This window comes from Corapipo altera, unplaced genomic scaffold, assembly GCF_003945725.1.
Source record: "Corapipo altera isolate COAL_440 unplaced genomic scaffold, ASM394572v1 0, whole genome shotgun sequence".
Classification (NCBI taxonomy): Eukaryota; Metazoa; Chordata; class Aves; order Passeriformes; family Pipridae; genus Corapipo; species Corapipo altera.
The window spans coordinates 72,348,334-72,492,512 of NW_020884872.1; the positions used below are offsets into that span (position 1 = coordinate 72,348,334).

The window sequence follows — 144,179 nt, forward strand, 5'->3', positions numbered from 1 at the left end:
CAGGACAGCCCGGGAAGCGACGTACTAGCTCGAGCGCCGAATCCAGCGGAGCGGGTGGGCTGAGGGGCGGTGAGATCAGGGAGCTCCGCCCCGCTCCGCGCTGTGCCTGCCGGCCCTTCGCCTCCTGCTCCTGCTCCGCCCCTCGGCCCGGACGCGCGGAGGTCGCGGCCGCGCTGTGAGCGGGAAGTGCTGGGGTCAGTGCAGGTGTGCTCTGCTCTGCTCCGCTCCGCTCTGCTCCGCGGCGCTCCGCCATGCTGGGCGGCTGCCGGCGGGCGCTACCCGCGGCGCTGGGCCGGGTGCTGCAGGGCCGGGCGGTGGGGCCAGGCCGCCGGGCCGTCAGCACCAGCTGGTGCCCCGTGGGCAGCGCCTTCGACGCGAAGCAGCAGCAGCAGCAGCCGCTGCGCGGCGGCGCGGCGGGCAGGGAGACGGTGAGCGGCGGGAGGGAAGGGCCGGGCCTGCGGCGGGCCTGCGGCGGCCCTGGCCGCTGACAGCATGGTGCTTTGCTCTGCTTATCGGAACTCTTTTTTAAGGGATTTTTTTTCAGGGTAATTTTTTTTTTCCTTCTGTGTAATTTTTTTTTTTTTAAATAAAATTTTTATTTGGTTCAGTTTATTTTTGTTCTAATGAACCAATGCCTTCTGGCTTTTGGACGCAGACGAGTTTGACAGTCATGGTCTTATCTATGGAAATACTTGCTTTGAGCCTCAGTAGCGCCCATATGTACATACAAGAGATCCTGCTCCTTCCATTGCCCCTTCTATTGCCCCTTCCACTCCCAGCTCCCACCAGGCTGTGCCTTCGTTCCTCTATCAGTGTCGTGCCACTCTGGCAGTGCTTCGGGATCTGCTGCACTGCCGACATCCTCTTGCCTGGACATTGTTCTTGACATTTGTCTTGTGGCAAAAAAAAAAAAAAAGCATTTGTTTGCTGGGTCGCTGACGCTTGGTTTTTCTGATATGTTTCCTTTTGAGGTGAGCCAGGTGCGTTTGTTAATGAGTGTCCTAGGAATCAACAGGCTGGCTCCTGGACAGAGTTAGGTGGCACAGTGCATGCAGAATAGTTATAGCTGCAAAATCCAGGTATTTGCCTGCTGACTCAGCTACTCTGCCAGGCTGGTAAAGCTGTTGAACTCGAGGGTATACTGAGGACAAATCTGACCTCTCTTTATAATCCAGGACTTGTTTGGGAAACTTTTCTGTTGGTTCTCCTGCCTCTGCAAGCACACTGGTGTAAGTTTTGCTTCAGGAAATAATGGAGTTAAATATTGCCCATTTGGCTGACCTGGGTAGTGAGTTCTGGACAATTCAGTTGGCCCACAGTAATTTTGGAATAGAGATGCATATTTCAAACTCACAAAGAGGCTGTAACAAGTAGGATGTAAATGCTGAGGCCAAGCGAAGAGAATAATGCTGCATCTATGCAGCCAGTGCCATTAAAGAACACACAAAACTGCACCAGGCTTCATTTTTGGTAATTTTTCAATTTTTATGTCAAGCTTGGTATCATATGGAACAAGAGCTCCATGGCTAATTTATTTCTAAGAGGAGATACCTCCTGTTCACAGGGGACTACATGTGCAGGAAGAGCTCACTCGGGAGGGTGGATGATGATGTAGGGCAGCAGGAAGGCCAGGAGCTCTCTGGGATATTGCAGGATACTGCAACCCTTGGCTGGGGATCTGAGTGAAGTCTTGAGTCTCTTATACAACAAGCATTATTGAAGGGTGCTGTGATACAATTATATTTATGTCTAAGCGTGTGTGTATATATATAAAAATATCTTTTTCAGTATTTGTTTTGGTCTAGTTCCTGTTCCCAAATAATAAATTAAAACATAGGAGGTGTGAGGAAAGGGTTTCTGTCTTTTGGAAAAAAAAAAGGCAGTTTTAGCAACAGTGACAGAAAGAAAATAGGCAAAAGCAACTCAGAATGTCCCAGATACTTACTTTAAGGGATCCTTTTGCTTCATTCAGAATATATACTTTTACAGACAAGCTGTCAATTTGTAGTCTTTTGTTTTGTTTAGATAAATACTTGCAAGCTATATGCAAAGCTGTAGCTGACTGCTGTAACACAGAGTTTGCAGAAGGTGCATTATAAAGTGACTGGCCTGCAGATCTGCAGATCCAGATTGTGGTTTTAGATGCTGAGATTAAATTTGGGGAGGGATAGGCCTTGTGTAAAATCATCTGCTTTTCACTGTTAGATGCTGTAGTTAGCAGGTAAAGAGATGCTTGTCTTGCAGTTGGGCAGTTGCAAAGGGAGTGTATTGCTTGAAGTGATGCTTTTTTAACTTAAATGAAATTAAGGAATTATTAGGGAAAGGTTTTTCAGCCAGGGGTTCATTGGGCACTGAAAAAGACTCCCGAGGGAAGTGGTCACAGCACCAAGCCTACCAGAGTTCCAGGAATGTTTGGACAGTGCTCTCAGGCGCATGGTGTGATTCTTAGGGCTGTCCTGTGCAGGGCCAGGAGTTGGACTTCAATGATCCTTATGGTTGCCTTCCAAATCAGGAGATTCTATGATTCTATGAAATCTTTTTGCTGTTGTAGGTCTGTCTTCTGGAACTTTTCTCTTGCAGCCAGTGTTAGTAATTTTGTTTGATCAGCAGTAGGACCTCTTTAACTCTGTTTCACTGCTGTCTGTGTCTACCCTGCCCTGTGGGACAAGGCCAGGCTTGGTAGGAACTTCAGGAATAAAACTGTTTATACCATACAGATTTTTGGCGGTTGCTGATTTTTCCTTTGAGATCTAGTTCCAGTATGTGTGGCTCGTTTAATGAGCCCACAACAACTGTCCTATTGCCTGCTAGATATCAATCCAGCATTGATATCTAGTGCTATTGGCCAACTCATTCACTGTTTTGACACTCCTACTTAGTTGTCATATTCCTTGATAAGTCTCTTTTGCTTCAAAGGAGTGATTTTCCCTCATTTTCAAACGTAAGTGGACTTTCTGGGTTTTTTTTGGTACCCATGCTTTGGAAGCAAGATAATTGCTTTGAGAAAAGGTTGGCATAGGGGTTTATGGTGTGGAAGAGAAGAGTTTGTGAGGATTTGATGTCAAACTCTTAAGGTTTGCTGAGAACAATACTGGCTAAAAAAACCTCAGTGCGGTTTTGCTCTGGGAAATGAACGTGTTTTGACATCATACCAATGTCTGTGGCTAGTTTTGTGACTAGTCTGTTTATAAAGACACTTGGGTAGGAATGTTTTAGTGAAGTGTTACAATATGCTAGCTAGGGTAATTTTGATAAAATTCCATAGTGATAATTCAATATTGAAACAAAGGTGCAGAAATCAAGGAGGGTAATAGTGATGTGTCTTCATTGTGTTCTGCATTGCAGGGTCTGTTTGGTGTTCCAGAACTGAGCTGTCCGGAAGGATTTCAAGAAGCACAAGACAAAGCATTGCAAGAGTCAGAACAGCTAGTACAGAAGGCATGTTCAACACCACCTGGGCCAGAGACTGTAAGGATCTTTGATCAGCTTTCAGATAGCTTGTGCAGAGTAGCAGACTTGGTAAGTTACTTTTTTATTATTGCATAAAGTAAAAATTAATCCTTTTAAACTGACTGAGCTTACGCCATGGTGTTACATTTTATGATTTTCTGCACTGCAGTAAATCGAAGACAGTGCCATGAAGTTTTGTGTTGAGATAAAATGAAATTGATTGAAAGTTAATTACATGTTTTTACCAACTGATAGGTAATTACAAATCCTGTCAAGCTCCAATTGTTTATAAAACAGATGTAAAAATAGTATAAAAGCAACAACAAGAAAACAGTGGTGACATCACAGTTGTATTTCTACTGTAATATTAATACATAAACTTTCCAGCATCACTTACAGTGGGGAAAAGAGAGGACTGATTTCAAAGATAAAATTGGGTTTGCAATGCACATATTTTTAAGTTATGAACTTTAAAAGGTGAAGGTCCATAGAGAGCTTGCAGATTAAAAGTGGCAGATGAAACTCAACAGTATTCCTTTTTTATTAACAGAAAAATGCAGGTATTTCCTAGACTGCAGTTTCTGTGGTCCACAGATTCATAGTACTTGGTCTGATATTCTGTATCACAAAATATTAAGTTTAACAGAGCATTTCATATTGCTTTCTGGAAACTGTTTGCCTGAAGTATATCTTCTATCAAAGCATCACACTTTGGTTGAAGGAAGCAGACCCAACCTTCGTTCTGAATTCAGTTCTTACTAAAAAGGTCACTGAGTTTTTTGACTTAGGTTTTCACATTTGAATGTCTCTGTGTGTTTTCAGTTCTCAAATCTTATTTCTTATTGTTTTCTAGATTTAAGACATCTTTTGTTACATGCTCTGTCAAGTCACTAGTTCTTATGTTTTGTATAGACTACTTTTCATTCTGCTTAATCAGTCAATATCTAAGTAAAACACTAATGTCAGAATTCAGTGCCCGTGGTTTTGTATCAGTTTGCTGAGTTAAAATTACCTCCTATGTACTACTTTCAGGTTTTTGTGTTCAAAGATGCACAAAGCTTGCAAATCTTCGTCTAGAAGCAATTTGGTGATTGTTACCTGTTGGCAGGTGCTGTCATTTAGCACCTATTCTGTCAATATTATACAGAATTTTAAGCAGGGATTCCAAGAAGTAAAAATCTGAAGTGTGTAGCATTTGTAAGGCTGCCTTTTCAACCATACTGCAATCATATTATTAGACTGTGAAGCTTGTTGCATGTACTTTCTGTACAATCATGCTAAATGTCTACAATATATTCCTAGACTTTAATTAAATACAACCTCCCTGATTTAAGTCATGGAAGCCCCTCGCTCCCCAGCCCCCTTTTAGCATCCTTCTAGCCTTATGGACCCCTTTAGGTATTTGGAGACTTACTAAAAATCAGTAAGTCAAATAAAAACCTTCTTCTGAATCCAAAAGAACTTCTGTTTTTCTCTTGAAACATATTTCTTCCTACTAGGAAGTTATGTGAAAGCATAACTTGGTGGTCTATACACAAGAGACACACTATACTTAAAATGTTTCTAAAAAGTGTATAGGTTAATGATATTTTTGGAAAGATATATGCACTATCTGGTTTAATAAATGTCAGCAAAGTTTTCCAATCAGCTTTATGTTTTAAGAAAAAACCAGCAAATTCTGCAAAAAGATTTCACAGAACTCTTAGAAATAAATGTTAACAGAAGTGGAACTGCTTGAATGCAACTTTGTTTATAAGGCAAGATTCTCTTTTACTTACTGTTTTCTTCTTCTGATTTGTCAGGCTGATTTTGTGAAAGTTGCCCACCCTGACTTTGCATTCAGAGAGGCTGCTGAAGAAGCTTGCAGGAACATTGGTACTGTGGTAGAGAAGTATGTTTTCTTTTCTTTTTTTTTTTTTTTTTTTAGTATTTCCATATGCATCTTTAAAAATTACTGTATGATCATCTATGAAAACAGCAATCAACAAAAAATAAGTTGGAAGGATTTGCACATGCAAAAAAAGTGTCAGTCTTCCATTACAGATATCTAAGGGTTTAGATTTGTTACGTTATCTCATGAAAGGTTATTCTATTTTAGTTTCAGTTTCTGACTCCACGTCCCTGAAACCCATCAAAGGCTCAAAGTAACATTTTTCTAGGACTTGTGACAATTCAGTAGTGGTTGTAAAGGGTATATACAAAATGCCAATTTGTTTTTAAGATTTAAGCTGTTACGTTGCACAACACTTTTTCTTCTGTTTTGCTGACCCTTTGAGTTCCAGACAGTGAGTGGGATATGTGAAAGAGGAAAGGACAGTTTCCTGTTAAAGTGTTTGAAGATGTGTCTGTCTAGGGCTGTGATATATGGCTGGTATACTTTGGTGTGCTTGTTCTTTATTTAAAACCCCCATTCCATAGAACATGTTCTTAAACACTTCCATTTCTGAAGTTTGACTTTTCTTTGGATTGCCTTTTTTCTTAATACCTTAAAGCCTAAGTTCTGAAAGTTACCTCTGTGGCTCTTGACTATAGTGAATTTATTTACTTCTTTTCTGCTCTTGCTGCTGAGAAGTGGAAAGAAATGATCTTAAGTCTCCAAATGCTGTGTCCTTTCAGTATCTTCCCTTCCTGTTGGATTCAGGAGTAACCTTCTTTAGTGAATGCTTTACCAAGCAGTATTTTGAAGGTCACCCAGAATTTGCTGCTTCCCTCAGGACTCCTAGTAACAGTGGACACAGTGACTGGTTGATCTCATGTCCTACAGTGAGTTGCAGAGGCCTTTTATACTCTGAGGAGGACAACAGTACTGACTAAAAAGAGAATTCTCAGAGTAAATTCAGCAGAAACTATTGCTTTGTTCTTGCCAGCATGTTTGGGAAGCCTTTCACTTGAAACTGGGTTCCTCAAGAATTGGATTCAGCAAGCCATCTATAACAATATGACTAAAATATCTGAATACCACTTCAGATACAAAATTTTTAGAAAGAAGAAAATATTCACAAATTATCCTGAGAGGCTAATAAACTATTGTATGCATATGTTTCATTCCCCACTGCAATTCCCACCCAGTAATGCAGGTTGACATAGATGCTTGTAGATAATATGCCAGCAAATCCAATGGACATAGTATTGTCTGCACAGGTACGGTGATCGGTGTCTGGAAATGTCCTGGGGTTAGTAAACTTTAAGTCTACTCCAGTGGCAGCCAGCAGCACATTTATCTGATGGCAAACTCAAGCACAGATTTTTCTTTAATGGAGTCCTTTTAAAATAAGGACTAGAAAACAGTTCTCTTGGATTTATGCTGTCACCATGATGATCTTTGTTAGTGGAACCTAAGTCATCAGTCTTAGACTTGCTCATATTTGCTACAAAATACCATTCAAAAGTATTTTCCTATTGGATGCATAAAACCTATTTTCATGCCGATTTGTCCACACATGTTTTGAATACAATTTTTCTAGTTTTTAAGTGTGATTGTGAACCAGAAAGCATTTTGAAAATACAACCCGTGGCTTTTAATGTTGTTTCAGTGAATACTAAGATCTGCCTTTGAATGAGTAATACCAAGAAACTGAAATGTTAGTGTCTGTTGCTAATGTGTGCTTCTTTTACTCTTTATTTTTTCAGATTAAATACAGATGTTGAACTGTGTCAGAGTTTAAGACGTCTGCTAGCTGATGAAAGTGTTACGAGTTCCCTAGATCCAGAAACCAGGTACTTATTGATGCTTATAGATCATTATAGATAGAATCTTATAGAATTACATTTTTAGATATTATATGTATTTTTCCTTATTGTACTTACATCTCATGTTTTGTTAAATTAATAAATGCAACTGGAAAACAAACCACCTCTCTGTTATTAATTTATTAGTGACTACTAAATAACTGGCACAGAAGATAGGAAGTTTGTGGTTGTGTAGTCTTTGAGAATGTCTCTGTGACTGTAGAGCACAAGATATATTTACACTGAATAACTGAGATCTGCAAAAGCAAAGAAATGAGAACTGAAGATTTTCTTCAATCATACTCTTTTGATTAAAATGATACACTGTACTGTGGTGTATATGTGAGTGTTTTTAGCAGTAAAATTAGGGACCAGACTATACAACTTGGTTTATAAAAGTTTATTTATATCTTTCAAAATCAGATTAGCAGTATATTTATTTATAACTTTCTGATTTCTGTCATAGGTTTTATTAACTGTTTATTCAGTTATAGTTTTGAATTATTTATTTGCTGACATGGTTAGACAAACTCGGTGTTTGTTACTTCCTTCTTCCTTCTTTCCCCATGATCAAGGACATTAGATTTGAAGAGGTATTTTTCTGATGTTAGAATAAATGAAGTGTGAAATGAAATTAAAATGGTAATTTGTACAAATTTGTTAAACATCTAGATTAATGTAGTGGGATTATTTTGAAGCATATTTTTAATGTAGATGACTAAGAACAAAGGAAAAATCCTTTTTCAATGAGTAGACTGTTAAAGACCTACAAGATAAGAAGTCTTTGTCCCTAATAACAATACTTGTATAACTGTGGTGTTAGTCCCTGTGAAAGACATGAAACCTAAATAACTACTAAAGGCAAAATCTGTTTAAAAATTATGCTTACTATCAAATGAGGTGATTTTAACAGGGATTTACTGTATTTTTAGGCGAGTGGCAGAACTTTTTATGTTTGATTTTGAGATCAGTGGCATTCATTTGGATGAAGAAAAGGTAATTTTTGGCTACAATATATGAACAGAAATTTGCCTGTCTACCAAAGACCAGATAATGAAAAATGTGCGATGTGAAATCTTGTGATTCAGGGTCAGTTTTTCCTCCAAGATTCCCATTGTCCTCTGTGGAATTTTGTCTTCTCAGAAGTGATTGATTTTGTCTATTTTAAATCACTTCTAAATGGCATTTTTTAATGTTGACTGTTCTTCCCATTTTGGATCTCATCCTTTCATTCCCTTCTGAACAGTTATAAGCAAGACCTGAGATCCTGTTTTCTTTGTTTGTTGTCTGCATCAGGTTTTTAAAATAGCTACTTATCTGTCAACAGCATATTTATAGAGGGGGAAAAGCAGCACCCCGTGTGCTGCAATGGCAGGTTAATCAAGTAGAGTGTTTTAGAAGGGATCAAGTGTGTGCCCAGGCTCTCTTTTGGTGCTCACATAACCAGAAGTTGTAAATCTTGTTCAGAATTGTTTATCTGGGTATGGTCTGATTACCTGTCTTGGAGCTTTTACATACTTTCGCAGTAGTTAGTGATGGATTTGCCAAAACCAGCAGCTTACCCCATGCTTCGTGGTATGGTTGCTCTGTTCATAGCTCATGTCCCTTTATAAAGTTAATACTTTGTTTATTTGAGTCACCCCCTCTAAAAAGATCCGTACAAAGGCTCTTTACTAGATTTATGTGGTAGTTTTTCTGAAGATCATGGATGTGATGGTGTTTTGTGACCTAGAAAATGCTTCTAGAATATATTTTTGCAACTACTTTGTATAAAGAACAACATGAAACTTGAACTCTGGGCTTTATGTCTGATTTGACTGTTGGTTCTGTGGTGCTTCATCTCCTTTCAGTTACAATTTCACTTATTTTTGCACATTTTCCTCTTCCTTCCCTGCCTATTCCACTTGTTATTTGCTGCTCAGTGTTTTTTTTTTTTCAGTTCTCATTTCAGACTTTAGAAATCCTTCCCTGTTGTAGGTTGAAACTTACTTCTGCTACAAAGAATTTCTACTTTTTAAAATAAAACTCAGAGATATATTTTGAAGAGTTAGGGTGGAATGGGAAGACAGAGATCTGCAGATTATGTCATTCTGTGGACTGTTGTATCCATACCCTCGCCTTTGTTTTTTTGAGCTATGAACCCATGGGCCATAGAGACCATACTCTACTAATGTGAGCAAATTCACTGAAGCAAATCTTACAGTAAGGTTAGATGTGTGAAATACTGTAATGATGGTGATAAAACTCTTAATCACTAACTCCTCAGAGAAAGGTTGCAATACCATAAATACTTCAGTCTCCAGAAAACAGTGCAATACAAACAGTAACAATATAACTGTAATTCTATATCTATTTCACGATATCTGTCTCAGTGATGCTTCTGGTTTTTCTCTTCTGTGTTTTACATAGCAATTAGGCATAGTTTTATAAATGCTTTCCAAGCAGCTAGTAAAGCTTATGTAAATTCTACTTATACTCCACTGGACAGTTTCTTACTGCAGAAACAGAGGCATTGTCTTTCAAATTTCAATGCTGTGTGAAATTATAGATCTGTATGAGCATCTGATCATGTTGACTTCAGCCCTGCATTACAGTTTTATTAATGCTGTAGGTCTAATCTTAAATGTTGTATTTTCTGCTTCAGTTTTGGAAAAAGTCCTCTAAGGTTTGAGAAACTTTGAGTTCTGCCTGTACTATGTCTGAAAACGTTATTTTGTACTTTATTTTTCTTACAGCGTAAAAAGGCAGTTGACCTCAACGTCAGAATATTGGATTTATGTAATGAGTTTCTGATAGGAAGTCATCTTCCCAACAAGATTGACAAACATGTTTTGCCAGAGCATATTCGGTATAATTTTATAGCCGAAGGCAATTACTTGCAAGTTGCTGGTCTGCATGCTGATTGTCCTGATGATCTGGTTTGTATTCCCTGAGTTTGCTTTGACATTCTCTATAATAGAAGTGTATATCAGTTATTTTCCTTATTAGTGAAGCAAATGCATGTGGTTTATGATTATGATGTTATTACTAACAAGGAAAAACTGTTTTAGAACATAATATTCAATGGCATACTTGACTGTAGCAACTATGAAATAACAGCTATGCAGATCCTGAGTAGTTGGAGGTAGAAGAGGCCCAGAATACAAACTCTGCATTTTAGGCAACCAGACTTCAGTTAATTCAGTAAACTGGGAGGTGGAGTCTCATGGAATGCAGCTCTGCAGGGTAAAGGAGCTCAAAAAAGCAGGTAGTTCTCTAAAGGTAGCATCCTCGAAGCGCATGAGGGTAGTAAGATACTCGGTATTAGCGCATCGTGATCCTTAGAAAGCCAAGTAGATGTATCAGGAACCAGGCTTGACAAGCAGGAAACTCATACCAAAGCTTCATCTCCAAAAGGTAGCGTACATAAAGTAGCAGCAGGTACAGGATCTGAGGGAGGAATTTAGAAATATTGCCTGTATCTGTAGAGACGATGTCAAGAAGGTAAAAGCTCAACTGCAGTTGTGGCTTGAAAGGGACATCAACGGCACTAACAAGAACAACTACTGCTGCATTAGTACTAAAAACCTGAACAAGGAAAACATGGACTGAGTGCTGAGTAAGGTCGGTGACTTAGTGGCAGCAGGCACAGCTAAGGCAGAGAAGCTCATCGCTTTCTTTTGCCTCAGTGTTCTTCAGTAACTTCAGTCCAAGATAGGACATTAAGTCTGGATTTATGGACTAACAGGTAAAAACCCTAATTTTATGATCAAACTCAGAGGGTAATGATTGAAATGTACACTACAGGAAGACTGGTAATGAAAGAACTGTTGCAGGGGTCTGTCCTGGGTCTCCTGTTTAACATCTTTATCAGTGACATAGAGGAAGTGACAGAATGCTTGCCTACCAGACTTGCAGGTGGTAGCAAACTGGGAGGAAGAATTGATATACTTGAAGGGCAAGGCTGACATTCAGAGTGGCCTAGAAGCTGAGGAAATGTTCCAGTGGCAACACTATGTAATTCAAAACGGACAAGTGCAAAATCCTGCATCCTGAAAGGGAAAATTCCTGGTAATAGGACAGGCTGGGGCTGCCTGGCTGGGTCTGATCTGTCAAAAAGGCCCACAGTGTTGGTGAGCAGCAAGTTGATCATGAACCAGCAATGACCCTGGCAGCAAAGGTGGCCAACAGCATCCTGGACTGCAGGAACAGGGACAGAGCCAGAGACTATGGGAAGAGATTATAGCCCCACTCTTTAGGAGTGACTTCAACAGAGGCCACCAAGATGACCAATAACTGGAGTGCTTGCACTGAGTAGAGGCTAAGGGATCTGAACTTGTTCACCCTATAGCAGAGGTGGTTTGGGGGGAACTTGACAGCAGCCTGCTAGTACTTGCAAGGATATCATGGAGAAAATAGAACTAGGCTCTTCAGAGTGGTACATGACAGGAGACAAGTGGCAACAGGCACAAGTGGATGTGAAAAATGCTAATTGGAGAAGTTTTTCCTGCTCGTGATACCCAAGCAGTGAGACAGTGAGGTCATGCTGTCCCTCCCATCTGTGCAGGGTTTCAGGACTAGACTGGAAAAAGCTTTGTGCAACTTGGTCTTGGCTCATAGCTGTCTCTGCTTAGTGCATGAGGTTGGATTAGAGACCTCATGAGATCCTATCCAACTTGAATTATCCTGAATACTCTTATTTTATTCATTGTTAATGTTGCTTTTCTAAAAAGGATTCATTTAAAGTTATTAACTGAAAATCAATTTAGGCCATTGAAATGTGACGATGGTTCCTTAGACTCCCAGATACGATGCTAGGACCAGGAGCATATTAAAACACTAAAGTGTTCTGTCTTCACTTATACTATATAGTTAAATAATCAAGGTGGCTTTGAAGTCTTGTGTGTCACAAAAAAAAAGAGAAAAGCTTACTGTGGTAGACTCCAAGTTGTAATGTTTATTTCTGTGAGAAATAAAAAATTAATTAAATTACAGCACTAGCAGGGTGTAAATAAAGGAATAATACTCACTGTATATTGTCTTTAAACTCTTGTCCTGAGAGTAGTGTGATCTGCAGAATTACTACTTGAAGCTGTGAGTAATATATCAATTTAAAAATGCAGTTCTCTGGGTCAGATCTGTGGAAAGACTCTTTAGAAATCATATAATTTAGGTTGGAGGGGACTTTTGGAACTTGTCAGTTTGAGTCTGTTCAGAGCGCGATCAAGAAGATCCGGTTTCTCAGTGACACGTCCAGTTGAGTTTTGAACACTGTCCAAGGATGGAGATTCCATTACTTCTCTGGGCAGCCTGTTTGACCACCCTCACTACTGTTATTTCTTCCCGGTATCAAGTTGGAATTTTTCATCTTGTAGCTTGTGTCCATTACATCTCCTTCTCTTGCTCTGTACCTCCAAGAACAGTCTGGCTGCATGTTCTCTACGCCTGACTGCAGAGTAGATGAAGATTAAGATCTCCCTTGAGCTTTTTCTTCTTTAGGCTGGACAAACTCAGCTCTCTCAGCCTCCATTCTGTTTCATGTGCTCCAGCCCCCAAACAACTTGGTGGCCCTGTGCTGGACCCACTCTAATATATGCCAGTGTCATTATTGTCCTGTGGAACACAAATCTGGACATTGGTAGTTCAAATGTTGTCTGGACATACGTGGACCAGATGACTGTGCACTTGCAGTCAAGTATGCTGTTGGCCTTTGCTGCAAAGACGCTGAACCGCGTTCAAGGAAGGTCAGTCATCTTTCTTACTTTATTTGCTTTTTTTTCAAAATGAAAGCCTGGTGGAACAGAACAGGTACAAAATGACTTGTAAATTTTTATATTCATATTTTTTCTAAACTCAGGACCTGCATTCTTGTTCAATGTATTGTCCAAGAGAGAAGCTTATTTCAGATGAAGGCAGGCATAAATCGTGTCTGGATTTCTTGAGTTTACTCCATATAAACAAAAAAAAAAGATTATCTTCAATTGATTTGTGAAACATAAAAGCATTTTATCAGATTTTCTGAGTCTTTAAGTAACTCTTTTCTTCAGAGTTACAAATAAACCCAAACAAACTAGAAATTGGAGAAAAGGAGAAAGTTCGTGGGCAGATGGGCAGACTAATAGCTTTCTGCTATAAAAGAAATAAGGCTTTTCCTTTCTTTTCTTTCCCCTGACCCTGTCTCTGTTTCTTATCAGATCCTTCCATGAACCAGCTTAACTGATGTGCAGAAAACAATTCGGGTTTATTTTCAGAAGTTTTAGTGAGTTAAGGCGGCCCACAGAGTGGTCAGAGAAGCACAGATGTTGGCAGAAGGAGGGAGAGGATGAGCAGAGGAGACTGTTGACAGGAGTAGCGAACAGGAGCCTTTTGGCAGTCTTGATCTATTAGGTTGTCTCATTGCATTTCCTCATTCCACCTTTGATGGGTAAGAGAGCCATAATTGTCAGGCAATTGTAATTACTATTGTTGAAAGGCTTTAGGCCTTTTCCCAACAATATCAGTGAAATACAGCTGTTGTGCCAGATCTCCAGATGTGTCACTTCTTTCTCTTAAAAATTGCTCTGTAGTAACAGTGACCTTTTAATCTTTTTTTTGGTTTGGTGTTTTGTATTAGGTGCGAGAAGCTGCTTACAAGATTTTTCTTCACTCCAATGCTCAGCAGTTGAGCCGACTGGAGGAATTGCTTGCTAGCCGAAACAGTCTGGCACAGTTGGTTGGGTATGAGACCTTTGCCCACAGGGCTCTTCAGGGTACAATGGCCAAAAATCCAGGTATAAGGCATGTGTGGAAGGACATGTTGAGAAATCAAATGCACTGTATTAGGTGTATGGTCAAAAGTTGGTTTCTTTAGCTAAGTTTACACATATTTGTTCCAGTGAAGTATTTTATTGCAGTTACATTTTGCTGTATGCCATATTCATTTTCTCTGTAGATGACAATACTCACTGAGTAGGGATTGGTGTTTTTTTTCTGAATTGATGCTCACTCCTTAGATTATGAAGTTGTCATTATCTCTGCATGTAACAAAGTAAATTTAGTACTAAATTCTCTTGAAACGATGTCAGTGGAGTAGTTTATAAAAAATCCAAGGGATTTTTTTTTGTTTGGAATATTTTGATGTAAACTTAACATCCTTTAAGGGAAGAAATAATTTCCTTATATTCCCCCCTTTCTAGAGACAGTAAGACAATTTCTGGAGAAGCTTTCTGACCAGTTGTCTAAAAGGTATGTCTTTTCAATTAAGTTATTTTTTTAACTGTACTCTTTATTTCAAGAATAGAGGGACTTGTGCACTATTAAGTGCTGCTTATTATATGCTCCGATGATGCAAAAAGCAAGACTTTCCCAGAGTTTTGAGACGAACTGTTTACTTAGAATAAATTCTGTGCCTGTGATCAGAGAACTCCCAGGACTAAATGCAACAAATGATGTGCCAAAAAATGCAGTTAACAGCAAACAAGAAGACCAAGTTGAAGTGTAGAAGAACACCTCTCCTGGTCTTCTTGCCATGTGCGCAACTCCATATATTTTACATCTGTAAACAAATTCCTGTTTGTCCATCTTGCCTCCCTTAGTTCCACACAGCACAAAACAGTTTCATCACTGTGTATAAATGGGGTGTATAGTAATGCTTTGGAGCTGTATAACTGGAGTAAGAGGGACTTTATTTGGAGGTACCTGAATGATAGAAACTGAATGGAGAAGTTTTTTTACCCTGATATGTGGGCCTACTATTTTGTATAGTACTGTAAATCTCTGATGATGGACATTTTCTTAGGATGGAGTATCATCGTGTGCTGTATTACATTGCTCAAAAATATTTCATAACACTTTCATCATAAAAACATTTTTCAGAACTCAAAAAGACTTTGAAATGATGACGAAGATGAAAATGAAGCTTAACCCCCAGAATTCAGTAAGTTACATTTCTGTATGTGGTGATCCATTTTCTTTTTAAAAGTATAGTATAAGCTAGCCCTGTTGTATAATTAACTCTATTTTAGTATACAAGATATAGTAGAATTAGAGATACATTCTGGCTTCAAATTGACTGCTAAGTTGCTGTATTAAAACCAAGCACTGAGTGTGAGAGAACTGTTGGTATATACAAAGTGATACTGAGATAACCAAAACATAAAGTGTTGAAAGGGAGTATAACTTTGTTTTGAATTAATTGACTCATTTGAAAAATAAAGGCTGTACTCTACGTTAGATGCATGTCTATTTTTTATAGTATATTGTATGTCTTAGTACTGTACATATTTAGGTTTATCTTTTAATTTGAATTGAGAGTATTTCTTGAAATCTGGAATGAAGTTCTGTTATATAGTTGAGTAAGAAGAACAGTCTTCAAGAAATGTTAAGAAAATAAAGGTTTCAGGTTATGATATATGATACTATTACCAATGATGGTTTTATGTTTTAAAGTTCTGTGCCTTATTGAAACTGCAAAAATATTCAAAGGAAACAAAACTTTTACTTTGGGTTCACTTGTTGTCCATTATTGTAATTATAAGCTGGAATTCTCTTTCAGACACTGATGCCGTGGGATCACCCTTACTACAGTGGTGTCCTTCGTGCTGAGAGGTAAGCTCCTTACGTTCCTTATTGTAGTGTAAATGAGTGTCCTTGCAATAAGGATAAAGAAAGTTTTCAATGTAAACAGGATTGCTTTCTTTGAAGATGTACTCCAGTATTAAGAAATAAATACTATCTGGTGGGATAGTTGTTTGTGACATTTCTTAGTTACTGCTGGAATGCCTGTAGAAATTTTTGGCTCCTCTCTTGTTTTGCGGGGAAGTATTGTCCCTCTTTGAAGATAAAAGAGAGTGAAGAAGTTTCAGAACAGATAGAAAATCCTTATTCTTGTTTTGCTTTTAGTTCTTAGCTGAGCTCTAGTAATGTTTAAAAATAAATTTTGATCACTGAATACGATCCAACTTCTCTTCATATTTTAACTTCATTGTACTTCTTACTGAACAAGCAGCTTCATCGTCTTCTGCAGACTTGAAACAGCAACTTCTTGAGTAGATCATCACTGTTAATGAATAGAATTCATTCTTATCTCGCTTGCAAAGAAATAAATCCTTTACACAGACTTAAATTGTGCACAGGACTATTGCACATAATGAGATGTCAGCTCTGAAAGACATGAACCCTGCATGTTGCCTCTGTTAGATCAGCAGCAGTGACCTTTTAGGTTTCTGTTGGAAAAAATAATTGAAAATTGTGCTTGACTCACTAGAGGGGGGGGAAAAATCTTCCTTCATTGCAAATTTGCAGATTTTTGTTTTTTAAACAAACACAGACTAGATGTGTCTGATTAAAATAGTAGTTTACTCTGGATCAGAAAGCTATGGTAGTATAGACATGACAACAGAAGATTGCCAGCAGTTGGCCTGGCTGTTCTGCTGCTTTCTTGTACTTTGTTTCCGAGGCAGTAGTTTTTCAGCAGCAGCTCTAATATTGGCCTTATCTTAAGCTACTGCATGGTAAGATGGCAACCGAGCCATGTGTGTGCAGCAACATTCATGTCCTGGGTGAGTAGAACTTGCCATGCAGGAGTGGTAGAGGAATATCCATTTGCTAGATCTGCTTCCAGTAGCCAATGCCAGAGCACAGAGTGCTCCACAGCATATGCTTAGCAGTGGTCAACAGCAGGCAGTGGAAGAGGACTGCCATACTCATTCAAGATACTATCCTGTAGCTAACAGATCTACTTTACCTTGCCTGTTTAATGTTTTCAAAACAGCAAGAATTACATTCTGATTCATAATGCTTAATATACTGTCAAATGTTCATGAAATTTACTGTCTGTGTATCGTATTTATTTTCTGCATTTCCTGTAGCGTCTGCTTTCCCTGTTTTCAGAATTGGTTTGTGCCATAAAGGTTAGTCTTAGGGGTAGAAGGCTCTGTATTTGTTTCTTTCTCCTCCTGGAGGAGTGTCTTCTGATGCTTATTGTCCTTAGTCTTATTGGTCTTATTGCACTTCTTAGATCACCACATAAAGCTAACCATCTCATAATTGAGTTGCTGATGGTTACAAATAGATTATTCTGCATGTTTTGGCATTAGGAAGGAAAATATTTCCTTTCCTTGTGAGGCTTTGTAAGAGAGCCAATTAAGTTACTTTAAGAATTGTATGGTAGCTTTATGAAGGGAGAGCTGCAGGTAAAACAGACCCAGACATTGGCAATGTATCTTTCTTATTTTTTATTTATTCAGGCACCAAGTCTGGAAGCTGAATCAGTGTGCAGAGTCTCCTGAACCTATGTAGGGCCTCCGTGATTACAGTGCAGGATTGGGGCCCAGTGTTTTTCTCCCTCCAGGTTGGGTGGGAGTATTTTTTTATGGCAGATCTACAAGCGTCTACAAGATGGAAGGAAAAGTGGTTTTCCTCTCCACTGTGTGCAGAACTGCTACACTAAAAACCAAGGGCTTAGATCTTTCACTGTTCTGTTTTCTGGATAGTGGTCTGTCTTTGGGAAAAGTTTTTGATCTATGACTGAATGATGCTTTACATTCATTGTGCCCGTACTGCAGATAGTTAACAGGGTACTGGATACTAGGTAATCAACCCTGAAAAGTAAAATTCATTTTTCCACTGCATAGTATGAGAGGCTGTGCTTTGTGACTGAAACTAGGCAGGAGTCAGAGTATTCATACAACAACCAGAGGACAGGAATATTCCTTATCATGTCTGTGCCCTAAATGCGTTCTATTTTTCACTTTTTAGTCATGCAAATGTGGTTGCACTGTCCTTTATCTTGTATTTGTACTTACCTCAGTTTCACTGAGTTTGAATGCTTCTTGGATGCTATGGTATGATCAGTTCAGCACTTCTGTGACTGGAAGATGAGAACTGTTATGTGTCACATAAAGCTTCATACTGGCTGGAATTTGACTTTTGGCTATTTGTTGTTACTCTCTTTCTAACTGAGCCAATTATCTTGCAGTATTAAATTATGTAGCTAAGGAAAAGTGATGTTGTTTTCCGTGTTTGTTTTTTCCATGAGAAAATAGTGCTTTAAAAAAAAAAGTGTTAGGTTTCATTTTATTTATTTATAAGATCAATAAATAATTTATTTTTTACTTCTTGTATCCTATTTTATATTGCATGTTTGCATCATGGAATGACAAAATTTATTTTCAAACAAGATATATTTACTTGTCTTGCATTTCTCTCTTTCTTAGGATTCTTTTTGTTTGGTAGATTAATTTTTTTGTTCTTCGAGGGTTTTCCTGTTTTGGAAGAAATTTACTTTTAACTTTATGTCTTTTACAGAAATGCCATGGTTGTATTTGTAATAGTGCTGCGCTCAGAGCATGGCTTATGTTTTTGTGGACTCAGTACTAGTTTGTGGATGTCTGTATTAGAAATTTCTCTTTTCTTCTGCTTAATAGAATGTTTTTGTTGAAAGGAAAGGAAATGTATGCTTTGGGGTATATTTTTTGTACTGCTGTTGTTACTGTGGCTCTAGCTGATGCACAGACCCATAGTTTCCTATGTGTACATAAGATGCAAGTTATCTTTACAAATGTAGGTATAAAGAAAGAGACTGATTTCTGATATGTCAAACATGCAACACTAAGGTTGCAAGAGATATCAGATGGGACAGTGTCTGTGTCTGCTGGAAAAGATTTCCTGTTTCTTAGTTTGATCTATACAACCATATTTGCAAACAGGAATGTTGGGACCGGAGGGAGCATTAGACGGTGTGGTCCCTGATGAGATCTTGTTCTCTTTAGTTCTCCAGATTTTGACCATCTACATCTGAATTGACACTGAAATTCATGACATATTTTTAATGTGCTGTTTTATATTTGCATGTTGGATATTTTAAATGTACTTATATATTTTTTCTTCTAAATATACATTTATTCTTTGTTGAAACAGGATTAAGGAAACAAATCCTTCATTAGATTGGTAGTAACTAATTTTAAGAGCCAGATATTTACTTCTGAGGAATGCAGGATGTCCCTATGCGTTCTGTTGCGTCCCAATACCATTTGCTGTCACAGCGTGTTGCCTTTATTGTCGGTCTGCTTCCACAGCGTTACTGAGCGCTGCTGCTGTTCTGCAGTTGAAAAGCAGGAGGAGCTCCAGGCTCAAGTCACAGGGTTTGGTTTCTCCGTCTGTAAATTCGGACACAGCAATTTTACTGTGAGCTTTCACCAAGTCTTTTCCCTGGAAACTTGATCCTACTTCAAAAGTGTAAGCCTCCCATTAATGGTAACAGGATATTTTACTACTTTTTTTTTTTTTTTACTTTTTTTTTTTCCCCAAGACTATGTTAAGTAACCTCTCTGGCTTTAGGCCCACACTTGCAAGAGTGTAATGTAGCTACAGTTTAAGCGGCAGGGAAAATACATGCCAGTATAAGTGTACATTTAAGAGAAAAAGAAGACAAAAGTCTGAAATTCATGGTAGTAGAATCTTAGAACATAGAGTAATTAGAAGAACCTCAAGAATTTTGGCAGGCTAAGAGTAATAAAACAGTGAATGCTAGAACATGCTTCAGTGTCTAACGAGTAAAGAGATGTCTAGTATGTATATTATAAAAATAATAATGTTGAGATTTAGTACAGACAAGTACCAAAGTATTAATTAAATCTCATTACTTCTCAGTAAGTGCAGCTGCAGTTATAAGTAATTCTCAAGGCCCTGACCTTGCAAAGATGTGGTTGTCCTACTGACTTCTTCCGGGTCAGAGGAAAAAACACAACAGGAAATTACCCTGAAAATGCTGGAAGAGATTTTTTGAGGTCAACTATTTGCCTTGAAGGTGCAATTGACTGTGCTTAAGCCACTTCTGAGAGAGATACAGAACTGTTCTTGAGAACTGTTGGTGGTGAGCTTAGTGTATTTGGTATTAACTCCTGTTTCCTTAACCTGTGGTTCTTACCAGGCTGGGTTGACTTCACTGGCTATAATTCACTGTTGGGATTTTGGCAAAATGTCCCAGATTTTATTCAACTTGCAGGTGGGATGTGCTTGCAGGATAATGGGTTCTTTGCTAGTCCATTTCTTTGGGGCTTCGGAAAGAAGATCAGCTTTAGGGATGAGAGATCAATACCAAAATAAGCCAGTTTCCTGATGTGTAGAAAGAGAAGCCATCACGGCAACTGTGGGCATTTTGGATCTTGGGGTGAGGTAGCTAAACAGAAATTAGGAATAACTCACCTCTTTTCTTCTTGGGACTGTTCATAGGTTTCAGGAGAGAGTGGGCATCACTTTCATTTTTTTTAGAGGGATAGGCTTAATACCAAGGTATGAAAAGATGAACGGATGTTTCTCAAGATCCTAAAAGCTTCAGCTAATGCTGAGATTTGCAAGTTACTAGTAAAGAAACTTGTTCATGACTGCTTTTTGTTAAATTATTTTATATGAAAAAAGTGTTGTTTGTTGGGAACACCATGTGGAAAAATAGCCTTTGTGGAATATATGAGAAAACTGTCACTCTGTTCAATTTGAAAGCTGAACTGGAAAATTAATACAAAAGTTAAAAAAACCCAGGAAATCTTTCAATCAAAGTGCTCAAAGAGGAGGATAACTTTCTATAACAATCTATTTATAAGAAAGGGAACGCATGCCCTCTGTTAAATCATCTAATGTGGGTGCAGAAAGCCCATTTAACTTACCAGTCACTAAAGGTAGTAGACTAAGCTTTCTGAAGGAAAGCCCAAAAGTTGCTAAAAAGGATTGCTTTGAAGCAGAATTCAAGTTTCAAGAATTATTTCTTTATTCAAAACATTGTGGAAGGACAAAGAAATTGTTGCTGATGTGAAAACTAAGTCAAATCTAAAAGTTGTGTACAGTTTTGATACCAATATTCTAAATTACCCCTTGATCTCCTCCAAAATATTCTATGAAGTACAATTAACAGAAAGAAAAAAGGAATGTGAAATACAGGTGCTAGTTTATGGTTGATGAGAGTACAAAGGCTTTCTATTATTATTATTATTGTTATTATTTTTAAGAAATCCAGAGTCTTCTATAAATCATGGTGAAGAATATCCCTTCAGGTAAAGAATTAAATTTCAGAGTCTGGCAGGTAATGAAAATTGGAAGGGATTTTCCTTGTCTTGATCTCTTTAAGTTAACCTGAGGGGTTCATCTCACTTTTATCTTCCACTAACAAGATTTTTTCAAGTTTCTTTGGAAGTTTTGATGTGATCTGTTTTATTAGAGGTAGTTAACTTAGTCTTCTATTTTTTGTGGATATCAACAGGATAATAATTATTCTCAAAAAAAAAAGTCAGGATATATCAGGGACTACATTTAATAGCCATTGAGAAGAATTCTTGACAAGCAGCTCATTTACAGTTGTTAAAACGAGTCTGAGTGCTCATGTTCTGAAGAATGGTGATCCTGACTCAAATATCCCTAATGTCCAAGTTTATAAAAAGCATTCTTAATAGAATAGATGAAAGTCATACTACACAAAATAGTCCTAGCTTCCTTCCAAACATACAGCTTAAATGAAAGTGATTGTAGAAGTCTGCGTTTTATTTAGAGTCAGTGAAGTCATACAAGCTTAGAAATAATTATTTATAATCACATACTACATCTTTGTTCTTCACAGGGACACAGCCTTTTTGTTTGAAGCCTGCTGTTCTTGAAGAATAACCAAACCTCATTGTGTCAGTTAACTTCTTTTCAAAATTGTTTTTTAAATTGGTTTGGCTACTTTACTTCTCTTAAAAGTAGCACTGGGCTGTATACTGTAAAAGTAAGTTGTTTGGATTTTTTAAACGTAGTTAATCCTTCAATATAAAGCAGGAATTTTTTACATCAAAGAAACTACTGTTTTCTTTGATATTTCTACTTTCTTTAGTAGGGTACTGAGATTTCTCTTTGTAAAGTTTCTGAGCTCACATTCTGACATAAAGTACATGAAAAAATGTTCATTCTGTTCTGGGCTTCGTTATAAATACAAATGCATTGCTGTTTGAAATCAGATGTTCAGAGTGAATTAAGTTAGTGGAATATATTTTAAGAAAAAGTGAATGCAGAGCAAATTTCTTTTGTTCATTTTTATGCATCTCAGTTTTTCACAGTTTTGGACATTTAGGCATGAGGGATGTGCAGTTCTACAGGAGAAACAAAATAATTTAAGATTCATTATTACACTAAAAGGGACTGCTTTAAACCTTGACTTTTATCTTTTTTTTTTTTTTTTTTAAGTTAAAGTAACTAACTGAAAGTTTGGCACAGAAGAAGGTTATTCTTTTCCTCTGTAGATGGGTTCATGTGTATATTTGTTGATACTGTTTCTGATTTGTGCAGAGAGAGTGTGTACTGGTGTCCATTTTTAAAAAAAATAAATGTTATATGATATTTCCTACATTGAAACTAAAAACAGTCTTTTTTTTTTTTGATATCTAGTCATGTACAAGTTGTCCTGATTTCAGGAAGTCATCTTATGGATTAATAATTGTGTTTTCTGGAGTGTATGTCTGTAGCAGAACTTTTGATATTTCCTTTTCCTGCTGTTCCAGAACTACATTCAGATCCTTTAGGTTTCATGTAAGGGCTTAAGAAAATTTACATGCTTATCCTTTTGAGATTCAGCTGCACAACATGCAGTCCAGTCAGGGAAGCCGAAGTTCCAGAGAGAAGCAAGAGCTCATAGCTAAGCTCAAACCTTCTTCTAGTTACCTCTAGTTGGTACCTTATTAAACCTGAAAGTATTGTAATATTTGTCTCCCTTTCTCTGGTGACATAGACGTCCTAAGGTGCCTATTTGAAGCGTCTGAATCACCTTCCTGGGGCCCAGAACTCCCATTTTAAGTGAAAGGATATCCAGACAGGATGTTTGATTCTTGCCTTGGATTACTTAGCCAACCTGAATCCTTCTTCTTCCTTAGGAATTGCTGTAACCATGTTTCCATGTGTTTGTGGGCTTTGCAGACGATAGTATAATGTTTTGCTAGAGACACTACTATGCCATGTGTGTGATCCTCCACACTGAATTCTGTCTGTCTGCTCTTCTGGAGCAGTAAGCAAGCTGCAAATTACAGCATACAAGAAAATCTCTTCCAGGACTTCTTTGCAGTATTTGTCATCACTAAATGGAGCTCCAGCTGGTTTCCAATGCAGGTTTTAACTGTCTGTCCTCCAGAACATTAACCTTTCTGGCTAGTATCAGTAACCCTTAGCAGAAATTTTCCTGGTAGCAGAGTGCCTGTTAGAATAGTTCAGTATGGGTCATGATAATTTCCTTTCTGATTTCTGTTCCCAAAAATACTTGAATGCATTTCCTGTTGGAGATAAAATTGTAACTTGCCTGAATAAGTGTGGAGGGCGTTTGCCAAAGAGTGTGCTCATATTAAAGCAGCTGCTTCTTGCAGTTTTATTTCAGTTTTTTACTGTTTATTTTAAATAGAAGGCACGAAGCTGTACAACTGTTCAAGCTCACAATTGACAGCAGCTTGAAAATCATGCATAAAGTGATTCTTAGAATGGTTGCTGCTTTAACATGTCATATAATAAAAATAATTATATGCACAGTAGGATCATCAACAGTTATTAACATGTAGATTATGAAGATTGGTTTGCTCTGACTAGTGAGCATTTCAGGGGCAGGCTAAACTGTAGGAGTTTGGAAACTCTGCTCCTTCTTATGTAGGGTCAGTCACTATCAGATAATTAATGAACTGAAGTTTTTGTCCTTTCATTCTATTGACAGAGAAGTAATGTGCAGTGGAATCACAGAATTGTTATGGTTGGAAGAGACCTCTGGAGATCATCTAGTCCAACCCTTCTGCCAAGGCAGGAATACCTTGGTTTTGGTAGGGTGTTGAGAGTTTTTTTTGTGCATTTACAAATACACTTAGTTTTACATTTGGAAAAAAAACCCAAAACGATCAAAGGAGGACTATATACCTGGGATAGAAGATGGTGAACTCTGAGTTTTCCCTTTAGCTTCAGTAAAAATTTATTTTAGTCTTGGATCAACTCTCAGAAAGGCTTTGCATCCTACACAGACAAGCTCTATCTTTGTTACAGGGCAATTTAAACTGCTAAAAGAGTGTATTGATAGAAGTCTTCATCTTGAAGTTTTATGTGGCCTTTTAGATAATCTGGCCCAGGTCAGAGCATGTCTTGAAGATACAACCCAAACCCTTTAACAGCATAAGAAATTTCATTCAAAGAGCTGAGGGAAGAAAAGTTTGGATTGCTGTCACAGTTGCAGTCCTCCATTGCTGCCAAGAAGTTGTGCTACCATGTTTTCAGATTGGTATGAATTTGAGCACTGAAATACTGTGCCTGTGGAATGTTGTGTTCTTGCAGTTTCGCTAAGGTGATGAAGTTGTGAGGTTGGGTAATCATAGCTAACAGATGCTTTTTTCTTGTCATCTGGAAACAATGAGGTTGCTAGTGGCTGCTACCGTTTGAGTGCCTGGAATCAACCAAGAATCTTCAATAAGGGAACGTCTAGTTTGTAAACTCTTCCAAATACTTTTCCACCCACACCCATGTGCCAGATTTAAGTTTTGTGGATCTAGTAGAGATTGCAGGAATTCCTGTTCTGTTCATTCAGTATTCTTATTTTTGGGAAAGATTCAAGTCTTTTAAATTAATTTCTTCCCTTTTCCCCCTTGTTCTCTAATCTTATCTAGTGTTACACCTTTCATTTTGCAGTGAGTAGCATTAAATCGTGAAGGTGAGGGCTCAGAAAAGAGTCAGTCACATGCTTGCTCTTGCCACTGAAAGGCAAGATCATCTATTAATAATAATTCCGGGAACTGAGTTTTTGGTTATAGGACATCAGCTTCAGATAGCTGAGGTTTTGGCTGATTGCTATTCCTAAGTAAGCCCAAAGAGAAAGTTTTCCTGGAATCAGTGCAAGTTTGGGGTTAGGCTTTCTTCAGTTATGGTTGGTCTTACTTAATTTGTGAAAACAGAGCTCATGTATGTATGAGGTAGGACCAAATTCGACACTTGGCAATTGAATCTGTGTTTTGGTGTCTGGAATGATCACTGCTTAGTGGGTATAGACTGGTATTAGACAAAGATTTTTGAAGATGTATTACACACTTCCTGGAGCTTTTTCTTTTTTAGTACCCAGTACTCATTTTGAAGTATTATTGATTATTATAATCTGATTGTGATAATTGCTTTATATTATCATTTTAACCCCTTTCTCTATAACTCTTATGACATTACGCTGGCCAGCAAACAAATAAAAAATGGATGCCAGATAATCAGTGTAATAATTACTGCTGACTGCTGTCAGGTGTGTCCAAAAGTAATTTAAAAATCAGTTTTGTCTCATAAGACGCTAGTGGTATTTGAGGATTTTTCAGTATCTTAAGCTTTAATCTTGTTTGCACACTGATGTGATAGGCAAGGCAGAAATGGACAATTAAGTGAGATGAGAACCAGAAACATCATTTTGTTTTGGCATTCTGTATAAAAAAAAGTTGGTTTTCAAAATTTTTTTTTGATTTTCCGTTGGCAAGAGGAACATTAACACACATCTTTCATTAAACGTGGGAGAGGTTTGATCCTGACAGTGTTCTACCAGAAGAGGCTTATATTAACTGTGTAGTTTCTACTAAAGTGGTTGTTTAGTCAGGACCTCATTGTACTCAAAATGTCAAGATTGTGACATCTTCAAACATCAGCTAGAATAGGGGACTAGTTTCTCTGGGAAGTCTGCCTTAAGGCATTATAGTCTGTTACTGCTATTTTTATGCGTGGGTGGATAAGTATCATGCTTTTTTCAAAAGACAAAACTATTACAGACTGATTTCCCCTCCACTCCCCTCACTTTGGATAGCAACAGTGTATTACAAAACACCTATCAGAAAGCCTTCTTCTCATCCTCATTATCGTGGGATAAGTTCATGGGGAAAATGTACATGTTAAAGGAGTGCTAAGAATGAGGAAGAAGTGATCTTCTCCCTCTAGTACACTACTGTCAGCTCTTCTATCCATGAAGAAATATTGCTTTCTCCTGCTGGTATGTATTGGTGTTTCTGACAGAAATAAAATGAAAAGTAGTTTCAGAGTTTTTTTTCCTTCACCCCTCCAGCAAACACATTAGTTCAGTATTTCAACTGAATGCGTTAATCCTTTGCAGTCAACAGGAAATGTTGTCCTCCTCTGATAAAGCTGGAATCTGTCTCATACTACAGCTGTGTGTTCTTAGTCCTAGGCTACATATAACAACTTCACAGAATAGTTAAGGTTTCAGGGGAGCTCTGGAGGTTATCTGATCCAACGTCCGTCCAGCTAAAGCAGAGTCCCGTAGAGCTTGGTGTCCAGGATCATGTCCAGACAGCTTTTTGATATCTCCAAGTAGTAAGACTCCACAGTCTCTAGGAGTAACCTGTGCCACTGTCTAGGTCACCCTCGCTGGAAAAAAATTGTTTCCTGATGTTAAGATGAAACCTCTCATATTTCAGTCTGTGCCCATTTTTTTTGGTCCTGTCACTGGGTACCACTAAGAAGAGCCTGACTCTGTCCTCTTTGTACCCTCCCTTCAGAAATATATACTCCTTAATAATAAGGTCCCTCTGAGCCTTATCTTCTCCAGGCTTAATAGTCCCAGATCTTTTAGCCTTTCCTCATAGGAGAGACACACCAGGCCCTCAGTGTGTCATCTCAGTGGGCCTTTGTTGCATTCTCTCCTGTATGTCCATGTCTCTCTTGTACTGAGGAGACCAGCACTGGACACAACACTCCAGCAATAGTCTGACCAGTGCTGAGTAGAGCAGAAGGATCACCTCCCTAGACCTGCTGGCCGTGCACTTCCTAATGCACCCAGGATACAATTCTTTGTGGCAAGGAACCATTGCTGGCTTCTGTTCAACGTGGTGTCCACGAGGATGCCCAGGACATTTTCTGCAAAACTGTGTTCTTGCTGGATGTCCCCCAGCATATACTGGTGCCAGGGGTTGTTCCTTCCCAGGTGCAGGACTTTGTACTTCTCCTTTTGAACTTCAGGACGTTCCTGTCAACGCATTTATCCAAGCTGTCAAGATCCCACTGGATGGCACCATGAACCTCTGATATATCAGCCAATTTGGTGGACAGTTTGATTGACACCCAGTTTGGTGTCATCTGCCAATGACTAGACAGGACTGGACCCAGCACTGGCCCCTGGAGTGTACTGCTGGTCACTGGCCTCCAACCTTTGTGCTATTGATCATCATAAGTGCTATGTAGGATGATGGTATCAAATGTGACAGATGTGGTATCAAGTGATGTGACAAAAAGCAGTCCTAAACTATTATGGAAGTTCTTATGATTTGCTGCTAAAAGAAGGGTCATTTTCGCAGGTCTTGTAGTCTGTATGCAGAGAGGGCTTCAGAGTAGAATCAGGAGGGCTGAAGCACTTAGTGGTGGGTTTAAGTTTTCATGTAACAATCTGGGCAGAAGGTGATCAGAGGGTGATTCTGTAAGAGTCTGGAGACATTTATCTGCTAAAGTTTTCCAAAAAACGCCACTCTTGAAGGAGCTGCGATACTGAGGACTTGCTGACTTAAAAATTCTCCGGATATTCAGCACATACCCTGTAATTCTGTACTTCTGGGGGGCTCTGTGTGTGAATCAGTGTCCTCTGTACTCCAAATGTCTGTGATTTATATGGAAATGAACTCATCTCTTCTGCTTTCTTTTAGAGACTTGCTTACAGTCTTTTAATCTAACTTGATCTAAACTGATTTGTATCATGCTTCTTTCTGTTCTTTTGGTGTAATGACTTTCTGAGTAAGAAGGAAAACGTGTGTATGGAAGCATGCAAAGTGTGAATTCAAGTGTTGCTATGCATCTAGAAGTGTGTCAGTATAGTCGAGGCAAAATCTGCTTTGTTTTCTATGTTCTAGTAAAGTAGAATGGAATACACTGGCTTTAGCTTCTTGCATTTGTAGTGTGAAAGTAAGCAAAATCTTGTACCTTAACATGTCTGTGGCTTAGAGGAGTAACTCCACCCTGCTGTGCCTCGCAGTGCAGTGAAGCTGAGTAGTGAATCGTAGCTGCAGTTGTAAGCAGTACATTGGCAAATGCAGTATCCCCAGTGGGCTTCATTTTTAGGTCGTCTCTGTGTGGAAGTGGGAAGAAAGGAAGGATGGGTGAGTGAATAGGGACTAGCTGGCTCTTTCACAACTGGTCTGTAAGTCTTTTGATCATAGGCCATAAAACAGCATGGTTCTCGTCTTTGGTGTCCAGCTGTTGTAATCTAGCTGATGCTAGAAGCAAAGAAGCTAAGAAGCAAAAGCACAAGACCATGAAAGATAGAAGGGAGTGACTGTGATTCTCTAGAGTTAAACAGTCTTTAGTCTTAGACTCCAGAAAATGGTGTAAATAACACTTGGACTTTGTATGTGAAATGAGGAGACAAGAACATTTTTGCCATTTGCGGTGCATGCACAGCAAGCAGATTCCAGTTTTGATTTTGCTGTTGCCTCCAAAGAGTTGTGTGGTCCTGAGCAGCTTGTGAAAGGTGTAAGTTTACAAAGCATTTGTCTGCTTGATACACTTGTAGTGTGTTTAATTTTTAGAGTCAGAGTCTCAGGAAGTTTGAACCCACTTATAGGTTGCATACATCTCTGAACTACTTTTTGAACTTTTTGTTCATTCTCAGTTTATATGTGTGCATGCAGATGTATGGTGTCTTCCTTCCTATGATTGTCTTCTGTGCTCCAGTGTCTTGAATATAGTTGGTTGAGGATAGGCTCAGGAAGCTTGGCCATGTTTGAAATCCATGTCACATACTAAAATCTTGATGTGGCCCAAAGCTGCAAGATACTTTCTGCATGGTTCAAGAGACTCCCCAGAGCTTGGGGTGTGATTTGTGCATGGGAGGTGATTGTGTCTCCTTAGTGTTTCTGTTGCTGAAAGAAATAGTGAAAGACAAGACTGCAGAGTCAGCAGTGCTTACCAGTTGGTTTCCTGCCCTAGCTGAGGATTTGGCTTACACCACAGCCAAAACCAGCTCGTTTTTCTGATCAGTCACACAGTGCAACCTTGGCATGGGAAAGGCACTTGAGTGCCAGTGGCCTCTTGTGGATCAAAAGCCACAGCTTGGCCACCCGTTGTATTGCCATGGTCTGTTTAGCTACATGTTCACCACATTTCTGAAAGTGATAGTCAACATCTGTTGAATTTGGTGTCCAAATTTGAGTACAAGAAAAATCACGTTACTGTTAAGTGCTGTGCTGTAACTAGCCTGTGACTTAGTTTCACTATTTGAAAAATAAAGCATGCCTAGTAAGGGCCTTGAGGCTGAATTAGTGTATTTTGTCACATCCTGTGGCTTGAAGGTGAAAGTGGTAGTTTATGTAGCTCTGCTAACTGACTGATTTGGGATTCTTTTATTTCCTTAGGTACAACATTGATCCTGGCTTGTACTGTCCATTTTTCTCTCTTGGGGCATGCATGGAAGGTTTGAACTCTTTGTTCAGTCAGCTGTTAGGAATCTCCCTTTATGCTGAGCAGACAAAGAGAGGAGAGATTTGGTCTGACGATGTTCGAAAGTTGGTAAGTATTCTTGTTCCCAGCGTCTGAAACCAAAGAGAAGATAGACAAGGCAGCGTGTTCCTGTGAGCCAAGTCAAATTTTTTTTTGAAATTACTTGGGTACCTATCAAAAGGACAAACTAGTTGTCTAATTTTAGTTCAAGTTAGACCTCAGGGTCTTTATACTTTCTAAGTGCCTTTTGTATGTTTGGTATTTTATGAACTTCACAATGTCTCTGTGTAGGGTGCCTGAATCAGAGGCAGTTTTTCTGTTTGGAGATTACTGCTGTACCTTTCAAGATGTCCTTTTGAATGAGCCCTGCTAGTTTTTTTAGTTTCAATTTGTAGATAACCATAGATGACTAGAATGCTGTAGGTGTGGATCCTAGCAGTCATGTGTCTTTGCCTCATTTTTTTAACTCTGCGTGTCATCTTTACTTTGTGATTGATTTTTATGCCTTTTATTTTTCTACCCTCTTTTTAGGGGTGGGTGGAAATAAAAACTTGGGCAGTAACTTGGGCAATAACTTGCTCATCAAGTTCCCAGGTTCCTCTGTTGTCTTCCCTACATTTATTGACTGCCAGATTTTCTCCACTGCTTTTCCACCTCCAGGCTCCAGCAAGAACTGCTGTTCTTTATATCCTGTGGGTCAATTTTAATTACTCCTTCTATTTCTATATCCATGGTAAATTGGCTTCTGTTTGACATTTGAGGGCTGCTTTTAATACTGATCTGTGAGTGATTAGTTTTGAGTGAAATGCAGAAACGTCTGTAGTTTGAGAGACAAGCTGCGAATTTTCTATATATAATTTTTCAATTAAATTTACCAATTGATTTTACATTAATTATTCCTAGTTCATTTGGCATTTATTAATTTTAAATCTTTGAATTAGAATATTGTGTCTTCAATTTACACATCTTATCAGTGCTTTCACTGTGGAAATGATACTCTTTTTTTTCTTCAGGCTGTTGTTCATGAAACTGAAGGTTTGCTAGGATACATCTATTGTGACTTCTTTCAACGACCTGATAAACCACATCAGGTAACATTTTTTATCTGATTTCAGTGTGGGTTTTATTTGGGTAATGAGTGTAGCATTAGTGCCGTTTATGTTCACTGTAAGTTTTTCGTAAAAGTTATCTCAATTTAAAATAAATTAAATTTAAACAGGGAAAGTCTGTAACTTGAAATGTGCTTTTAGGTAATACATTTTTTTGTGAGTAACTGTTCATTTAAAAAACATCACTCAGTAGGCTGAACTCAGACTCTTTTTGGTACAGAATAACAGGCACTATGAAATGTCACAGAACTCTGTTTAGAGAAATCATCACGGCTAGGCGTCGCGAACGAAGATTTGGGATTTAGAGAAATGGTAGATATTTAAACACCTATTTTCTGGTCTACTGTTCATAAGTAGGAACAATCTGAAATTTACACTCTCTAAAGGTAAAAGCTCGTAATGAAAACTAATTTTTATTCAAAATGCTACTTAAAACTGTAAATGGTTCTAACTTGTGGCTTGCTCACTACCTGGTGCCAGTATACTTACTATATGATGCACTACAATACACACTTCACTCAGTAGAAGCATCTGCAAATTATCACCTTTAGTGAGGTGATGAGTGGACAAATTTTAAATCTACATTAGCTTAATGTACTACTCTGTTTTGCTAGTATTTCACAATAGGAGTGCTGTGTGGTATTAAGATGAAGAAGTTATTGCTGAAGAGTGAGAGGAAAACTTAATCTATACATTATGGATTTGACACATCAGTAAATTTCTTTGAGCTTGTGATATTTTTTTAGAAAAATTGAGAGGTTTTGATAATTCTAAAAAACAATATTTTCTAAGAGCAACATGGTGTTTTCTTTATGGAATAAAGTAATTTCCATATGAATTTGAAGCAAATAATAAAGATGGTGAAACAGTGAGCTGCTATTGATCAACACTCTTAGTGATCATTGAATTCTACTTGTGTAACTGAGTATATGGTTAGATTTAACAATTTAGGTTTAATTTAATAATTTAATAATTGTTTTAATATCATTGATGTAATGACATTGGCTGTCCATATGTTTGCGTTTATCCTGAAAAGGATTGTCACTTTACAGTTCGAGGAGGAAGGCTAAGGGAAAATGGGGAGTACCAGCTACCAGTTGTTGTTCTTATGCTTAGCCTTCCCCATTCAGCAAGGGGTGCACCAACACTATTAAGTCCTGGCATGATGGAGAATCTCTTCCATGAAATGGGACATGCTATGCATTCTATGCTGGGAAGAACTCGGTACCAGCATGTCACTGGTAAGAATGCTTTAACAGTGATTTGTTTTGTTTTGGTTTAGTTAAATGTTTAATTTGCAGAAGAAAAGAGTGGATTAAATAAAAAAAAATCAGAACAAAACAAGAAAAAAAAGAGTATGAACTAGCAATGGTTGAGTCATGCGGATAGTTCTATACCTTTGAAGACTTGAAAATGCAGTATCAGGTCCTCAGATATTATCTAAAATCAACCAAACAACTCTTGAATATTCTTCTTCTTCTAATAAGAATTAGGCATTTGCATCTCTTCTCTATGTACTGTTGATCTTTGTTCTGTTGTTGGTACCCACTCTTGCAAGTTTGCCTTATGTGGCGTTTATAATTGTTGGAACAGTTGGAGGATTGAAAATAGATTAAACTAAAGTTGTATCTGGGTTAGAAATGATTTAGGAAATTGAATGAAGAAGAATTAGTGAATTAGGTCTTGCAAAGAGCATACACTAGCAATATAGAAAAATCTGTAAAGCCAGGACTTTTCTAGTTTATTCTGATTAAAGCAAAACTGATACACTGAAAACATACTGTATTTGCAAGCGTGACTAACTGGTGGGCCTTTTAGTCATACATGAGTGAACACAAATGAATATGCAATCACAGCTTACTGGATGCACAGGAAAGGAATATTGCCTTTTTTAATTTAGGCTCCTTTCTCAAGTAGTGGCAGTGAGTGTATTGGCTGACAGGTTGCTGGCTTCTATAGCCTTCTGCAGTTGTGGCAAATGGGTCCAAGACGTGCTGGCTAAGGCTGCTTGGCATGCTACTTTTTTTGGCTGTGGACAGCTTGGTATATTCTTTTCTATAACAGTATGCTGAAAATCCCAAGTGCAGTGGACATTTACTTATTAAAAAGCCCACAACTGAACAGATGCGATTGAGGCTTTCTTGTCTGAAGAATTTTTTTTTTTGTTTTACTCTTTTTACATTAGGCTAATGATACAAAGGGGTGTCCATGGTACAGTTAATATTTTATCAATACATACCTTTGCACCCAGAGGCAAAATATACTTTTTTTAAGTCTTCCACATAAAATTAAAATATGCTGAGCTGTTTCTGAGTATGGGTCTACTGGACATGGTTAAAACAACAGAACACGGCATGCGCTCTTTCAGTATAAGCTCTGTGTAGTCCTTGGGACAGTTAAGGGCTCTCCCCACTGCTTCCACTCATATAGCCTTTCTCATCTTGACCTACAGGAGTACTTAGATGCCCAGAGTAACTGCTTTGGTGAGAGTTCTCTTGTGCTGAATCATGTGTCTGCATGTCAAAGTCTTAAAGGGGCAGGAAACGGCTAATTTTGAGGCCTCAGACTTTCCAGGAGCCCCTGTGTATGGTTTCAGTGTTGCCTTAGCTCCAGGCAGTCCTGTATCCCAGAGGATTTAACTCGAGATCTAGCATTGCAAAAGCAGCGATGGAGGTCAGTGGTGTTGTTTCTGCAGAGAATCTTTTTTTTTTTTTTTTTAGGATTTGGAATGCTTAGCAGTCAAAGGGCTTGTCCCAGGGATGTCTGTTAGGGGCCATCTCCTCTCATGAAACACTAGGGTGGCAAAGTATGGAAACAAGATGACTGCAGGCTATCGTGAGAACAAAAGTTTTGACATTCTAGTTGAGATGAGATGAGTATTTGACATCTTTCCTGCTCTCTCCCACCTTCTTTTTCTGATTACATTCCCAAATATTCAGGAACCCATCCTGCCCTCAGTGGGCCCAAAACTTGGATAATACTATATGTTTTTGACTTAAGATGTACTGCTTTTTAAGCTAATCTTTCATTTGACTATATGCATTAATTGGTCGTTTCATGCATATGTATGTATAAGATTTTTCAAAATGTAGCCTTATATTCCATTTTAGTTTATCATGCGGTATAGAATACCTACATTTGTTTTACAGGAGGGCTAACTTATCCCAGATAACTGCCCAACCTTTTACCTTTCTGATTTTCAGAGAGCGTAAATCATGAGTTTCTTCAATGGTTATTAAAAGAATTATGTTACTTTGTTAAGGAGCACTGAGAAAGCATAAATACCTAGACTGGTGTAGTTCTGCAGGCTTTTGTCTTGGGACCTGCCTTGTTTTAGGCTTTTTAAAAATTATTTTCAAACAACAACAACAAAAGACTACTAATGAAATGTGATGACACAAAAGAAGGATTGGGGTATTACATAAGAGCTGAATGACTGGATACTGAAGTCTTAGAAGTAAAATATAATTCAGAACTACACAGTGCACATCATGCATTTGCAGAGCACAAAGAGAATTTATGCTTGGATTTTTCAGCAGTAGTGGAGAAACAGAAGAACAGTTTTATGTATTAACGCAGAACTGCATACAGTCTGTGAAAGAGTCAAATGTGATTTGAAATTGCATCGGAGCTGTATGTAACAGCAGTATGTGTCAGAATGGTAAAGATACTGGTGAAACCTCATGCAATCTTGGGCATAGTTTTGTGTCTCTAGTCTGAAGGTGAGTTCAATCTGAAGCAAGTACAGTGAAGAACTGCAGTGGATAGTTTTTTAGACTTTATCTTGCCTTTGAATAATGATGGCTCTTAGAATATGTTTTCTCTCAATTTAGGAGGTCAAAAACAGTGTGACAAATGCTGTTTATACTAGAGTGGTATTTGTCTGAAAACACTGAATATAAACATATTATAAATTAAGATTAAAAATTAGAGAAAGGTTTATAAAGATGAAAGGAGTCATTTTAAAAAATAGTCTTCAAAAAATAGTAAAAGCTTACACAGATTTAAGACTGATTTTGAATGTTGATATTGTCTCTAGCAGACAGGGATAGAGGTAATAACCCAGTGGGTCCATTATTAAAGCAACAACTTTTACATTGCTGACTTTAATACAGAAGTTAAAAATTCAACTTTGATGTGGTGATGTGTTACGCTTTTTAATAACTTCCATTGTGTAAGGTGCTGATAAAGATTAGTGTAAATAAGGTTTTTGGGAAAGTACTACTTGAAAATACTAACATATTACCTCACTGCACTTACATAGAGCATGTCTTCAATCTGCAAGATTGTTCCTTGAATGAATGACTTGGTGTTATAAAGTGAGGTTAATATAAAACATAAGTAAGCTCAGCAAACAGATGGAAGCTAAAAATTGTAACTGTGAATGGGATTAAGGCAGAGTTTTATTTACATTGTAGTTTAATTTAGGTTTAGGACACTTAAATAGATTTGGTGTTTCATGTAGGGCCAGTTTGGCTACAGTCTGGTTTAGTTTAAAAAGGGTGTGATCCAGGGCTTTATAAGGTGCCTCACCCAGCTGTTCAAATATTTTGTTTTACTTTGTGATTTATAGTAAAATGTGTAGGATTATAATGAAGCTTTTCTGGCAATATGTACAATAATGGAAATAAAATATTGACTTAATAAATGAAAGAACGTTAAAGTTCACCAAAAGTCCAAACTGAAAGTTGCAAAACCTTTTGGGAGAGTTAACTATTTGTGTTAATGGAAATAGCAAATGCTAATATGTACAATTATTCTACCTCTAGGGACCAGATGTCCTACTGATTTTGCTGAAGTTCCCTCAATTCTGATGGAGTACTTTGCAAATGACTATCGAGTGGTTAACCAGTTTGCAAGGCATTATAAAACAGGACAGGTAGGGGAAATATAATGTGTAAAATATTAAAAATAGGAATTAATGTATTTAGGAAAAGAATAATATTTTTATGTGTAATTTATCAATAATGTTTAAAGTAGAAATAAACAATGGATAGAAAATATTTTAATATTATAATTTCAGTTATTCAGAAAAAAATGTAAGTATTGTCATTGCAGAAAAGATAAATGTAATCTGCAAAAGAATACCAGATTCTTATATCCAAGGTTCAAATCACATACTTAAAAATTTCAGGCTTTTTTCTCTTACCTAGTGTAGTAGGTGAACAACTTCTGTGTGATTTGAATTATTTGAAATATTTTAATTTAATTACAGGTAAGTTATGACAAAAATAGGATTCATGACTGAAATCTCTAAAGTCTATCTTAAAATAAAGCTCAGGTACCAAATCATGGACAAAAATGGAAAGGATCTGCAGTGTTTAAAAACTCCCATTTTTAACACAGTATGGGGTAGTGATTGAAATATTTTGTGATGAAAACCATACTGTTCTATTTAGGATTAAATTAGGATTCTGTTAGATGCATTTTTAATGCATCTCTGCATTAAAACTCTGATGCCTTTTTTACATGAAGCTATTGCGTATCAGTCTCCTGCAAGGATCTGCTTTCTGTGGAATATTTAAAGAACAGTGCTCTTTGGAACAAGGTGACTTTTGGTGATCACTTTAAGATATGGCAGCAGAAAATTATTTGTATTTGTAGAGACATTTCAAAAACGCCTCTTAAGTTGTGTAGTGTGTTACACTTCATTGAAGCTTTTTATCCAATACTAAGCGTTCAGTGTATTTCAGTAGTGTGGAAGTAGAATTATGTTTGCCTCTATTGAAAAGTTAGGAAAATATGTTGCTTAACTTCTATTTTAATAGATACTGTCTGAGAAATTTGCTCTGTAAATATTTTTTTTTTCTGCAACAGAGCAACCATTTCTGTAGAATTGATTGCACTGATCTTGTTGAAACCTGGGAGTTAAGTGTACCCAGATCAGGAGTGTTCATCATTTATATGTTTGAGTCCACATACTGAAATATTGCTTTCTGGTGTTCTCTGTAAAGTTCATGTAGTGTTTAAACAGCATGGAGTTAATCTGACTGCATATGAGTTTAGAGAATGAGCTTCTCTAAAACATCTGAAAGAGATTTGTGGAACATTATTTATGACTTTATATTTTCAAAATGACTTAACAAATCTAAACCATGTTTAGTTTCAGTGCAAAAGCTAAGAACCAGACGCTGTGTCCCATTTGGCATTTCCATAAACTTCTTCTGTTTATTTGTGGTGAAATCTTCCTCTTTCAGAGAGCAATTGAGAGGAGTTTGATGTAGAAATTCAGTCTTGAAGGGGGCAAGAATGGATTATGCTGGAAGATGAGAAGAAGAGCCTGAAACTGCTCTGTGGCTTTTGAGGGCTTTAGATGGCTTCCTTTTAATTGCTTTTTGAAAATTTCGAAGTGGATTTTTAAGCCATTATCCAACATATATAAATCTGCTTTTGCTTATACTGGTTCATCTAAGCTGATTTTAAGAACCTAATATTGGATTTCTGTGTCTTCCATTTAAATATGAATAGATTGAAGTAATCTTTTCTGTTCTTGAAATTTAGTGATTGTTATACTAATTACTTTTATCTGTTGTGTATATGTTACAAAGTACTTTGAGTAGAAAATCCCACCTTTCTTACAACTTCACAGAGATCTTTTTAGGGCTTATTTTCTCTACTTTTCCCCTGATTAATTTTTCTGTTGTGCAAATAGGAAATTCAATCTTTGTTTTTTCCCCTCCAGTTTTTTAGTTATTTGAAAGAAAATGAGTCCACTTCACCCCCTTTTCAAGGGGAAGTAAGGAAGGTGGATGAAAAAGTTAAAATGTGAAATTTGTAAAACCATTTAATCCAAATGTTGTTTTGTATGAGAATTTCCACTGAGTTTCTTCTTATGAATTAAGAGACTGAGCTTTTCTGTGTGAGAAGGATCTTTTCTGCAACAACTACACCAACGTAGCTCTGCTGGACATTAACATAAGGAAGGCTTTCTACCAACCCAGCCTGTGGCAGAGGCAATGCAGATAATTTGAAAAAGCATCCTTCTTTTGGCATTGCTGCATCTACGTTTTTGCAGGTAGACTTCAGGTTGTGTAATTTTTAACAGTCCTATTGAACATATTTACATCAGAGAAACTTGTTAGTGTACACTGTCTGAGCTTATGATTGCCGTTGCTATGAAAGCCAATTGTAGAAGGACTTATCCTTTGTGATCCACACTTAGGATTGTTGCTTATGCTTACGGGAAGAGGAGGGGGGAAGAGGTGTTTTGGTTATTAAAACATGTGAACTGTTGAAAACTGTATTTCAGTAGCATTGCAGAAAAAAAATGGTTGGCAGGCTTTCAAAGATGAGAATGCAGTCAACATTTAGATGTAGATCATGAAGGTGTGGTCCAAAGTGTCTTGAAGTTTACAGAAAGCTTGTGTCTGCTTTCTGTCCATTTTTGATGGTTGTGTTATTAAATACTGAGGAGTGACAAAGCTTGCAAGCTCTTCTGGCAAAAGGAGCAGGTCTTTTGAATATAGTTGTAAAACCTGACCAGTACAAAAATGTTTGTTTCAAGAAAGTTGCAAGCCTACTTTTTCTTCCATCTGAAAGATAACTCAAAACAGAAAATCCTTGAGTTAAAAAAAAACGAATAGAGGGGACTGCGTTAATTAGTTACTAAAGTTGAATTAGTCAGGTAAGCTCATGAAGTCAAACCATACTGAAGTGAGGTCTGCTTAAGCAGACAATCTGGTGCATGGGTACCATTCTGTACCACTGTGTTTGTTTGTTTAATTTCATTTGTTAAGTGCACAGATATGTGGTAGGTCTGAGCTAAATCATTTTAAGCTTGTGTGTCTTTGGAGGCTCTCTTTAACAAAGGCCAGTGTTTCAGCTGTTCAAATTTGAACTGAGTTCATTTTTCACAGAGATGGAATTACAAGGACAGTATTGTATTAGCATGATTACAAAAGTAAGCCCACAGATAGTTAACAATTGTAATGTATTGCAGTTACTACAAACAGTAAGGAGTTAAGAGTGCTTTGGGACACAGGGAATTCTGTTCTTTTAGCTACCATGAAAAACATGCAGAAAAATTCATTCCAAGACCTTCAAATTACTTAACAGAGAAGGATGGAAAAGTGGAATGCAAAGTAAAGCATATAGTATTTAGATTTAAAAAATTGAATGGTTATTCAATTAATAGAGTTGTAGCCAAAGCTCTGTGAAGGCTGTCTTTCTTTTAGAAGGAGGATGACTGTTGCATTCTGGTTTTATCCAAGAGCTCATCTTTTAGGATAAGTAAAATACTTGTGCTGATTTTTTTTTTCCTTCGCTCAGCTGCTTATCAATGGGCTGTGTGAGATTGTAATGAAGCAAGGAGGAAGAGTTTCTATTGCCTGAAACAGTACATCTTCCTGAGTTCAAGACCTCAGCATATCTGTGTGCATGACATTCACAGAAATATACCTTAGAGAACAGTAGTGATCTTTGAAAAACTCTCTGGAGTAAAATTTTGTTTCCCTGAAATCTTAAGTATTAAGATCCCAAAGGTGTTTCAGGGAAAAATAAGTGATCTCTTTATCAATCTTTCAATTAAATCTAATTTTTTTTGTATTTGTGAAGGGTAATATTGGCCCAACAAGGATATACTGCAGGACAGGCTTCATGTTTGTTCGTTCATTTTTATGTGTTGAAATTCAGAAGCTGGGTACATATATGACAGGCAAAATAGTGGATGTTGTTCTATACCATTTTTGGCCCAGCTAACTTTTGACTTGGATAAGAGGTTAAAAGTGTTAGCAAGTATTGCATAAACAACCATGCAACTTGATAGTTTTTCTTACCTGCTTCAAGTTCCAGATTCCACAGAGTTAATTCATAATATTTTCTTCACTTATGTGTAACGTCTCTGAGCTGGATTTTTTGTTCTGTGAACATTGTTTGTCTTGAAGTAATATCATTTGCACAGAATATAAACATATGGCTTTGCCATATCTATAGACTTCCTTGTATTATTTCTTAAACACTGTAACACACTATAAAAAGCGTAGGTATGATTTTAGAGTCTGGTTTAATAGTGAGCATTACATTGTACAACTTGTAATACCTGTCTTAATATTTTAGCAAGATCCTAGTTATTTTATCCATATTTAATTCGTTTGGTTAAGGAAGCTGCTAGCCAAAAAAAAAGAAAAGAAAATGTTTGCTAGGGAAAACATCTATTGAGAAGCTTCAGGAAATGATGGAAGAAGTATAAGGTCAAGGATTCATATACAGATATTCTAAAAAAATCTGGCATTAAAATGTCTTTGAATATACTTGTGAGCATCTGGATGGAAAGTCAAAAAGAGTTTGCTTAATGACTTGAAAAGTGTCTGCGACTTTCAGCACGTGGTGGCATGGATAATTTTGTTGGCATAGATGTGGAATAAATTCAACTTTGTTAAAAATTTCAGAGGGTAGATATTTACTGTTCAGGATGACTAAATATTTTTGTATGGGTTATGGTGGAAGGTCTGATGCTGTCTCAGTTGAAGTTATGAAAACTGGACCAGCTCAGTGTTATGAGTTATGTGGGCCTCTTGTATTACTCAAGTGAACTCTGCTGAAAGGTCAATAGGAGAATTTGTTACAATATCTGCTTTTGAGGATTAGACAGAGTGATCTGGGAGGGCTTTAACTGCTCCAATCTATTCTTTATCTCTAAAGATAGTAATAACATTTTTAACAGGCATATAAGGGAATATGACATCAATTTATAGAAAAACAGAGACACAGTGATTTCTCTGTTGCTATGTAAATTACTGCTGATACCTTAATTGACTGTTTAATGCTTTGCTCCACAAATGAGATTTCCTTCTTCAATGCAAAGTACTTCAAATGTGGTTTTATTACCATCAAGTTTTTTTGTATCCTCAGCCTCTTCTAGTAATTACCATCCTGTTTAAAAATGTATAATAATTCTGTGATCTGAATTTTTTTTTAATTCAAGCCACTACCCAAAAACATGGTGTCAAGACTGTGTGAGTCCAAAAAGGTGTGTGCTGCAGCTGATATGCAACTCCAGGTATGTTCTTTGCATGCTAGTTTCTACTCTCTATTCAGAACTTAAAGAACATATTTTAGTTCCTATGATTTTACCAAATTTTAATTTTAATGTAGACACATTATCTGTTTTTTTTCTTAATTGTCATGTTTGTTTTTCTGAACGTGTTCTGTGCTGTCTGCTTCAAGCTAAATGCCTAAATCTTTAGGAAAATATAATAAAACTCATGGCTTTGAAAATGATTGCATTATCAGAATTCCCAAATGTGTTTTAAGATTGAATTCTTGAATTAATGGAATCATTTAAGGAGAACTTGAAGTAGAGGACGTATTGGATACCTGAAATCATTAAAATGTTGCAGGACTGAGAGATACAGGCCACCTTAGAAAAATCAAACCATCATGTTTATTTACTACAATGTGATTTGAACTCCTTGTCTTCTGTAGCTCTGCTATGAAAGTGACGATTTATCACAATGGAATTGCTGGCTGAGCTGTAAGCATGTAAGATTTCCTCTCTCACAGTGTTAGGAGAAGTAACTAAATTCATAAACCTTTATTTTCTCTGGGTAGGTGCGATTGATCAGTCATTCACATAAACAATCAGTGTTGCTGTTCTTCAAAGAAAGTAAGGGAAGTTAGGGTTCTATCTGGTTCTATCTAAAATGGGTATTTGGTCTTTTTCTGTCGTACAACAGCAATTCTCCGATGTGTACAGTAGCATTAGCATCCAGTCAAGGGTTTTTACAGTGCGAGTTCGGCTGCATTTAGTGTGCTACAAGTTTCTGCTGTGTGATTTTTGTGATTTTGTTTTCTTCTTTGTTTTGCCTTAAGCCAGAAGCATATAAGTTTTTTTTTTACAGTTAACCTGGTGTTTAGGTGAGATAACTCTGCTAGTACCTTAGTAAAGTTTAGTTATTATTTTTGAGATGTAGAAAGAAACAAATTTAAAGATCAGATTTTTGTAATTTTTTGATTTGAGGAGTTCCCAAATGATCACAACCCTGTCTCCAAGCTTGAGTTGCAGTGGTTAACTGAAGTTGATCTAAAATTAAAACTCAGTTAAATATTGGCAGTTTGCTCTGTGCAGTTATTTGAAGGAATTTAAAATTAATCAGAAGTCTGGAGTGTGGACCTGTAAATTGTACTCACATCAGTTACACTAATCAAAGCCAGACTGAACACTATTTTCAATGTATACATGTATTTTTCATTGGTTAAACCTAATGGACTTTTGAATTATGCTTTCAGTGCAGTGCTGGCTGTCAGCAGCCAGGGTTGGCTGAGCAAATGTCAACAAGAAGGGTGCTATCTGTGGCTATACCTCTGTGACATGCAAATATAACTGCACCCTCTCTGCAGGTCTGATTTTGAAATGCACACTCCTGGCTTTGAAAGATTCTCATAGAGATATCTGATAATCTAGAAAGAATGTGGGCAAGAATATAAATAGTTCATATAAGGACGTTTTTATTGGGGGCGGAAAAATTCCAGATGGAAATAAAATTTGTGCTGCGAATGCTTAATTGTGAACCTATATTCATGAGTGCACAATGCATGTGTGGATTAGTAACCACCAAAGTGATGATCAAGTCCTTTCACGTGTGCCCATTCCTTCCTGGTGTGTCCATCCATAACAGCTATGTATAGATCTGACAGATTTCCTTTCAGCTTTTAATATGTATTTGCCATAATCTTGTCAAGGTTTGAGACCAAATTGACAGTGTGGAGGCTAAATGGGCTTCTATACCAAGAACATTGTAAGTCGCAGATATATTCACAAGTGACACGGCCTCCCTGTCCTGCGGTGTGACAGATAGCAAATTCCAAAAGGAGAGGTCATTGCATCAATTGCTTGTGTTGGGCTGTGCAGTCCCCCTGCTGCTGTTGGCCCTCAGCTGCTTTTGGGGCCCCTGTAGGGTCTGTCTTGGAGTGACTCCATACCCCATGGCTTAAGAACCGGGGAGAGAACATCCACTTCTGGTGGGCTCAAATTCCTATGGGTGCCTAATGATTGACTGGTGCTGGCAATGATGCAGTGATTAAGCAGGCTTCTTGCCCTCAAATTACTCTTGTGCAACTAATGTTCAACCCGTTTCAACTCATGCCAGATGACCACAATGCCACACTGAATAGTATTATTCATTTCCTACTTTCAACACTATGTTTTTGAAGATTCCAAATATAAAACCTGCAGAAGTGTGTGCTCATTTCAAAGAAACAGATGGCAGGGCTGTTCTGTTTATTAATTCAGAAAAAATGTCCCAGAGAAGTTGACTGCATGGCAGATATAAAACTAATATGTTCCTTTGTAGAAGTACATACTGTTACTCATACAGATTTAGAGGTATAATAATTAATTGAAGAAAAATACCTTGTAGTCTGCAGTTGCCAAAGTATATATGTGCTAACTAGTGTATATACCTGAAAAAACTGTGAATGATGATTCTAATACCTTTCCTTCAGACTTGGCAAAGACTATATTCTATCTTGATGACTAGATGCTATGTAAGCCATACTTGACCTTTAAAAGAAGGAAAAATGCTAAAAAATATTCCAGCACTACAGAAAACACCTGAAGGTTCTTTTGTGGTCTGTTGAGAAAATAAGTCTATTGGCCTGTGAAAGTAAGAAATGCTGCTGCTTTTTCTTAACTATGATACCTCTGAATTTTCTTTTAGGTCATGTAATCAGTTACTCATGAGGAAAGATAGGAGAGTTCACGCATCTTCTCCTAAGGCTTTTGCCAGGCAGACTGAGTCCCAGAGTCTTTCAGTCAGTAGTAACTTCACTGGAAAATGCATAAGTGTTCACATATAAATGCTATTAAGCAGACAAGGAACTAGAAAGAATTGGAATCAAGTGAAACTAACAAATATCAATGTAAGTGCAAAATAGAGAGACAGTATGAAGATAGATAACTATTTGATGGCCTTTTCATATTTTTAGGTCTTTTGAGAAACATGTTTTACTGAAATTAGAAATCATCTTCTAGCTACTGCTTAATATTAAGTATTAGCTTGCTCCTCAGCAATATCAGCTAAAATCCTGTGGTCCTGGGATGTGTCTCCCTTTCCCATTTCAAAGGCCTGTGTAAACACACAGAGCTGTGGTTTGTAGATGGGAATGTTTATGGGTAGAAAGTTCATCCAAGTTTATTTCCAGGCATGGGGTTTTTTTTAACTGTGCTGTCCAGGTGGTCTGGCTCATAGCTTTCTTCTCACACTCTACATGTGCCAGGATCAAGGGAAAGCTTATAGCTGACTTCAGTGACTCATTTCCCTATCACCACATTGCTCTTTAGGCAGTCCATTTCACTGGCCTTCAGCTGACATTTCCTCACTTCATAGCTGTGAGTTGAGTTCCACCTTTGACTGCAAACTACTTGACCCTCAGCTTCACTTAGGAAGGTCCACTGCAGTGCAGTCTGCTCCATCTTGTGAGGAACACTGAGGAGTAACTGCAAACTGGTCCTAATAAAGCTGAGAGATAGATAAAAGAGAATAATGGTTGTGCTGAAGCAGAATGCTAAAATCTGTTGTAGGATGCTGAGGTTCCTGTTTGGTTTGGGTTTTTTAGAGAGGAGGGGGAAGTCAGTGTGAAATAGCTCCTGCAGAGTCACAAAGGCCTAGGGTGACAGGAGAAAGTGAGCTTTCTAGGACTGTTACATAAGGTAATTTTTGGATCTATTCATATTATTTACTGTTGGTCATATTCTCAGTCACCCTTGCTTCCATAAATGCTGTAGCTTTTGTTAAACTATGTTGAATAGGATTCTAGAGACCAGCTCTGAGAATGAGAAGTATTAGCAAAGGCAATGTAAAACCTCTTTCTCTTCTAAGATAAGAGTAAAAAATATTATAGTTTTTACAGTCCAGTCTAGGTTTATCTTTAGATTTTTAGTTTTTCACATTATCAATATAATGATGGAAAATTTAAAAAGACCCCTGCAAAATTTTCGTTTCAAAAAATGAAGTACTCATTATTGTTTGCCATTTGGTGTTGTGTCTTCATGGAGTTATCCTCTGAGCAGATAACTTGCTGCCTACTCTGGGTTTATGGAGGAGCAATGTCTTGTTCAGTGTTGCTATGTAGAACACAAAACTTGCAATGCCACTAATGGGTGATTATGCAAGTTTAGTCTTACTGACCTCTTTTTTCCTCATTAGCCATGTAGGAAGCAAGCAGAAAATCTAGGAGTAGCTCCTGCAAGTCATGGCTTATTCACCCCTCTCCTTATAATCATCTTTTTTTTTTGAAAAAAAAATCAATTTTCACATTTATCATTTGTCAAGAGACACCGTCAAAGGATTTATCCAGGTTCTGGATGTTAAAAGGCAGCTTATTCAGACAGAAGGAATATGGTCCTTTAGAAACAGTCACAATTTTGGTGAAAATACATTTTGCATCCAGAGCAAATAAAATACATGCTGAATTTGGATAAATTATTGAAGAGTTCAGAATGGTTTGTACCCGAATTTCATAATAAAGAATCTTTTCAGAGGTTGAGGGGCTTGTGTTACTCAGATCACATAAAACATCCAAACAACTTCTCCATAAAATTTCATGGTTATAATTCCTGGAACCAGTGTATTTATGTCACTGGGGATGGCATTGCAGTGGCCCTGGGAGTGCGACTGGGCCTGAGTCTCTAGCTAATTATTTGCTTCATTCCTTGCACAAAAGCTTTTTGAGGCTCCCTACTGTCAATGTTCCTATGAAGTGGGACTACCACAGGATGGCCTGAACTGAACTCTTCCCTTAAATCCATCAGACTTCTCGGAAATATCTGGTGTTGCACAGCAGTGGGTGTCCTGTTTTTCTGTCTTTCCTTCACTTCCACAGAATAGGAAGTCTTCATGTTAAAAAAGAAAAAAAGCTGCTATTATTTTCAGTGATGGCACACACAGAGCCTTAGCACTGTCTTCTATCCATGCCTGTTTTATGTTTGCTGTTCAAGTGCCAGATACTCTGCTTTGCTGTTTTTGCTTGAAAAGTCTTTTTCTTGTGCTGCTGTCCCAATCTCTAGACACTTCAGTAATTTAGTCATGCGCCTGTGTTCTGTTGTAGCTCACATGCTTCTACATGAAAATTGCCTATGAAGCAGCTCTTACTTCTGGAAAAGTACCCTCCTGGTGCAGTGTGATCTCAGGCTAAGCTTGCACTCTAGCAGCTTATTGCTCTGATGGTGAGAGCTAAAATAAAAGCAAAAATCTGCCTTAGCACTACGTTGTTCAAAGGCTCTAGCAGAAACTCTGTAGCATCAGCAGCTCGGTGTAGTGGGCATGGTGCTTTTAGGCCAAAGGTTGGACTTCATGATCATGAGGTCTTTTCCAATCTCAATGGTTCTGTTATTGTATAATTCTTATGTTCGTTGCCCAGGCTGTAACTTGCCCCTGCAGGTGTGAAGTGTTCTCATGGCTGCATGCACACATCTTGAAATAGTTTATTTTGCTCTGTCCACTCAAATAACTTTAAAATAAATAACTTAAAAATAGGGGTTTTTTTTTTAAATTAAATATCTTTAAAATACTCTTTTTGAAAAGGGAAATTGCCGGACGGCTTTAGGGACAGGTCCTAATTTACTTAAAAATTTAGTCATGATGGTGGTGGTTGGTGTCATCCAAAAACCTGCTTCTCTCCTTGTGCATTATACTAAAAATAGAAGATTTACAAAACCATATGAATTTAAACTCTTCCCTCTCCCTAGTCCATCTCTCACACTCTTTTCTATTTGTCTTTTTTGGTTTTTCAAATGCCAATGCCATGTGCTGAAGACAAACATGTATTTTATTTCTTCAGGTATTTTATGCTGTCTTGGACCAAATCTACCATGGTAAACACCCTCTAAAAAAGTCAACTACAGAAATTTTAAAGGAGACACAGGAGAAGGTTTATGGTTTGCCGTATGTACCCAATACAGTAAGTAGAAACAGAATACCTGTATGAACTACCTTTTCTTTGATAACATATTAATACCCTTACCTATCCCTGACCCTTCCCCAAACACTCATATGCTTGTTGTTGTATTGTTATATTGAAAGAGTTTTCTTTCTTTTACTCACTTTATTCAGAGAGTACGGTATTGGAAATTTTCAGATAAAAATCAATATTTAATTAATGTACTTGTTTTTGTACATGTGTAGCCTTGTCATGGTGAACTTCACTACTTTGCCTTTTATTTTATTACTAAGGCACTGGAAACAATATACTGGAAAGAGAGTTTATTCCAGCTTTTCAAAGGGCTGTTTATAAAGGGCAACAAAACACTGTGCTGCATGTTGTTTTTTGTATGCTGTCAGGTCAGCATGAGAATAAGTCTGACTTGGAAGTGAGTTTTTCTCACTGTATTGGTGACCTTTGTCATGTCATTTATCCTTTCTTATGGTATCTGAAAGTGTAAAAGCCTTGAGTTCTGCTGAGGTATGTAATTTTGATCTTCATCATGAATAGTCATGCATTCGTTCTGTACTTCATGTGGCAGCCAAAGGTGTAGTTTTCATAGATGATAATCACGGGATTTCCTGGTCTGTCTGAAGCTGAATTCCTACCAGGAGCATGGCCTCCCAGTCACTCTTTGACAGTTTGCTCAGAATACCCAAATGCCTTTTCTCTTTCTGCTTCTCAGAAAATGTACTTTTCTCCTTTGCAAAATGTGCCTTTCATTCTCTGGAGAAGAGTGTTAGGAGATCCATTTCGTTGTTGAAACTGTGTTGCCACTGCTGGCCTGGCAAGAGCCACAGAAGCAGAAGCGAAGTATCTTCAGAGGAGGATGTCGACTTAGCATTTTTATAAGTGTTGTTTGACACTGTTCCTCCCCAGGTGTTAGTCGTCTGGTGAATAGAACAGTTCTTGGCTTTGAAAGTTAGCCTATGTTTTTTGTTCATTTAAAATTAATTTAGCTGTTACCTTCAAAAGATTGTAACATCTTGTAGTGAGGCTATGATTATTATGAAGTGGGACAGCAAGTTTTGGCCTGGAACTTTATCCTAGCAAAATGTACTGTAAACTTTTGAATTGTCAGAAAGCTTGTGTTTATTTATTGAATGTAGAATTAGTGTCAAGAACCAGTCAAGAACTGTAATACAGTTTAAATTTCAGTGAAACATAGTGAAAAATTGCATTAGAATAACATTGGTGCTCTGTTGAGTAATTAATGTCTGTAATTTGTCTTGCTGTCCTTTTTTGTTCTTTCTTCCAAGCTTAAGATATGCTTGCAGTTTAATTTGTAGTTCAGGTAAAAAAATAAAAGCCTTGAAAGTGAAAGTTGGAGTTTTTAAGTAAAGAGAATATATTTCTTCCTTTCATTTGATTTCAGAGGTAGACATTGAAATACAGCAAGAGAGACCAGTTTTTATTTTCTACCATTTGTCTAGGTACATAGATAGCTGGCAGAGAAAACAAAGTATTTTGATTATTTTTTTTTATTTGTTCTCTATACGTTTAGATTCAGCTATGAATTGCTATGTCAGGCTTGTATGTGTTAAGTTAGTCATGTCGGGTAAAAGTAGTTCTTCCTTAGTGAAGATCTTAACTGCATTAATGTGATTTTTCTGTAGTAGCACTATCTGTCAGGGCTGCAAGCATCCATTATTATCTCTTGCTGATGAACCTTAATTCCCTCTTACTGCTCTTGACAGGCAAGTAAACTTAGTAAATATCCTCTGAATGTACTTGGGCTTCAATCTTACTGGGCAGATTCATTTACTGAAGTAGATCCACAGCATATATCTTCAGCAGATGAATTCCTGTCATTCTTGGGCACAAGCTCAGATAGTAGGACAATTTGCATGCATCTTTTTGTTACAGTACTTTCAAAATGAGACATATAAACTTCACCTGATAAGTAAATGCTGATGCACCTGTGTGTTGTGATACCTATTTAAGGTAAACCTAAGCATTATCCTCAGCAAATATCATGTGTTATGTGCCAACAGTAGGAGGGATAGTGCGAAAATGGTCCTGTTGAAGTCTGTATTTAAATAGGTTTTACAGGCATTGAGATTGGCATTGCATGCAGTAGTATTTACATTGGCTGTGTTGATATGGACAGTCTGAGAAGCTGGTGCCACATGCAAGGCAGAAAGGAAGTCAGAAGCACAGAGAAACAGCACTCCACAGGACTTTGTTTTTCTAAATAATGCAAATCTCAATTTCTGTCTGGCCATTGCTTATCTGTTCAGAAGTACACAGGGTTTACTGCTGTCTCCTGGATGACAAAATTCCACTGGGATTTCATTGCTCTATTACAGAGTCTGGAAGCTTATGATTGCCAGGCAGGGGGCAAGGAAATGTATCTGCCTGTTTTTGTAGTGTCTGGCAGTTTTGCTGCCAGAGGAGATTTGTGTTACTGAGTTTGGAAAATGAATAGAAATTTCGCACAGATTGAATTCTTGAGTGCTTGCAATACCTTTAAAAAGCAATCAGTCTTCCTTTTGACTCTAAGAAAGCAAGATAAACCAAATAATAATGCCCACACTTTTTCTAGCTACTTCTTTCTGAATGTACTTGGTGTCAAAATTTGTGTACTGTGGGGAATTCAGTACTCTACTTTTGTTCCAAACTTTTCTTCAAATCATAGCTTATTTCTCATCTCTTGTGAAGTCAGTTTTCATTTACTGTGGCCTGCCTTGTAGGTGATAACACTGTCTGCTTTTAGAGTGTTTCCCCGTGTCTTTTCTACCTTTGTCTCCAGGAGGGCCAGAGAGGCTTTTAAAAATCGGGTATTGGGTGACCCTTTGATCAACCTGAGACTTGATCAAAGTTTCTCCCCATGAGCTGTTGCTTAGTCCTCTCCTGTCCCCCAAGTTCAGACTTGAAAACTACTTTCCTTTGAGACAGTCATCAAAACTTAATGATATACCATTGTTAGTACTGCGCCAAGCATAATAATTCCTATCTCCTGCTGTGGGTTTTGGTTCAATATTGTAACAAAAAATGACATATAGGGTAAACAGGCTCTGCAATGATAGTGGAGTTTGCAGCCTCCTGCAGTTATAGGAAAGAGCTCTCAGTAATGAAGTGAACACCAGCTGCCCAAGTCATCATACCTTTGAGAATTAGTTTGAACTATTGATTCTTATGTTCAGAAAATTATTATGGACTTACATATTAATTAGCTGTCCATTGTAGTAACCTTTTCTGATGTGGAAGTTTGGTGAGAGATGCTGGTTTGACTTGTGACTGTGAAGAAAAATGGTTTTGAAGGGTGAGTCACTGTGAACCTGGGTTCTTTCTTAGATTGTTTCTAAATAGTCTGTGTTGCATTTTTTAAAATTATATGATCTTCTGAAGCTGAAGCCTTTTCTTCCCGAAACAGATGAATTTCTTGTGTGGTACTTGAATGTGAAGTACAATATTGGAATTAACCCACACACATCATTATAATTACATTTGATAGGAGGTAACATGTTGGTATGTAGGGAGCCTTTGATATTTTTTGGAACACTGAATAATTTGCTATATAACTTTTTGCTTTAGCATATAAAAATACGTATTAGTTCAGAAGAACCACCTTTACTGATGTCATAAAATGTGCATCAGGTTACGGGTTTAATTATGGTTATATACTTTTGTCCAGAGTATAGGTTTCTTTGACGGCATGAAAAGTTCTTAATGGCCTATGGTTGATAGTGTTTGGAGAAACCAAAACACCTGTGAGACCAAATATGTTAACCAGCCAAGTTTGCCAACAGAAGACAATGCAGGTATTGTAAGAGATGCCCTAGAGGGAAGAAATGTATGAAAAATAGTGTATCACCAATGTAGTTGTTAGACGTCTTCTTCCTGCAGCTGGGGGGACTCTGCCCAGACAGGGATCCTGACCTTGGAAGGCTCCACCTAGGTCCTTGTCTTAACTTGCTGTGGTTGTGTCTGTTGTGTTCCTGACAAAGGGAATCAATGGATGAGATGCAACCTAACACTTGGAATACTTGCTTAGGGAGGCTGTTAGGCACTACAGGAAGATATGGCTTGCCATGGGTGCTGAGGATTTCATTAACAGGGCCCATGCAAAGGCGTCTGGGTGGTTGGTTGGCTGAAGAGGAGTTAGTGTCAATAGACAGTGAGAACTAGCTTTCCTGCAAACAGAAAATTTTGCATCACACATGGTCGCCATGAGCCAAAGCTGCCTCTTTTATTGTTATTGAAGAACACCTGAGCGCAAAAGAGTAGCTGTATGCTTTTTTCCTTCTTAGGAGCCTTTACTTAAGAGTTTGAAGGTGACGTGACTTCATGCTTAGTTGTGTTAGGTAAGCTGGAGGCCACAAACAGAGACAGTGTGATTTCTGAAGTTCAGTTTTGTGCTGATCATGATCACTGTCGGTAGTGGTGCTGCAGTGAAGAGGAAAGTATAGTTTTAACAGGCTTATTCCTCAGCCTACTGAGGGCTGGCTGGCAGTTTTAAGTATCTTTTTATAGAATCTGCCATCTGTGTCCTTGTGTCATCTGTTGTCTTTGGATTTCTTGTTAGGTTTTTGGAGTGACTACTGATGTGCAGTTATAACTGTGTTTCTGCATAAAATTTCATGTGAATATCAGTAAGATATATAAAAAGTGTAAATAGACTGAGCAAGCAATGAGGCAGCTGTCTTAAAATAAATAAGTGATAACCCTTAACCTCTGACAGTAAAAGTGGTTTTGAATTCTGAAAACTTTACTCAAGTGGTGCACATAAATCTTAAAATTATTGGTAAGGAATGCTAAGTAGTGGCTGCCTATTGAATTTTAAACTGGAATTTCATTTCATATTTACTTTATCTAAAACCTTCCTAAATTTGTTTTAGATTCATTAAGCTAAACTAATGTAACCTTAGAACCGAAGCAAAACAGAAAGCTAGGTTAAAGGAAATGTAAAAAGAACAGCTAAAAGGTAGAATTGGTGCTGTTGGCAAAAAGCTTTTGAAAAAAAATAGTGGGTGGTGGATGAGGGTACAAAATTTTTGGTGGTAATCAATAAGATGCTCAAAAGAACTGAGCACGAGAAAAAGCCTGTACTTTTGAATATCTGAGAAAAGGAGGTTATTAGAAAAGTAGAAACCATATAAAAGTGTGAAAAACAGAATACAGGATAAATGCTAATGAGCCAAAAGTAAAACTGTGGAAATTTCAAGCAGCTTAGAAACCAAAACCAGTCATAATGATTAAAAACAGTGCATCAGAAAGAGGAAGGCTGCCAGATATTTTCTGGAACTGGAACATAGCTAAGTATGATGATTCAAAAGACATTATGTAGTTATCCAAGAGACTGAACCAAAGATACAAACTATCCTGATGCCCTTTAAAACTTTATTAAGATAATAAAAAATAGAAGTTGTTATATGACTGGAGATAATTACTTAAAGAATGCAAGAATTCAGAACAAAAAAGGCTAGAAACGCTGAGTTGTAAAGTGCAAGTAGAGCAGGTAATAAAGTTCCGTAATTACTGAAGAAGCAAGAGCAGAGTGGGAGAAAGAACAATAAATGTCAGAAAAAGCAGTAATATTCTATATCTCTGCCTCAGTGTTTTTTGAAAAATAAGTGGATTTTGGTTAGATAGGTAATACATATAATATTTGAGATGGATAGAAAAAGAACTGAGATTAAGAAATGAAAAAGAGAGAATAACTAGATTAGATGTAGTCAGGTTGTCAGAATATTTGTTTGTCAAAGTAGTCAGTGACCTGGAAGAATTATCACTCACGAACTCCTGAAAAATTGGTAGTGCTATAATTACAACTACTCTTATGAAAGGAGAAGAACTGTAGACTAATTGTTTGGATTTTGTCAGTCAAGAAGTAGTAGAACCAATTATTAAGCAGCTCATAAGTACAATGAGAGCTCAAAGGTACAAATGAGAACAGTCAACTGAGCAAAATAACCCTGCTTTTGTTAAGAACCACCTGAGATAAGAAGAATCCTCCTTCTTCTTAAGATATTGCTTGACCTTCGAAACAGGAAGGAAGTGGCTGATAGGATGACTCTAGACTCAGCAAGCTTTCTGACACTTGTAAATCATAATTGTCCAAGCAAACTGTGAATTGATGGCTGAGTCAACACAAAGAAAACATGCTGGCAAAACAGGTGGAGACTTAGTTTCAGACAGAGACATTTTAAGTAGAAGTCACCAGGGATCTGTCTGGGAATTACTGCAGTTCTGTGGTTTTGTTAATGATTTAGATGACGATACATTTATAATATTATAGAAGCTCCTTCAGTTGTATAATATTTATATAAGCTCCTTCAGTTGATAAATGTTGCAGAAATTTTGAAAAGTAGAATTTAAATGATCCAAAGAATTTGAATCACTGTGTTGTAAATCAACCAAACAGTGCAGAAGACCAGCTTGGCTGAAGAGAGAAGTCCTGGTGAAGCTCAGGAAGAAAAAGAAACAGTATGATCTATGGAAGCAAGGTCAGGCTTTGCAGGAAGAGTACAAAGGTGTGATTTGTTTATCATAGAATCAGAATGGTTTGGGTTGGAAGGGACCTTAATGATCATCTAGTTCCAATCCCCCCACCACGTGCAGGGACACCTTCCACTAGACTAGGTTTCTCAAAGCCCCATCCAACCTGGCCTTGAGCACCTCCAGGGATGGGGCATCCACAATGTCTTTGGGCAACCTGTTCCAGTGCCCCACCATCCTCACAGTAAAGAATTTCTTCCTAATGTCCAGTCTAAACCTCCCCTCTTTCAATTTAAAGTCATTCCCCCTGATTCTGTCACTCCATGTCCTTGGGAAAAATCCCTCTCCAGGTTCTTTAGGCCCCTCTAGGTACTGGAAGGCTGCTGTAAGATCTCCCTGGAACCTTCTCTTCTCCAGGCCAAACAATGCCAGTTCTCTCAGCCTTTATGTGGGGAGAAGACACAAAAGGCCAAAGCTCAGTTAGAGTTGAAACTGGCCAGTGTTGTTTCAGATAACAAGAAGAGCTTTTTAAAGTATGTTAGTAGCAAGAGGAGGTCTAAAGAGAACATTGGACCAATACTTGTTGAAGATAGTCATCTGACTAATGGTGTGAAGAAAAAGCAGAGGCAGTCTTTAATAATACTAATAGAGCTCGGGTGTCCCGGATCTCAGAGTCAGAGGGCCATGAGTGCAGGAACATTGACCTTCTGTTTGTGTACACTGAATGTTCACAAGTCCATGGGGTCTGATGGGATTCATCGCAGAGTTGTGAAAAAGCTAGTGGATATTATGGCAGGACCCCTCTCACTCATTTACCAATGGATAGTTTGCATTAGGAAAGCAGTTTAAGTAATAAGTATTTAAACAACCATAAATGCCAAAAGAGCATGCTTTTATTCATGGGATGCTGTAAAAGAAAATATCTGGGTTTTTTAAATGTATTCTTGTATTTGTCTTTGGGGACTTAGCAGTGGTAGTGTTGTGTCCTGTAGTACATGTCTACCTCTTAAAAAGATGTAGCAAAAATGGAAGAAATACAGAGAAGCAGTTTTGGAAAGATAATGTTTTTGGAAACATGAGGAAAGCTAAGGAAACTGATGTTTTGGCTAATGAAGAGAAAATGTTGTAGTGAGAACCTTTATGAAAAAAATAATTGGAATTGAGACTGTGACTATTTGTTTCTTATTAATGAGCAGATAATAGGAGGGGGGAAATGGTATAATTTACAGCAAATGTTATTATGGTTAGTACTCAATCTTTTAAACTCTTGTCAGTTTTTCCCCCCATTTGTTGAAGAGGGAAACAGACACCCAGTAGATCTTGGATCACTCTTATAGGCACTGTTGTAGATCACAAAGACTATTTCGTAGTAAAGGTGGAGAACCTTCACAGAAGATTGCTTTTCCACTTTTTATCTATCTTCAGTTACTTGAAGAAGTACTGATGTTGCTCATATTCCACTTTTTTGAGTGTTTTGAAGAGAGATGAAGTCATATGTTATTACTCAACCTCTTGAAGTTTGTGTAACCCCTTCAAGGTAATATTTTATGTTGCCATGTTGGAAACTAAAGTTATTTACACAGAGTGCAAATCCCTGGATTAGTTTTCATATGAACCTTCTAAAAAGTATACTATGAAATCAAGTTGAAGAGTCTGGGTCTGAGGAAAAGATTAATGAAAGAGTGCACAGTGAACTTTGGGGAAGTGATAGTTCTATAAATAATTAATAGCTAAAAGCCATTTCAAAAAGACTGGTGCCCTGCTGAGGTCAGTATTAAAGTAGAGGCTGGGATTTCAAAAGCTCTTAAAGTCACCTTTCAATGTTTGTTTAGGTTTCTGTCTTTGTGGAGTTGAGTTCATTTTATGATAAAGAAAATGGTGATAGCAAATACTGTGAAGATTTGTTTTCCAGTGGTAACATGACACTATTCACTGGGCAACTATCTACAGGAGCAGAGTGTTTGCAGATACCATAAGATATGAAGCACTTTTAAGGAAATTCTTTTTGCAAGCGTTAGTCCCATGAAACTCAAACATACATTAGTGATAGTATTTGCCATATTTACCATGTAGTAGAGCATTTCATGGCACAGTGCAGGAAATAGTTGCATACATCTCCAGGTAACATTTTAAACATATTTAGATAGATCTTACATAGATTTATGTAATAATAATACCGAATACCAGTATATAAACAGAGATTGTTTAGTTTTATATAGTTCTGTTTTCATGGTTCATATGTCCTTTTTTTCCCCTGGGATTGCAGTACTGGAGCTGTATTTGATAGTGATAGATATAACTGAATAGATAATTGCCATAAAGACAGGCTAGAGAGCCTGAAACTAAATGCTCTCTAAGTGCAGTGGGAGCTTGTCCTTCATATGAAAAGCCTGCAGTCAAAACAGAAAAGAACAAGAGAGAGGAACTATTAGCACTCTCGCTTCACAGGAGGTGGCAGTTAGACTGAGAGGGGGGAAAAAAAGTAGTTTTAAGTTTACACTGCAGCTTGTGGCAGATTCAGGATTAGAGTCATGATCCCTTATATCCCTGTCTGGAATGGCTCTAGCAAAAGATAGTAAATAAATGTTACTGGAGAAAAGTAGTGATTTCATCTTCCAGTGTTGGTACAGATAATTTACATGATTAAGTTGTACTGGCAAATGTATTTTGCAGTTACAACATTGCTTAAGATATTTCTCGGGTTTTGTAAGAGCTTATCTTAAGCAGCATTCATGATGTTTGTTTTAAAAGAATAGGTCAATACTTAAAATTAGATTTAATTGGAAAATTAGAATAAAAACTTTGGGCTACAGGGTGAGTCCGTACCCAAAGTAAACGGTGGTGATCTGATTCTACTTACCTCAGGCTTATGAATTTTTAAATCTTAGTCAGTAATAGAAATTATTAATGGGTAATTGAAGGGAGGGTGCTGCCTGTTTATGTATATGTGTGTAGAATTACATGTTATAATGTGAAGGATTTGTTTGAAAATTGTTTGTTTGCATGTTTCTTGTATTTCACTTTAAAGACTAGTTAAAATACTGACAAGTAACATTGTCTCTCTTAACTTGTCCAAATATGATCAGTCAAAACACAAAAAAGAATCAATTTTCATATCTCTGTGTCTTTTAATCCAAATTTTAATAATTGCGAAGTAATGCAAATCATACCTACAGATTTTTGATGTCGGTATTCTTTGTTATCTCCCATGACCCCCTTCCCTTAGTCCCTTTATGAGGAGAAGTGAGTAGAGAGTAAATAGTTTTAAATGATTTTATTATATGCAGCTCAAATTCATGAACAGTTTATAAATAAGAATTAAATATTTTTCTTTAAGCAATTCGAAGACCATATGGTACATATCTAAAATCACGTAAGTGGTTAATTGCATGTTAAATTCCTTTCCTCTTCCTTAGTTAAACAACTGCAAAAATATTTACATTCCCTGCTGTTCTAGATTTATTTATCATTTTATAATGAAAACACAGAAGTGTTATAAATTGAAATCTTAATCTCTTGCTTGACTCGCTTTCTAAAATATCAGTGGTGTCTCTGGTTTGGTTTACTTTGTGTTCTCTCCCACTCCTAAGAGAGAAATGCATGACACTGGAAAACTGAAGAATATTGACATTAAGCAAGTCAGAGGTGCAGCACAAGATGTGGTTTCTTGAAATTAGTTTTCTGTTATTCTAAACAAGATTAGAAACTGCAGGAAAGAAAGTGGCTCCTTATTGCATTTTATTATTGTTGTGAAACTCCAGAAGGATGATGATGTAATTCTATAAAGCTTAAAGGGGTTCAGGGAAGAAATACAGAATGTAAGTTGACCAAGCAAGCTGCTGCATACCTGTGGAGACAGTTGTTTCTACAGTCAGTGAGTGCTCTAGCTTTTCCCCTGAGAGAGCTACTGGCACAAACAGTTTTGCAAACTCTGCATTCCAGAACTCATTAAACTGTTTTTTGTAGTGAGAATGAGTTGAGGACATTTTCAAAGCACTCTGTAAACTTAACTAACAAATGAATATAATAAGGAAAAAAATTCTGTGTTTTGTTTCGGAACAAAACAGTGAATTCTTTAAGCTGCAAAAAGTATGTGAAAAATCCTTGATTTGTTTCATGAAGTTAAGTAGTTTAAACAGAAATGCGGCGGAATAAATTCTGCTGTGTGAAAATTTGGCTTCTCCAAAATAAGTGCATCCAGAAGCAGAGCTTGGTCTTTGGAACCTGGCAGCCACAGCTTCTGGGCTGCTCCTGTCTTTGGAGCCTGGCAGCCCTGGGTTCTGCTAGCTGGGCTTCTGCTGGCAATGCTGTGCTGCTTGCTCCTATTGCTATGTGGGGGCAAGAAAAAGGGAGGAGCCTTACCAGGAGGCTTCTCAGCTTGTCTCACTGCAGTCTCAGTTATTTTGGGAAAGGGAGCATAGGAATGATTCAGAGAAGGGCATTTAATTCGATTAGCACACTAATTCTAGAGTCACTGTAATGAACAATGAGACTGGAATTTTCTATATGGGATGACTGGAAATCACTTGAGTATCTTCCTTAAATTTGAGAAAAGTGATCTTAGAAAGAATATGAGTGTGAAGAGCTTGAAAACTGGAAGTGGAGTAAAAAAGTACAACCAGATCTCCTGGTTGTCAGATAACACATTTTTTTCATTTGCTAACAGCACTTCTTCCCTCTGATAATTTAAAATTATGTCTGCACAGCTAGTACATCAGAACAGAAAACTTTCTAAGCGAAATGTGGAGCATCCCTCAGATCTGCACCCCAGAGTAAATTCACCAGTTTTCTGTGTTGATAAGTGGCTTCACAGTTCTTGACCTGTGACCTGCAGTTCTTTATGTTCCACCTCCAGCTCCTGCTGTATGAGTGGCTGACACAGTGCCAAGAAAACATTGCCTGTGCTAACTTCGAGCGTGCTTGTTTGCATGCCAGAGTGGTGTTGTCCTGGATTTCCACTAGCCCTGATAAACCTTGGCCTCAGCAGAGGGAAATAGCCTGTACTGATTTGCGTGCTAATCGCCATTCTCTTCTGGCTCCAAGTAACCAGAGCCTGGAGCTTCTCATGGCTCTCAGGAGTTTTCCACCCGTGCTGATAGCTAAATTCAAGAGCATTAGGAGCAATAATACCAAATTAGTGCCAGACACAGGGGTTCTCCACCCAGTAGCCCCTGAAGGAGATAAGTTGGCTGCTCCTCTGTTGGGTTTCCTGCCAGAATAAGAATTTAATTAAGAGGGGGGAGGGCACCAGATATCATCTCCATCAAATATTGTTCTTCGTGGCAACAATTCAGCAACTTGCTCATTGGTGTAATTACTGAAGCACACATTTTGTAATTAGAAGACTTAAATGACAAAAGTACTTTCCTTAATTTAGTGTTGGTTCTTTTCAGGTTCTCGCTTGTGTTTTTTGTCTTCAGATGCAAAGCAAAATGGACATAAATACACTTTGAAGTACCTAAAGTCACAGCAGGAACTGTTGGAAGAGCATTTTGAAAAGTCCAAGCACTAGTCAAGAATTTCTGTAGGATTTTTTTTTCTTTCCAAAAGATGTAGTAGAATTTTGTAGCACTGATTCCTATGTAATTAGTGGAACCCCATGGAACAGTGTTTACCTGTGCTCAAGCAAAAGCTAATTTAGTTTATATTAAGTTACCTGTGGATTTTCTTTCAATTTTGCCTTTTTACCATCATATCTAAATTTTTGTATTATATAAAATGAACTGAGTCTTACCCTAAGAATGTATCCTACAAGGACTTAAAAAAAATCCTGATAAGGTGTAAGAATAAAAAAGTATCAGTAATGTGTTTTTATTTGCTGCATGATAGGATGGAAAGCCATTGCACATGTAATTTTGGAAATATTTCAGACATGGTTATAAGAAAAGATTGATAATGTTGTTGGACAGAACTCCCCCTTAATAACTGCAGTGGATCAGTTGCACACCTTTATTTCAGTCTGTTGTACTGGATAAAAAGCAGGCATGAACATGACCTGTGGATGGCATATTACCATAACCCATGGGCTATGCTGTAAAATGCATTGTTTTATAAACTCTTGGAATGGGTTCATGGAACTTTTTGAAGTAAGAGATTACTCAGAGTCTTCATTAATTTTCTAGCTGCTTACCAAAATTATAATAATTTAATAAGGACAGTGCCCTACTTCTACATGTCTAGCCTTTGCCCTGTCCAAAAGGGAGTTTGATAAGTTTTTTTCTTTTTTTTTTTTTTTTTTAAATAGAGAAATCACTCCTTATTGGAAATAACAGAAGAAATCAAGTTATTTTGCATCTATATCTGAATTTATTAAAATGGAGAAATGGAATTTTATTCTAAAAGGACAACCATTTAGTTTCAAATACATTTACAGTGATGTGGGCACTCTTTTTATTCATCATAGAACTTTTTAAAGGAGCAGTAGCCTATATGTTCTTGAGTTTTTTTAACATTTGATTTCCTAGGTTGTAATCTCATCTGTATGAAGTAGAAAGAGAGGAAGAGGGTATTTTTTTTAATGTGGGCAGGTAGCTCCTTGTGAACTAGGGTAGAGGATGGGTGTTTTCAGAAAATGTACTTGAGCAATGTGATAGATACTGGGTAATAGTGAAATATTGAAGATTGGGACTTCCTGATCAGAAACTTTGTGTGAGGACTGGGACAAAAGTAGTGACAGGAAATGATGACAGGCTAGAGTTATTTATGCTCTAGAGTGGGGAAAATCTGTAGTGGTTAAAGGAAAATGAATTGAATATGGGCTTCAAACTTCAGTAGGGAACTACAGTGTTTGTTATCAGATTTCCTTCACTGTGGTTTGCAATAGGAAAACAATCTTAGGTGCAGTATTCCTTTGGGAATGCTTGTCATCTTTAATAACTTGAGCTATCTAAAAGTATGTTCCTTAAGTATTCCGGTGAAGAAAGTAATCTATCTTAAGGTGTATTGAGTCATCCTCCATTTTTGTTTCCTTTTTTGCATTCTGTCCTGTTCTGACATCATCACATTTGAAAGCCTCCCCAAATGCAGGGAGAGAGATGAGCAATGCCTTTCCTTGGTCTTTCTATATCCTTTCCTTTTCTCTTTTGAAAGTAAACAGTGCAAAATTTGTTAGTAAAACTTAGTAGCAAAGACAAGGTCAAAACAAATTGAACAAAGGGTACTGAGGCTTGTTTTAGATGCAGACTCTGAAATCAAGCATTTGGTCTTGGACAGGTTGCTGAGAAGTTGTTCTTTTCTCCTTAATTACTTGTTATACAGAGTTTCAAGAAACCCTATGAATGGAATAGTTGATCAACCTGGAAGAGCAGATGAGCCGTTTTAGGTGCAAACCACTAAATACAAGAACATTTGATGTGACCTATGTAATCTGAGCTGTTGAGGAAGACATGCTGTCCTAGTTACAGCTTATATGATGTGGCAAAATAATTCCATTCTGATGGGAGAGATAGAAATAGTCTTCCGTCTGTCAAACTCAAAGAAATTATTTTGTTTATACCCCAGAAACATTTTGAGTATGTTAATAATCAGTAAAGTTTTCCACATTCCTGAGAGAGTTGAAACTTCTAGTCATAACTTTGCAAACTTTCATTTAATAAACTGACATGTTTTCCTGCTCAGTCTTCTAAAAATGTAGGCTCTCTGATCTGTTTCAAAATGTGCTTTTAGTTTAGTGATTATGGTTACAATTAAGGGACTAGTTAGAATAACTGTAGGTACAAAGTATAAATACAGAAACCACAATACCTTTCAGAGCAAACTGAAGAATCTGTATTCAAGCTGAATGTTTTTACGTACTTGCATTACAATGAGATATCGTGTTTACCTTAAAGAAAAGAATGAAAAAGTTAATAATTTTCAAGAGTTTGCACCATACATCAAGACCCACAGAAAAGCTGAAGACTGGAGATGTTTTTTCATCTCATTTAACCTTGTCACTCCTATTTTTAACTAGTTGTGTAGGTCACCAGTACAGGCTCGATTGCTGACCCATGGCAAATTCAATCTGTTTTGGACACGCATCTTAGGGTGGAGATAACCATCTTGTTAAAAGTAGCTTTTGAATGACTGAATTACAGCTAACTTTGAGAACTTTATTTGTAGGTATTGCTCAGAAAAGGGAGCTAGCAATATGTTTCTCATCTGCTGTTCACAGTAATCTAGATTATAAGGCAGTCTTTGCTACCTTTTCTTTTAAGGAAAAAAGAATGATTAAAGGCCAAATACTTTCTTTTTCCACCCTCTCGGTCACTTTTTTAGCATACACATACATCTTTCTGGCTAATGGAGAATAAGATAATGATCAGAACTTTCTTGAATAAAGAAGCATAGTTTATTTCAGCTGTCAAAAATCAGGAGTTTGTTAACTACACTGTGGTAAAGAATCACAGTCAAAGATAAATAGCTCTGGAAAATGGTTAATGTCCGTTCACTTTTTTGTTTGGCTTCGTCAGAATTTCAACCATTGACTGTAGGATAAGAACAAGCATCTCACAGCCTATGGATTTAAATGTAAAACATCTGTTATGCTACTTTATTGTTTATCTTTGGGTTCCTCTTTAAACCTTTGGTTTTTATAATATCTACAAAAATCTTGACAACAATCATATCACAAGAATGTTAAGAGCTTCTTTGACTTTGAATAGGAGGACAAATAAGATACGGGACTTGTCTCCTCTTTGGTTTCCTCAGAGCTGACAGGCAGAGTAAGTTTCCTTCTTTTGTATAGTCATCCATTCTCATTTCAAAAAATATGCCCAAATATGTTGGGAAACAACGTCTTTTCAATTTGGACCTGCTTGCCTTTTCGTATTGCACTGGAGAGGCAATGAAATCATCCCTGGAGATGCTGAGACTTTAGACAGAGCCCTGAGAAATCTCATTAAAGTTTCCTTTTCTTTGAGTGAGGGCTGGGCCAGATGACCTTTGAAGGTCTGTCACGATTTAAACTATTCTGTTAAAGTCAGGGAAATAATAAAAAAAAAAAAGTATTTTTACTTCTGTGAAAGTAGGGCTGATACTTCTGATTTTCTTTGCTAAGAAAACATAAGTAAACTGTCAACACCAAGCAGCATTAAAAAAGAAGTCTGCTGTGGTGTTTTCCCTTCCATACAATAATGTCATCAATATATTGTATGTGTTCTGGAGCCTTACCCTTCTCTAGTATAGCCTGAATCAGTCACTGGCAAATGGTTGGACTGTGTTTCCACCCCTGGGGCAATCGGTTCCAGGTGTACTGCACACCCCTCCACGTGAAAGCAAACTGCAGCCTGCACTCTGCTGCTAAGGGGATGGAGAAGAACGCATTTGCAATATCAGTGGTGGCATACCACTTCTCTGGCCTGGACTCCAGTTCGTACTGGAGCTCCAACATGTCTGGCACAGCGGCACTCAATGGTGGGTTGACTTTTCCTGCAACATACAGCTCAGAATGCAAATTAGTTTTTTCCCAAGGTTAAATCTCCTTGAGGCACACACCGGGTTTCCCCATCTTCTCTCATTATCCACCAAGTGTATCCGGGTCCTTGAGCAAAGACAATCCCATGAATGGGTTTGCCTTAGCTCGAGGGAGGGTTAGCCCAAACTGCTTTACCTAACATACCCCTCAAGTGAATCACTGGGACTTTGTCTCCATCCACAGTGTGAAGGGACTCTGTTTGGGCAGGACCGGCTTGACTGACAGAGCCTCTAGTGTTGACTAGCCAAGTAGCCTTTGCTAGGTGCTGATCCCAATTTTTTAAAGTCCCTCCACCCAATACCTTCAAAGTAGTTTTCAGCAATCTGTTGCATCGCTCAATTTTTCCAGCGGCAGGTGCATGATATGGAGTATGATATACCCATTCAGTGCCACGTTCCCTGGCCCAACTAGTAACTAAACTGTTTTGGAAGTGAGTCCCATTGTCTGGCTACATCTGCCATCACTGGAATGTGTCATAAAGTCAAGTAACAATACATGAAAAAACATATAATTGTGGATTATAATCTTATGTATATGCATTTTAAAATGTGCAAACAAATCTGTGAGCAATGGTATTGCATCTGGATGTAATTTGTCTACCTCTGAGGTTTTTGGCATATGGAAAGTTGTATATTTTTATAGTATTAAATGCAAGTCCCTATTACCATTTTGTTTGTGACAGAAGTTTATAAATTGAACTTTTCCAGTGACACTGCACTTACCATTATAACATATGATAGTACTTGTAGTAAGGTAGTTCTGGGTTTTTTTCAAGACCAATAGAACAACACAGCTATTATTAAATATGAATAATATTTTTTTACTGCTTGGTTTTCTTCCCTTCTGACCCTGTTTATATATAATTTCAATCGTGATGATCAGTGTGTTGGATATACAGTATTTAGGCTGAAAAATGCTTCTTGTAATAAAGGATTGTTCAGTCTGGGATAAGTGGTGGTTGCTTTTTTTCTTTTTTCTTTAATTGTTTGTTATTAATGATATCAGATTTATTCCATCATACATGAGAGAAATGCTGAACAATTTAAAGAAGTTAAAAGATAACTTTTGGGTTTTGTTTTTTTTTATTTCTTACAGGCTTGGCAGCTGCGATTCAGTCATCTTGTGGGCTACGGTGCCAAATATTACTCCTACCTCATGTCTAGAGCTGTTGCCTCTATGGTGTGGAAACAGTGTTTTGCTCAGAACCCGTTTGATAGGTAAAAACAGAGAAAATGTTAAGTAGAATGAAATGTCATGTTAGTTGCTTCAGGAAAATATGGAACAAATGGGGCCACATAGGTTGATGGGCTTTTTTGATGAAAATTGATTTTTAGCGTTTTTCTTGATTTTAGGAGGATTACAAAATAACCATGGGCGTGTATATATATATATATATATATATACACATATACACAGACACACACACACTTTGGGACATGTCCATTGGTGCAAAAAGATTTGTGCTGATGTTTTAAAATCTAGGTGTGTCCATTGGGAGGCACTGAAATTCCTATTTAGATGTAATTAGAGAGCTTGAATTTCATAGATGCCTAATTACTTGTAATTTTCTATTGAAATCAAAGCAACTGTGCGTATTAAACAAGTTTCATGTTACCAGCTTCAAAGCTAAGTGTAGCTGTCCTACTCATTTTGCTTTGTGAAATTAAAAAGTAAATTGCAAGATCACAAATTTTAAGCATTCTTATATCTTTGACGAATGTTCATTGTAACAGAGCAACTTTTCCTCTTGGAGCAAGGAAGGCTGAAATGTTGTTCACAAATTAACTTTTATAAACACCAGTACATATTCACATGCATAAAGTTTGTCTAGTTCAGTTACTCATAGTATGATTTTAAGTGTAATTTGAATTTGAGGAGTCAACATGGAATCAGTCTGTTTCAAGGTGGAAAATATCGTTTGGTCTCTGTTTCTGAGTTCTGTAGAGATCCTAGAAGCAAATCTGACTGAAAGCTGGACAGGTTGTATTTGCAGATGGCTCTAACATCTGTGTTTCTCCAGGGCAATGGGAGAGCGTTATCGTAGAGAGATGCTGGCACACGGCGGTGGAAAAGAGCCCATACTGATGGTTCAAGGTAGAAAATAAATTAGAACTGTTTTATTCCCTTGCTTGAGGAAGAAATAATTTAACCGCATTTCCCAACTTACTCTTTTCGGTTTAATTATGATTTTCACTGAGTTTGTGAAAGAAAAATTATTCATTTATTTAGTTAAGTGGAATGGTCATCACCTTTGTATCATGGTCAGTAGAACACACAGATAGTTGAGGTGAAGTGTTGGGAAGGTTGGTATTACCAGACTGTCTAAATAATTCAGAATAAGAGTATCACATACTTGAAGGAAGAAAAATGACACCATTTTTGGATACAATAAATTAGTAACTTTTCCAGATGAGGAAGTCATAGTATCTCTGGTTATTTTGTATAGACAAAATTGAACTTGTTTTGGCCACATTTTAGCATCATCAGAATATCTTTGGTTGTATCAGTACTTTGAGTGTACAGTCTCATGAAATGGAGGTCTGAAAACTGTATTAAAGAAACATAGTTCATTATTCCTCTCACTACCATATTTGCCTTTTTAATCTGGAAAATAACTTTTAAAAATCATTCATACTAATAGCAAAAATATTATATTTCATATATTAAAAAATAATGTCAGGAGAATGAAGCAAGTTTGAGAAAATGCTGACTTTATCTCAGATCTCTCAACAAAATCAGGATAAAGACTTTCCTGTCTAATGTTGCAGAATTCAAGCCAAAGATTTTTGCATTCCTGTTGCTGTTCCTAGCATGAGCACTTGATAAGTGCTTCATCTAATGGCACATCTTTCAATTTCCTCTGAAATTCTTAATATTAAGGATGAATATGAATTCATTTGCTCTGTTCACTCCATTTTAGTAGACTGGAACTTGTGGGACTTTTTTTCTGCAGATAAGGAATCAATAGTAATGTGTCTGTACTTCATCATGAGATTGACACAGTTTAATAACGAGAGCATCCCAGTTCTTTGACCCATCTATTTATATTTGAGGCCATGACCTCTGCTCTCCTTAGACTCACCATATATTAAGCAACTATATATTCTTTAGATTTTTTCTATTTATACTTCTGATCTACAGGATTACTTTTCATTCAGTATGACTTTGCAAACTTACTTTTCTTTAGGGTTCTTGAAGAATCTGTGTGTAACCTTGAAAAACTGTAGCCCAAAACTGTCGATTAAGTAGTTGCAAGACAGGAATGTACATCTTTACATGTGTACCTAATTTTTATATTGTAAGTCATATCGTAGAGAAAGAAAAAGATGTTTTTAGACACCAGTTATGCTTATTGTCTCTTCTATTTCTGGGATGTATTCTTAATTTTACTGAGCTTTGAATCTTCCTGGAGTGTCCTAGAAACTATGTTGAAGTTGCTGGCAGTGTGCTTCCTTGAATCAAATACTATATGAATGAAGTTTACAAAATTCATCTCTGGATGGTCTGAGAGAAGATCTATGGAAGTACGGCTGGCTTTCACCCTTGCATGTGATAGAACACGGTGGAATATTGTGCAATCAGTTTGGAGTTGAGAGTATGCATCAGTTATTATGGATAAAACTTGCTACTGAAATTAATCTGAAAGACTGATATCGTAGTCTAGGAAATTCCAAATTTATTTTAATTTTAAAGGAAATCTAAGTATAAAGTTTGGCAAGGTACATGAAAGCACACAAACAAGTTTAAGTCTTGTAATGCGGTAATTAGATGTTTTAGGCATTTCAGCATTCATAGTCCTCGTGCTTCTAGTCCTCAGTTAATTTAGTGCAGAATGTTCATCCGTAACTCGTCAGGACCAATGGTGAATGAGAAAGAGGCGATGGCTGTGCAGCCTGGGGCTTCAAGATGAGAGCAAGCTTGCCTAAGGAACAGTTGTGCGTGCTGCAGAACAGTGAACTTGACATTAATGGTAGAATAATGGCATCTTTATGCCGTGACCAAAAAAATCTGTACAAAAGGTTCGATTTTTGTCTTTTTTTCTTTAAATCCATAAACCGCTAAACAGAACTGTGTGTCACATCAAGGTTAGTAACAGCAGTGCACCTGCTGGTGTGTTTGTTCACATGTAATAGAAGAACCAGACAGCAGTGACTCCTCTGTGTCAGCATTAGCTTGAGTAATACTGGTGATAAGAGCACAGACTCTGATATACAAAAAATGGCAGAAGTTTTCGAGTTGTTTTCACAGAATTACAGAATCACAGAATAGTTGAGATTGGAAGAGATCTCTGGAGGTCAGCTGGGCCAACACACCTGCTAAAGTAGGATCCTCTAGAGCTGGGTGTCCAGGACCATGTCCAGAAGGCTTTTGAATATCTCCAAGTAGTAAGACTCCACAGCCTCTCTGCGCAGCTTTGCCACTGCTTGCTCATCCTCACAGGAAAAAAAATGTTAAGAGGTAACCCTTGTATTTCAGTTTATACCCCTTGCCTCTGGTCCTGTAACTGGGCACCACTGATAAGAACCTGGCTCCCATCATCTTTGCACCCTTCCTTAAGGTATTTATACCTCTGAGCCTTCTCATCTCCAGGCTGAACAATCTCAGCTCTCTCAGCCTTTCCTCATAGAAGAGATGCTCCAGGCCCTCAGTCATCTCAGTGGGCCTTTGTTGCATTCTCTCATGTATGTCCATGTCTGTTGTCCTGAGGAGCCTAGCACTGGACACAGTAATGGCCTCACCAGTTCTGAGTGGAAGGATCAACTCCCTCAGCCTGCTGGCCATGCTCTTCCTAATGCACTCAGGATGCCATTTCCCTTCTTTGTGGCAAGGAACCATTGCTGGCTCATGTTCAATTTGGTGTCCACCAGGACCCCCAGGACCTTTTCTGCTACACTGCTTTCTTGCTGGGTGTCCCCCAGTATATGTACTGGTGCCTGGGGTTGTTCCTCCCCAGATGCAGGACCCCATTATCCAGATCATTAATGATGTTAAACAGGACTGAACCCAATATTGACCTTTGGAGTACACTGCTGGTCACTGGCCTCTAATCAGTCTTTGTGGCACTGATTACCCCCCTCTGAGCCTTGCCATTCAGCCACATTTTTAGTCCAGCTCCCTGTCTGCTTATCCAACCCATACATCAACAGCTTCTCAATGAGGATCTTACAGAACACCATGTAGTCATTTCATCATATAAGGTTATCAAATTAGTTAAGCATGACTTGCCCTTGATGAATCCATGGTGACTATTCCTGATGATTTTTTGGTTCATGAGCCTGAAAATGGTTTCTAGGAGTAGCTGATGCACCATCTTCCTAGTTATTGAGTTGAGACTGAGTGGCCTGAGTTCTCCTTGCCCTTCCTGAAGATAGGAGTGAAATTCGCTTTTTTTCCTATCTTTTGGTACTTCCTCTATTTTAACAGGTTACTGAGAGTCGCAATGCCATCTGCCAGCTCCCTTAGCACTCATGGGTATATTCCATCAGGGCCTGTGGGCTTGTTTGTGTCCAGTTTTCTTAAGTGTTCCATGATCTGGTCCTCTTCCATCAAGGATACATCTTCCTTGCTTCAGATTATTTCCCTGGACACTTTTGTATTCTGAATTTCACTTTTATACTCTGTATCTCTTTAAACAGAAATCTTAAAAGATATTCAAGATCATAAAAATAACCAGCATTCATCAGCAGGTTCCTTGCCTGTGCATATCGTGATGCTCATTTGTACACAGTGCAAAACTTAACAAACATGCTTGAATGACTTGCTGAAGAATGAAATCAGGGTGACTCAGGTGTTTTGACAAGATAATAATTTGATTTCTGATTTGGGATTATTTGAGGCTAAATCATAGAACACACCTGATGGAACAACTTATTATAAGTTTATACTTAATTGCTCTGTATTTATTACAAAAATTGAGAATTTAAGGAGAAAAGTAAGAACAATTAGTTATTCCTTAATTTGTTTAGGTTCAGTCAGCTTCTGATTCCTCTTGCTGCTTTTATTTTGCTTTTCCTTATAGATGTTCCCGAATACTTGATTTCCATCTGTTGGTTTCCATTAGTTGCAAAACTGTGCTCCCATAGCAAATGACAAAACAGATACCTGATTAAAGATAGATTCCACCAAACTTTAAAGTTTGTTGATTTTACTCTTCTTCAGGGAAACAGTCCAGATTCTGTGCGCACTAGTGCCATATTTCAAAACCCTAAAGTTCTCTAGGCTGTTATTTCAGACATTTTTTTTTTATATATAGAAATGCCCTTGCAGATGTCTGACTTTTGGATGCAGATGTGCAGCCTCACCCTTGAAATGCTTCCATATCTCCTTGTGAAGTTAGCCATGTTCATTGACTGTTTGATAACAGCACATTTCATTTGTACAGTTTCTTTGTTATGATTTTCATCTCAGAATCCATCTATTGTCTTTCTCTTGTATTTGGATATGACCCTAGCTTTTCATCTTCTGTGACGTGATTCCATAGATGTACTGATTAGGAAAGATAAAGGATCTGACCTGCCATCCAGTGGAGTTGGTGACAGGGTTCCTGTTTGGACTAATCTTTAATTAGGAAACACAATATACTTTTTTGTTGTTGTTTGGATTTGATTCTCTTGGCATTTGTTTCCATTAAAAAACTCAAAAACCGTAACGGTTTTTTGAAACCTTTTAAAACATTTTCTAAAGTGACCTCTTTTATCTTACCGCTTTGATCATCAATAAAATGCAGAAATAGTCACAAATATGGATAGCAGAAGCACTTGAAAAATGAGTGAACCATGCTTTGTCCGGGAGGCTTACTTTTTAAAAAATGTTTCCTTAAAGTGAAAATACAGTTTGAGAAGAACTTGATTGCTTTGTCATTTTGTGTTGACCATATGGTTTTTGTATATTTTCTCCTTCCTAGGAGTACATGGCATTAGGGATTCCAAATCCCTTTAAAGTTATGTATCCCAGGTGTCCCTTCTAGGTCCAGTTGTGTGCCAGTTGCAGGTCAGAACAAGATTCAGGTGTGCACCATCCCCCCCTCCCTCCCTTGGCACTCCCTGACTGGAAGGAAACCCAGGTGCACAGTCAGAAAGTGAATTGCAGTGTGAAATGTTTTGGGAACTGAGAGCATGGAACATATCCTGGAGTGCACTTCTCTTCAGTTTTGACGCAGTCACATTGCCCTTGGGGTTTCTGAAGAAGTCCTCATGCAAAATACCTGTGAAGTTGTGTTCTTGATTTGTTAATGCCATATTATATTGCAGTCATACACAGCTGTGTGCCTACATGATAACCAAACCGACTGACTATGTAAATAAACACACATTTACTCCGATGCAGTTTTTGAAAATTTGTTTTTCCGTGCCTCAAATTGTACTTCATGGAATAATTATGATTTGAAGAGGCTGCAAAAATCTTCAGATAATCACTGTATGTCTCTTTGAAAGTGTTAGAAATATGCATAAATCCTAAAAGGTGATGTGAATGGCAACATATGTTAACTCAAACTGCACGGACCCAAAATAATTACTGTTCCACAGGGGCAGAGGCCAAATTTTGCCACAGGCTTTATTCTCTCAATTTGCAGTGATTGTAGGTTATAGCTAACCATCTCTCCAAAGGGTGTGGTTAACCACAGTGCTGTAATGTGAAAGAAAACTTCAAAGCAGAGAAGATAAGCTATGCAGTTGCCTTAGGCTTGGGAGAGACTGAGCTGAAATAGGAGTTGGGCTAAACGTATTAAAATACACTCCTAAATTTGAAAACTGCAACCATCAGACCTTGTGGACATCTTACTAAATCATGTAGACTGAAGTGCTGAGTACTTACAATATATCAAAGCTGATCTTGCTTTGATATATTTTAATGGATTTTCAAGGGAGATGTGACCTTTTTTAACACATCTGTGTAGAGTAAGAGGTTAAAACAGAGAAATACCATCAGTATCTGTTTCTTTTGGAGTTGTCTACTCTAAAATCTGTAGTTAATTATTTCATAAGGGCATCATCACTTCACTACAGTAGTTCTCCAGCAATGACCTCAGTTACTCTTCATCCCTTCCTTGCAAAAGTGAAGTCTGTTAGTGTCTGCTTTTGATGTCAGTGATGGGAAAATAGCAATGCAGGGGACTGCTAATGCAAGAAACCTGAAATCTGTTTTTGTTATCAAAAGTTGGAACTACCGGTTTGGAGGTCATTTGACATCACAATTGCCAGAATGATTTTGAAATCTCCTACATATTTAAAACAAACCATGTGGAGTGTGAATAAATAAAATTTGTAACAAGTTTTGAGTGAGATTTGTAAGACTGTGCTTAACTGCACTAAAATACATGCAAGCATACTGTAGTTAATTATCTTTCTTTTATTCATTTTGTAATATCCAGGATTGGAATGGTTTTGTTATAATTTTCCATTTTTATGTAAGCAGGAAATTAAATCTACTTGAAGATAATCCCAGCTTCAGTTTCTTCCGCCTAATCATTATACTCTTAGCTCTTCTTCTTTTGCAGTGTATTGATAATTAGCAGAACAATTTGTAGTGTGTCAAAGAATTGGCTAAACATCATCCAGAGTGGCTGTTTTTTATAGTCAGTATTGGAAGGGGATTTTTGTACTGTGGGGCTTGGGAAGTAGTGGTTATGTCTGTTATGGCCATCTCTATGTACTCTCTATGCAGCATTATAGTCATCTCTCCGTATTGATATCCGATGGAAAAAGACATATTGGCTATAGAATAATTGTTCTTTTATAAAGCCACATCTTGAAAAATTGGAAGGAAGGAATAATGTCACCAGCTTGAGATTTTATACCTGAGCTAGTCATCCAGGTTTCCTTTCTGAGATGCAGGGAAAAGTAGATTCTTCATAGGCACAACTCATCACAAAGTAGCCCTCTGAAGAACATCAGAGGAGTGGCACCCATGAAGGTCTTACTACTGTTCAGTCTCAAGAAATAGAACTGGTTAGTTCAGATGTAAAAATGTCTGAGGAAAAATGAGAGCAAAAAAAGGCAAAACAAATTGCACTGTAGGGACTGGACTGCTCCAACTGAGTCTGAGACAAAGCTCCAGTAGTCATGCATGACACTGCATGTTCCAGTGGGCTGCCATCCATGTCACCTTCTTATGGCATTCTCTCCACTTCTGTGAAAACTGCAGGAAAATATGAGTTTAAACTGGAATTTTTCCAAGGCTGTTAGGGAGCAAATATGCATGTCCCCCAGCCAGCCCACTGAGGAACCCAAGAGAGGGAGTCTGCAAGAGGCCATGGCTCTCTGGGGAGGTCAGATTAGTAGCTGGGTATCTGTACACATCTGTTTCTCAGCCCAGCACATAGCAAGACATTTTTCATTGTGAACTACAAGTAATTCCACAGCAATTTTTTTAACATTAGAGTAGATTACAAGTTTACCAAGTATTTGGAAATACTAATGCTGTTCTCTTTCGTTTTAAAAATAGCTTGATGCAAACTTCATCTAACAGCATTTCAGTTAACCTATATATAGTATGAGGTTTGTTTTCCTTTTAGTGCTCAGCATTAATCTACTGGGTCATGGCAGTTTGTGTTGACACTTGTAACATGTTTAAATCAGATTGAAATGGAATTCTGTAAGGTCTTAGCAGGAACGTTCTTTCTGGTTGCTCACACAAATTTACTTTGAGCTGATCTGTTTCCTGATGGGTTTTGAATCATTGTGTTATAGTAAAAGATTACGGTCTTTTAGCAGCATGCAATTATAATTTCCACCAAAAGCAAATATTGTTGAGGATGTGAAAGATTATAAAATTATGTTCAGTAGGTACCCTGATCAGAAAGGGTAGAACAAGGTTATATTTACATTGGCAGTTGTCAGAAAGAACAGATCACTTCAAAGAAATACAAATATTAAATTTTACATTATTTGGCAGCTGTGCTGTTGGGTTTTTTTCTGGTACAAGTTATGCAGTAAATTTCCAAATATAAACTTGAAAATCTTAGTAACAGTGAAAAGACCAACATTATGTAATGTTAAGTACAAAGAAAGATCTGAAAATAATTTAAAGTATATATTCTCATGCTTTCCAAAAATTGGGATTCTGAGGAGGGTGTGAGATTTTGAACTGCTCCATTCATAGAATTACCTGAAAAAATACTTCACCATGATTCTTCATTATGCTAATTTCCCTGTTATCCCGTAGCCAAATGCTACAGCTAACAGATGCACTAATTAAAATCCTTAATAAAAGGTAAGTCCTGGTACTGTAAAAAAGCAAAACTAAAACTGCAGTGTATTGAAAATGCTTTTGAGTATGTTTCATACCTTGTCAAAAATTTCAGAGGCATTTGTACTTTAAATACTAAATCAAGTGCTTCTAAGGTGTGTAACACATTGAGAAAATATATTTTTTTTTCTGGCTCAGTCAAAGCTGAGACTTATCAGATAAGGATTTATATACCCGCTCAATCACTGATTTATTCCAGTCATTTGGAAATGACTGAGTCTGTGGTTACATTGCTTTAAAATGGATATAATTCCCTGCTTAAGCAAGATTGTAGTGATAAAAATCAGTTAACAATCTTGAAACCTGTCAATTCTGTGATAACGTGTAGCTTGAAGAAATTAAATAATCCCTATACACTATAACTGCACTTAGTTCTTATCAAAGTAACATGATAGCCATTTCTGTCATATAGTGACATTAAAAGTTAGTTACCAATAAATGTTACCATTGACAAAGCTGTCAGGGTCATAGTATTCTTGTGAAGAGTCTGTTGTCTTGCTTTTCTGTAGGTATGCTTCAGAAATCACCTTCAGTTGAAGATTTTGTGGATGCCCTTGTTTCAGACTTAGACCACGACTTCGAAGCGTTTATCATGGACTCATAAAAATGTTCAGCAGAACTGAATTCTTTTATGGAAGATTGCATATGTCTTCATAATTGTGGGTAAAATATTGTTGTGACTGGTTTTGCTTTTTTGTGAACACTTGTAAAAGTTTGACTATTCATGTTGGTGGAACAGTAATAAATACTTTCATTGGATCACCTGGTTTCAATTATGGAGATGATGGTTTTCCATTGCATAGGAGCTTAAGCATGGAATTTGAGAGAACAAATCTGCTAGAATGTGCTGTTAGAAAATTTGGTCTTGTTGGACCATATGAGTAAACAGGAATTGAACTCATCTTCAGGGTGAGTGGACTGGTATGAATACTCTTGGTATACATATTAGGGCTTACCTGTTGAGTGTCATGACCCAGAACTGTTCGCATGAGTCTTTCTCCCATGTTCATGGATTTTCTTTAGCCTTGTTTAACTGTGTTCCTTGCAGGAGTTCTGTGCTGGGGAAAAGCAAATTGTGTTTGTAACAGAGGCGAAACTGGAAAAAAAGATGAAGTGGAAAACTAGGAACTGTACTTGAGATAGGGAACAAAAAGAGGGGAGAAGAAAAACTGTAGTCATACAGGTCTGTGATGGAAAATGTCAGGGTGAGGAGAAAAGAGATATGTTGCCACACATAAGAGAGACAAAGGAGTAAAATGGGTACCCCACAGATGTTTCCTAGTGGAGAATAAAATGTAAGGTAACCATGCTTTTATAGCTGCGATGATCCATTGGGTGCACGTGTGGCCATGTTTTTAAGTAAAAATAGTATGGTTAGGGGAGGAATGGAATTTACAGTGTGCCATAAAACTGGTCTTGCTATTGAATTAGTAGTTTTTAAATATCCAACAGAGTTGGAATTTTACTTCCTAGGCTCATCTCTTGCAGATCTTCCTCTGAGCTTCAGTGTTCAGGCATCTGCAGTTGTTCTCTGAGTATTCTCCTATTAACTGTGTCCTTTTATCTGTTACCTGAATGTGTTTGTTTTATTGTGTAGTGTGGATTATTTTGACCATTTTACTTTAAGGGCTTTACTGGGTGAAGTAGTATCATATTTTGGTGAATATGGATCTGCAGGCATTTTGAGGATTACATTGCAGAGAACAATGTTTATTGAAAATATGTTGGCAACGTTGCTGCGTAGATATGGCCTGAATCTGGTCCCTGCATGTTTGTTCACGTGGAGTTTCCTTTTAATGATAAGTGGACAAGTGTGGGGAACTGTTTGAAGTACAGGAGGGCAGGTTTTGGAGGGGGTACAAAATAATTCAAAAAGAAGGCTGGAGCAGCTTAAGGTTGCACATTATATAGTGGGTGATGAACAACGGGAATGTTATCAGTGAGGTTTTCTTTTTCTCTTTAAGTAAATTATGAAATGGTATTGGATGTGTTTTGAAAAAAAAAAAAATGATGAATTTTTCTCTAGAAATGGCCTTGTCATTTAGAGTTCCTCTGTAGGTTGTTGCAAAAGGTATCATAAGTGTTCTGCTCAGAGGAAATGCAGTGAAAGAAGGAAGAGAGGAAGAAAACCAAGGCTGAGAGATGAGGGCAAATAACTTGGGAGAGAAGCAAGTAAAGAATAAAGATTAAAACAACTCAGCCAGAAAAAGTGGATGTTTGGGAAAGGATAAATAAGAATGAGAGCTGATTGGATGATGCACCCCTCTTTTTTAGCAGAGTCTGTGCTATTGGGTATCATTTGATATTTTACCTGATTTTTTGTTTACCTGATTGTTGCAAGGTGAAAACTATCTTATATGAATAGCACTATCATTCTATTAGAACTGGGTTTAGACATTTTTAGATAAGAAATGCTTTGATTAAATCATAGTTGGCATATTTTCAGGCATGCCACAACAAGGCTTCTGGCTTGTATGGCTGACTGACTAGATTCTGTATCTGCTGTTGGTCCATAAGAAGAAAGAATGAATGGTTTTGCTTAACAAACTAGGTTGGGTATTTTGCTGTAAACTAAGTGATTAAAAAACCCACAAAAACTAAATGTAAATTTAGGTGTGAGTAAAAACATATTGTGAAGATGGGAAGTTCTGTAAAGGATACAATAGCTGATGAATGTAAATTTAACAATCCCTAGGAGTGTATTTAATGGAAGTGTGTTTTAAAGGGAATTCGAGGGTGTTGCTTAGGGAGCCTTATGTTGTTTGTCACCTGATTTTTGTACTGGAACAAAGTAACAATTATGTTTATCTGGAGTTGGCATATGTTGAAAGATTTGTTGTGACAAAAAGAACTTAGCCAAAGGAAATCCTAGTGCTGACAAGGCACTGAGAGCACTACAGTAAAATAAATAAAGCATCATAATTGGCGGAATAAGCAAAGCATTTAAAATAAGGAGATTGCCCCTACATTTTAATTTGAAAGAAATTCAAGTGATGTTCGTTCTAGTGTGCAGATACTTTATCAAAAATATATGTAGTAGTTGCATTGTTTTATGCCCATGGATGCTATTACTTCCTTAATTCACCATCTCATTTGATCCTTCTGTAAACAGCAATTTTTTCAAGGTTTTGTTAGAGTGGCATCAAAACAACATTTTCCTAATATGAAATCAGATATAGACAAAGAAAGAAAGAAAATCTTGTCTTGTGCCAGAGTACGGTGGATTGTAGCTTATTGTCACAGATTTATAGCTCTTAGGACATCTGACAAAGATGGGAGCTGGTAGAAAAATAAATAGAACGATGGCTTCAGTTTTTTTGCGAAGAAACTCTGTTGACTCTACTAATTTTTGTTTTATGAAATAACCTTTGAGGATTGAACAGTAGACGTGATTAAGCCTCTTGAGAACATATTATATCACCACTATGATCCTTACTACAGAAAGGGAAATATTATTCTAAATTTTTTCCTCTTTTTTGGTAGTTTCTAAAAATGCTTCTAGCTGTTCAGATATCTGATGCTTTTTCCTTTCTTTTTTTTTTCTTTTTCTTTTTGAGAGACTTTTATTTTCCAGCAAATATGTGTACTCTCAGTAACATGAGACCTCTCTTGTGACCAGCAGTGTAACTCTTTGTAAATGTAAAAACCACTGTAATCCTTTTCAAGCATTCCACACTTTCCCACTGGGGCTGCTGAACCAGCTATCCAAAAGTTGGGTTTATAACAGTGTTAACTCAGCATCATGCTTTTAATCTGAAATTATACTATGTTTTGGATTTTAGCTGCTATAGAAAATAAGTAGTGAACATGTTCAAAAGAAATTATACCCTTATGCAATCCTGAAGTAATAACATATAATTACAACACATCAGAAAAGCACACATGGATTTCATTTGGTAGTCTGAGGTGTGAACTTTGCCTTTTTTTTTTCACGTTCGATGTGATTATTTTTCTGATTCACTTAAGATAGACTGAAATATTGTGTAATAATTACTTTCTGGTGACATAAATGCACCTGGCGCTGCATGGAATTCTCTAAACATCAATGAAGATAACAGGAGCAGAGGGCAGCAGTTAAGAAGGCAGGGAAGAGAAGGAAAATCAGGCAAGGAAGAATCTACTATAGATGAGAAACGAGGCATGATAGTGGGTTGATACAGAAGCAAAATAACCTCTGAGTTAAAAACTTGGGCAGAGTAAAAGAGGGTTTTCTTTCCACAGTACTAAGTCTAAAATGGAAATTACAGCACTGTCAGAAAAAGCAGAGGTGTTCAAAAATATTTGTGCTTTGTCTTCAGTGGAACAGCAGATGGAAGAATTCATATCACATGCTGATAAAATCTTTTGTACAGATGTTAAATAGCTGCTTGTATAGGGAATCAGACTTAAATCAGTGTGCAGAAATAAAAATGAATATATATGAAAGTAACAGCTTAGTATTATAGATGTCACTAAGATGGAAATGAAGAGAATAGATGATTGTAACACAGCAATATTGATGGCTCAGAAAATATACCTCTTAGTTTATCAGAAGATTAAAATATCTAAATCATTTTACAGAAGTACAAATTTGAAAGGTTGAACATTGTCTGAAAATAAGTGTTTAGCAAGAGCTTGTAGCTGAGATTAGACAAAGTTGCCCCATATTTTTAGTTAATATTTTGACAGCAGAGACTGCAGTGGAACACGCATGAAGGGTGGTCCTGGGATTGACTAATCAGCGCTAGATATGTACGTCAGTGTTTTCCGGAAAATATGCCTGAATTCAGATTAATTCAGAGAAGCCCTGTAGCCTTAGTTACACCACATGGCACAGCCATCTTTTCTGGTTTTACAAGCTGTTAGTGAAGAGAGTGTCTTTGGAAGGAGGTTCTGCCACAAAGGTAGCAGGTCTGCACTTGCTCGGTAACTGTCCTGCTGACGGCTTCACGTCCAGGGGGGAGTGGGGAGTTCATGAGTGGAGAGCTGGAAAAGCAGTGTCAGTCGAAGCACCTCCTCTGCTTGTTGCGCAGTGGGAGGCATTCTGCGTCTGCTATTTCAGATTACTTCTGGGCAAAGTATTGGAGATTTTCTGCTCCCAGAGCCAGGGATTTATTTATGTGCTCCTAGGAGCAAGCTCAAGTTGGTTCTTTACCCCAGCAGGTTTGCAGTATACCAGGAGGGGGGGTATTACATTAAAGTTAGAAGACTTAAAGAACTTGAGGGTTGAAAATGCATGATAGCAGAAAGCAAGCACAGGGATTTCCCTGGGAGAAGGACCGTGGGAGAACAGCTAGTGTGCTCAGGGAGGAGAGGGAAGGAGATAAAAGATAAGGAAGTATAAATCAGCACCAGTAGGACTGTCTGTCGGCCCTTCTGATCTTCCCTCGGCTGAGATTTGTTTACTTTTAAGTCCTCTGTGGCTGCTCTTCAACAGCTGGCTCTTCAAACAGTGCGCCACAGCACGCCGGGGCTGCACGCTTGTAGGAAATCATTACGGCTTCTTGTTTGGAGGAAGTATCCAAAAAATCTGTTAAAGACAAAATACTTAAACCAGAAGCAAAGTGGCAGTACAGATCTGACAGGAAGACTGGTTGGTGCTCTGCTGGTGTGTAGATTTAAAACCACAGAGGAAAGAGAGAGTGGGACGCCTTTTGTCAATGAGCCTGTAGCCTCTAAGGCAACTTGTATGTGGCTGAAGGTTGCCATTCCAGCTGCCTTCACTCTTGATGAGAACAGACTGACATCTTCAAAATGGGATATATCCTACCAGTCTAAGGATGGGGCTGAACCAGCTCTTGCACATGCCTTTCATTGTTCCAGTAACTAGAGAGAGAACACAGATGGCTGGAATAGGAGTGTCAGGAATCCTGGTTTAAATTCAGAACACCTCAAAACCCTAAAATTACTTTTTTTTAATTGACTTTGCTATCTTTCAATTGTCAAATGCCACCATCATTTGCTTTTACTGCCTGTTATATATGACTGAGTTCATGCGTCATTGACAGCATCATAGTATTAAAGTAGTTGCAGAAGATGCTCTTAATTAATTATCTTCAGGACATCTTGGGTTTTATGAAGTGCCTTTTGCCTGTTGTCCCTCTGACTCCTTGCAGCCCTCTCACTTCACTCCTTAGACCTCCAAATGCCCCCTTTGCCTGCTCTTACAGTTGCAGTTGGGCACGACCCAAGGGGGTAGGAGGAGGTGAGCGGTGATTTGGACTGTGACTCTGACCTAGTGATTGTGATCATGTCAGAGGAAAAGCAAAATGGCAGCATGGCAGGTTCTTACCACCCTGCCCACAGCTGCTACTGGTATGTGCTCATTCAGCCTGAAGTCTGTATCGTGCTTGAACAGCATTTCTAACCTGCCTTCCCTGTGCTGCAGGAGATGAGTGTTGGGAGACTTGGGCCTTGGGGGGAAATGCCCTGAATGTGACCCACTGAGAAGGTGAAGCACTGCCAAGCCAGGCCAAGTTGGGATGGATGAGCACTTTAGGTTGGAAGCCACAGGCAGCACTGCAGGCAGCTGCACTTCCTGAGTAATAGTAATTTATCAAGTAGGTGTTTGAATATTGGCTTATCCTTTAAACATGGTCAGAAGCTGGTTTTTGGCTTAATTTAAGGGCTGGGCAAGCTCATCAAGCTCCTCTAGCATACTCACAGCATGTGAATATGTTAAAAATAAAGTCTTTTTATTAATGGTGCTCTTCAGAAATAGCCATAAGGCTCAATCATAGCCTACTTTCAGTGTTCAAAAAATATATGAAAGAAAAAATGCATGTAAAATCAGAAGAGCTTGCTGGTTTCACATAGTGCACACTCCTACCAACCCCACTTTTCTTCCTCACAAAGGTGGAATCCAATTAACTCACCTTGTAGCTCTCTGTACAGACACAAATCCTCATCCAGCATAAATTTCTGTAGCTCAAATGAAGTTATTAGAGACCTATGTTATTTATACCTGTGGAGTGTTTTCCCCCAAGGTCATTTGACAGTATCCCAACTCCTGGTAGCTGAGCTGCAGCATCTGCTGTGGACAGCCATGGGCTGTGTGGAGGCGGCTTAGTGACAGCCTGGGAGGAAATGGGTGTCTTCAGCTTTAAACAGCTGATAATGCTGGAGTCCAGAAGTGATTGCATTTCTTCACATGGATTTTAGAAATTAAAAGGGCAGCAAAATTGCCTTGAATGTCTTGGCTTGCAGTGCTTCTCTTGACATACAGATGTGCTCAGTTGTCTCCAGTTCATTTCCAAGAAGAATACAGTTGTAACAAAATCATTTTATAAGAGAGCCCTAGGGGAACACAAGTGATAGAGCAACTTTTATAACATAGTAAAACTTCTATAAAACTAATTATCTATGTTATCAAAATGATTCATGCTAGCCAGAATAAATCCCACTCATTACAAGTGAGTTGAAATGACAGTTCACTGTCTCTTAACATTTGCACAAATGGAGTTTGCTCCCTGTACTGTCACAGGGAGGTTGAGAAAGGAATTCCCCAAAAACTGGAGATGCCATTGCATGCTGCAAGAAAGAGGCAGTGCCATTAAGGTCTGGGACCCAACTTGGCTGACAGTGACCAGGTAAGTTCTGATCAGACCTGATTCCTCACCACTGTGGCAAATTTTCTTCTTATTTTCATGTAAGTTTAGTTTGTTGTCTTGCCGTGATGCCTGCCCAACAAATGTGTCCTTCATTGTGTGGAGAAGTGTTGTGGGTCTCTAGGTATTGCTCTCACTGAAACTATTTAACATTGAAGGTCTTTTGCAAAACAGTGCTGAATTGCTGGCAGTGTTTTCCCTTAATAGGGATTTAGATAACTTGTTCTACTTAATCAAATTAGTTATCTTTGATTCAACCGGGTGTTTAAGCCAAATTCCCAAGACAAAGTGGTTGTAAGAGTCTATTCAGTTTGTAATCTCTGTTTTCCAAGAAAATCAGTTTTAATTTTCTTATTTCTTTGGTTTCTGAGAGTTTCATATGTGCGTAAAAAAGTGATGTAGGCTGCCTGATTACAGGGAAATAGCTAATTTGACATTCAGTTTCTTCCTTTGTGAGCTATTCTGTTTTCTGTGCCTTTCCCTTGGTCTATCAGAAGTATCTGGTCAGCTGGTCTGACACCTGTGCCGCTCTGGCTGTACTCTATTTTTTCTTCTTCCCCAATTCATGCTTGTTTCTCATCCCATCTGTCATTCTCCACCTTCATCTGTTTCATTTGGCAAAAAAAGGCATTTTGCAAGCTAAAGTGGTCAGAAAAGCTAACTCATTCTCCATGTGTTGGGACCCTTTTTGCCTGCTGAAAACACTTCACATCCTGGTTGCCGCATCTGAAGTAACAGGTCACTTCAATGTATCCTGTTCAGGAGTGCAGGACTCATTTAAGCAGACAGGACCCTTGAGCTTTTCTCCTACTTTTTATTATTTACCTGGGCTTTTAGACTGGAGAAGTGAGGCTGTGCACCTTTTATCAGCATCACGACTGGGGAACGTGACTGTCTGAGCTCACATTGTCCTCAGCCGGAGGCCCCTCTGGTGTTCCAGCTGTGGGCAGAAGATCCATCAGTCCTCTAGTTCAACTAAGGGACACACAATGTGCATGATGCATTAGCTCTGGTCCTCTGAAACAGTGTTTAAGGGCCAAAATTAGTGTGGAGCTTCTGTTGAGAGGCTTTGTTAAAAGCGAGTGCTCCTGGATAGTTTATTTATTGAGGCCTGAAATAACAGTCACAGTGTGTACATGGAAATGACAGACATAGGAAGTTAGAACTAGTGGTTTGGCTGACATCCTAGAATTCTATTTTATCTCCCCATGAAAGTTGGGGCAAATGATGGGGTAGACGAAAAGTTGGTTTTCTTCATAGAGAAGAAAAGTCCTTGCTATGACAAATAATCCAAGCCAGCTTTGGGTCCTCTCATTTATACTGCTGCTTGTTCTCACCAACCTCCACTGACCTGAAACCTGTATTTGATTAATTTTTAGGTTAGATTTGAATGTGTTTTCTTTGGCATAGACCAGTTGCAGGAAATCCTCCAGATAAATTAACCCTATTTATACTGACTTAACCTACAGAAGAATTGCATCTGGACTCAGGGTGCTGCTCTCCAACCCTGCCATTCTGTTGGTGAGGCTAATGCTGGGAGAGATAAACGCTGTCTCTGTGGGCAACTCCATCTCCCACATTTTATTTGATTTTTTTTCTACCTATGCCATAAATATTGCACCCTCCTGTACATTGCTGTTTGTACAAACACTAGGAGAAAGGTAAGCAAGTCTCTGGCAGAGCCAATGTGCATCTGTCTGTAACCTCTGTCTTCATTATTATTGCTCTAAGGCTATAAACACTATCAAAAATTTTAAACAAGCAATGTACAGGATATCAAAGACATTTTAACTGGTAATTTGATTTCTAGAAATGCTGGGGACATTCAGTTGGTATCCTAGGTGTTGTAACAGGACTCCAGAGGGCCCTAGCTTTTCAACTGGAAAATGTCTGGATTTTAATAGTGAAGATCTAGTATTGATATTTGATCGTGAGGATATTGTGGATGATGTTACATGACAAGAATTTGATTTGTATTAGGGTCCATGCTTGATGGAGTGAGATACAGTCCCATTTTTATTTTGTAACCCCTCCCTTCCTCCACCTCTCCTCCTTTCCCCTCCTCTCCCCTCTTCTGCCTTCCACTCCCCTCCCCTCCCCCTTCCCTTCATGCACATGCATGTGGCACTATGTGCATTAAAATTTCTCTCCAGTGGATGTATGACTGCATTATCTTTATGTATGCTTGTTAGAAGTATTGGCAGCCAAAAACTGTGAGAATGGGTGAAATTCACTGGAATTATTTCCACCTCAGTAATGCAAAAGGTACTGCAATATCAGTATTTGTACTTCTGTATAATATAAGATTTTCTTAAAATTAAATTTTTAATAACTATTTTTAAAAAAAATTACAGATCGGTAAATTATTTTTTTCCCCAAAATCTATGCTAACTCTTTTTTGGCACTAAATATTTTTTGTGAATTTCTTACTGCGGCCAGAGTCCACCTGAAGCTACAGGAAGGGAAACTCAGCAGCATGAGGATGACTGAGCTGCTCAGTATGTAACTGCTCCCAGGACAGCTGATACCCTACACTTGCAGATGGCCTGTTTCTGTGAGCTGAAATTCCTACATAAGAAAGAAAGGTGCAATGGACTGGGTGTAGGTGAGCTGCCAGCCACACTTGCCTCGAGTTTTGTGAGTACCCTCAGCCCCTTTGGAGCTGCTCCTTCTCACCTGCTGCATCCCCAACGTGGTTTAACCCCGACCAGCAACAAGGCTGCCACAGTGTCTCCCTACTGCACATTCCCAGCCTTTGTTACTCCCAGCTCTCTTAAACATCTGCTGGAGAGTGGGGATAACTGAGGCAGAGCATATTAACTCACTGAAGGTTTCTTGTTCACAGAGGGTAATTTAATTTGAGCATGTACCTCGAGCATGTACCTTCTTACCTTCTGTTAAATGCTTGGGAATGCTCGAGTGACTTGGGAGCTCAAAGAGCTGGCAATGCCTGACTCAATTCTGCAGTTGGGACTTTGAAAATGCCACCCAAGATGATGAACTTGAGTATGTCCTTAGAAGTCAAAGTATGTAACCATTTGCTCCCTGGGACAGAACCTCTGTAGATACAGCTGCCGTCATACCCTCGTTGTTTTAGCTGCTCCCATAGCACCTCCCTGTGACTTGTTGACGGTCCCAAAGGATTCGTGAACCCAGATTTTCTCTTAATATTTGCTTGCCCTTCCCTTCTTTTGCTTACCCATTTCCCTTCCCTTTTCCTGGCTGTTATGTACACATGAATCTCCTAAACATAGAAAAGAATGTAAAGGATAAGGAGAGTTGCAGACATGCTTTGTGGATGCACCTTGGGTGAGCAGCCCAACTAGCTGCAGTTGGCTGCAGGCATGCTGTGGATCACATGGACCAGCCCTGAACAGACTGGGACAGGACAAGTCCCATCTGCTAGAAAAAGCACATGGTAGATGAGTACCAATGTGTCTAGTAGGAGTATTTCTATGGTAGCAACATACTCAGGTGATGAAATGAGGTGGCTGATCCAAGTTTCTCCTTCCTGAATCCTCAAGAAGGCATCATTTTCCTGCAGGCCTATGTTGCTTGTCCAAGGGCTGGCAGACAGCACGCTGCCAACAGGCTGCTGGCACCTGCCAGCAAGATCCAGAAGATGTGGTTTCAGCTGCAGGGGCAGCTGACAAACGAGTGTCCATAGATGAATCTCTAATCAATTCAAATGTGAATAAACCAGCTCACAGTGGAAGGAAGTGCTGGATCCAGCACGACCGCTGTTTGGAAAAGAGTAGGTGTTAATATGCCCAGAGGTCATTTGGGGCAGTCCCGTAACATCTCTTGGCAGGGCCTGTGGCAGCCAAAGTGGTATTTTCTTACTCTTCAGGAGCGCTGGAGTGTTTGGCAGCAGCCGTGGTGTCCACATCTTGCTCCATTTTCAGGATCATCACCATCCCTCGTGCAGGGACTGGAAGATGTCCATAAGAAACTGGGAACTGGTGACACAGAGGGGATGAAATTGTTGATAATTGGTGGATTTTCTATGCGAGGGCTGTACCTGGAGGATTGGCTGAGCTCCTGCACAGTGGAATCCGGGCCTGCTCTTGCTGCTCGGCAGCACAGTCATAGTGTTAATGCCTCAAGCATGTTAATGTCTTCCATTGCTTTTCCTGTTGGCCTGAGTCTAGTTTGCCTCTTCTCTGTCTCCCAGAAGAGGGATGCTGAAGTGGGCATCCCTCTTCACAGTAACTATGACATACCAAATGACAATAGTTGTTGGCTGGCTCAGCTGGAAGTTTGCAGTATTTAAATTATAGTTGCAAGTCTGAGCTGTTCGCTATAGACTAGTGAGGTGGGATCAGCCAGCAAAGGAGTACGTAATTAAAGGTCCATTACTGCAAGCTGGTCCCACTGGAGCCATCACAGCCGTTGTGATGAAGATGCTTGCTGCAGGCAGGCACTCAAGTGCACTCCCTCAGCTGCCTTTCTGAATTTGGGGATTGGGAAGTGTGTTCTTACCAGTTGTTTTGAACTGAAATGTGTTCATTCAAAAAGGAATTCAAAAAGCTCTGAAGAGGGAATTAAACCTTGCTGAAGCCAGCCAAGAAAACTTGGAGAACTTTTATTTTGACTGGAAACATGTAAATCACCTGCATACCTGAGTCAGACTTACTTAAGAAGTGCTTTCAGAAATGTTTATACAGAGAAAGCCCACTGTCACTGTCTGCATATGTTCCTAGCTGGCATGATACATATTTCACTCTTTTCTAAGATCTGTTTACCTTCTTTGGCTGATCTTTAGTTTTGAATATCCTGTGTTGCATCTTGTGCTCTCCTCCCCTTTGGTTTTGCTGATGAATCTGTTTCACCTTCCCACAGCTTCCACCCTTCAGTGCTGCACTGAGTTGGCTGCCGGCTACACCAGCTCTCTGCACTGTAGAATCCTCCCTCCTTGTCCAGATCTACTTGAGACTTCACTTTTGCTTAATTAAAGTGGAAGAGGAGCACTAGTGTGACACACTGATGTCAAGGGACCAAGTCCCCTACCCAGTACTGCTTTTTTGCCTCACTGCGGCCCTTGGGGGATCTATCCTAGTAGCCTCCCAAGTGCAGAGCAGCATCTCCTGCCACAAGGTGCCTCAGGGTGCCTGGAGCTGCTGGGCTGAGCCATGGTGCAACTCCCAGTGGGCTAATTCAGCCTGTGAACAAATGCCACAGAGCTGTGTGGGGAAAAAAAGGATCAGTTTTGTGACAGCAGAAAGCAGCCCTAGCTAGGGGATTTGCCTTTGCCCCCATGCATTGATGGGCCCTATGCCACCGGCAAGGCTGTGGCACACACAGTGGGGGCTGTGTTTGTCTCTGGAAGGTGAAGGTAAAAATACTGTCTTCTGTCTGCATCAGTGGGTGTGCCCTGTGTGCATTACACACTGATTACCTGGCGAGGTCTGCGATGTACCCAGAAGGGCATCAGTGCTGACACGCTGGCAAGGGACAAGCACAGAGCAGTGGACAAGCACAGAGCAGGGATTTCTAACTGGACACGTGCTGTGCTAAAGGTGGTTTCTTGCAGAGCATTTGTTTTGCTGCTGAAGGCAAGTGTGCAAAAAACCAGAAGTGGGGGCAGCTTTTGGGCTTGGTTTTCACGTACAGCGCTGCTGGGCCTATGTGGACAGGAGGTGAGGCTGAATTTTGCAGCCAGACCTGCAGGCAGGAAAAGAATGAAGAGAGGAGTTGAGGCATATGGATTTGCATGTTGCACCCAGGATGGGTGCTGCAGTCAGCTGGGCTGTACAGTCCTCCTTTCTATGCAAGGAAAGTTAAGGGGAGGGTTGTACAGTTTCAGTTCATAGTCCAGTATATTTTGATTAGCACATGTGCCCTTCTTCAGCCTTTCATGGTGCCTTTGTTAGAAAAGCAATGTCTCTCCTGCCAATTAGTACTCCCTGTGCTCACAGACACTAATTTAGAAAGAGAAGATGACAGATCACAAAGTCCCTGGGCCAGTTCTAGCAAAAGCCAGAACTGGATTGTGACCTGCCCTTGCTCCAGCCCAGGCTGTTTAGGTGCTGCCCAGCATGGACTGCTCATTGGAGCAAGGTGTTACAAACCTTCCTTGTAGCTCTGCTGAAAGCAAACAGCTAGTAAATTAGCCTTCCAGGTATTGCACCAAGTTCAGGAGTGAGTCTAGGTTCATGTGATTTACACATCCTTCTGGGCTCCTTAACGTTAAAATCATTCCCGTTACACCAATTTTTACATCCACACTTGCTGTATCTGAAACTTTGCCATCCTTTACTCATCACCTCATCTTCTCTTGGATCTCTTCCAGGTGCACTCTCTGTTTTTCTACTGGGCAGTGTACCAGCAGGGACTTCTTTAGCCTGGCTTGAACTCAGGGCTCTGCACAGAGCCGTCTCAGCCAGAAGGAGCATGTCAGTGCCCACTTTGTATATGTTATAAAGAGATGATAGGTCCTCAGCTGGGATCCCCCCAAAAAAGCTGTTACAAAAAATCCCTATCCAGAATAGCACTGGAAGAGCTTGCAGCATGATAGTGGCAACATTTTCATCCATTCCTGAATCTATCTGGGTTTTCATATACCAAAAACTAATAAATTAATTGCAGACAGGAATATATTCTTCAGCTGCTGGAGGTCCACAAGCTGTGCTAACAAAAAGACTCAGTCATTGAAACTAGTTTGCAGTTTCCCACTCCATCACGTAATAAAGAGGTAGAGCCAAACAGACTAAGTTCAAGTACTCCTTTGATGCCGCATTTCAGAGTATGGCAGGATATTGCAATGTAGTGCATGTTTCCTGTGTAGAAGCCATTCACTCAGCAGAAGACTTTGAGCAAACACCAACAAAACACTTTGCAAAAGCAAAGAGATGGACAGATGTCAATGTAATACACTGTTGCTCCTGCTGCAGGGACAGACAGAGGAGCTGGTGTGTGTGATGGCCACAGTATTGTTTCTGTGTTTGCTGGAGGCAGATGAGGAGCTGCAGAGGGACTGGATCAGCCAGATCCCAGCCCTGATTAGGAGTTGAAGGGGCTCTTGAAAGCCCCCATTTTAGGGCCCTATAGATTTCTTCCATAAAAAAATGTAAAGATTGTAACAGCGTAATATAAAAATATATAATTCTGTCATTTACATTTGATCCGTTCACCAACAAGAGTTGGTGAGGTTGAAGAGGCAAGGATCTGAGATGAGAATGGGGTGCTGTCATCAAGCCTGCAGGGAGTGGGTAGGTTTTCCCCTACCCAGGCATGCCCTCCCAGTGCCTCTGGGGTCTCTTGCTTGTTTCAGTCCAAATTAGATTGGATTCTTTGTTCCACCTCTTCCACCTTGCTGTTCTTAAGTTTTTAAAGTGTTTTAAAACATTAATGTCAAAATAATTTCTCTTGAGCCAAATATAAACAAATAATTTGTGTGTGATTTGGGCTGATTTATAACTAGGAGTTCTAATCAGGAGACTAATTCTGCAGTAACTCCTTTGCTCTGTTGATGCTGTTTCCACCAACCTAAGTGAACAGGAGGGAATGGCCTCCTGTGTCTTTACTTACAGGTCAGCCCAACCTGCTCTGACTCACTCATTTAGGAAATTGAGTCGAACACCAGGGGTGTAAAGTAGATCTGATATGAAGGATTGTTTAGTTTGCTCTAATATTTTGTGGTAAGATTATCTTGGGGAAGAGAAAGTGACTGTTCTAGGCCAAAAAAGAAGGCAGCTTTGTGTTTCCAGTTAGTTTGAACCATCATACTTCCCAACTGTCCTGCTTGTAATCTTTTCAATAGAGATTTTTTTGGGTTTTTTGCGGCACTGTAGGGTAACTCCTGTTATCAGCAATTTTTACAGACTGTCATGGATAGCTCTGTCTCACTTCCTGCTGTGACCAGTTCCTCGTCTTTAGTTTTTATAGAGAGTTGTTGCGGAAAAATCCTGATTAGGGCATGTGCTTTGAAATCACCATTTTAAGCACTTAACCAATATATTCTGTTTTAGAAGCAGCTGTCCACAGATAGGAATGCAGCCAAATAAAATCCTGAGTAGATTGGCTGTGAATTTGAGGTCTCTGCCTTTCCAAAAGCAAGCTTTACCCAGTGCTGCACAAGACAGCATTCATACACTGTTGTTGGGTCCCTCTGCTTCTCTGACTTTTATTTCCTCTGCTTGTGCTACATCTTCCAAGTTCATGAAATTAAACCCAGGATTCTGTTTTCCAGTGGCAATGGGGGAGCAGACCAGATAGTTGAGGCAGGAGACTGCAAAACATAGTCCTGGAGGAAAGAAGGCAAACAAATACCTGAAAATTGCAGTAGTGATAAATAAGGCAGACAGGTAGGAGGAAAGACCCACAAAACAGGAGGAGAAGGGATAAGAGATAGAGACATCCCTTTCCTGAGTGGAAGGAGACTTCAGTGTGAGTGTTGTGTGTTACTGTTTCTGACACTGGGGAGGGCAAATCCTCCTGTGTATAGAATAAACAGTAAATGCAGGATGTTTTCTTCACAAAATGGATTTTTTTATGAAGACTTAGAAGATAAAATGCCTGGTATGCTTGAAGGGCAGGGCAATTGTAAAGATCAGAAGGAGTTTCCTTTCCTATTTGTCTTCCCATGCAGCCCAAGGTTATTTAGCTAAGCTTTTAATGCACAAATGGAAATTTTGCTGAATGATTCTCCAGTATAATTTTTCATGCAGTTTCTTTCTTTTTTCTTTCTTTTTCTTTCTTTCTTTTTCTTTCTTTTTCTTTCTTTCTTTTTCTTTCTTTTTCTTTCTTTCTTTTTCTTTCTTTCTTTTTCTTTCTTTCTTTTTCTTTCTTTCTTTTTCTTTCTTTCTTTTTCTTTCTTTCTTTTTCTTTCTTTCTTTTTCTTTCTTTCTCTTTCTTTCTTTCTCTTTCTTTCTTTTCTTTCCTTCTTTCTTTCTTTTTCTTTCTTTCCTTTCCTTCTTTCTTTCTTTTCTTTCCTTCTTTTTTTCTTTTTCTTCTATCCATAGGCAGTGGTTCAACAGCATATTTTTAAAGACTGAGTTTATGGTGTGGGTTGGGGTTGCTCTGGTCAAAGAGTTATTGTTTTTTGTTTTTTTTTTCAGACCTGGTTACTGGGCCAAGGGACAGAGCAGCAGAGAGCATGAATCAGCAGCTGGTTCCAGGGCCATTTTCTGGGTGGCATTAGGGTATCTGCATTTCTTTTCCATGAGAAAATGAAATCAATCTTATTATGGGAAACTTGTGAGTAATACAAGTTAAGCAAAATCTGAACACAGTCTTTGGTTGTTGTTGTTTTGGTTTGGTTTTCTTTTGTTGTTGTTCCAAAAAATTAGGTAATTAGGAAAAGAACACAGATTATCAGGCATTTAAACCATCCAGCTCTTGCAGCATGGAGTATAACAAGACCAAACTGAAAGGCAACTTCTGCTCCCTAAGATCAGGTGATAACTGCAGGAGTATCCTCAGAGGAGCTGCAGCAGCTGTAGACCTTTAACTGGATGCAAAGTGTGCAAGCAAACATTAGAAAGCAGATCCAAGGAGGCCTTGAGCCCACAACTTTTAATTATTTTTGGTTCACCCCCTCAGCTAACAGATGATATTCATTTCTTTTTACATACCTCTTTCACCACTGCAGTTACAACACTAATACATCTGCAGAAGGTGCAATATTGCATGTTCGGGGATTTTTAGGCTTCCAAGCACTTTTGCAGCTAAATTCTGCAGAGGGAGGTCAGCTATGAGAGGCTGTAGTGCTGGGCGTGTCAGTGCTTGCACCCTGCTCTCCCCTGGCTTCTGCAGCTGTTGCTGTTTCCCCTGCTGCCCCCAGTCCACTAACTGCAGAAAGGCAATAAAAAGATTTCTTTTCTAGGAAAAGTTAAAAGCATCTGGGCTGTAAATGCAATAAGACCTCCTCAATTACATTCCACGTATTAGTAAACATATCTGGCACTCAGATATTTTTCAGGAATCCCTACTACAGCACTTGCCAACACCTTGAGTAAACTCCAACGCTATATATTTGTTGTTGAAAGCCACAGGAGATGTAATTTATGGCATTCTTGAGCTCTTCCCTGCAGATCCCATAGTCTCTCTCATGGAACTAATGAGAGAGAGGTCTGAACCCTCTTTTGCATACTTTTTTTAACCCATCAATACGATAGGCATTTTATGATGTAAAGGATTTAGAGTTTCTTCTGCCTGAGTCCATCTGTTCTGCTAGTTAAAAAACAGCGTATGAAAATAACTTTGAGGTGGTTCTTGCCCATAAAAAATTGATTAGTCCTCCTTGAGTAACCAACAAATCCACCAAAGTTTAAAGTATATTTAAAGATAGAATTTAAACTGAGGATTTCAGTTGATAGAGGGTTTAACATGGAGAGTAGCTGCACAAACCTTCCTGGAGAAAACACCCTTATGAGAGTTTTCACAACACTTTTTCATGGTATGTAAATTTTTCCAGTCAAGGATTTTTGACTCTTTTTAGTCTCAAAATATCAAAAAACTGTGATGAATTTTGACAAAAGGTACTGCAAGTGTTATTTGCTGGAATATTATGGTTGTGTTTTAGTATCTCAGTCAGAAAGAAATTCTCATTTTTGCACAAGTGCAGTGTCCCCTTAACTTTAATTGTTGAACATCCTCAGGAATAAGGTTTAATAAAGCTGAAGCTATGATAAAGGGACACAACTATTGTTGTATCTAACAACATAAAACAATACCAGGATGGTAAAAAAACTTTCTCTTTTCTCTTGCAACAGAGAGTCAACAAATGGCCAAACAAATGGGCATTGCTGTTGAATTTCCTCGGGTTAAACTCAGCTACCATATGTTGCAGGAATAAACATAAATATACAAGAAAGCAATAGGCAACATATGGACAAAATTGGTGCAGTAAACTCTGTTACTCTGCTGATTCCAGATCTTCCTGTTTTGGCTTTGGACAGGTGCAGAGTTGATGTGTGTTTAAGTGAACATGAAGTTAGAGAAGTAAGGTGCCTGTAAACTAGAGCTTTACTTTGGCAATGTAATGGGCCTTTTTTGCTCTTTTTTTTGTTGCACTAAAAGCTAGATATACTTTTCTCATTATTCTTATTTTCTTATTTTTTTCTCTTGTTCCTGTTTTGTTCAATATTGTTCTCTTAAACATCCCTTTTACAGACATGCATGCACTTCTCCCGGTGGAGAAGCTGCATTCGCTCAGTGAATATTCCAGTATGGTGCTATTGAAGAGCAAGAAATTGCAGCTCTAAAAATCCTGGAAGGGAACCATAGCATAAGGGCTGTAGGTCTTTGTAGTAATTTTTCTTTTTCTGAGGCTCTATATGTGAACCTATGAAATGTTTAGGGCACTTGGATTCCTGGGCTGAAAGGTATTTTAAAAAATTGAAACAGAGCATTTGATATTTTCTAAAAAGTTCTCAATTCATTTTGTAAACTCTGCCACATGCAGAACAAATGCTTGTATAGTGTATAGGTCTCGCCTGAATTGGTCCACAGTGTTCTGTAATTTCCTTATGTTTAAGAATTTGGGAATAAAAATACCAACTGACCGGGACAATGCCCTGCCTCAGGTCATGTGCAAGGGGACTGGTTTATTATTTTATTCTAATGTAGAATATATCTGCAGGCACACATACACATTCTGTATTTCTGTATGTTTATCATTATGTTCCAATGAACTGTCTGATATAGATATGGGACAAATCAAGATTTCTTGAATTCTGATGGTTTAATTTTTTCCAAGTTTTAAATCAGTGCTCTCCCTTAAACTGCTGGTTACAAACTAGCTTTTGGTATATTAGCTGCTATACTAAGGGGAATTTTTGCATACTAAATAGCATGTGAATTGTCCATCCCCAAACTGAAACTAGGACCTGGGCAGAAGAAATGGGAAACTCCACAAAGACTGAGGCTCGGGGTAAGCACTTTCTAAAAACCGCCTTCTTTTTTTGTCTACTTTTCCACCAATGCTTTAGAAAAATGTCATTTATAACCTTTTGAACAAGCCAAATCTCCCTTCGTCAGGTAGGCAAAAAAAAAATTTTAAAAAAATTCAACTGTGATCAGGATTTAGAAAATCAAATGATGGGAAAAACCACTGTCTTACTGAGCTGACCCTGTGGTTAAATCTGTGGTGCTTGCTAGAAGCCTCAGTGTGCCCCCAGTCTGCCATTCTCTCTATCAGTATGCTATTAGAAAACATTTCCTCTAATCCCATCATTCACTGCTGTTGTGGAAAGCAGCAGGCTCCCTAGCAAATCCACCCACTATTATTTTTACCCTATTGAAAGCACCTTTATCAGACATAATCAAAATGGCTCATGTAATGTGAAAAGCAAGTGGGTTTTACCATCACTCATGCCAAAACTAAATATGGATTAAATTGCACCCTGCCAGCACAAAGTGTGCATTGTGTGGCTTTGCTCCGCAGTGCCCAGCCTCAGCTTGCTCCATGCCTGATAAAACACTGCACACTCCTTCAGTACTCCTTCTTTAAAAGGGCCAAACAAAGCAGCAGTGTCTGTGCTGGAATGTGCTGCAGGTAGCGATCTAAACCTCCATCACCAAAGTCAGGGAGAGGATTAATTTAATGCATGAACGTTGTTGCTTGGAGGGACTTCATAGGAATGCAAACCAAAGGCCCTCAAAGAGCCCACAACAAAGGGAAAAGCCACGTGATCTCAAACTCCTGGTAGGATGAGGAGCACTGGATTAAGAGCTTGCTCTACTCTGTAGAAAAGGCAGGAAACACTGTTGTACTTAATAACAATGCGAGCAGGGAAAAGATTTTGGGATGGGTGTTCCAGGTTTTTTTTGTAGACCTTTCAGAAAGTTCCTTCGCTAGAAAATTGCATTTCTATAGTAGCTGATATGAGCGAATGTCTGTGCAACTTATGTGGTCATATATGTAATGTGTTTTGAGCTGTACTTTGTTTCCAGATAAAATAGAATAAATACTTGTTTATCAATTCCTATTTTTTTTTTTTTTAAATTTTTGTCAGGGCACTCCATTGCCATCCTAGCAGTGCTGAGAGTCATGAAGCTACTTGTATTGACACAAAGTAAACTCCCAAACATGACATGTGCTGCTCTGCTGACTTGCAAGACTTCAGGTGAACCAAAAGGATGATGAGGTGGGCTGGAGATGGGGACTGCTGCCATTTTTGACAATCACAGCAGAAAACAAATAGAAGACTACTCAGGAGTGCAGCACATGGCACCAGGATATAAGGAGTCCTTGCTGTTTTGGGAAGGTGATCCCCAGTTAAGCTCTGAATTACGTACTTAAAAGACTGTAAAAATAACAGCAATACACAGAGAAGCAGCAATGTGAAATTTGCTAAACTAGCAACAGGACAGAGCAGCTTTCAGTTTTCCCCAAACTTTCCCCCCAAAACCAAGAGTGCTACTACACTCCAGCACAACCACCCTTGTTTTATGTTACCTATCATCTTGGTCTGGATTCAGTTCCCAGAAGTCATGTAATTATATGCAATTATCGAATTATTCTTTCTTCTCAGTCTTCTATTCTTGTCAGTCAGACGATGCCATCCCTTTCTTAATCATTTAAATTGTACAGTAAACCATTTGAGTAACATTGTCCTGAATCTTTTCATGTAAACCTTCTGGACAGTGTTTGAAAAATGGCCTAATAATCACAGGTAATTAGTCTTCTGTATCAGTTTTCTCTAATTCACTCTTACTTCAGCCAAGGTTTGAAACCCCTCTTGGCTGCAGCTGCAGTGCAACACAAATGCTGGCTCTGTTGGTACTGATCAGGGGCCATGATTCCTTTCCTGTTTCAAAAATACAGCTACTCTCATTATTGAAACAGCCTGCTGCATGAGCACTGGGTTCTGTTTTCAAAGACATTATACAGACAGCAATCTGTGGTGCTTACGGTCCTCCAGCTTGAAGAATGATCCTACCCTTAAACAGCAAGGACCTCAAAACAAAGATGTACCAAATTCTACCATAACTTTAATACAATTACACCATTATGGAATTCTAAAAACAATAAAAGAAATGATCACTAGCTTTGCATAAAATGCTATTATTAATTTGAGATTAACAGACCAAGACTGGTTCATGTAACATTTTATTCACAAGTAGAAAAAGTATTACAAAACAATTTATACAAGATTTTAATTTACATTTGTTAAAGGAGTATTTAAAACAGCACTGTAAGTCCCTAGATGTGATATGTGGGCAGTCTAAATGCAGTGATAGTGTATGTTTTCTATTGGCATGTACAACATTGCTTGCCACAGGCAATATACAAAAGACCAATTTGGTTAAATTAAGGAAAAAAGTATATACATAATATACACATATATTTAAAAAGACTCTCTTAATTTTTTTCCTCCCAATTTGCTCTCATGCTATCTGTTACTCATTTAAAAAAAACGAGTATCTTCCTCTAGAGTTGCTGGACAAAAGCAATTACACAAAGTTTAAATTCCAATGGGAAAACATACTGTGGCAGATGCTGGCAAAACTTTTGAACATAGCTTTTTAAAGAACTGTTATTAGTGAAAGGTGAAATCTCCATATGTTCTAAAAATATTTTGCCATATACTGAAATGCATGTTGGATTTTTTTTTTATTTACAAAGTATATACAAAGAAGCACACATCTCTTCATGCACATGTAGTGAAAAATAATATTTTGTAGTTTCTTTAATGTATGAAAGTCTACGAAGAAATTATTCAAAACTACTTGTATTAAAATATATACTTGAAAGTAATTAGCTGAGTACTGTATAACTGCACATTATTCCATCGGTGACCAAATGATGGTATTCACTACTTAGAAAACCAAACCAAACAACAACAAAAAAAATCATGTAACTTCTTCACTTACTTTGGTTTGCACTTGATAACTGTTATTCATGACTTTTGCAAACATGAATAATCTCACGGGTGAAGAGCTGAAGCATCTCCCTGCCATGGCTGCCTGTACTGGCTTTAGCTATCCCTGTGCAGGTCCAACCTTCTACTGTGTGCTTCAAAGCAAAAGTCTTTCTCCATAATGGATTATGAATACTGTCTCAACATTTCCATTGCCACACAAACCATGTGTGGAAAGATGAGTAATATTAATTGCAAATTTGCATCTGTTTTGCTGATTGCTTTACTTTTGTCAAGGCACACTGGGTATTTGAAAGGAATAATTGCTAGAGTTCATCACTGGCAAGTTTGAGCCTGTTGAATGTAATGAATCAGTAGAGGTTACTGGGATTACCCACAGAAGCAAAAATTATCCTAAGGATAAAAATGGCTGCAAAAAATGGTATTATGGGATGTGGTATGACAAATAGCTGTTAAAAAAATCTTAGAATTACAGCACTGACTGCAGAGAGTTGATAATTTACTAGGCATACACACAACTTCGAGGATTTAATTCAGAGGTATTTTTTAAAAAAAGTTATGAATCAGGTTTTATATTTAGTGTGTAAAATTTGAATTGACACAACACTACAGTGAGAAGGACAGAGTGCCATGAATGAAACAAGGACTCCTTAAATGAACGAATTAGGTCACCATGAAGCTCGACCTTTAAAAAGAATGCATTAATAAAAAAATCTTATTAACAGTCTCACTGTATTAATACTTCCATGGCACACCTGCTATAGTTGGAAATTTTGATGTGACAGTTGATTACATTTATTTCAACATCCAAAAATTACGTGCTATAACAACAAGTGCTGTATTCAAATACTGAGACTACCAATTAAACACAGCATCCCTATCTATATGTCTGACCTTCATTAAACTAAAACTAATTTAAAGATAATCTCCTGCTATATTTAACAGAACAATGTGACCTCCCATAAATGTAATAACTGGATGAAGGGGACTTTAACCGTACATACCGTAACACGCTAATTCTTTAACTCCCCAAACTAGCTTATTGACTATAATGTAATATATAATAAAAGCTTCAGTTTATCAATAGATGATCCTTGCATAAATCGAAATGTTTATTTTTTACGTCCTTCAATAGCAGGAAAATGATTTAAAATTAGAACCAGCAGAGAAAAGAATTTTAATGCATGCATAAATCTGCAAGCAGAATAACTGGCAACATCTTGTCCCACACCTTCTGACATATGTAGCCATATTTAAGAGACCCACCTAATCACACTCAAGTATTTATATTTTTTGCTGTATTTACATACACTAGTAAGCTCACTCCACTACATGTTTTGAGAATCTGAGGGAAAAGAAGAGATGCAAAAGGTCATAAATCCACTTTGAGGGTTCTCCTGGGATGCTCTTTGAAGTTTCACTTTACAGCTATTACACCTCCAATACAACTGCTCAGAAGGTGTGAAGTGATGCCATTTTTTTTCCAGCTGGTTTTGAAAGCATGCAACACTGAAGACCAGACTATGTTTGATGAAAATCAGCAGAGGAGCATAAGGGAAGCATTCAGCTTTAGTTCTGAGAGAAAAAGCTTGAGTTCCTAAAAGAAAGTGATAAAGAGTGGTTACATAAATTAGTAAAAAACCAGTATGTACTTCTATGTTTGACTAAACACTAAAAAGTAGAGGTATACTTGCTGTAAAATTTGCTTGCTGTAAAATTCACATAAACCCAAAGACTAAATCTGTATTAAAATACCTATTAAAAAGCTTATATTTGCATGTATTTATATAAAAATATGCTATATTCTGATTTTATCCTTTTATTATTGCTTTTGCAATATAATAATAAAGTATGGACCTATGCAAGACTCTAGTGCATCCACAGGCACCAAAAAGACCATCCTTCCCTCAAAATATTTCAAGACATGAAAGATGGAAGGCAAATGGGAAAAAATGGTGCAGCTGGCTACCATTAAGCCTGAAAATACATCTCAGGTAAGCCTAAGTCCTGGTTCTGTCCCTCAAACGCTACTTAAATTTCTCCACCAAAAATGCCTAGATAATGATCCACCACAGAGTCCGAATATGGAGAAATTGTACAAAATGAATCAGCAAGGGCTACGAAAGAATAAAAATGAAGAAAAACTTAACCCTCCTGAAGACCTTGATTATTCAAGATTATACACAAATCTCAGTAGTAATACAGGATAGTACAAAACCATCAAAGAATACAGGATTTTGGGATGCTAGAAAAGATGTCTCCATACACATAGGAATTGATAGTAAAATTTACAATTCATACACTATAACAACTATGGCGAAATATAAGCTAATTTTTATAGTAATATTTTGAAATTCCATGGTTCCTTTCATCTAGAAAAACTCTTATATAATATTAATTGCACACCTCTGAAGCTGATACGTGGTTTAGTGGGAAAACACCCACAAAGTTTTGATTTTTTAAATCCTGTTAGTATGGAAATATAGTCCCTTGAGAGACCACGAGACCTGGGAACTAGCAGCATCAAGATCTGCAGTCGGAGCCATGACACTGTCCCTTCCTACACATACCTACAGAATATGACCTATATATATCACCTAATGATATTTGACATATACCAAAATAAAACTAAGATAATTGCTATCTAAGACAGGGGCAGTCAGTGCCAAGCATTGTTACAGACAAAACTATATATTGTAAATAATACATTGGGAAAAATATGTGCAACCCAGATAAGGTTGATATTTTCAGTGACAGCAGTAGATTTTCAGGGTGACATACAAGGTCCTTTGAAGTTAATGGCAAAACAGTTCTTGACTTAGCAGTCTGTTCACTTCCTTCCTTCTCTTGACAATGTTACCTAAACAATTAAGGCGTGATTTACAAAGAAATAACTATTGCTCTTGCATGTCTTCAGAATATGCATATTTTTTGCTAAATACTAATTACTTTCTACTTCATGTTTAGGAACAATAAGAAAGTGGCAGGCAAACGAAATGGAAGAGGATCAAAGGAACGCAGTTTTATTTCTGCAGATGACCCAAAGTTTTCATAATTACAGATAGCATCATTTTCTTAATTAACTTTGGTGGATTATTAATATTAATGGCAATTGCTTGTGTTCCTGTCTCTGTGTACATACACAGGAAGGCATTTCAGCTTTCCAGCCACAGCCTGCATAACCCTGGAGTAACAACATACCATAATTTGGGATCCTTTCACAGATTAGTTACTTGATGTTCCAATTTACTTACAATAGTAGAAAATTCCATTTTAAAAATACAGAGCACAGCTAATATTCAGAAAGATATAATGATGAACGAGTAGCAGAGTGACTTTTTGTGACGGTTCCATTGTTACATAGTAGCGACAATTCTTTTATCACCTCTTCTCATTTTGACCTCAGACCTGCATTTTCTCTGAGCTTTCATTGACTAAATTGTATTTTATGGACAAACTTATATTTCATCTGGTGACATGTGAATATGAATGGCATTAAAAAGCATTTGAAATTCTCTTCTGTTTCTAATCCCGCTGTAGTGACTCCACAGAAAGGCTTTGTAAATATTTTTAGATGAACACTTGCATGTCTTTTATGCTTTGTTTACAACAAGCAAAGACAATTCCTCAGCTGTCCCTCATAAACGAAGACTAGACTCACATAACAGTTTGGTCATATGGCTATTAAACTCATTTTCCCCCCTGAAATTTAATGAAAAAATCCCCTGATAAAAGCTGAGTGGTTTACTGATTTACCCCTGTATTCCGGTTCATATTATTTCAACAGTAGAGTTTGCATAATTACACCTTTCAAATTCAGTTAACAATTTTAAAATGCCGGATCTCTTGTAGAGGCTTAAATTATATCAGCAATAGCTAGGTGTAATCTATGGAGAAATATAACCCCACAACTTTTTACAATTCTATTTTTATCTAGCTCTACATGCCTGGAGCACTCATTCTCACTCCTTTGTAGTTATGTTTTTTACCTCTTTATCAATCTGTAGAGTCATTTGTTGTTCCATTACACTTTGTCTTTGGCTGGGTTTCAGCAGTCACCAAGTTCTGAAGTGATGAAACTTCTATGCATGTGCTGTGTTTGGAGATTTCAAAGGACTTTGCAACATTTCCATCAAGAGACTTAGCTGAAATAAGTACTTCACTTATTTCCTGGTTATTATCCAACTCAACAGTGGCTGCATTTTCAGTCTCAGGGCTGCAGGATTTTGCAGATCCTCCAGCCAGTTCTGAATATGATTCACAGATAGAAATACTGTCACAACAAGCTGAGTTTTGCATAAGAGGCCAAGCATCTGGAATGTCTCCACAGGCAGAGTGTGAAAGAGAACCAAGGAAAGCAGGAATCATTTCTCCAACAGAATCAGCAGCTCTGTGAAAGAATAGACACATGGTTTACAAAGCATTCCAGAAAATATTGTCAGTATTGTAATTATTATCATTAGTAATGGCCGTTATTTTAAGAAGGTTTAACAGGGTTGTATTAATACTCTAGAGACATTCATCCATTTGAAAAGGAATACAGTTTGTTCCTTGTCTGGAAATGACAAAAGCTCTGGTGAACACTACTAAAGGTACGCATGATGCCCAGAGCACTTCAGACAGTGAATCCGGGGTTCCAGAAAACAGGTTCTACAGCTGAGTTGTTTACAGTCAGAAATATGATGAAAAAAATATCATAGTAGTGTTCAGATACAAACACTGTTGCAAAGAAGAAGGAATTTATTTTTTTTCAATGCATGGGGAGGTGGGGTACTAAGACAAGATATAACAGGTTTAAGTACATCAAGAAAGATGGTTGGGTAGAATCTAGAATCTTCAACACTAGGGTTTTTTGGGGGGGTTGGGTTTTTTTTTTTTTTTTGTTCCTTTTTTTTCCCCCAAAAAAAACCAGGCTAGACAAATATCTAACGGAAGAAGTAAAGTGGGAGATGGGAACAGACAACGAGAATGCTTGAAACTTTGTGTTTCCTTTAAACTTGAATATGCATTCATTTTAGATTTTTCAGTTTGTTCTGTCTAGGCTTCAAAATGTGAAAAGTTTTTCTCCTATTCTTTTTCCTGTGGAAAGGACATAAAATTAAAGAAGGGCAAACATTATTTTTATTTTATGGAAAATTGAAGAAAGTGCAAGTAGAAACTCAATATTATCTACCTCAAGTGTATTTAAAGTGCATGATAATACTGACATCTGCCAAACTCTGTTGAAAGTCCAGTAGTGTTTTTCATTATATGTACACCAAAAGAAGTATTACCAAAACCAAAAAGTTATACATGTTTTATTTCCAAAAACTGTCAACAGATTTATAAAAATGTAAAGGCTATATTAAGACTGATATGCAGTAATAATTTGTGTGACAAAACTCATCCCACATTAACATGCCTATAACAGATTTTAAGTAGCCTTACTCATTTCCAAAACATGATGCTTTAATAGCTTTATTATGCACACAAAGTATTTTCAGAAAGGAGGCCAAAAGTCAGGACACTGCCCCACAATTGAAGGAAATACATTATTCTGGCAAAGGAAATTGGCATAAACTCCATTTCTACTGGAAGGAACCACAGGATCTTTGATGTCCAAATTACATGGATATTAGTTATTTTTAAAGCCTTAACCAAAAGATTCCTCAAAAAGTACACAACTTTGTGTACAAGCCTATCAATTTGTCAGCCTTGATGGTATACAAGGATGACTCAAGCTTGTCAGTATTTAAACAAATTGGTATAGAAAATTTAGATATTTTGTATCTTAGGTCACTAGGTCACCTTACATAAACAATACTTATGAAGAAGCTGCCTCTACATTTTCAGTTACATGTGGCCATTAGAACAAAACAGCTGAAGACCAATTTAACCCTATATGGAAAATTATTCTAGCTAAAAGAAATAAATACATCCTGTGTTAAAATCTGTAACTCTGAAAGGAAGGAAACTCTGAAGGACGCCATAAATTTTATGTATTTAGCTCACGGTACTGCTGTAGAAATAACTACTCTACTACTGTATTTATATTCAGCAGATCAGGAGAAAATTATAATCTGCTAGAAATTCAGAAATAATAGATATTTCAAATGTGAAAGTCTAAAGAGTTCCTAAATTAAAAAAAAAATAAATCTTTATGACACTTCTGAATTGTCAATACCACCAGATTCATGAGTCTATGCAGCAGCTTGCTAATCAATAGCAGAAGAAAGGGTCACCAAAGCCTCTAAGGTGCCAGAGAGTAAAAGGAAGACTATGTGCTCATGAGAGAAGTCACTTCTTTGCAGAAACCCATGTATCAAGTCAGCATTTGCAAAGTAATACTTAAAGTTTTCACCATAAACCTGTTCTTGCACAACACGGGGTGATATGGCTACAGTTCATCAAAATCCCTCATTCCACTTCAAACAGCCATTGTATCTGTATAAATATTAATTTGACTGCATAAAACAATACTTAATGTTTAACAGACATTTGTAAAACTAAGTTACCTTTCATTAAGTGTTGTCTGTGAGTGGAAAGCACAGCTATGACCCATGCTACAGGTTTCATCACAGCATAGGGATGGAATCAAGTGAACTGGTCCTAAGGAATGAAAATGTTAAAACTGTTAAAGCTCTGTATAAACTTAGTCTCTGTTCTCTTTCAAACTGGAGCATTAGTTTGCCAGTTACATTATAATACATGGATTGAGGAAAGATTTCTTACTGCAAGGAATGGGTTCTCTATTCCTTTAAAATTGAATTACTTATAAAAGAAAGCCCTGTCCTTCCTTCAGGAGTAATACAGATGCCAGTCATGAATACCTAATTTTTTAATTAATTTGCTTTTCAACTGAATACACTTGAGAGGAAGCATTCTGAGTTAACCTATTAGGATGATATTTAAGCCTGTGCTCTTCTGTTACTTTATGTATTTCTTAATGTCACAATTGCATCTGTTTTGATACGACTTCACAAAATGACAATGACTTTAATTGTTGAGGTTGTTAATGTCTTTAACATTCATATCACATTCTTAGATACTGGCTGGTAAATCCTTCATATTAATTTAAGTCTCAAAGCCAGATGCAGTGCTATTTTTATCAGAAAGAAATGATGTAGGTATTTAAAGATTTTTTTTAAGTGAAGTCACTGGAATGAAACCAGGAAAAAACAACAAGAAAAAAACCCCAAATAGCTATTTAAAAATCCTATCTGCTTATTGGGAAATTAGCCTAGGACAAAGGGTAGTTTGACTCTGTAGTTAATGTCACAACTCAAGTATTAGATAAATAAAGTCACCTTTTAGTAGACCTAACATACCACATGTCTGTGATGTGCTTCTTTGGCACTGGCAACATGTTCTGTGGTCATATTCATTTAGTCGTGGTCTATCAAAACATGATAATTCAGAGCCATTGTAGTGAATGTCTTGTGATCTCAGAGACCCTTTGAACAAAGCGAATAAAAATCCATATCAGTAAGTGTTATCTTTCTTCCTGCTCAGATCCTTCTATCTTCATAGAATGCTTAAATGTCATGCTGTAAAGTATGTCTATACATTTTCCAACAGAAAGATCCACAATGATCATGTGGTTTCATATAGCACAAGCCACAGATCTTGCAACAAACCCTAGAACAGCTGGTTCAACTACAGCCTCTTCTAGGAAGACATCCGCTCTCATTTTGATGATTTGAGAGTATATCTTATTCAGTGTTACAGTTTTTCAGTGCTTAATGATTCTCAGTGATTCCCATCTGAAACTTTCCACACTCAGCTTTCAGCTACTGAGATTTTGTTTATGTTATCTTAAAGAGCTTTATATTAACAGCAGACTTCCTTTAATCACTATAATTGTAGGCCAAGGCAAACGAGTTACTACACTTCACTAACTGAAGTTTGAATTCACTATGTCTGAATTTCACAAAACTCTAAAGCATCTTCTAGGTTAGGAACAATTCTTACAAATACCTCTCTTGATCTTTTTATTTTTGCTTGTGCTGTAAGCAGTGATAACAGCAATCCTTCCTAGATAATATCCTTGGTTGGCATTCAGGGCTCATTAGATGCTATAAACATATTTTAATACAAGGTTTTTTAAATTATAAAGGGGAACTAGAGTGCTTTTGACTTTTTCTTAATTTAAAAGTAAGCGGCAGAAAAATGTGTATTAAAAACAAATTACATTGATGAGCTATTATGGGTTTAAAAAAATATACTAATTTAACTGTCTTAGGCATTTAATTCATCTTGAATATGCCCATAAAACCCAAACTGTTAGTGACAAATCTCTCATCTACACTGGCCACATCCATTATCTCGATGACCTAATCTGTGTTTCACAATAGTATGTGATGCATAGATCCTGTGCAGCATCTAGCAGAGTGTGGCACAGAATTGATGCAATTAGACTATTTCTGGGTATCTACACAGTATTTTATCAGTAGAAGCTGGAACATCCACACTGAGCTGGCAAACTTGGATGGAGTCTTAGGCTTCTGCTACCTTGATCATCTCAATGCTAAACTTGCTTGAATGATGCAGACATTTCATTTATTTACCTACAGAGAGATCTGCCAAACTAACACCACTATATAAATATTATAAAGAACAGTAATAACTGGAAACTCACAGCTTGGTTTCTTCTCCATAAACTGCCTCTTACAATAGATAACGCAAAGAATGAGGAGAGCCAAGAGCACTGTTGCAAGTGCACTGCATATAACAGCTGCCAGAGCAGTGTCTCGGGGACTGGAAGCAGTTGAAGGGATCTTCACAAGATTTACCCTGGTAGTACCTGAAATATAATTAAATAGCAATCAAGGTGAACTGCAAACATTTCAGGAATATAGTCATGTAAATGAAAGTCTGAGAAATAGAAGAGATTTGTAGCACAGAAAAACCATCTGCTAATGTATCATCATTAGCTGCACATATAAATGAATACAATTATCAGCAATCAAATTATGAAAAAATATTTTAAAAATATATTGCAAAATATGTGGTAATGAGTGGAGGTAAACATAAACACATTCAGACTGTCCATGAGAATGGAATCAGATCCACACCACAAAACCAAGGACGTTTGAATATTTAATGTAACATGAATTTAATATGGAGAACATTTCCTAGTGTAGAGTTGAGAAAGAGATCCACTAGAGGGAGTCACAAATACATGAACTTCCCTTAAAGAAACTTTCTGGGAACTGAGACACCCACAGAAATTCAAATGCTATCAAAGTTAACATTCTGCTTGGTTGACACCATGGTCATTTACAGGATCAAACCTAGGATTTCAACTCTGCTAAGTTTTTTTTCTTCAGTGATATTTTTTTAACACTAGATAATACCTCTTGTCAACATTCAACACATTGACTTCAGTAAGGACTTAAGCAATGTTTCTAGCTTTGACAAACATTACCTTTAGGTGGAAAGTGAAAAATATTCATTCTAAAAGGATCAAAACTTCAACTACCACTACTGAAACTATCTTAAATTATGAGTAGTATTTTAAAATTAAATTCTTTTTAAATGACTTATGAATTTTGATAGCCCATCTATTTCAATCTACTTTGAAGTTCACATAAAGTCAATAATATGAGAAAAAGCAATAAAACATTGAGTATTCTGACAGCAAATTTTTAAGAAACCACAAACTACATTTTACTGACTTAAAAGAGTAAGTTAAATGTGCCTATTTACCGCAGAAGACATTTGGTTAAAACCTAAAGACTATAATTTTCTAAAAAATGGTCCGTGCAGTCGCAAGTTTAAATTGTGATATAAATGTCTGCCAGAGTATATTAAAACCTCTAATCAAATTGTACAAACATACAATTGTTTGATATCTTGACTGCAATTTAATAATAACAGGAGAGAACTTACTAGCTTGCTTAGTGCAATCAGTGGAATTTTATTACTCAGGAATAATTTTCTGAAATAATTATGGTATTTCCTCTACACACATCAAACATCAGCACCAAAGCATTTGCAATACCATGCTGCTTCATTATAATGCTTAGATTGACAAAAGCTAGGCATTTTGAAAATCGACTTCACTCTAACTAATCTAATAGTAGTCTTTAGATCACTGAGCTCCAAAGAAAATGTTAACTTCTAAGAAATAAAGAATCCAGAAACTGAACCCCCCCCCCCCCCCAAACATATTGAATAAAAACAGTTTCTGTGGCTTATAGTATCATATAGTTGCTGGTACCTGGGGCAATATAAAAAAAAGTGGAGAAGTCAGATCAAGGCTGTTATACAGAAGAATGTTTAGCTGATAAATTCCTGATTTCAACATGGAGAGAAACAAGTGTTATTGCATTTACATCCACTTGAATATTTCCAAACACCTGTGATATGTACTATTATGTTCCACTGTCACATCAAAAGTGTGAAGAACAAATTTATAGCAGATATTTTTTATATCCTTTTAACTTGCCAAATTGGACAGAGTGGAGCAACTGGAGAAAGTGCAATGGAGGACCACACATGACTGAGGAACTGAAGCCTCTCTCTCCTGTGATCAAAGTTTGAGAGAGCTGGGACAGCTCAGGCTGGATAACTGAAGACTCAGGGGAACCTCATCAATTTGTATAAATGCTTGAAGGGAATGTGCAAAGAGGATAGAGCTAGACTCTTCTCAGCAGACCAGAGGCAATGAGCACAAACTGAAACACAGGAGGCTCCCTCTGAACATCAGGACACACTTTTATAATTGTGAGACTGACTATCGCTGGCACAGGTACTTCTCCTCTCATAATTATTTTACCTACCTTTTTCTTCATGTACTTCTATAATTCCTATTTACTCACAGAGCTAAGTTCTACGACCTGTTTTCCAGATCTTCACTGTTAATTTTAAAGAAAAAGCAACCAGTGTCATAATCTTTTTGTCATAACTTGAATGCTCTTGGCAGGAGCACCTCAATCTTCCACAGAGATTCCCCTCTGTTTGTAGGATTCTTGCAGCTGTAGTTTGAAGTTTATAGTTTTAGCAGACTGCAGCAACTTCTACATGGTATGCAAAGTCTAGGGATATCTGTGAAAAGCAGTAAATCTATATAAAAACCTTTCAATAGAGCAATGTGTGCTGGCTTTGGTGTGAAGATCAAGGACTGTGCTTTTGTTATCAGGTTTTCAATTTTAGCCAACTGCCTGATTGAATCTTTAGACAGCCTGGACAAGTATTTAAAAACCAGACAATTAAAAAAACTGATCAGAACATCTTCAAATATTTTTCATACCAATATACCTATTTGTATCAATGTACCTAAGAGGGCTAAACAGTTCTTAGTAATTAGGCCCTCATAATTTCCAGAAAAAAGAACTGTCAGTTTTGAAAGCAAAACCAGAACATGAGTACTGGAGGTGAAGCTGCTATATTTTTGTCTCTCTTCATTTGTTCACAATATGTATCTATTTTCAAGTATAATTACATATTACCTATTCTTATTATTTATATATTTCTGTAATGCCCACCAGCAATATCCAAGCTGGAAATACAGTGATTATATTTTAAATAGGGATGGCTAAATTTTAAATTTATTTTAGCCATCTAGTTATTTAAGATTTGTTTAATTTGGTTGATTTTTTTCCTTTTTACTTGAGCAAGCAATTTTCTCTTCCTGAGAATGCCTACCACTCATCTTCACCTTCAAAGAACTTTTTGGAATAGCTACTGTGAGCAGTCCATTGTAGTCTAGCTCTAATTATAATGATAGTGATCTTCCCTGCAGAGACCAACATTTCAAAAGTGAATTGCTGTTGTAGAAGTGGCCCGTTGGGCATTGCTGAACTCTGCTTTTAGTGTTACTCAGACATGTTTGCATTTTCATAAACTCTATCTTTCTTTTCACAGACTTAATGGTCCCACTTCAGTACAGCAAGGAGCTGCATTTTAAATTTAACCTTGTACTTACATCTATTAAATGATTACATGATTAAATTTAAATATGCAATTAAACACTTTGTGAATTGGATGCGATGCATTCGGAAAGGAGGGAGGAGGTGGACACTGTTTTATGATTCTGGAAAGCACGTACATATTATACATATGTTCCAACATATTCTGGAAATGTGATAGTGCTGAAGAAGAATGACCCAAAATATCAAGCTGTCTTCTGCATAATTTTGAGCAGTAAGTCTGAATACACGTTTTCCCCTTAATTAACCAATATTACATTGCAATGGCAGTATATGCAAAGATGTGGTTCTTAAAAGCAACTAAAGTTTCTCTTAATCCAAATGGTTAAATAGCAGTAACTCAGCTAATACAGAACACATGAGTCCCAGCTGTATCACTGTAACTTCTGCCAATAAACAGAACAGTTGAATTTTCAGCCTATTATACCAAACAACAAGAGACAGGGCAAAATGTAAAGACTTCTTTTATCACTTATTTCATATTTATTTTATCAGACTTTTTTTTCAGAACTATGATTAGTTACAGTCACTACTGGAATCAGCAAGCCTAAAAGAAACCTTTTTGTGGTAGATCATCTATGTGAAAACAGAACTTGCAACATTATATGTTTCTTCTATGGATACAAGAAACAGTAATATTATAATTACTAAAGTTGGGGAGGATAAAATGTGGAATAATATGTTTGGGTTTCTTTCTTAACACCTAAAGTCAACACTAACCCAAAGAGGGTTTATTAAAAAAAAAAAAAAAAGCTAATCCAAACTGCACTTAGGAAAGTGATAATATGGTAACATTGGACAGAGTGCCATCTGTTACAATCAGGACTGAAAATAAGATGCAAAAGTTAAAAAGTTAATTCTTGAAATATGGGTATTCCCCTTGAGAGACGAAAGGAGTATTTACCTATTATAAAAACTGTTTGCCCACTACCTTTACATAGAGTGGCTAAACTCAGTGGTATCAACTCTAATTTGACAAGAATTAAGGGCTCAGACATACCCTCAAGTTACGACAATCTAACAAGTTACTGCCTGAATTGCAGTGGCTATCTGTATATGTGCTCTTGATCCACAGAAAATGCAGGCAATGTGACTTTGAAATTCCTTCATTTTGAAAAAAAAGATTTAAAATATGTTTATGTTCATTTAAAAGTAAGACAGCTGTAGGTCTACTGAGTCCTAAATAAGGGAAAGGATATATTATATACAGACCATTCAGATACTACACATATAAAAATCTGTATATATAGATAAAATTACATGTGTAATATATACCACTGAGCACTAAGATCAGTTGAAAGTAAGTTGCCCTGATATTTCTGAGTCTTTACAAAGCAGCAGATTGCCTCCTTTCTCCTGATCTTTCAAGTAGGAGGTAAGAAACTTATTAAACATTAGTGTTGGAGACTGTGGTAAACAACAGGGACAGAGTCTCCCAACATCTGTAAAAGGACAGCCATCTGTGTGTATGGCCTACACCCAAAAGTTCATCGTGTCAAACCACATCTTTCAAATGTGCTCCAAGTGCTAACTTTAAAGCCTTTAGTCTCCAAGTTAATGCCTTACAGCTTCTTTTTTTTGTTTGTTTTATTTTGCTGGATTTGTTATTTTTTAAAAAATGTACCAAAATCCCTAGAGGAGAAAATGACTATTCAAGTATTTATCTATTGTTTGGAAATCCTGAGAAATATGTTTATAAACTAAAATCTTTGAAATTTGAAGGCAAGACCATTTCTCTTGCATTGTGTATTTTCACAAACTCCAGCTGCTGACAGCCTTCCATGCTTAAAATGGTAAGGCAATTACACTGTGTATGTGAATTTAAAATATATATGAACTCCACAGTATTGGATACATATCACTATGTTTGTAAGACACAGACAACCCCTGCAACACCATGGTCATCTAAACTATATATGGGCACAAAAGTAACACTGTTTCATACACAAAACTTTCATCTTTGAGAACTGTTTAGCCACTTGAAAATACCACTACATAAGAATAACGCTTCAGATCACTGCTACCCTCAAATAACCTGAAAAAACCTGTGAGTAAGCAAAAAAAAAATAAAATTATAGGAAGTGGGATAAAACCTGTGTTCCTGCTGAACTACATATTCTACCCCACAAACCCCCCAACATGATATTAATGTGAGAAGACACTGTCTCTCCCCCATAAACTGGAAATACTTAGCATGATCTGGTGGCATAAAACGTATGTTGCTGTTAATGGCTGTGGTGGTGTCAGCAATTCTCTTTCTGACTTTTGCTTCCAGAAGCCAACTTTACATCTCTGACTGTTGAGAGTGTCCAGTATCTATTTTGCAGTAAATGCAACTTCCTTTTCAGGTGTTTTCATGTGTTATATCAATGTCACTTAAAACTTAGGTCAGAACATATGAGACAGAGCAGAAAAACTATTTCCCTATATCACTTCTAACTTGTACTCTTAACCAAATTCTTTTTCAGACATCTTTTGCAAAATAGAACATGATATTTCAGGCTATTCTCTTGTTCAAATCCAACTATAGAATGCATCCATCCCACCCAGGCTATGAAAGTTGCTTTATCTTTTCAACTGAAAATGAAAACAGCAAGTATCAATTTGTATTATGTATGTGCAGTCCCATTTAATCTTAAGGACTACCCAGTTACAGAATAAAAACAACCTTGTGCAATATTTGAGTCAGTTAGGCCTGTTGATGGCAGTTACTGCTTGTATACACACTCTGTCCCTCTCAGTTCTAAAACTGTTACACAAGGCATTACCCACATAAGCAGAAGAGGAGTTTGCATTGCTTAAAAGCACAGCATTTTCAAGTGGGCAACTACTAACACTACCTGTTTGCTAAGAGAGCAGAGGGAGACCGTATACCCTTTAGAATCTAACTGTATATTCCCTAGTTAAATGACAGTGGCATGTATGTAAATACAGGAATAACCATGTCTGAAGGTCTTTAGCCAACAGAGAGTAACCCACTTCCATTAATCAGAAGTGTAATTGAACATCGTGAATCCCCTGCATAAAAGTTACAGATCTGTTCCAAAACATTCAAACAAGATCTCAGAGTTGCTGTGTGATGAGGTTGTAGAATGGTGCCTGGATTGGTTTTCAGTATGGATGAAACATGACAGCGTGGAAAGCTCTACCCTGTGACCACAACTGAGGTGCTGGTGGGGTTAGCTATGCCCACCCCTGGGCAGGGAATATACATGCTCTTCCAGCTACGCACTGATGGAACACTGTACAGATTTCAACTGCAATTGCCATACACCCCCACAATCTCTCTCTCTCTCTCTCTCTCTATATATATTTGTATAAAGCCCAGTAAAGCAAGAAGTGAAGTGTAAATCAGTCATAAAAGAGGTTTTTACCTCTCTCTGATTCAACGAGAAGTGATTTCTAACACTTCACTTTCTACCCCAATTATTTCCCTCTTTGTCCTGGTTCAGCTGTGATAACACCCAGGGAGTAGAGCAAAAGATTGCATGACAACGGCAAGCCTGTATCCTAAAGTTGTTGATACAGACTTCAATAAACATCACTGATAGTATATGCAGTACATTTTCAAGACCTATGGCTTTTTTTATTCCTTTAAAAATGCTTTGTAAAGACAACAGTACTCAGCTATCTTACTTTGGTTTGCAAGCTGGATACCTGTTTTGTCATCAAAATACCAGAGTATAGTGTCATAATTTTAATTCACAAAGTTTCTACAGCTTTAGACAATAGGAATTGTATATTCAAATTAAAAAATATATAAATAAGTGATACATTATGAAAAACTACTATATTTTAATATCAAATTAGGTGCAGGATCATTTCCTTATTTTGCTCAAAACCCAACATTTTGAATTGGCCAAATAACTTGTCTAGTCCAGAGAGCTAGATGTTCCAGTAGCTACAAAGAAATTCAATAAAGTTTTAGTACCCTTCCCTTGTTGCTTCCTGGCCTACAATTAAAATATGAAATAACTGGGTACAGAAAATGAAATCCTGATGGCTGGAGACATTGCCACACTTCAAACTCTTTCTAATATACTAACATTTTTGTTACTGAATATGAAAAACATAAATGCTACAGAAATTCTTCCAATTATTAGAAATTCCATGCAGAAAGAGGTGTATGCATGTGTGTTCAACACTGGACAATTTGTTACTTTAAATTTTAAAAAGGCTATTTCTGAATTGAGAGAATATATGAAAAATAAAATACAGAAGACCCACAATTTTCAGATTTCAGATAATTCAGAATAATCTAAAAGTCAATGTGCATGCAATACTGATACCACTGTATTTTGGTATCTATTTTGAAGAGTGACAAAGGGACAGGGCTTAAGTATGTGGAAGTTAAGCTCTAAAATCTGTAATTTTAAAATCCAAATCTATCTGGGAAGCTAGAGGCCTGTATTAGGTCACATACTTCCTATACAGTGTGAAGAAAAAATTAAACGTAGAACAGAATCTGAAATATCTGTCATATGAGTAGCACAGTGCCTTATGTCACCATGCTCAGCCTATAGACATAGAAACCTGGAGAAGGATACTCAGCTTTGCTCTTCCCATAAATTACTCAGAGGTAGAGAGGAGTTTCCATATCTCCAACTCTCCTGAGAACAAAAATCTCTGATCTTATTTTAAAATTAAATTAAGGAGGGATAAATCACAAGTATGGCTTATTATGCCTTTCAGATGCAACTCCTGAAAGAGGAGTTTCCATCTTCTAAAAAAGCTTAAGAACTCTTTGCCAAGAAGTTTGAGATGGAGATTCAATTGCCTCTTCTACCACCTTTATGGAGATTGTTTTATGCACTAGGCTATAAGCTGAGCTTGGTAAAAGCTTATTTCTTCTCTCCAGTTGAATTTCCCCAGTCATAAAGCTTTGGCAGAAGTAGCAATGCCCCCTCTTTGCATAGCCAACAGTCATGTGAAATGTAGAATACAACAAAATTAAATAAACAAGACTCAGGCTTGCTCACCACTTATGTTATTCCTGTTTATAATTATGTTAAAATATCACTAATTTACCTTAAATGAATACTGGGGAGAAAATAAGTCTGCACTATGGAAAACAGAGTATGTTTACGTAATTAAGATTGTTTTATAATACTTACACACCACTGAGCTGAATTATGATTCTGAATTAAGATGCATGTTAAGAGCTGCATAACCAACCCTACTAGTATTTTCTAAGTTTTTAATGTTCAACTTTACAACCTCAACATCTTTTAAAAACTCTTTTTTTAGGTAAGTAATCTAAAATACATAGGATTAAATATAAATTGTCATAATTTTATAACATATGGCCTTAACACCTTTAGAAGCTGGCCATGTATCCCCAGCTTATTGTATTACTGCAAGTGTCATTAATGTCATGATTTACTGTAGAGAAAGTTACCTACTGTACAAGAGTAAGCATGCACATGCAAACTATATCAAATGAAAAAGCTGTAGCTTTGACGTCAGAAGTAATAACAGCTTATAAACAGCAGTTATTAATTCACCACTTAAAGCTTGGGGATAAAGTCAAGTTATACAGAACAAGAGGTTGCTGCACACAAGATCCTTGCTTTGTTACATTACTTAACAAAGTAATCCAAACATAACATCTCCCCTCTTTAACAGAAGTCAGTGGGAATTAGTCATAGAATACAAAAGATACTCTGAAAAGTTATCTTTGAAAAGTCAGGCTCTATTAGTGAGATTCATCTGACCACAGCAAACATCTGCTTCTGAGGGAGTCACCTCAGAACTTTCTCTAGAGGGGTGGGAGGGGGGCAGAGGGGTAGGAGAAAGGCTCTGTTAGGGTGTAATTAGTCTGATTTCTTTTAAACACCTCCCTTGATCATTTTTCTCCAATGAATACAGAGTGAACTTAAGATCACCAGCTCACAGATGCAGCCATTAGATACTTCCACAGTCAAGGAGGCAGCATCCCACTCTGGTAGGAGGAAGGAGTTTGGGTGCCTTTGACTTTCTCTGTTTCAGTTTGTTAACAGACATTAAGCGTTAATTGAAAAGATGAAAGTCAATAACAACTACAAAATTTGTAACACCTGCTTTGCAGTGGCAGAACCACAGAAAAGCCCAGAAGTAATTAGTACCTCACTTTCTCCATGGAATAAAAAACAGAGTGTAGCAAATAAGGTGAGACATAGAATTATAGGTTTAGCCTATCCTATGCTTTAAATGAACAAAGGCCCAGTGGGAAATAATATGAAACAATGTAAATAAAACCTGTATCAGAGTAACTATATATGAGACAATTTCATTATAGTTACAGGCCTCAATTCTGGCATATTCTGACTTTAGCACGTTTTCTTACAATATGGGCTTTGGTTTGTAAGAGACATTTCATCAAAAAATAAGGAAAGTAGTCTTATAAAATTTTTATTTGTGTTTCTATTTATATAGTGGGAGTGAAAAAAGTATCTACACTCTAAAAAGTAATTAAAAAAATAAGATGAAGAGCAGGTTTTAGGGAGTCAGACACAATCATACAATGTTGAATTGCAGTTTTCATTGGCATCTAGATGAAACTCCTAACTACAGAAGTTTGAAGGTCTAAAAACAAAGTCAGAGCTAGTCACCCTAGGCTCTCTTTCTAAAAGCCAGAAACAGAAATCTCCAGAGAAGTAATTACTCTGAAATGGCTTGAAAGACTACTTAGTGTTAGTCATTGAAGCTTACCTTATCTGGCTTGTCTGAACTCTTGAGGTACCTAATTCTCACCACTGATAGGGAGTTTGGTTTGACAATTCAGGGTTAAGTATTAACTTCTATATGCCCAAATTAGGGTGCATTAATTCCATCCTAAATTTCCACATGCAGATAGGGCAACTATAAATTACATTCAGTAATATGCACATAGAATAATACCACTAGACTTAAATGAAACTTTGCTAAAACTGGTGGACACAACCCTTTAGTTAAGAAAGCTGTGACAAAGAGCTCATCTTTTTAGGAAACAGTGACAGGCTATACTTCAAAGGCACATGCCACTGCCCAAAATAACATGTGAGATTTCTCCATGTTCTTTGTAAAAAAAGGAGGTTGGCAGTGCACTGCTTTAGCACAAAGTGAACCAGAGTAAGAGTGAGAACGTGTGAGGCCTATCACTCAAAAAATTAAAGGTGAGGAAAGTAGAGGACAACAATTGGAAGGATACAAGTTATCAGTAGGTATGCTAGGTCTTTCTTCCATAAGGCTGCTTCCAGCTCATGCGGTGTTGGTTTATAATGAATCTTACTGCTAAGGTCCTTAGTGCACAACTCTTGCACTGCATTTTATCATACTTCCAATATATTCTACTCCTCCAGGCATTCCAGTCCTCTGGTGTGGTATTTCAGTGTTCTTTTGCTTGAAAATGATTTTCTTAATAGATAGTTAGCAGTATGGAAAGTTTGAGCCTAGATGGATTTCCTGTTTTCTTCTTCTTTAAAACAAGAAATTTAAGTGAAACATAGCCTAAACAACAGAATCACAGAATCCTTAAGGTTGGAAAAGACCTCTAAGATCATTGAGTCAAATAGTATCTACCAGCTCAAAGTAGAATAAAAAGCCCTGCACAATATTTTGCATTTGTTTAGCAGTATTTTATATTCACATGCCAGTCACAACTTAGACCCTCTGTATCCAAACCCAAAGCAGTCAGCATGAATTTATACTGTAGGTACCAAAACTCAGTGCTGTTAAAGTGGTGCTAATGCAACCATTCCCAGAATTAGCTGTGTGATTATGAGAGATAAACCAATATTTTCAGTCTGAACATAGTTTAAAAGCAAGTTATTAAATTAATATATTTAAAATAGTTGAATGCTTCTGTAATTAGAAAATGTCTAAAAAATATTGAAAAGCTGCAACCACTGCTTATTTTTTTCAGATTACCCCTAAAAACAATAACGTAAAAACTTACTGAAAAAAATGTTTTGCAGCTTTACTGCAATGCATGCAATCCTGGAATAATTTTGATCAAACTAATGGGCAAGTTAAATAAGAACCTTGCAAATCCACTTCATACAACAAGCAGATAATTGCTTATAGCCACTGCAAGCCTGGGCTGAAGGGCTACCCACATTAGTAAGTACATATAAGAAAAAACCATAGGAAATAGTACTTATTCACTACAGGTCACAGATTAGTCCCTTCTCTGTAGCTCAGGAATTTCAAGTTCACTTTAATCTAGTGTAATTGAGCTAACCAGCTCTTACATTAAAAAGTAATGATTAAGTTAAATTTCTTGCAGACATTCTGTACCTAAAACAAACATGCAGTATGCCTCTGGCAAAGAAGGATACTAATTATAGGATTGACTCATAAGATGAAAGGTTGCACAAGTTACTACTAGAAGCTAAAGTATGGTAAACTGGTTTGAAAAAACACATCGAAATTCTCATACTCTGCAGTTGAGAATTTAATTTTCTAACTGTACTTAGCAGTGACAAGAAACAAAACTGAATATGTTTCTAAATTGCTTGTTCGTATTCCAGATGAACAAACTAGAAGTGAATACTGCAATTACTTCATCATTCTATACTATGGATTTTTTTTAACCTAATAAAGAAGTGAGCTCTACAGTGAATTTTTACTACACAAAAACATGCAAAATTAATTACTTTTGGTCACTCTCAGTTTTCTTTTCTTATATTAAGCATGGTCTTAAAATGGATATTTGAGGATTCATTGCTTGACTTCACCCTTAATGCAACAATTCATTCTCTGATTTACCAGGAATCAGAAAAGAGACACATCTCCAAGGCTCCAGACATCTGTGGGGAAGGATATGCAAGTTCAAAAGTAGTTTTGTATTACAAACGGAAGCTTTCACTGGGATTAGCAGATAGAGTTGCCAGCTGTGAGTTAGAACAAAGATACAAAATATGTCCTATATGTTGCCGGCTACTGATTAGATACAACCTCCTGGATGCCGGATGGGCACTGCTTATGTGAACTCCTATTATCAGCTGCAGGAGCTTGTGATGTGAACTTATGAAATAAACAAAGTTTGATTCAATTTATTTTAAAAATCACAAGTTGACATTTCTGTTTTCAATTTAAGCTATACATTTTCCACCATATTGTAGCAAGAAATAAGGAATCCATTTTCAAAGACATTTACACTGGAATACTGTGTTTCTCTCCAAAATACATTAATACATGCTTTAGTAGATAAAAATAGATTACATATAAAAGTAATGTGCAATTCTCATGCCTAAACTAGACAGCCAATGCCTTTCAGCGCAATTCAACTTGGTGAAATATCACCTCAACTTCATAAGATTTACTTAAAGCTCTACTGGATTATCTCAATGTGTATTTTATATATTACATTTTCAGAGATTATGAACAAATAGTGTTGAAAAGAGACATTTCCTAATTTATTCTATGATTTCCACCTGTATGATGGAAGCCATTTACATTAAATCTACTCACTCTGAAAATCATTTAATATTTATATTGCTTACTGAGGTAGGGACTGCTAATACTAGATGGTTTTTTCTAGTATTCAAATTTTTCTGTTCTTTCCCCCAATCATAATAAATGAGCACTTCCAGGAGGTCCAGAGATTATAAGGTGTTTTACATTCTTTTCCTTTCTGTACATTTTCTGCTGTTGACAAATGCGGTAGGAGCTTATGCCACAACCTTCTTAGCTCAGTAAGTGCACTAATGTAGCTCCTTCTTCACTACCAGTTCATTTCGTTTTGTAGAATCAGAAAACTCTTTGTCTGAGCAGCATGAATAGAAACTAGTCATCATGGTCAAAAGGATTAAAAAGGGATAATAAATGACAACAGTATAGGATACATTCTGTTCACCTAGGAAAAAAACCTAACCCCCCCACAATTCTAATCTTATAATTATCTTAAGAAGTTTGCAACACTTAAATTTCATTCTGAAATTAGTTTTAGCAGGCAAAAAAATCACACCTATGGGCCACTGGTAACATTTAGCATGCTTCAAATATGTAATAGTTAATGGAAGACAAATTTCCTGGTCTCAGAAATCCAGCCTTCTGTGGCCAGGAAGGAAAAAGCAGTTTCTCTCCAAGCAGTTTCTCTCTCAACTTGCCAGGAAGGAAGGATCTTTTACAGATCCAGAGACTAGTATGATGCCGGCATTAAGGAAATGATCTACATGCTCAATGACAACCACCAAATTCTCTGACAGCTGTTCAATCAACAAACCCAACTCAGCTCAATCCAGATAAATCTAGAACTTCAATGACAGGGATGTAGAATGACAAGAGATGTTTGACTCTCAGCAAGAAAGCACTTGCTATAGATAGCCTCTTATAACCTCAGGAATGTCTGTGAGGGTCAATCAGCACAAGTGTGGGACACTACCTCACCAATTTTGGAAGAGAAAACCTTATGGCAGCATCCAACTTGAGTTACATCACAAGCTTGCACAAAGTAACAGCAGGAAAAGACTAGGAAAGAACTAGGGGTTTTGATTTGGTATTTTTCCTCTGTTGCAAGAGCTACAGCATCCCTTCATTAGTCAGCTAGCAACTGAAGTAGTCATCTTCATGAGTCAGAAGATGTCAGAGAGACAGTGAACTCTACATCCTTATAAAGTACAAATATCTTAACTGGCATGTTAAGATGGAAATGTGTGTTCCATCTCCTTATTTACCACTTAGTAGCAACAACAGTCTTTTGCATAAAATATATATATGTGATTGCTTTTGAATCAAAGGAAAGAGTATTATTTTTACATCCTCATAGAAAAACCTAATCTTTATTTTTGCCAGGAGAAAGTGAGGTTATGATATTGTTTATTTACTGAAAAATGGTTAATTTTCACTGTTGGTTTATCAGTTCCTTCTTCCATTAAGTACCAACTCAATCAGATAGATTTCACATAGAAAAAACTCTTCCCTATGGAACTTTTTACCTAGATTTTGATCCAGAAGAATGTGTCACAATCCATCTCACACAGCCTTAATTACAGAAACCTGTGTGAAATCAATCTAACAAGCCATATTTTGTCAAAAGAAAAGTCACATACTGTAATTACCATATGTAGTAAAAGGAAAGGTTTAACAATTTGCTTGAAAAATGACACACTGAAAAGGAGTGTTCAAAGCACATACTTCTGTAAAGCCTCCAGAAAGAAACAGTACCAAAACATGCATTAAAATCAGAATTTTTTTTACCTTTGTTACTGAACCATACTTTGGTCTTGCACATGCCACAGAAATATTTATTTGTAGTTCAAGGATATTTTGTCTTTTTACACCAAGAATATTTTCATTTCAGAAGTATAAATATGAATATAATCAAGGAAAAACAAAAAGAAAATACTTTTCTGAATTAAAAGGGACTAAACATACCAGTTAATAGAGCAAAATGTCTTTTAGTGATTCTTTTCTGCAGATTCATTCCCTGAGGTAGAGGATTACTCATTATATTGCATGAAGCAATACATTAAACCTTTTCAGTTCAATAAACTGTATTTTAGATTCTGTTCCTGATGCTCCACTTGAATTTACGATTACCAAGTTTCATCCCATTACTCATAAAACAGCCTCTAGAAAACTATGGTATATCTTTCTTCCCATTGATCATACTTTTTATGGCAAGAGAGAAAAAGAGAAAAAAAAAGATCAGAGGTAAATTTTTTGTCTGTTTACATTTTTCTTCCTTTTTTTGATATGCATTCATTTTTGCTAAAATTTGCACAGCCTTTACAGTCATATTCAGCTTTTTAAATTTCCACTGGATGTTGTCAACAGACGTCCTTTAGGATTTCATGGTCAGTCTCATCACATCTAATAATACAAAGGTAGCGACAAGCAAAATAAAGGACTGCCCATTATTTGAGATTAAAGAGTAGAATAATTGAAATAGAAAGTCTGACCCAGTCACCTGTACTTCACACACATAAAGCAGGAAGTAGAGAGGAAAGTTTGGCTGATTAGTCAGATAATAATTTAAATGGAAATTCATTAATTTGTAGCTTGAGCTTTACTTCAAAAATAGAACTCAAATTCTTAACTATTTGAACAATTTCTATTCAAGAAAACAAACAGTCTGACTGGTATACTTCCATCAGCATATCCAAACAGCAAAGACAGCAGATATGCAGATATGCTTTTCCCCTCATTTTAAAAAGCCATGAGTATTAAATTGGAATTTATTACTTAACCATGGTTGCGGTCAGAATGTGAGAATTATGAATAATGTAATTATCTCAACAAGATACCTTAGAACAACTGAGCTGTATTGTGACATATTAATTTGAGAAGGCATGAAACTAGGATTGCAAATGGGCACAGGCCCTGCAGTGCTAACCACACACAGTAATGGGAACCTACCTGTGATGGGGACCTACTTCTGATGTAATAATCAAAGAGTTAGGGCAAGAAGCCAACATACAGTTAGTATACATGATAAGGGAAGAATTCTGGACTCAAAGAAGCTAACAAAGAATGGACTCCCAGACATTATCTCAACCTGCTCTGCCGAATTTGGCATCAGAAGACACCATAGAACAGATTGTTCAGAGACAGGTGACAGACCGATTAGCTTGTAGATCCTGATGGTTTCAGTGCCAGGTGGGTATATAACTGCTCAGTGTTGCAAAAGTCTTCAGATGACCACTGAAGGATATAGAAAAATCTGTAGATGCCTCCTTAAATTTCAATTCCATTACCTCTTGGATCAACTGTGATAGACAAAGGGATCTGTATTCTCCAATTAGACACCTATTAAGAGCATCCTGCCCAGTCCATGCATATGTACTTCCTTCCATGGCACTAAGGGGAAAGCAGGTAAACCACAGACCTTTTGGCCTAAACTAAAGCTGTGATGTGTTCAAGTCACTGGGACCCAGAATCAGTGCAACACTCCTGGAGACAATGAATAGTTGTAGGTCCCTTGGGCTTTTAAGTGTTTGCACAGTTAGGTAGCTGTCAAGCAGGACAGTTGGTGGTGCAATTTTTGAGTCAGAATCCTTGGCCCATTTTGATATTTAAGCCTTATGTACCTCTAGATGCTCGATAAGGGTAATGCTACCTACACTATAGTATATTTCTGAAGTATTCACTACTAGCCTAGTCCTTTTAGTTTGTAGCTTGAACTGGGTTACTTGAAACTCACTCAGTGAAATACTTCTTTGTGCAAAGAAATCTAAGTTAGATTTGAGGTACTAGGTACAAAATAAGAACTCTGTTTGCTGGTATTGTAAGATTTTCAATGAAGATCAAGAAATTTCAAACACTCATTAGAATTGATAAAGTTGTTCAGCTTACTATCCTTTTACTATAGACTAAAATAACAGAGCAGACATGCCAAATTGAGTACTTCTGTTCTAGAGTTACTAGTGAGCAAATCAATTAATTGGAACAGCCCTTAAACCTACGGTTTTGCAGCATTAAGCTAGATGTGATTAGCAATTTTTCTGATAAAACAAATATTCCTCTGTAAAGAGTAAACGGAATAGTACATAACATGTACGGATAGTGCAAGACAGTGGACAAGAGTCTAACAGTTTAAAAATTGTGGTGGTTTTTGGTTTGTACAGGGTTGACTTTTTTATTTTTTTAAGAGGAGTAGAGAGGATGGTGGATAGAAATGAGAGAAGGAGTTCTGACCAGTTCTGTCTACTAACTGTAATACATACATACATAGTGGTAATCAGCTACATAATGAAGTACTTCTATACATATAGGCATAGAAATGAGAGGTACAGGCAAAAAGAGTTAGTGAAAGGAAGCTGGGAAAGTTTTAGAACATGATTAAACTATGCAATGAATCTAAATTTCTTCTCCTTTAAGTAGCATTTCAGAACTACTATAACTCATTCTAGTGGCAACATCTCTGTAATTAAAATAAGAAAAATTCTGCCCTCTCTTTGTTTTCAACTTTTTGTTTTCAAAGGGGAACCCAACGTGTAAAGCAAATTCAGAACAGGAAAAAAAGGAGCTGTTTGTCTCTAAGTTATACATGACCCCCAATGGGTCAGAAGCATCACAATAATTAAAGACAAGGAATTGAAAACATTTAGGTTTTCTAGGTTAACACTCTTTGACCTATGATGAGTGAAAGAAATAAAATTGTAATAAAACTTTATAAGACATTAATAGCAATTCTCATCTCGCTGAAGCACCTAGTCAAATTTGTTTCAGACTTCTTGAGTTGCTCTGCCATCAGGTCACATATGGAAAATATCAGACTGACTTATTACGTTTTTACAAAAGTGTACGTTTCAGTGTTGAAATAATGGGAAGCTAACATCTCTGTAATAAAACAGTATTGATATTTATAAGCTCATGATGCTGTTATCTGTACTTAAATTAGCTGTCACTCCTTATGACTTCAATGAAAGGTTTATACAATATTCCAACTGCTTTCTATCACAGTGTCCAACATAGCAAAGAGGATTATGAGAGATGCTGTGATGTATCCTCAAATCAGAACAAATACTGAGATAAGAGGGACATATATATATGTCGGAATAGAACAAAGTAATTAAGAATAGTTTCATTTGTTACATACTTTCAGCTGCCAGTTGCCTCATATACACACTGCATTAGCAATACAAAGTTTACTGTACAAAGCAACCAAATAAAAATTACAGAAAAACTTAATTGCTAGAAAAACATTATCTGGAGTCTGACAGCTTTCAAATCATAAAACTCTGTAAACAGAAAGAAGAAACTGATACAAATTAATTAAAATTCCACTATGTAAACAGTGGAACTAATGTGGAATTGAATGTCATCCAAAAATTACTCTCAAGTTAAAATGCTATATTTTTATTTAATGAAATAATACAAAAAGCTCCAACAAAGCTGAGACAGGGGGATTTTTTTCTCTTTTACCACTGGTGAAAGTATTTTACAGAATACACATGTAGCCAGCAAGCTTCCAGCTCCCCCTTACAAAACAATATATGTTATAACCCTGCAGACTGCAATTTCTAGCTTTTTATCTTCTCTGTTCTGAAGTATAGTCCTTGTATATCCCAAATACCCACTATACTCACATGAAAGTTTACAAAGTCACAGATTCTAATCCTGCAAATATAAAGAAGTAGATTTATACACAATCCTAACTTTTCCTATACTAGCTTCTTTTACCACCAGGAAGAAGGAAATACCACCAGATTTTATCCCTTAAATAGCAACATTCATTAGTGAAACAACATACCTTGTAGATTTGAAGAGTAAGACTCAGCTCCAGTTTAGGACACTTATATTTAATTCTCAGAAAAAAACAACACTAACCATATAGAAACTAACTAATAAAAAAATCTACAGAAGAAAACTGTAAAGGGAGCTTTGTGATCAATCTTAGTGAAGGCAGTCAAAGTGTCAAAGGAATTCAACAAAATCAAAGTAGGATGCCTCACATGAAAATGCAATGTTTTTACTATGATCTTCTTTATGTATTTTATCTCAACAAGCCACAGTCTTTACTTCTATTCCTCATCTTAGTAAAAAACTGATCATTTTTTAGTTTGAGATACTCTTTATAATTGAAACTGAAATCAATATCTGAAAATACAGTTCAGGGCAAAAAAGCAGCAACTTTGGACACAAGTGCCGGATTATTTCAAACACACATAATGTTACAATCAAACTGCAGATATTTCTACTGTTGTCACTTATTCAACAAAACATTTCTGCTTCATTGAAGCAAAGAATGTGTTTATTTCCTGGAACATGTAGAAACTAGTTTCCCAAGCTTCACAGAATGGTATCCCTCCCCCATCCTGTCCCCTTTCAGCTTCCCATGCTCTTTGCTCTATGTCACGAAGACAAGTAGTAGTCCTGGAGAAGGAAGAATGATTTTGGCTGGACAACCTGTGCAATTTTTTATGGTTTAAAAAGTTATATTAGAAAAAAAGGACAAGTCTGTTGTTTAAGTGGCAGTTTGGCCATAAAACACTCTCTTGGTGCCTAGGTGTTAATTTCCTCACTTCCTTGATTCTCGCAATTTATTCCAATTTAACTGTTTGTACAGTCAAATTCTACACTGAATTTGCACATAACACGGGAACGCCACTGACCGGAGATTGGTCCAGAAAGGAAGTTCTAGGAATTATTTTTTTTAATACATCTCAAAAAGTTCAATGTCACAGGCTCTTTGGCTTAGTAGAAAGCCTGTCCAGAGACTAAAGCATTCTTGTGATTCTGGTGCTTTTCTGCATTTTGAACTGAACAATACAACAGTAACCACTTGTAAGAATAGCTGGCATAGCCAACCTGATAAAAAATTCTATTACTTTAATTTTAATCCGCCATCTTCTTATTGCCAAAAGATGATAAGGAGTATGGTTTCTAATGTTTTTTTGTTTGTTTGCTAAGACAGACTAGCTGAAAACATAATGTTTGTTCTAAGAAAACAATGGTCATTTTTGGAAAATCTTCTGCTCCTTACCTGAACTATTCCCTCATCTCTCCTTAACTTGTGCCACCACAAGTTAAGTGTTCTGAGGTTAACAAACTCATTAGATTTAAAAATAACCTTTAAAAGGGTGTTATTTTGATTCTTTTTCTATCAGAGAGAATCACCATCTAGCTTACTTAAGAGTCCTGAGCAGAAAGAAGAGTGAACTCTGCAAACATAAATTGGTGCTGAGAAAAAAGAATCATTGAACCATATCTACATCACTGTTTCACCACTTTTGGACAGTCTATGGTACCCTCTATTCCAGAAATTACATCTTTGATTGATTGGGTTTCCACTCTAATTCCCAATTCAAAGGAATCCTTTTCTGTCATTCAGTGGAAAAAAAAATGTCTTCAAGTGAAAAAAATGTCTTCTGTTTACAAAGTGAACATAAACAGTAATTTTAAAAACATGCTTTCATTTCTAATGTTTAGATGCTGCCCCTGTACATAGGATTGGTATTTACAGTTTGTTTACCTGAACTAAGTAAATTAAAATATAACTATATCATTGTGTATTTCATTTTCTGACATCCTAAAAACACACATAAGTCATTGTGTCCCCTTTAAAGTTAACACAAAGGTGATAACAATTCTCCTGGCCTCTAATACTCTCTTTACTTGTTCATTATAGAATCCTTTCAACTTTGCCTCTAGCAATTCACAAACTCATTTTTTCATGAGTAAATATTTAAACCAGATCTGTTTTAAAATGTCTACTGAAAGAAGATAAAAGCAAGTATTTAGATTTATAGCTAACCAGGTAATAATCAACTGCTACTAGAAAGAACTCGATCCATGTCTTAGCTTTAACATGAACCTGTAGTCCAGGTAGGGGGCTGTGAGCTTTTGTGCCTCTATGGTAATGTTCTAAAGCAAACAAGAGATTGCCACACACCTTGCAGGATAATTAATTCATTGAAATGGGACATTTAAACTTTTCCTTTTCATCTGTAATACAAGAGTTAGCTGCACTAATATTTGACTTTCTGTTTTGCAGTGGAAAGAGAGAAGGATAAGAAAGGCAGAGAATTAGAACTTAGTTCTCTGATCACTGAGAACTTGTCCCACACACTAATGATCTGTCTCCATTTAACTTCAAGTAGCACAGTCTTAACTATAAAAATATATTCATTATTGAAATAAACTGCCAACATTTTCAGCATTAGGTGGGAAAGGTTTGCCTTCGCACACCATTATTTATACTTCCTTACAGAATCATGTTTTTGTCTTGGTCTTAAATTTTCCCCTATCTGATGTTAAGTAAAACTCAAAAGGATCTCAGTTCACTTAGCTCTATTGTAAAAAAACTTCCTAGGCTGTTCTGAGAAAGGCATGTACACTCTCCAAAACTGAGGCAGCTTATGTCGGAGGCCTGAAAACCAATACACAAATTCTGAAAAAAAGGTTTCTGAAAACCACAGTGACATATCGTAACTGTACTTCATGGTAGGATTTCGGTTATTTAGGATTTTAATGAGTGGTTAGTATGCAAATAACAAACATTTTAATGATTTCAAACTTGTAAAAGCTAGAAATACTTGCCAATTCTCACAACTTCACTGTTACCACTTCTGTTACTTAGTCAATGGTTTTGTCACATCCATGAGAGTAGGGCACAAAAACGTCTCTTATCTGGATTTACCACTGCAGCTTGTGCCAGAGAAAATGCTCTTCTCCATGGGGTTCCTGTTGCCTATTAAAATTAGTAATAGCTTCCTAATGGTTCAGTTTAGGATCCAAGCTTAGGCTCAATTACAGAAGCCAAGTCACTATAAACTAAACAATTCTGAGTTATTTTAAAAGATTTGGTAACTGTTCTTTCATCACTTTTAAAAACTAATAATTTGTGATTTTGAAAAATATGAAATAGACACGAGTCACTAATTACAGCCAAATCAGAATAATAAGCGAGGTAATTTCTTCTTCTCTGTCTTCGATTGTGCCAGAGAGCAGAATTCATGTTTGAAGAACATACTTTCTTAGAAGAAGGGAACAAACAAGAAAAGAGAAAAAAAATGTATAAAACGAATTTATGAATTAGAGATCCTAGACAAGATGAAAAACTGTTGCACTTTAGATTTCACCAACTTTATTTGTAGATAAAAAGAGTGAAAACAGATGAAGGGGATAATACCTAATTTGCCCAACTGAAGGAATTAAAATACATGTATATATGAAATGGTCTGTTTGGGTTCAAAGCCTGTCTAGAAAGACCTTCTGCAACTCATCAAATTTGAAGTGATTTGCTCCAGTAAGTCAAGATCAGCATTTCATTCTTGGCATCAAATCTGACAGTGTTTGATAGGAAGAACATACTTTCTAAACATTTTTAAGATATCATGTTGTCTACACTTCAAAAAATAGCTGAACATTTTTTAATTTAATTTCAAGGCTTGTGCTGTACACGGGCAGGAGTTACTGCTGAAAACATTGGAACTTATTTGACTTAGTCTTTTTACAGTAATCTGATTTACTGGTTTTGAATGTTGCAATCTTTAATAGTACAAGTTTTTATACGTGTGGTTTCCTGTCAATTTCTCTTAGGGTTTGAGAGGATTTCTTTATATACCTGAGATTCAGAATAATTTAATTTTTATTAAAGATTCTGTCTGAAAAATCAGGGTTTATAGGTTTATCACCCCAAAGGCACCAAAACTAGAATGGAAGCAAAAGAAGGAAATTTGGCTCATTCAAAAAAGACTAAGCAATATATGAAATGCTGAAGAATCCTTATTTCATTGAAGTTAATACAATATAAAACTATTGAAAAGTATGATTTTAACACACATTCTATATTCTTGGTTCAATTTTAATTTTGTACAATTTAAAAAAAAATAATATATTTATAAGAAACAGTGTGTCTTTTTTAAAGTAGCGTGAAGTATTTAAGGACATGACAATTTATTCTTTCTATAAACAACTGTTTCTGTTTGAAATAGGGGAAGAAACTCCTAAAACATAAGTTCTCAGTTACAGAAATAAACAAGTAAAGCCAAAGTTTTTCACATGATTATGTTGAATCATATTTATTTTTCATATTATAGACAGCAATAAATGCAAAAAGTACAAGTCACTCTTTTCATTGAATTATATACACCTGATGGGATGTAGACCATCAACAGTCTTAGGAGAAGTAGCAACAAGGCTTCTGTTGCAGAATAAAGAGGTTCTCACCTTTGAAGAGATTCTAATTCTCTCATTGGCAAAAAACAAATAGAGAAGCCAATTACTTCTTCAGGTATATAGCAGTATAAAGATATTTATCTATATTGTTCTCTCTCATTGTAACCTTGGTAGAAAGGTTATTTTTAAAGATACCAACAAACTACCCTTCTAGGGTGTTCAGGAAAGGACTCAGAGTTGTTGAGGCCTACCTGATAGTAGGCAGAGAGAGGGTCCAGGACAATTCCCTTTCTTTTGGCATTAAACAGAAATTAAAAAATTAATATGACAACATCAGAAGTGGAATCAAGTCTCCCTGATATGACAGGAAAGTTTATTCCACAAGTGACTGGTCATTTCAGGGAACTTCTCAATGATAGTATTGGATCTGTTGAAATGTTTTAACAAAGTCATTTCCTAACAAAAAATGAATTTTTAAAAGAATTCATAACTGTGACTGTCATTTTCTTTCCCAGGCTTTGAAGTTAAAAGAGAAAACACTCTAAAGCAAAACCACCACTTACAGTGAGGCTCATAGGGAGGAGGAGGATCACCACAAGGAACACACTCCATGTCTTGAAAGCCTCCAAGCTTAGTCTTTCTATAAAATCTAAAAGACAAAAGAATGAAAAAAAACCCAACAAACAGTTAATCAAAACCAGTTATTTTTTCCTCACAAAATTAATCAGGTGTTTCAACAAAATCTTCTATACTTGCAAATTTTGTCAATCTGTGCAAATTATTAGGAAATGGAAGAAAATAAAAGTAAACAAAACACAGTAGATACTAATTAATGGTGCAACAGCAGATCTAAAGTAAACTCAGGAAAAATCTAACTCTGTTAGTCCAGATGCATAGTAACTATAATCTTATGTTTACAGAAGAAATAAACAACTTTGGAGATTTCAGACAGAAATCAATATCCCGTTTTCCACATAGACTAAAACATACATGACATGTATGAAGAAACTTACCTTATGAAAGCTTACTTACACATCTAAAAAATAAAAGGGAACTATTTAATCTATATAATTCTCCAAAAATAAACAAGATATTATAAGGTGATTATTACCATTAGCAATATATAATGGATCAGATGTCAGCAACATTTTATTCTAAAGACCCTCGAAGAACTTTATTACTGAGTTTATGTTTGAAGAGCTTACTGACTACAGTGATTGGCAAAACCCTACACTCCTAAAGCAGGGAACAAGAGTAGCAGCAAATAAAAAACCAAAACTTAAAGAGTGTGATACTTCAAATGTGTAAGTATGACATCCTCTAAAGAACTTATCTAGAGTAGGTCTGTCTGTCTTTCAACCAGTCACTAGCACTAAGGCAGAATTAGCAGCTGTGGCCTGTTCAAGATAAGTACATAAATTGTTTCTGTAGAGGTAGTGGCACATTAAATAAAAGGTACTAACTCTAACTCCAGTGATGTTATATTACTAACATTGCAAACGCCATTAAAGTATGAAGTCTGTATCAGCTAAAGCAAATAGCTTTCCAACTTCTCAAGAAACCCATGCTTTAACAATGTGAACAGAAACAGATCCATAGGCTGCAAGACTGAAGGTCTTTTGCTCTGAATGAAATGTGTTATTATTTGTTTTTAGCTGACATGCTCACTTGTAGTGTTTTGAAAGTGAACAATAGGGAATGGCATGTTGAAAACCCATGCAAACCAGAAATAAATATGACTGGTGAGAGGTAAAACATTAGCTACACCATTTGGTTTGGCTAGCTCTATCTTCCGTTCGCTTAGGCAGCATCTAAACTGAAGGATGAGTGGTGGTGTGTCTACACTTCTGTTACCCAAAATGCCCAGACTAAATGACCTGTGACTACCCTTACCATGAATGACTCTCCCCCTCCTCATGTTTCCACCTTTGCTGCAAGTAAATGCAGGTTGTGGAAACAGCTCTCGTTTTAACACACATTCAACACACATATCTAGAATGCATTCTAGACCAGAATACTGAGAAGCATTCCCAGGTCCTGCAGTTTAGATTTGCCCTTAATTCATGTTTTACTGTGGCTTTTTTTTTGTTCCTTTCTCATCTTCCAAAATTTATCTTACATTGTTTACAAAAGAAGAACATCTTCTCCCTGCTGACAGCCAAGTAAGCTTTACCATACGTGTATATTAATATGTAATAAAAGCATAAATCAATCCATCATGTGGCTGCAAGTAGTATCAAAAGTGGTTGCGAGTAACATCTAATGCCTGGGGCTGCACCTTCTTATACAGTGACTTAAACTAACATTAGTTACCAAAACATTACTAAGTGATTTTAAACGAAAAGACCTCACTTCTGGCTTAAGAAAGAATAACAGAAGGAGCTTCAAGACTGTTCAGGTATTTATAGCTAGTATTTAATAAATAATTAAATAAAAGAGCTGAGATATATACATGAAACAAATATATGAACTTTTAAGCATGTCTGAAATATATACCCTGAAAATACAAAGGCTGTTATCATTGCAAATAAGTTCTCATAAACTACTCCCATCAATTAAATGACCAGTCAATAGTTCACAAAAGCATTAGAAATGCCTTTTTACAAATTCATGGCAGGCCTTTGTAATATCAGAACTTGGCCACAATGTAAAGAATAGTCTTTTAGAGATCTTAAAATATAATACTACAAACAGAGAAGATTAGCAACAGAGATCTGGGATGACTGGACAACAAATTCAGCCAGGATCATGCTCTATGAATTTATCAACATGGTGAAGGAAATTCAGGCACATAAACCACAGCCACTGCTTTTGACCTAAGAACATCTGTGCATGAGAATTATTAAGCATTGACCTAAGGAGGGGAAAAAACCCAAATAAATAATGCGATCAGTTTTCAAGAAAGTAATTGTGTATGTTTACAAATATTTAATTTTTTATAACAATGAAGTAAGACACCAGTAACACAATGTTTTGATGTATTTTGCTCGGATGCTGTATAGACAATATTCTCATAGACCAACTAGGTAATTATCCAACCATTTTTATGGATAATTAAGATTGCAATTCTGAAATTAAGTGCTCAGATAATACAGTAAATTGTTGGCAAGGCCAAGATTAGAACCTAGGACCTTCACACGTACACAAAGGATACAATCACTTGTCCGGAAAACATTAACAAGCAATTTTAATGCAAATTAGTTTTGAATTTGTTCAAGTCTCATCTTCAGAAATGGGCTTACCCCGGTAAACACTCTCCACATAGTGCATTGCTGGTGGCAGAACAGTTGGCCTTCTGAAACCGGTTAACTAACGCACAATCCAGACAAGGCTTGCACTTCTGAAAGCCCCAGTCTTCCTTGAATCTGTTTGGCCTGCATGTCATGCACTGTGCATCCTCCCCATATCCAAAGCCGCATTCCTGTAGGGATTAACAAGCAATAGCAAGCTATTCAGTCACAGAAAGCCTGAACAAGAAGAAAATGCTGGGATAAAATGAAGACCTAGCGTAATTATTACTGAGAGTAGGTCTTTCTTGAGACAAAAGCCATCCTTTCAGCAAGTTCAAATGTGTTTTCCACTGCTAATAATCTCCCTTACTTCTATAAGTAATACTTAGTCATCCACTTTATTCATGAAACCACTGTGTATTTGAATGATAAAGGGCTTCAAGGACTCCCACAGTTTCATTATTACTAGCTTATGGTAGAATTATTGAGCTGTCTGTTTTTTAATTAGGTCAGTCATGTGAAAATGCAGAAACTGGGACAAGTGAAATATAAAGGCACTTAGTTACAAAAACAGCAAAGAAGCACTTTGATATTAAGGTTCATAGCTAAGGTGAACAAAGTTAATTGCCAAAGAGAGTGCACTGATCTTCAAAGGCTTAGAATTTCTGTTACCAAATAAACCAGAGCTAGTTAATGACCATCAGCTAGGCATGAAACGTTGCTTAGCCACTAAGAATTTCAGAAACTCGATCAGCTCCAGTCCTAACAGTTCTTAAACTGTTGGAAAAGTTCAACAGTTCTGCAGATCTGCATGATATTTTACTACACAAGGAATACTGTTATGGTTGGTTATTTATCCCAGATTTAGCTGTTTAAAGAAATTATTTCCATTCATTTGCAAAAGAACACCTAATACCACTGACAAGCTGCAAAGAAAAACACTTAACAATACGTAATAGTCTGGGGACTGAATTCTGTAAACTGATTATCAAGAACTATCAATCTGCTTCTTAAGAGTTATCAAATTACTAAGAGTTGCTATTCCCTTTTATCATCTAAATATTAAAATAATTTTTTTCAGTACTTTGGAGTTAAGATTTGATGCATTAGTGTCACACTGGAAAACAGCAAGAGGAATGCAACAAATTGCTGGAAAGGACTTACTGGGGAGTGAGTAGGTGGGAAAGGCATAACATGGGGACCTTGTTCTCCAGTATGTGGTTTCAGTAGAAGAATAGGGAATTTTCCCAGTGGGGAAACTGCAGTAAATCTTCAACTTGGGCAACTTAAGGTTTCCACCACAACATACGCGTGTTTCATACATATAAACAATTTTTCCCTAAGTCACTAACCTAACCCAATCTGCTGCAGTAAAAAAGCTTTGAACCTTAGAAACACACAGGATTCTCCAAGGTTTTGCATTGAGACAGCATCTATGGGACAAGCTCTGTGATGCAGTTGACCAATATGTATTTTACAGTGCTTCTACACTGAAATGATCAAGTAGCGATACACAACTTCAGATGCATTTTACTGGACATCTAAGAATTTTCTATTTTCTTTTATGTTAAGAATAACTTTACTCTCCTCTGAAGAACAAGTCCTCAAGTACACAGAAAGCAAACAATTCTATGAAAGCAACTACAAATGGACACTAAAAATAGTCTTCCTCCTCTGTCTCTAGACTCAGAAACATAACAAGTTTTAATTTTTGGTTTGCTTTCTTTAGCTGAAATGTAGTTTATTACTCAGTCAAATGATGTATATTCGGATCTTTTGATAAATCGCTTGGAATCAGTCCCTCCCAAGTTCCTAGCAAACTTTCAAATATAAGGTTTAAATTAACTTAATTATAAGTTTTCCTTTCCAGACTACCTTTGAAGCTTCTGATCAAAACCAAGCAGGAAATGAAAGTCAGAATTAAATTCCTTCACTCTCTGGCCCAAACTACCAAAGCTTGAGTAAATTGTTCCTAGATCAGATCTGCTTTGCTATAGCTGGATGTATGGACACATCTGAGTGGTCCTTTATATCATGGAATGGTTTACTTAAAAGCTATAAAAATGGTGGATGAAATATAAAGAAATCTTCTGCCCAACGAATTTACAATCTTTTCAAAGACGGCTTCCAAGTCCTTGCCAGGAATTCTTCAGATACAATCCATAACAACTAAAACTTATGTATGTGCTTTTTATGTTCACATAATATTTGAGGTAGTTAACTGCCTGGCAGGTGCAAATAAATATTTAAGCTTGTAAACCAGGCAGAACTTCAAACAGATCTGTATTCATAATTAACCACATTCCCCAAACTGAAGGATATGATTTAGATGATGGATTCAAACTCTTTGAAATCTTGGACTTTATAATTTAGCCATCCAGCAAAGATACAAACAATTGACTGTTCATCTTTTATCAGTACATGTGCAAAACTGATGTGCACCATTTTTTCAGTGCTCTGTTTACAAAGCTGTCAAGTATGGCTGATGAGATCTGAATAGTTCCCAACTCCCCTCACCCCTTCTATCCTCCCACTCATATTTTTAAAAGAGAGCTCATCTCCTGTGCAGTTCACCTCAGGACTGCAGAACAGAGAAATAAAACCTGTAACATCAATTACCTAGATTTCAAAAAACCATTTTTTTATTTTTGTGCCAGAAAAAAAAAGCACATAAATATATGCTGTCTTTGTATGGTGAAGCTTTCTGTGAAGAACACTTTGCATGCTCTCCCCTTTCCACTTTCACTTTTCAATGGTACCAGGCAACATTAATTAAAAATTTCTCTCTCAAATGACACATAGCACAAGTCAAGAGATGCGAAACACTAATTTAGAAAACTGCCATTAAAATTAATTTAAAAAAAAAAATCTTCAAAATTCAAATGCACCTCTAGTTTCTCAATACCTATAGAGCTTTCACTATCATTATCTTTAACATATGTATCTCCAGAACAATTTTTCTCAGAAACAAACTTCAAGTATCGAGTGGGGTGACTGGTCAAGGACACCTAGGAATCTGTAGCAAGGTAGTTAACTAAATGCATAATTTAGTTTCAAGCTAAAAATACTGAAAGCATAGAATAACACAGACACCGCAAAGTACTACCATGGCACTGTTAAAATTTTCTTTCAGTAGATACTATCCAAACACTGATTCAGACAGAACAACCAGAAGCATAGCAGACTATAAAAGGTAATGGAGTTAAGTGGTATGGTTTTCCCCTAAAAGTTGAATCCAACAGAGAAAGTAAATGAACAGTAAATTAGATTTTAAACATTCTTTCAATTAAAATAACCTCATATTTCATTAAAAAATGCTTTCAGGCACCATTAAGATCATAATCTGCAAGCGCATTTTAGAATTTGTTTCTAGTTTCACTGATTATCCACAACCTACGTAAGTCCCTTGACAACAGAGCACAGAAAGTTCTAGTTAGGCCATGATGATTAGAAGAATATTTGGGTATTCAAGAAAAAGTCTTCCAGGTATTAAGATACTTCTAACTGATGTCAGGTCACGTAACAGGTTGCGGCACTACACTGGTGCTGGGAAATGAAGTCTTTACTAATACCTTTGATACATGGCCTTGTTAAATAGCATGGGGTTTTAGCTTCCTGAAATACCACAGGCTGTGGATCAACCTCATCTACAATCCAATAAAGAGCTGTATCTATCTGCAGAGGTCTCTGAGCAGGACAGGCTGCAACAGTTTGCTGTAAACATGTCAGACTTAGCTGCTTTGGTAAACTGCAAGGTTAGAGTCAGAAAACTTTCATTCTCAGTGAGTAAGATTCAACATGCCTACAGGAAGCTCACTGAGTTTCCATGGGACTTCCCCAGAAACATGCGTTAGCCTCGCCTGAGCTGAGATATGGCAGGGCTTCCTCACGAGCAGCTCTCTTGCTGATTGTTAAAAGTTAGAGTGGCTGCTAAACACAGTTGCAGCTGCTCTCGGTAACTCCACTGGGACATGTCAATCATGGCACACCACCTCTCATGTTACAGAGGTGCATGAGGATTGTTACATTCAGGAATAGTTTCCAACAGTACCTGCCTGTTTAATTCACAATTCCTTTTTCTGAGACAACATGCAGGTCTCTTCTTTCTTCATCATATACCTGGTGCAAGGAAGCAACCTGTGATACATAGCCCTGCCTTAGCAGCCATCAAGCTGCCTCTGTCCCACTGGCTCTCTGTACAGCAGCTGTCTCTTGGTGACAATATTTATCATTACTTATGTGGTGGCAATGCTGGCTTAAAGCGCTCTCCCTTTCATCTCTTGCTTTTTCTTCCTTCCTTGTCATATATTGTCAACATAAATTCTGAGTTGCAATATAAGCTTGATGAAGCTGAGATATGGATTGCTTTTACATATATACAAATATATACATACACATAAATTTTAAAAAGACATGGAAGCCATGGAGTTACCCAACTTTTTTTTTTTCAAAAAAGCAAATGAAAGGTGAAAGGATCCGAAGGACTCTCATTTCCGTACTTGAACATTTTCAAGAAAAAGGTTGAAATCCAAATGATTTCTTTTTTCTGCATTAACTGTGATTTGTATAGATTTGAATCATATATAAGGTTTGATTTAATTCAGAAACACATATAAGACAGGACAAAAGGCTCTTGCTACCAAGCCACACCAATCACTATTCATGCACTGGCAAATTGAAGCCACTTAAAGAATGAAAGATATTAAATCACTTGCTTGACTACATGATGCTTTGCTTCCTATTAAATGAATGATAAATTAAATAATGCCGAGTCACATGAAGCAAACACTTCCATTTGAATCAATCCATCCCAGAAAAAAAGCACTGCTTAACAACAACAAAACAACAACAACAAAAATCAAAAAAAGACAAACAAAAAACAACTAATAACAAAAACCCCACACAGTCAAAAGCAAGCTACTTCAGTGGTTCAAAGGTTTTGCAAACATTACCAAGGACAGACATTTATGAGAAGAAAAGGTTATACAGAGATTTTTCTTTTTTTAAATGAACAAATAAAAGCAAACAAACATGGGAAGCAGCTTTCACTCCCCCATCAATTCTAAATTGTTGATACACTAACAAAGCTGGTTTTCTTCTGATGGCAATGTGTTAAAAGTACTTTATAAAAAATACAATCAACCTAAGTGATCAATGGATTTTATTTCTAAGCTAATGCAACATCTGCAGTGCTGTTGTTAGAACAGCTGATAGGGAATCAGAAAGGAATCTTTCTTATTTCAAGGAAGAAAAAGTTACTATAAAAACATTTTTGAAAAGGAGAACCCCACTAAACTGTGGCAAAAGCTGAAAAGAATAGTCTAGATTCAGAACTAGAAATAAGGCTAGATTTTTGGTGGTTTGATTTAGTTTTGTTTCACGCTCTCAAGGGTGTATGGAATTGCTTATCTTTACAGACAGGAAAGTCAATTGAATAGGTTGAGCATTGGTTTGCAACTAATATTAAACACTCGTCATAGAATCATAGAACAGCCAAGTGAGTGGGAACGTTGAAAGAACACCTGTTTCACAGTTTCTTGGGTCAGGGACCTGAACCAAGATCATCTTGCACCCTGTCCAAGAGTATCCTAAAAACTTTCAGTGATGGGCATTCTACCATGTTCCTAGGGAGGTTGTCGCAGCAAATTTTTTCTCTTTGTAAAAAAATTCATTCTAATATAGAAATAAAACCTGCCTCCTGGTACAACTTGCACTCATTGCCCCTTGTCTTGTCCATGCGGTGCCTTGTGAAGAGAGAGCTTCTGTCCTCTTGTTCCATTTTATGGCCTCTGTCTACTCTGTTCCACCAAAAAATTCCTGCATTTCCATGGGCAAGTTGATTTATGTGTGTCTCATGTATAAATTGAGAAAAGGCAACAGCATTTCCCCAACTTAGAGAGGTATGAAATGTTCACATAGTATAGCAACAAAGGTCATATATGTATTACTAAAGTTGTAAATAATAGTTGTAAAAAAGTATACATACACACACACATACATAAATCCACTCTGTACAGGTGGTATTTTGTCTTATATTTTTGTATAGCTACTTATAACAAGAAAAAAAATCTACATATTTAGATTGTAACTAAGATGAAGTAGTTTCTCATAAACAAGAGCAAAGTGAGGGCTCTACAGTTCAGTCCTTGACATTGGACCTATCTGCTTCAATTTAACCAGCAGGAGAAGTTCTACCTGAACTGAGTTTCAAGGGAAGGAATTAAGGACATATGTTTACATCAGTGGTTCACATGGTCCACTGCTACATGGCAGCTGGGCTTTTATATTCAACAATATAGGCTGAGATGTTTTGTTACAAAGAAAAAAGAAACTTGTCTGTCAATTGCTTAAAACATTCAGGGGGAACTGAACCAAAAAAACCTACCACTAACATTGCATCCCACTATATACTTAGACATACAATCGTGCTCACATATCCAGCAGTATATCTGGTTTTATCCATGAGCACTAAATATTTGATAGGAAAACAGACACATTACTCAGTATTAAGAAACTGTCATTAAACTACAGCATGATTACATCATTGCTTTCTCATATGTAAAAAACCCAAGCAAACAAAACTCCTCTTGTGCTGCAAATTACTTCAAGTATAATATTAAATCCCTTTTCCCCTTGCATTCTGACCTTTGACTTCACATACTTGTTGCTTCAAGCTGTAGCTCTGCAAGACTACTTTCAAGCACATTTCAATAACAGCCACAGCATCATATCCTTCGCTATGATTCACAGAAAATTGTATCTCTATTTATAAAGGAAATTATGCTTTCATTCACATTTAGATTTGAGCAAAATCTCTTTAGTTGTTTCAGTTCTAGTGTAGTAGAAAAAATATTTTTGGAAGTCTATTAATGTCTGGGAGAAGTAATTGCCTACACAGTAAAACTGATAAAGCATTCATATTTTGAGTCCTAAGAATCAGGACTAATAGTTGAAGTAAAAACATAACTTGAATAGTGTACCATTGCAAACTGTAACCTCCCTGTTTTAGTTTAGCGTTCCTTTATTAAATTGGGAGTAATTACTGAAGGTGTTAGTTTTTATGTTTTTGTTTTTTATTTGCCAGCTAGTTAAGTAAGCTTTATCAATGGACATAGTACTGGCCCACCGTTATAAAGTGCCATATTTACAAGTGCCTTTATAAATTAAAACATCTCATAGAACCTTTGAGTTCACAAATTTAAAGAGAATCTGAAAAAAACAAAACATCCAAACAAAACGACATCCATATTGTAAGCCATGTTCAAATCTCTGCTTCAACAGCACTGCTTGCATGACGAAACCTTAACTAATACTACCTGACATAAAAAGCAATTCTCACTAAAGTGTGAAACTAAGTATTCTGTCAATGCACTGAACACTCGCCACAGGGGGGAGAGAGATAGGGAAAATGTGTCACTCAATTTCAGTAAATCCCTTCAAACCATACACAAAACCAATACTTAACTTGTGCCTTTTTTCAGAGCTGAATATAGGAAGAAATACAAAGCCATAAACTGAAAGCTAGTTGTAGTTTGAACACAAATACACACTAGACATAGTAATGGCTCACATTAAATTTTCAAAACATTTTAAATTCCCTTAAACACCCTAAATTCCACCTCTAACATCCTTTCTACACTATTAGTAGAAGTACAATACAGAGTTTGCCCTTCTATATGCAAAGGGCATGTGCTTTATGGCCCCACCTATCAATTGTGGATCTGACTGTACAGTTATGTCTTGGTCACAGCTTTACACTCAACGATGGACAAGATGTAGTTTAGTGGCTGGACACTGATGAAAGACTCTTATGCCTATGCATGAGTCTTGACAGGACTGCTCACCCTTCATGATACCACCCTGCACTCTTTTGCCTGACCTTCTTCACACTTCTAGTACGACACACCTGCTTGCACAAAACACCTAATCTCCCCATGACACATAACTTCTTTTGTTGTCTCTTTCACCTCCAGTAATTGAGTTAGTGAATCCCAACATATCCCTGCCTCCTCCTTTCAGCTATGTCTTCCTTCATTGTTCTCCATCCTTGTTCATAAACAGCATCTACTTCCTCTGTGCTGAAAACAACTAAGATCCTCCTCATGACTTGCATACAGACTTGAAATTTTGCTGAAAATTTTGCCAAGTGAACTTCCTAGTTCTACTGAATCCAAGCCCATAACCTCAGTCAGCACTCATCTCCATTGATTCATTTTTGCTCTCCTAAAAAACCTGGTAACTCCAAAACTTTTATGGGGATTTTCTTTTGGAAGAGATGGAGTTGTTATAAAAGCAAAAAACAATTACATAAAACTCAAAATAAGAATACTTACATAAAACTCAAAATAATAATACTTCCTTCTCCATGACATTAACAAGGACTTCTTATGTGCTTTCTAAGTATTATCATGTGTTTTTCTGGCCTCAACTTTCTTTACGCGCAATAAGGACAGGAATTGGGTTTATAGCATTTTTAGTAATTTGTAAAACACAGAAATTGAGCATGACTTGACTCTAGCTTCCCAAAGTGCTCTAACCACTGACCTAGTAAAAACAAAACAAGTACTTATCTCTGACCTCTTCGAAGGAAATATGTCAGCTCTCACTTGAATCTTACCATGTATTTATGTACTTATGACCTTATTTTTATTATAAACCATTCTGTTAAGACAAGCTGCCATATAGAAAATATTTAAACATTGTCACCTAAAATCCAAAACCAATTGTGAATGCCAGCACTGCAAAAATTAAGCCCCCCCCTCCCCAGTTCAGTAGTCTGTACCAATCACTAGTTTAAAATTTGTTTTTCATATTCTTCTCTACACAGTGAGGTTATTCAGTGTTAACTTGCTGTAGATATTTTCCCCTTTGTAGCACTAACTCACCTTTGAAAAAATAATTTGAGAGCCCATGGTACTGTCTACTTTATTAATGGCATCATCATTTTCTGAACTGAGCATTTTATATAAAGAGAACCAGATAATACAGTTCTTGAAAAACTGTAAAAGGCTCAAATGCCAAAACAGTAATAATAAAGTATTTCCACATAAGCACAGATCTCCATTGTTTTAAATCACATACATAAACACACTTATCAGAAACAAAGTAAACTGCAGAAAGCATGATTTCCTTACCTTTGAGAGTTCCATTCCAGGCCCACACTGTTTGCAGAGGATACAGTTTCCAGTCTGGTCCCTAAATTCTTGCTCTCTGCAGTCTCCAGTCTCACAAATTACCCTACTTAGCTAAAAAAAAATCCACCAAAACCCAAAAAGGTAAAATCATCAAAATGTATTAAATCTGAGAAATAAATTCATGTTTTGATCTTAAAAATCAGTCTCTGCATTATCAAAAACTTTAAATATGGCCACGAAAATTAATTATCTAACTCCAAATATGACTTAATGGCCAGAAAATTAAAGGGTCTCAGTACTCAGTGACTTGCAATAATTTTACAATTTTCAGAAGACTCACTTGATATTTGGCACCTACGGAATGTTAAAATACTTTATTGTTTGAACATGGGTTAAGTTTCTCACCTTCACTTTAAGAAAAATGCACATGACCATTTACTAAGCAATTTTCATGACAGTAAGCTACATCACATCCCATTTAATTGTGTCATTTATTTGTGATTTTTTATTTTTCTAATGATGCTACAAGAATTGAATAAATGAGGTAAAACCTATTCCTTTAAACATATGTATTGACAAATTTTAAAAGACCACTCATACCTTTTGGAAATTTAAAAAAACCCAAACCTAAACCTGTATGAATACTATTTATTTTAAATTTTACTATCACTTTCTGTTTAATGGGCCAAATGAGAGAGAATCCAATTATCTGACTAAATCAGAAAACACAGTTTTGAGAAATACCACAAGTAGTAAAATCAGCCATGCAAAGGCTCTGGAATTTTACCCAAGAATATTAGCAAACCCTGTGAGCTCCCTGAATAGAATTTTAAATTAAATATTTATATAGGGGCATCCATTGCAGAAAGTGTTCGCCACAACCGTTACTAAATTCTTACTTTGCTTATTGGTCTTTTCAGAAACACCAAAGCCTTTCTGATAGCTATGAAGAATTAATTTCCTTGCCTATGCAAGCCAGAGTTAAGTGCACTTAGTAGACAATGTAGTTGTGTCCTATGCTATGTTCTGTCGATAAACGGAATACTCCAAACTCATAAATTATGTATATGGCATTCTGTAAAAAGAAGTGGTCACTGCAAATTCCTACCATCTTGGAAGTGAAGCAGTACCACCTTCACACCACTACACTGGTCTCTATGATCTGTCCTGGTCCGCTCCTTTGTCCACAAAGAGGCTCACAAGGTAAAATTTTATAATTGCATGTGAGGAGGAGCAAGGAATTACACAAATCAGCTGACCAAGCTTACTTTCAAATCAGTAAAACATGTATGCAATTGTCTGTGTATAGCATTTTAAGACTTTTAGTGTTAGCAGTAATTTGTAAAACAAAAGACACAATTTCTGAGTTCAAAACAGTTTTTTTCAACACAGGGAAAAAATGTTAATTTTTAACTTACCAAATATGCTAGTAAAATTACGAGCATCTTCAGTTTATCATCTCCTTGTAATCCTTTGGCATCCATTTCTTACAATTAAACCTTTCTCCCTAGAAAAAATATAAAAAGGGAAAAAAAAAGGAAAAATAATTATATTTACATTGTTTAAACTTAAATTGCAGAAGTCACAAGTCCATAATACTTCATGTCACTCAGCACATCAAAATATATACTGTCAATGCCATTAACATATTTCAGATGGTGCCCTGGAAGCTGCTAAACAACAAATATAGGCTTTAAAAATCATATTCCTTTTAAAGGTAAGACAATAAACACAAAGTTTCTATAGCTTTAATTCTCAAAAGAGACTGCTATCAGTCTAGATTAGAGAACATTAACATTTGTAAATCTAACATGCCTAACATATCTTTCTTGCTTGTTAGACGTCCAGTCAAGTATGTGATCAACAGACAAAGATAAATTTCTTCAGATATGCCACATATATAGCTGTTCATGAGAATGTTCCTTCTGTATTGCAATGTCCAGCAGAATGGGTTTGCCTAGTAACTAACACAACCTCTTCTTCCTTCATTCTGCAAGCCACTGGAGGCATACACAGGATCTGTTTCTACAACCTACCTAAAGGATATTACTTCTAAAGATGTGTTAACATGACTGTTTATGATCTGGTAGGCAAAGACCATTATAGAAGACATTTCAGACAGCATAACCGAATTACGTCCTGTCTCAGACAATTTTAATAATAATCTCAGAAAAGAAGAAAAAATGGATCATAAAGCCTTGCTTAATTATTTTTTAAGAAGCAGTAATGAACAAACAATTACAAAAAAGGGAGTTATTTGAAACAATTATGGAAAGGAAGTTCTAGATGGGGATGTTTTGTTGGATTATTTAATCAACAAATTGCATCCCCACAATTATTAAGAATATTGTGCCTGGACAACAGAACATTTTTTCTCTGCTTACTTTCCTTTTGGTTATTGGATTATTTGTGTTAAAAGTCCAGTTTCTTAATATTTGGGTTTGTCGGTAACCTGGAAATGCAACTGTTAATTTTAGTTCCGAAATCTAACAATAACAATAAAAGAATTAATAAATCCACCTTATAAAACATGGTATTTGAATTGGATCCTAATATACCTAATATGACAGTTGTATAATATAATTGCTTTCAGCAACATGCGAAAATTAATGTTTAAAACATTTCTGGCCTTCTTCAGAGCCTAAGGACTGATGTTTAATTATGCTGTTTTAAAAGACAAAATAAGAAATTTTTATAATTTAAGAGTAGAGACTGACAAATGAAAGGATGAAACTCAAAACATAAGGAAAATACTATAGAAAAATATTAAGAACAGTTGCAAAATGCTTTACAACATTGAACTATTGCAATAATATGCTTCCAAATATATACAACCAGAATGAGCATAAACTATAATTAACACAAATTTCACATTTTACTGCATGAATACCCTAGTTAACAAATTCTAATCAATAAGAAGAAAGTATGCTTCAGTGGCATTATTGATATCTTTTAAGATAAGTTGTATTTTCAAGTGCAAAAAGAGCTAGTCTCTGAGGAAGAACAGAACAGGCAAAGAGATGTGCCAGACAGCACTCTATGGGAAAGCCAAGCTTACATTTTTATGGTTATTCTCACTCAGTGATGGTAATGGCCCATAGGCCAATGACAATTATCAGATTATATGCATGACATGGTGGGTAAAAAAAGAAGACATTACATCAAATAATACAAATAAATACAGATATAGTATTCAACATAGGTTGCTTTTTTAAGTCTGAGAAAAAAAATAAGGCAAGAAACATGAAATGGAAAATCTCAGGATTAATTCTGGATGACAGAAACACAACAATTTCATCTAAAAAGTACTGTAGAACAAGTAGAAAAATGAAAAATGAGAGTCAACAAATTTTAAAAGTTATTAAGTGCGCAAGGTTGTCATGAGAAGTTTACAATGCTAATGCTGAAAAAAAATAGGTATATTAGGAACAAAACAATTTCTAGTAATAGCAAAGTCCAAACAGTGGACAGAGTAGCAGGAAAAGTACTTTTGAGGGAACTCAGAAGCTTCAAGAAATGTTTCTCATCTATTTTTTGAAAGATAACAAATGGGTAAATACACACATCATATATTATATCTTCCAGCCAAAAAGTAACTGAGTATCTGCTAAGTAAAAAAAGATTAGATAAGAGACAAATTGTGAGACTTTGCACCTCAGTAACCTTGAAAAAAGTATCAAGAAAGTTTTAATCTTGATCATGTTCAATTTTGCTATTCATTCCCTTTGGTATGCTACAGAAATTCAAGAGTGGTAATGTCATGAAAAAATTAAAACTAAGAATAGTAATACAATAAACAATTCTTTCCTGTATTACAGTAAAGCAGTCCTGTAAAACAAGCTTGACTTCACTGGATTCAGAGAAGACAAGACAGTAAAGCTAAAAGCCTAAAAGCTAAATGAAATAAACTGATTGAACATTAATTTAAAGAATCATGCAGAAATTAATGGGATTTGGGAGAAAAATCCACATTAACTTCTTGATTTCACATAGCAGCAGTGGAAAAAATAAATACTTCATATGCTTTGTTAATTGCTATAGGAGTTAAAACTTTACAGGAGTGTGAAGTGAAATAAAGCTGTAAATGTAACTGAGTTCCTTAGAATTGAACGTCAAGTGATTATTCCAAGTCATATCAATTTATAGCCATTATATTCCTTAGTAATAAATAAATAAAATATGGTACAGTTCTAATGTATTTATGTAATTATGACCATCTATATAATACTACCAAAATTTCAAAAGTAGGATTCTTCATAAGGTTAAAAGTATGTTTTATTGTAAATGTCAATATTTTCTTCTGCTTCTGAAAATAGATGTGTGACACATCAAAAAGAAATTGAAGACTGTAATAACTGTATATTTTTATGCCAAGTTTCATATAGAATTGTCAATACAAACAATACTGGTGAGCTATACTAAGCCTAATGATCTAAAATATGGAGCTGTAACAAAATCTGAGAGGTCTGTTCTTTCTGAGCAGGTTACCTGAAGTACGGAAAACTAAAGAAAATTAAGAAAAGCCCAAATAACTTCCCAGTAGATTAGTTATTTCCAATAAAACTATATTAGCTTTGTGTAATAAAGGCATATTAATCCCATGCCTTTTTTCCAATATGCAATAACCTGATGATTTAATATTGGTAAAAAAAAAATCAGTATAAACAATTTATTAAAATCAATATTGAAACAAAGCTAATTATGTACTTTCATGTTTTTAATATTCTGCAGTCACAACTGGAATAAAAAACAAGTCCTTAACAGAAGGTAGTACAGAATCACGAGCAGTATTAAAAATCTTACTGGTCATGCTGACAGCTTGTATTTCAATTTTGGAATTGCCCTGTCTTTACAAGATGATCTTGTCATAGTACATATCTCAAAGACTTTTAGAACACAGAAAGCACATGGTAAAGCATCTTGTACCAAAATACATTCTGTTGACTCAGGTGTGAAATTTTATTGCACCTGTGAAATATTTTCTATTTAAAATAAAATCTACTGCCTTTATAACACTCTTGCCAAATCCAACATCTTCAATTATCAGGAGTTCCACAACCCAGAGTAAATTTTCAAAATCAAGTGTTTTAGAACTGGCATCGACTATTATGGACTTCAACTTATCTATATGCTTTATTAAGCTCAATTTTTTGATTGATCGTTAAGAGTTTGATGCGATCTTGTAGCTTTAGGTCTAGGATGTATCTTC

The 144,179-nt window shown here is 37.0% G+C and overlaps 2 protein-coding genes across 4 annotated transcripts in view; one reads left to right on the forward strand and one right to left on the reverse strand.

Moving 5' to 3' along the window:
* The first annotated feature begins 251 nt into the window (after positions 1–251).
* Positions 252–73,515, forward strand: MIPEP (mitochondrial intermediate peptidase). The gene is made up of 19 exons (XM_027652346.1): positions 252–428; positions 3,346–3,519; positions 5,253–5,341; positions 7,081–7,167; positions 8,112–8,175; positions 9,915–10,097; positions 13,772–13,928; positions 14,334–14,382; positions 15,013–15,073; positions 15,692–15,744; positions 29,499–29,652; positions 30,597–30,674; positions 31,729–31,933; positions 35,462–35,571; positions 40,615–40,689; positions 46,470–46,589; positions 63,601–63,722; positions 64,526–64,599; positions 73,263–73,515. Exons 1-19 carry the CDS (start codon positions 252–254, stop codon positions 73,355–73,357), a joined length of 2,127 nt encoding a protein of 708 aa, XP_027508147.1. The 3' UTR covers positions 73,358–73,515.
* A 22,225-nt stretch (positions 73,516–95,740) lies between these two features.
* Positions 95,741–144,179, reverse strand: part of TNFRSF19 (TNF receptor superfamily member 19) — a 58,217-nt gene continuing 9,778 nt past the window's right edge. For all 3 annotated transcript variants that reach the window (XM_027652365.1, XM_027652357.1, XM_027652372.1), the window contains 9 exons: positions 140,389–140,477; positions 138,971–139,081; positions 129,849–130,027; positions 127,170–127,255; positions 103,785–103,949; positions 102,475–102,600; positions 101,662–101,755; positions 99,157–99,557; positions 95,741–96,764 (listed from right to left, as the gene is read on the reverse strand). In XM_027652365.1, coding sequence (XP_027508166.1) covers positions 99,164–99,557; positions 101,662–101,755; positions 102,475–102,600; positions 103,785–103,949; positions 127,170–127,255; positions 129,849–130,027; positions 138,971–139,081; positions 140,389–140,454 — 1,221 coding nt within the window. In that variant the 5' untranslated portion in view covers positions 140,455–140,477 and the 3' untranslated portion in view covers positions 95,741–96,764; positions 99,157–99,163. The remainder of the gene's footprint in view (positions 96,765–99,156; positions 99,558–101,661; positions 101,756–102,474; positions 102,601–103,784; positions 103,950–127,169; positions 127,256–129,848; positions 130,028–138,970; positions 139,082–140,388; positions 140,478–144,179) is intronic.

Bases quoted from the DNA above. Each gene is read 5' to 3' on its own strand.
- MIPEP (XM_027652346.1), top strand. From the start codon at position 252: ATGCTGGGCGGCTGCCGGCGGGCGCTACCCGCGGCGCTGGGCCGGGTG. The intron at 5,342-7,080 runs GTATGTTTTCTT...TTATTTTTTCAG, and splicing joins ATTGGTACTGTGGTAGAGAA to ATTAAATACAGATGTTGAAC. The intron at 8,176-9,914 runs GTAATTTTTGGC...TTTTTCTTACAG, and splicing joins TTCATTTGGATGAAGAAAAG to CGTAAAAAGGCAGTTGACCT.